This window comes from Juglans microcarpa x Juglans regia, chromosome 8S (genome assembly GCF_004785595.1).
Source record: "Juglans microcarpa x Juglans regia isolate MS1-56 chromosome 8S, Jm3101_v1.0, whole genome shotgun sequence".
Lineage (NCBI taxonomy): Eukaryota > Viridiplantae > Streptophyta > Magnoliopsida > Fagales > Juglandaceae > Juglans > Juglans microcarpa x Juglans regia.
This window is the reverse complement of record NC_054609.1, coordinates 14,422,757-14,544,896: the sequence shown is the minus strand read 5'-3', so window position 1 is coordinate 14,544,896 and position 122,140 is coordinate 14,422,757. Positions and strand designations below refer to the sequence as shown.

The window sequence follows — 122,140 nt, the reverse complement described above, 5'->3', positions numbered from 1 at the left end:
CACACAATCTTTTTTATCATTATTTTTTAATTATCTTATATTATGATATTAAATGATTGAAAATTATTTGTTAAGATTCACTTACGGATCAGTCGGATGATGTACAAGCGCGAGGTACTAATCCGTCATGACACAGTTCCACATCACTTTATAAAAAAAAAAAAAAAAAAAAAAAAGAGAAAAGAAGCGAGAAAATACAAAGAGATGGAGATTTGAAAGAGGGAGATTTCTGTTCTTCTGTTTCATGTCTCAAGCCAGTTCCAGTTCCATTTTACAAGCTCGAGCGAGCAGAGAAAGAGCAAACTCTTGGCTTGACATATTTTCAATTCAAAATCTGGCTCCATAACCCAACAGAAAGGCCATTTGAGGAGCTAGAGAGGTTCTTCAAGTGGAGAAAGATATGAATACGAAAAAGAGACCCGATCCAAATGGGTACTGTATGGCATTCTTTCAAGAGTGTTGGGAGGTGATGATCAAAGACAATATAATGCGGGTGTTCCATGAATTTATTAAAAATGGTATATATGGAAAGAAGTCTTAATGCCAGCTTGTGAAACCTAGTGAATTGTAGAAAAATGAGTAGAACCAATGTACTAAATTTTTCATTAATCCTTAAAATAAATAGTTTCTAATATGTTTAAAAGTTCTATTATGCGTTAACGTAAATGTGTTTTTATAGTTGATTTTTCTTAAGTTATTATAACCTAAGGCCTAATGGCCAGAGGTTTAGGTTTGAAACCTTGTGATGTGTATCTAATGCCCATTGACGTAGGCATACAGAATAAAGGCTTGCAGCCTAATTGCGGTTTTTTCTTTTTTTTCACCTATAGTCGTTTGCTTTTATGTCTGTAACTTCTAAAACTCAAACCAAGTCTATTTCAATTTTTTATTTCTACCGACTCGACCTGCCACCCACTTGGATTGCACAGTTCAAGCTAGAAATAGATGGGTTTCCCAGGGCAGCTCGCTTTGGAACGGATGTGCCGGTTTTGGGGCATTAACACCCTCTAATAGATATAACCTGCCACCTCAGCACTGTATAAAATAATTATATGAGCCACATCACATGTGATAAAAATGAAAAAGACGTTAGCCACAAAAGGATCGCATGAAAACAAACTTACAAATTGACGTGATTTGATGTAGTATATTTGATTGTAAAATTACTTTTATTAATTATAAAGTAGATCTAACAGATCTCATGAAGCTATATTAGTTTGTAGATTTATTTTTATGTAATCTCTTTGTGTCTGTAACAGTTCTCGATAAATATAAGTAAAAATAGAAGCATTTGACTGGGTCGTATCTCTAAAAATATTAGGTATTGTTCAACCCAAAAAGGAGCTTCAGACAACCACACACCCTCCAAACCGCCGCATGGGGCTTGCCCTTAAGATATTCTTCACCCATTCTTTGGTTTCTTGCGGGCCCCCGCATTCTATTCTATTTTTCACAGTTTCCTTCTCCCTACTGGATTCTGTGTCATGGGGCGGGAAATATGAAGTTCTTAAATGATTCATTGAGTTTTTAGTGAAACGGTGTGTTCAAGAGAGGCTGTGTAGTTAAAAGGAACGTTGCATTTTGTGTAATAAGTGAAACGGTGAGTTTAGACGTAATTTGAACGTTAGTCTGATACGTGGCATTTTTATGTGTAATGCTTTGTAAACAAACTGAAGTATAAAAGGGAAGAAACTGAAGGAAGGAGGCTGGTGCAAAGAACCTCAAGGATCAACGTCACGTTGATAACCAAGAGGGAAAATACAAAATCTCTTTGTAAATTGGAGTCTACAAAATAAAAGTTCAAACTTGTAAAAAATGGCAACTGCCTTCTCCATTCCATTTCGACTTTGTTTAAAGGATTACATTGATTGCAACAAACTAGGAAATAAATTAGGAAAGAACTAATCAAAATAACAAGAATTCAAAACAAATTAGATAAACAAGAATTCAAAAATAAATCTATTAAATTCCTCGATGAAGTAATCTTCATTCCTGCATAATCTCCATTCAACTTGATTCACGGAACATCATTCATGGAACAATCTCCGTATTTGCATCAAAGGCATTGAAGTTGTTTAGTGTTGATTTATTTTGGAGGTGGGTTTTGCCTTGAATAAATCTAGTCATTCTCTCCAAGAGTTCAGTTCTTGGATTCTTCTCTTTCTTGTTCTTGTTTTTCAATAGCTATTTCTCTTAACTATTTTGGTTGCAAGTTCAATCCTAACATTGGTATCAGAGAGGATGATCCTCTAATGGCAAACAGGACACGATCAATAGCATCGAGGGCACGACAAGGATAGCAGGAAGCTTTACAAAAGCAATTGGATGGGCAACAACAAACCATTCAAGTAATTACGGAAAGGTTAGATCAAATGCATGATATAATGAGAACTTTAATTAAGCATCACCCTCATGGAGAAGTAGTGCAAAAATCTTGTGTAGTAATGCAAGATGGTAGAGGGTTTATGCCTAGGGGTCCAATTGGATTTTTCCTATTTTGATGGAAATAATCCTGCGAGTTGGATTTTCAAAGCAACCCAAACCAATACTTTGATTTCCATTAAGCATCTATAAATCAAAGGCACTTGATGGCTTCGTACCATATGGAGGGTGAAACCTTAGTCTGGTATCAAGATGCTATAAACAATGGCCAATTTAATGGGTGGGATTCATATGTTAAGGCCATGCAAATAAGGTTTGGTCCCATTGCATATGACGATCTCATGGAGTCTTTGGCTCGATTGAAGCAAACTACTACAGTTGCTGCTTATAAGGCCCAATATGAAGGTCTATAAATAGATTGAAAGGTCTCTCATAGAAGCATAAGTTGAGTTGCTTCTTGAGTGACCTTAAAAATGAGATTTGATTGCCCACTCGAATGCTCAACTCCGTCAATCTAAGTGTTGCATTTGGATTGGCCAAGAACCAACAAGAGTATGTTTGGAGCTCTTGAAGGCCTTGGGATCAATGGTGAATAATGGGGATGGATAGTTTTCTAGGGACAGTGAAGATATTTGCAAAAGATTTCAGAAGAATTTGGGGCCTCGTAGAAAGATATCTTCCTTATAAATGGATGAAAAGAAGTGGAAAGACTTGTGTTACCACTGTGATAAAAAGTGAAACCCAAGCCATGTTTGTAAGAATTTGAAGGTTTACCTTTTACAAGTAGAGGAAGGTAGAGATGGGGAGGAATTGAATTCAGATAATGTGAACAATGAGTCAGTGATGGAAGAAGAAGAAGTAGAGGCACCTGAAGAGAAATTTCATATTTCCATCCATGCAATTTTTGGCTCACGAAGTGCTAATAAAATGAGGCTAATGAGGGTACAGCCTGTGGTAATTCTTGTGGATTCGGGAAGTATACATAACTTCCTAGATCTAGGGGTGGCATAGTTGGCAAGATTAAAAATTGAAGAGACCAACAAGAGCAAGTTGCAAATGGTGAAAAGCTATTGAGTACAATCAATTGTGAGAATACTTTGGTTAAGATTCAGGGAAATAAATTTCCTGTGTCTTAACACGTGTTGACTTTGGGGGGTTGTGATGTGGTTCTTAGGGTTCAATAATTAAAGACTCTAGGTCCTATTGTTTGGGACTTCCTTAAGTTAGTTACAGAATTCCAAATAAAGGGCACGAAGATGTTGCTGCAAGGGCCGTCAACTAGGGAAATCTCTATAAAAGGAGGGCCATTGTTTCTTTAAACCCTCTTTAGTAGAGAAGAGAGGATGTTTGTTGCAATTGATATTGAATGAAGACAGTGAGAAGGCATAAATATGTTAGCAAGAAGTGAATGAATTGTTGTGGCAGTTTCAAAAGACTTTTTATGAGCCTACTAGACTTCCTCCTTCAAGAAAGTGTGGTCACAAAATCATACTCAAGGAGGGAACATAGTCCATCTCAGTCAACCTTATAAGTATCCTTTTTACTATCAGAAAAGTGAAATAGAAAAGATTTGTTACAAACTAGTGTAATCAGGCCAAGTTGGAGCCCTTTTTCATCACATGTCTTATAAGATGTGTAATAGGAAGGCTGATGGCAGCTATATGATGTGTGTGGATTTTAGGGCTCTAAATCATGAAACTATTAAAGATAAGTTTTCAATTCCAGTTATTGATGAACTCTTAGATGAATTGTGGGGGGCTGAGATTTTTTCTAAGTTTGCTCTTAGATTAGGCTATTATTAGATTCATGTAAGGGTAGAAGATGTTCATAAGACAACCTTCATGTAACACCCCGCTTAATTAACCCTTGATTAACCCTTAAGTACGCTATATTAGGCTTTTAATTATGGGTTAATCACTTTCATTGGGCCCAACATTTGTGTAGTTTGTCCTCAAGGTTATATGGTGCTTAAACACCTCATGAGACCCTCCCAAACTCAGTTTGAGCCTTAGACGAAATTGGTTGCATCAACCAACTCAAAGAACCCAACTGGGTGCACCTTGATCTAGTTTGTGTAGAAACTGTTTGGATTGAATTTGAACCAGCCTCTTGCCATGGTTTGCACCACTACCTCACGCCACCTCCTTCTCCACCTAATCACCAAGAAGTCCCATGACCATCATGAAGGATTTTAACTCATTTTTGCTGCCCAAAAAATCCAAAACCAAATTGATTTTCTGCCACCACAAAACCACCTCCATCCACCTATTTTCAAGGGAGGTTTGAGGGATCTTCTGCTACCGAAATGATGCCCTATGACTTGGAGTCATCTACAAGACCCTTGCAGGTACTATGGAGAGAAAATGATAGTAGTTTAGGGCACTATTTCATTCTGCACAAGTGACCTAAGCTCATGCAAGCAAATTTGAAAATTTTTCAGATTTGAGCACCTCCCACTTCAACCAATCACCAAGCACCTAAGTCAACGCCCCTCACACCTTAGCCACCTATAAATACATCCCTCCCCTTCTCATTTTACCCACACCATAGCTCCAAGCATCCTCTTAAGCCTTGAAATCATTTCCCCCTCTTAGAGATCAAAAGAGTGCAAACCGAGTGAGTTTTGGTAAGTTCTTGAGTGTTCTTGTATAAGGCAGTCTAGAGTGGTTGGAAGACCACATAATTTGTAAATTTTCTTCATTTTGATATTAGCTATATGTAAAGTTTTGTTTCTAAGTGTTGGTACGAAATTTGGTTGATTTTTTAGGAGGTTATAATGCTTACTACAAAACCGGGTCAATTAAAAGAAAGTTTGAATGACTGAATGTTTTCAATTAGAAATTTAGCTATGGTATGTCCTAAGCATGATTTGATATGATATATCATTATCTTAACATGATTATGGAAGGTTAAATTTGTGATTAGAAGCATGCCATGATAGGTTTTAATCTATCTTGTTTTGATTATCAAGCATGAATCGATTTTAAACATATTGGTGATTAAAGATTTCTTAGTTTTGATTAGGTGTTGGAATGAACTTGATTACTCAAGAATTAGACTTCATAATGTTTCTAAAGATGTTAGTGATCATTAGTGATTTAAGAAAATCTCATATGTATGCATTCATAGGGATCAATAGTTGAAAATACACATAGACATCAACTAGGATGCATGCCACTAGTTGGGACTAATTGGATAAGTTTCACTTTGAATTTTAAAAATCCAAGGGTATAGATGGTTTTAGAATGCCAAAAATATGAAGTCCATGAAATGTGGTTAAATTTAGAGTTTATTTACAATTAGTGAAAATTTAGGGCCTAAATGACAATTTTTGAAAATCTAGGGATATTTTTGTTAATACCCAATTTCTAAAACCTTTGATTTTGAAGCTATCCATAAGATTATTGACCCTAACTTAGTATACACATGATTTACGCAACTACGAAGCTAATTTCAAATTTCCCTAAAAGTTTGTAAGTTGGCCTTTAACTTACACCGTGATAATTTTCTTATGAATTATTGATAAATGCTTTATTTATTTTTCAATTATCATTTTGAGTATAAATTTTCATGTTATATGACACATTGGGTGCATACTTACATAACATATGACATTTTCACCATTTTTACATATTATATTTATAAATGTCATTTTTCATGAAAGTTGCTACACATGCACATGTCATGAAACATATTTTCCAAATCATTGCATGAAAATCATTTTATCACAACCCCAAAGGCTAAGATGGAAAATTATCCTGGTGGAACTACTCTGTCCACTCTAGAGTGTTTTATAATGGAGTGGTAACCTTCGGTTTGACGAAGAACAGTCAACAAGTTTCGAATGGGTCATTTTTAAAGAACACCAGAGCGAAGTCAACATGTTATGACACCTAATGCTGGTGGGTGTACACGTTATGATTTTTATGATGTTATGTTATTTACCAATGCATTGAGAACGAGTCTATAGACAACGTAGTTTCAACGTAAGTTATATTACGATCATCGGTAGACAGTGCATTTGGGGAATTGTGAGATTTCCAGATGTTATGTTATTAATTAAGATAATGATGTAAGTCTATGATGATGAAAGTTTATGATAAAATTTTTATGAAGAAGTTATGTCTTTTAAAAAATGATGGCGAAATTACTAAGTAAAAACTCGTGTCTCCATATTTTTAAAAGATGTTGAGAAATCTGGATGGGAGACATGCACATTGATTTTCTGCATCTCATGCATTGCATATTTATCATTTTTCATGATTGATTTATCTTTGTATCAGTTAGTTGTTTAACTTACTGAGATTTCAAGTAAATCTCACCCTTCTATGGAACCACTATCATTCTACTCGGAATGATAGAAGTTGTGTCAGGGATTGATCAGGACGAGATTGATGGAGTACTGGATTTGCATGATTGAGAAGGAGCTGGATCTGCAGAGGAAGTTGGACTTAATTTTGATATTCATAGTCTAAGTCCTTTATACCATAGATCGCATGAAGAGAATGATATGACTTTGTATATAAGTCTATTCTACTTTAATATTTTGAACATGATGATTTTCAAATGAAGTTGAGATGTTTTAGTTATTCTAGCGTATTTTTCACCTTAACCTTTTATTTCTGCTGCGATGATTTCATACTGCTAGTTGCATACTAGGATGCATTACATATTAGCTGTCATGAACAGGGATACGTAACCTTGTGTTACATGTCTCGACACTCTAAGTCTCTATTCCATCCCAAACAGGGATTGGGGGCGTCACACTTTAGGACACATGAAGATCACTATGAATTTCTAGTGATGCTTTTTGGGTTCACTAATGCATCAGAGACATTTCAAGGGCTAATGAATGAGGTGTTCAAGCCCTTCTTGAGAAGATTTGTGTTAGTATTTTTGATGACATATTGGTTTATAGTAGAAGCATTGGAGAACACTTGCAACATTTAAGAAAAGTTTTGATAGTTTTGAAAAGTATAGTTTGTTTGCTAAGAGATCGAATTGCAGATTTGGGGTCACTAAGATAGATTATCTTGGCCACATAATTTCTAAGGAGGGTGTGAAGGTTGATCAAGTAAAGATTTCTTCAATACTGGAGTGTCAGTTCCAACTTCTTTGACGGCTTTGAGGGGGGTTCCTTGGCCTTACTTGCTATTAATTTTGAAATAAAATGTAAACAGGTTATTGCATGTTGATTTTGGGTTAAGCGGGTCGATCTATTATTAATCGTGTCTTAACATGTCAACTCGTTTTGACTCAAACTCATTTATATCAAATCCAAACTTACTAATTACGTATTGTATTAGTGTTGGGATCACGAGTTGTGTCACATGATAGCACCCCTATACAACTTACTTTATGTGATTTCACATATCAACTTTATATATATATATAACGACCTCTTATATTGAGTGATATCATGTTGTCTTCCTGGTATCACTCCTTTTAGATTAAATCTCAGTCATTAGATTAAATCTCATTTATTACTTATTGAATGAGTTAGACTCTTTTTAGAATTTAAAGATTAGTCATTAGAAATTTATTTAAATGTAAAATCATCAATGATTGAAGTCTCCTACGCAATCTCAGTCACTGCCAATCCTACATTAAATGAACTAATATATCATGTTTTTAAATTCAAACTCTCTTCTTGAATGATCGTGACCAAGTTCGACTTGAACTCGTTGGAACCCTCGCCCAAGTATCTCTATAAGCACCTTCCCTTCTGTGTTATTTGAAAAAATCATAAACCTCCATAAGTGTAGCAGCCGAGCCCATGAAAGGAAATCAGTCACGCCCCAAAAATATCGAATTAACGCTACAAAATAATTAGCTTGATCATAAATTAGGATTAATATACATTAGCTTGTTATATATATAATTATTAAAGACAATTTTTTGGAAGCCAGTGTTTATATACCACGTAAGTCATAATATTTGCAAGCACTCATTCATCATGTTTCATTACGCATTTATAGCTATATATGCATTATACATATCATACATCTCACATTGCATACGACACATAATCTTTTGGAAGCCAGTGTTTATATACCATGTAAGTCATAATATTTGCAAGCACTCATTCATCATGTTTCATTACGCATTTATAGCTATATATGCATTATACGTATCATACATCTCACATTGCATAAGACACATAATCTTTTTTATAATCAATTGTAAGAAAAGATCAGACCATTTAATAAGATGAAAATTCAGATGAATGGTATCAATGTAGTTTTAGGATGGTATCAATTCAGATGAATGTGTAATGTTTTATAGCAGAAGCATTGAAGAACACTTGCAACATTTAAGAGCAGTTTTGATAGTTTTGAAGAAGCATATATGCAGACCTGATTTCTTGTAATGATAGTTTGTTTGCCAAGAGATCGAATTGCAGATTTTGGGTCACTAAAATAGATTATCTTGGCCACATAATTTTTAAGGAGGGTGTGAAGGCTGATCTAGTAAAGATTTCTTTAATACTGGAGTGCCAGTTCCAAGTTCTTTGAAGGCTTTGATGGGACTTCCTTTGCCTTACTGACTATTAATTTTGAAATAAAATGTAAATAGGTTATTGCATATTGATTTTGGGTTAAGCGGGTCGATCCATTATTAATCTATGTATTAATCATGTTTTAATAGATCAATTCTTTTTGACTCGAATCCATTTATATCATACCCAAATTTACTAATTACGTATCGTATTCGTGTTGGATCACGGGTCGTGTCATATAATAGCACCCATTTACAACTTACTTTAAGTGATATCACATATCAGCTTTATATATATATATATATATATATATATATATATTTATATATATATATAATATATAACAACCTCTTATATTGAGTGATGTCATGTTGTCGTTTGTGGTATCACTCCTTTTAGATTAAATCTCAGTCATTAAATTAAATCTCATTTATTATTTATTGAAAGAGTTAGACTCCTTTTAAAATTTAAAGATCGGTCATTAGAAATTTATTTCAATGAAAAATCAATGATTGAAGTCTCATACGCAATGTCAGTCACTGTCAATCCTACATTGAATGAACTAATATATCATGTTTTTAAATTCAAACTCACTTCTTGAATGATCGTGACCAAGTCCGACTGGAACTCGTTGGAACCCTCTCCCAAATATCTCTATAAGCATCTTCCCTTCCGTGTGTTATTTGTAAAAATCATAAACCTCCGTAAGTGTAGCAGCCGAGCCTATGAAAGGAAATCAGTCACGTCCCAAAAATATCAGATTAGCACTACAAGGTAAGTAACTTGATCATAAATCTGGATTAACATACGTTAGGTAGCTATATATATAATTATTAAAGACAATTTTTTGGAAGCCAGTGTTTATATACCACGTAAGTCATAATATTTGCAAGCACTCATTCATCATATTTCATTACGCATTTATAGCTATATATGCATTATACATATCATACATCTCACAATGCATAAGACACATAATCCTTTTTATAATCAATTGTAAGAAAAGATCAGACCATTTAATAAGATGAAAATTTAGGAATGGTATCAATGCAGTTTTAGGGTGGATATGCAAGCCACAGACTCAAACGGGTCCACCATAGTATGCTAGAATACTATTAGCGACTCCCCTTGTGGCCGCAAGACGTGTGGCTGGTGCATAATCTCGCACACAGGGTTAGGTATATTGGTCAGTCAGATTAGTTAGTTAATAAGAGAATTCAATACAATGATCACGACTTTAAGTTCTCAGTATGAAAACTTTTATGAAATCCTTATGTTAAATATATTTACATTATGATGGGTTTCTTCCTAAGTCATCGGTTCATTTTAATTTGTTTTATATTTGTAAACTACCCCAAGTTAGAATATTATGAAGGTAGAGCTGCAGGACGAGACTTAGTCCAGGGAGGCATGATAGTGGCTTAGATCATGTACATAGATTTTAAAGTTATGACTTTTTATAGCACATACTTTGAAAAATTTTAATAAATGATTATGTACACTCTCTCATTTATGATTTTAGTATTTTATTACAAAACGATTTTATTTATTATAAAAAAAGATTTGTACCAGGTGCTTCCTTTAGAACAAAACCAAACCAATTTGCCTAGACCTGCTCCTGCCAAACCAAACACTACTGAAACCAGCTCCTCGACCACACCTTACTCAAATTTAGCAGGTAATCATCATTACCTCTCCACTCTTTCCATACCGGGTGATCACTCTCATCTCAGTACTGTGAATCAATGTAAACACAGTTTATCTTCCCAGCATAAGCACTCTGATATCTGTAACACACCATGGGTCATGGATCATGGACACAAGAGCCACTAATCACATGGTGTGCTCCACCTCCTTCTTTGAAAATCCCTCTTCATACATACAAGCCTTCGTGCAACTCCCAAATGGTACAAATGCTCAAGTCACACAGATAGGCACTGTTAAGCTGTCAGATTCACTATCACTAATTGATGTCTTATGTGTACCCTCATTCACTTTCAACCTTATCTCATTTAGCAAGCTCACTCAAAAACCAAATACATGTTTGTTTTTCTTAAAAGATCTTTGCTTCATTCAGGTCCTCTCTTTATGGATGAAGATTAGACTTGCTAAAGTTCATACTGGCTTCTTTTATCTGTTGCCTCCTTCTCATGACAGTAACGTCAACCCTTCTTTAACTTTTCCCAATCAAGCTCGAGTCAATCAAGCGGCTATACAACAAGATTTTGATCTATGGCACTTTAGATTAGGACATTTATCTTCATAAAGAATGAATATTTTTCATTCTCTTGTTCCTAATATAAAGTCCAATGACCTATCTCATTGTAAAATCTGTCATTCGGCCAAGTAGAAGCATCTTCCCTTTCTTCCAAGTGTATCCACTAGTTCATTTCCTTTTGACTTAATTCATTTGTGATATATGGGACCCATATTCTCAAGCATCAATTTAAGGCTTTCATTACTTCTTAACCATTGTGGATGATTATTCATGAATCACTTGGATTTTTTTAATAAAGCTAAAATTAGACACAAGACATATCCTACAGTCTTTCTTTCAGCTCATACACACTCAATTTAATAGGAAAGTTAAGAAAATTAGAACTGGTAATGGCCTGGAATTCGAGACGACTAATTTTTATAAAGACCATGGCATCATTCACCAAAAACATGTGTGTATACCCCTCAACAGAATGGTGTTGTTGAGAGGAAACACCAACACCTCTTGAATGTTGCCAGGGCACTCATTTTTCAAGCTGGTTTACCTATTCCTTTTTGGGGAGATGCCATCTTAACTGCAACATACATCATCAATAGGATCCCTATTCCCCTCCTTTCTAACTAGTCTCCCTATGAAAGGTTCTTTTCATCACCACCCTCCTATGCTCATCTTCGAGTCTTTGGCTACCTAAGTTATGCTAGCACTCCTAAGCAACACAAAACCAAGTTTGAACCTCGAGCCAGACCTTGCATTTTTCTAGGAACTCTGCAAATATCAAAGGTTACAAGCTCTATGACATAGGGACTCATTCCACCTTTATTTCTAGGAATGTAATATTCCATGAATCTATTTTTCCATTCCACTCGTCCACCTCCACACCCTCCTCTCATTCCTCTTTAGACATTCATTCATCCTTCCCTCATAATCTGGTTTTGTCTCCTCCACCACCAAATAACTACTTTCCACCTCCTCTTAATGAGCTACAATCTAACACATCCAATTCTACTCTCCAATCTCAACCACCTCCTCTTGAAACACCTCTACCTACTACCTCTTTTGATCCACCTCTTCCTTCACCTCATCTTGATGAGCTCCATGATATCTCATCTCTTGATCCACCTCCTTAAAGGTCCACCAGAGATAGGCATCAACCTGCCTATCTACAAAAATACCATTGTCAAATAGCAGAATCCTCACCTCTCAATGCATCCTCTCCATCATCCACATTTCATCCACTCAATCATCACCTCACCTACAAACACCTATCCCCATCTCACCAATCCTTTTGTGTTTCCCTCTCTCTATTTTCTAAACCTAACTCCTATAGTGAAGTTGTGAAATTTAAACATTGGCAAGATGCAATGCAAGCTGATTTCAGTGCCTCAAAAGAAAATAATACTTGGATTGTTACCTCTCTCACCCCCAACAAAACTGTCATTGGTTATAAATATGTCTACAAATTCAAGCTTAAATCTGATGTTCTTTTGAAAGACACAAAGCTAAACTTATAGCCAAGGGGTATACTTAAAGAGAAGGTTTTGATTTCCAAGAAACATTCAGTCCAGTGGCTAAACTCACCATAGTTCGTGTCTTCCTTGCCTTAGCATCTATTCAAAACTAGTTCTTATCTCAAATGGATGTTCATAATACATTTTTACATGGGGATCTCAATGAGGAAATTTATATGGAAATCCCACCAGGTTATTATATTCACAGAGAGCAATTTGAGGGGTGGAGAAATTAGTATGCAAACTGAATAAGTCCCTCTATAGACTTAAACAAGCATCAAGGTAATGTCTCTCAAAATGTCTCTCAAAATTTTCCAACTCACTCACTTGTATTGGATTTCAGCAATCTAAATCTGACTATTCTTTATTCACTAAAGTTAGTCAAAAAGGGTTCACAACACTCCTAGCGTATGTGGATGATATCATAGTGGGACAAAATTCTCAAGATGATATTGATTCACTAAAAGCTTACCTTCACAGCAAGTTCAAACTCAAAGACCTTGGACCCCTCAAATATTTCCTAGGCCTAGAGGTTGCAAAGTCATCTTCTGGAATCAATATTTGTCAAAGGAAATATACCCTCGAAATATTGGAAGATGCAAGTTTACTTGGCACCAAAACAGCCTCTATACCTATTGAGTTGAACCACAAGTTGAGCCACACCACAAATGAGATTCTGCAAGATCCCACAGCCTACAGAAGGCTCATTGGAAGACTCATTTATCTAAGAATTACTAGGCTAGACATCACTTATGCTGTGAATGTTCTAAGCCATCACAAACTCATATGCACTCAGCCTATAGAGTTCTTAGGTATCTCAAAGGGTCCATAGGTCAGGGCATCTTCTTGTCATCAAAATCATCTTTACACTTAAAGGCATATAGTGATTCTAATTGGGCTGCTTGTCTCGAGACTAGAAGATCTATCACAGACTTTTGTGTGTTCATTGTAGATTCATTGATAAGTTCGAAATCAAAGAAACAAGTAACTGTCTCTAGGTCTTTAGTAGAGGCAGAATATAGGGCATTAGCTACCACAAGTTGTAAGATTGTATGGCTTCTTGGTCTGTTAAGAGAATTCAACATCAATCATGAATAATCTGCTCTCTTGTTTTGTGATTACCAAGCAATCATCCACATCACAAGGAGTCATATCTTCTATGAAAGAACTAAACACATAGAGTTGAATTGCTATTTTGTTTGAGAAAAGGTCCTAGTCGGAGTCATCACTCCTGTCTACATTGCCTCAAAGTTCCAATGGGCAGACATTTTCACTAAGGCTTTATCATCTTCTGTTTTTCATTTTTTATTGTCCAAGGTGGGAATCCTAAACATCTATGTCCATCTTGAGGGGGAGTCTCACGAAATAAAACATAAAGAGAAGGATTGATTACAAGCAAGAAGGACATGAGGACACTGAGCAACAATGCTGCAACACAAAGAAATGTATGCAGCAGCAAAAGCGGATATAAAGTACCCTGCAATGACCAAGAAATGCATGCAACAAAAAAGGTTGAAATAAAGCACGTTGAAGCAAAGGAGAAGTGAAAAGCAACAACAAAAGGAAGGAGTATTATTGGATGTATCGTGATCATTGAAGGGATAACTCAGGGGCTTCTGTATCTCTAAGAGCATTCTCATTGGATTAGCTAAATGTATCTTCAAATTTTAGCTAATATTACATGAATTTATATTTACTTATTCCATTTAAATTCAATCCCCACATTGGATTATCCATTTACTCTTTATATAATAATAAAATATTATTATTTTAATAATTAATTAATTAAATTTATTTTTATCACATTTTGTAGTTCTACAAATTAAATGTTAATAATAATTATATTCAAATTAAATTAATATTAAAAAAAGTATTGTTAAATGTTAATAATAATTATATTCTAATTAATTAATATTAAAAAGTATTATTAAATGTCAATAATAATTATATTTTAAATGTTAATTATATTCTAATTAATTTAATTTGTTTGCTTGGAGTGAGAAACTAATATTTTAATGTTTGATGAAGCAATTGTAGTTAGATATATTTGGTGAAGCACTGTAGCTGAAATCTAAATTATTTTAGAGATGGCCAATCCAATATGGGATTTTTTTGACAAATTATCTAAATTTTGGTCATCCTTTAACTTTGGCCAAGCCAATGAGGTTGCTTTAAGAATACTCAAGAATGAAGATTATTCGCCGAGACATATAAGCTAGCAACATTTTACTGGATGAAGAGATGAAGCCTAAGATATCAGATTTTGGCATGGTTAGAACTTTCATGAAACACGGACATTAAAGTTTAATTTCTCTAAAGTAAAGCCTTTTCATTAAGGATTTTTGGTTAACTTATGTGGAAATCTCCATTGCAGTGGTTATGTTCCTCCAGAATATGTTAAAATGGGTGTCTACTCCACTAAATCTGATATTTATAGCTTTGGAGTCCTGCTTCTACAAATCATTAGTGGAAAGAGAAATGCCTATTATTATGGTTTAGATGAAAGTCTAAACCTCCTAGAATATGTAAGTAACATCCCAAAACATTTTAGTTTTAGTTTTTCTAGTGCTTGTCTCCTTGCTAGAAGTTGCTGACTAGATCTACTGCATGTACTCTTGTGGCATGTGTCGGGATTTATTAAATAAAAGATAATTTGTAAGGAACCCTAACATGATAAGTATAATATTCTATTTGACACAAATTGAAACATCAAGGAGTGATCTTGTGAAACTAAAACCTCGGATAGTGACTTATCAAAAAGTGATACATAGGCAATTCTGTAGCAAATTTTCCTTTCCACTCCATGAATGATGGGTAATAATGTTCTATAATTTCAGGCATATGAGCTGTGGAAAGAAGACAAAGGCATGGAGTTTATGGATCCAAGTCTGGATGATACACTTTTGTCTTGGAAATTAATTAGATGCATGCAAATTGCTCTTTTATGCGTCCAGGAAACTGCAGAAGATAGGCCATCCATGTTGGAAGTTTCCTCAATGCTAAAAAATGAATCTACTGCTCTAACAATTCCCAAAAAGCCAGCTTTTTCAAGAAAAACAGATGAAGATCAGGAGGAAGATAAGCCCATATTGAAGCAAGAAATTTGTTCTGATAATATTGCTACAATCTCAGAACTGGTAGCCAGATGAGCACAGAGGTCTTGCTACAATCGTTGCCAAAATTCATACTGTTTTTATATTATAGTTTATAGTAAAAACTATTTTTTTTAATTATATGTTATTTTAAATTAAAAATCTTAATCTATTTCTAACCATGGCTAGTTTTTTTTAACAGTAGTGCTAGATGTACTTTAACAGTATGCAAGTTTTGTGCACTCTATTTGAAAAATGTGATGAAGTCCATGCCCTGAGCAGTCATTGTTGACTGCTCAGCACTCATCTCCCAACGCTCAGCGCTCAACGCTCAGCTACCAAATGAATGCAAAATTAAATGCATTCATACACGATCCTCGCCTATAAATTGAGGCTCCCAGCGAGAGCCTCAAACACACCCAAGGAAGAAAAAGAGAAAAGAGAGAGAGCCCGGAGAGCTCTAAAAAAAAAGAAGAGAGTTGAGTTGAGTGGAGTGTGATCCTCCTCCTCTGTAATATTTTCTTGTGTACTACTATTTATCAGTGAATCTCTTTTCTGTGGATGTAGGCAGTTGTCGAACCACGTTAAATTCTTGGCATCACTGAGTGCATAAAGTGTGCTCTTTTATTACCGCTTTTATCCCTTCCGCTGTGTTGATTTCCCCAACAAGTGGTATCAGAGCTATTGTTGGGAGGAGTTTTTTTACAGAAAACTCGTTTTTGGTGCGTTGCTCAGTTTAAAAATTTGAGCATACCACTATGTTCGTCTCATCGATACAAGAAAAGCGGTGAAAATCAGAGGCTGGACAAACGCCACACGCTCCCCCCATGCGCCGTCTGAAGATCAAAGAGTGAGCCCACTCTCGGCCCGCTCCACACGCCACACGCTCCCCCCAGGAGAGGTCTAAGCGTGTGATACCCACTCTCGACACACGCCACACATGCCCAGGAAAGGCTCTAGTGAGTGACTGCCACTCTCACCACGCGCTGCACGCGCTCCAAAGAGGTCCTTGCGCGTGAATTCCACGCGCCTCACGCGCCCTTGACTCTAGAAGGCGCGTGAGTTACATGTGCCCTAAGCATTCCACGCGCACCACTGAGGTTTCGGCTCGTGAAGAACACGCGCCTACGCACTGTTTGTCGCACCACGCGCTGCATCCACGACAGTGTTCCTGTTTTGATTCTTTTGCTCATTACTTGTGCTATTCGAGTCCGATTTTGACGAAACAAGACTCGTTTCCAACAAAATCAGGCGTTCCAGACGCAACGGTGCTGTCCGTTTTATGATATTCCATCTCAAAGATCCTGTACTTGCATTTTGTATTTAGAATCAGTCTAAATCCTTGGAGGATTCAGCATCAGGCACCATGATAAAGCTGACTTCCTCAAACTACAGTCTTTGGAAACCTCGGATGGAGGATCTCTTGAACTATAAAGATCTGTCTAACCCTTTGAAAGATGGAGTGAAGAAGCCAGATGAAGTTTCGGATCAAGTATGGAAAAAGATGCACAAGAAGACTATTGGTCAGATCAGACAATGGATTGACCATAGTGTTTTTTCACCATGTGGCTTAGGAGACAAATGCATATAACCTCTGGAAAAAGTTAGAGGATATGTATCAAGCTAAGACTGCACGAAACAATGCCCTCTTGATGAGACGGCTTGTTAACTTGAAGTTGAAGAGCGACACCTCTGTTGTCGAGCACACTAGCGAGTTTCAAAACCTAGTTAACCAGCTCGGATCCGTCAACCTGAATCTTGGCGATGAAGAACAAGCCCTGCTACTTCTCAGTTCATTACCAAACAGTTGGGAGACGCTGGTGGTCTCCCTAAGTAACTCTACTCCAGATGGCAAACTTACCATGACAATGGTTAAGGATGCCCTGTTTAATGAGAAGGCCAGACGAAAAGAGACAAGCATGAATCAAACTCATGTCCTTGTCACCGAGAGTAGAGAAAGGCCTCGAGGTAATGATAGAGGGAGAAGAGGAGGCAGAAACAGAGGGAAGTCTCAACCACGTGGAAGGTCCAGCAGTAGCAGGAACCAACAAACGGGTAACATGAAGTGTTACCATTGTGGCAAAGAAAGTCACATAAGGAAAAACTGCCGCAAGTTTTTAAAGGAGCAAGGTCAAAGCAGTAAGCTGAAGAAAGAAGATGGTGAAACCCTTGTCACTCTTTCGGGAGATGTGACAATACTCTCCATCAGTGACGAGACGTGTCTGCACGTTGCAAGCCATGATGTTGAGTGGGTGGTAGACACAACAGCATCATACCATGCCACTTCCCATAGTAAATTTTTCACTACGTACAAAGTAGGAGACTTTGGTACGGTAAGGATGGGGAACGCCAGTTCCTCGAAGATCGTGGGAGTTGGCGAATTGCAGATAAAAACCAACGTTGGTTGCACCATGGTGTTGAAAGATGTTCAACACATTTCTGACCTTCAGCTCAACCTAATTTCGGGAGCAGCCCTTGATCGACAGGGCTATGACAGCTACTTCAGCAATGGCACTTGGAAGCTGTCACAAAGTGCCATGGTTGTCGCCCGAGAACATATTTGCGGTACGATGTACAAAACCCATGTGAAAATTAGTTTTGATAGCCTCAATGTAGCGGAAGATGAGGCTTCACCGAATCTGTAGCACAAGAGACTCGGACACATGGGTGAGAAAGGGTTGGATGCGCTTGTGAAGAAGGCACTCATCAAAGTTGCCAAAGGAATAGCGTTAAACCCTTGTGAGTACAGTTTATTTGGCAAACAACGTAGAGTCTCGTTCAATTCCTTTACGAAGAGAAGATCAGAGTTGTTGAGTCTGGTACACTCTGATGTGTGTGGTCCCATGGAAGAAGAGTCATTAGGTGGTAACAGATATTTCGTGACATTCATTGATGATGCTTCACAAAAGGTCTGGATATATTTTTTGAAATCAAAGGATCAGGTCTTCGAGCACTTCAAGAATTTCCACACCCTAGTGGAAAGAGAGACGGGAAAGAAGTTGAAGTGCCTGCGAACGGATAATGGAGGAGAATATGTTTCCAAAAGGTTCGCTGCATACTGCGCTGATCTCGGTATTCGACATGAGAAGACGGTCCCATATACCCTTCAGCACAATGGTGTAGCCGAAAGAATGAATCGGACCATCATTGAAAGAACAAGATGCATGCTCAGTATGGCCAAGTTACCAAAGCCATTCTGGGGTGAAGCTATTCATGCTGCCTGTTACCTGATCAACAGATCACCTCTGCACCACTAGAATTTGAAGTTCCTGAGAAGGTTTGGTTTAGAAAAGATGTCTCTTACTCTTACCTGAGAATGTTTGGGTGCAAAGCCTTTGCACACGTATCCAAGGAGCTGAGACAGAAGTTCGGTGTCAAGTCAACTCCATGTATCTTTGTTGGATATGGAGATGAAGAATTCGGATACAAGTTATGGGATCCAATGACAAAAAGAATTTTCAGAAATAGGGACGTTGTGTTCCATGAAAACCAGAACATAGGAACCGAAGCTTCCTCAAGAGAGCTTAGTTCCTATACTCCAAATCCTGCACCATTACAGTTTGCCACATATAATGAGAATATGCAGGATCGAGATCCAGAAGCAGAAGAAGAAGCTCAGGGTGTCGAGCAGGAGGAGCAAGAACCCTCTCCACCAGCAGCTGGTGTATCACCACAAGGGTTAGATGGTGATGAATCAAGAAGATCGGCAAGAGGCCGCTTATTGATTCCGTCGAGGAGATATCCAAAATCAAACTATATTCTGCTTACTGATGAAGGGGAGCCGGAGAGCTTCCAGGAAGTTCAAACTCATGCTGATAGAAGCCTATGGGTGCAGGCAATGCAAAAAGAGATGAGTTTTTTGCAGAAAAATCAGACCTATGAGTTGGTGAAACTTCCTGAAGGAAAGAAAACTCTAAAGAACAAATGGGTGTTCAAGCTGAAGAAAGATGGCCAAGGAAAGCTGATAAAGCATAAGGCCAGATTAGTTGTCAAAGGATTCCAGCAGAAGGAGGGAATCAACTTTAATGAGATATTTTTCCCGGTGGTGAAAATGATGTCAATCCAAGTCATACTCGGATTGGTAGCTAGCTTGAATTTGGAACTTGAACAGATGGATGTGAAGACAACATTTCTCCATGGAGATTTGGAGGAGGAAATCTATATAGAGCAACCAGAAGGGTTTGAAGCTCCAGGGAAAGATCACTTCGTCTGCAAGCTAAAGAAGAGTCTCTATGGCCTCAAGCAAGCGCCGAGGCAATGGTACAAGAAGTTCGACTCATTCATGATGAGTCATGGTTACAAGAGACTTGTTGCAGATCAGTGTGTCTATGTTCGAAAGTTCCAGGATGTCAAGTTTGTCATACTCCTTCTTTACGTTGATGATATGTTAATCATTGGTGAGGATAGGTCCAAGATTAACAAACTAAAAAAGGAACTATCCAAGTCCTTTGACATTAAGGACTTAGGCCCAGCACAACAAATTTTGGGTATGAAGATTGTTCGTGATAGGAAAGCCAAAAGGGTGTGGCTATCACAACAAAAATATGTTGAACGGGTCATCAGACGTTTCAACATGGGAGGTGCTAAGCCAATTAGTACTCCACTTGCTAACTACTTCAAGTTGAGCAAGAGCTCGTGTCCTTCTTTAAAGAAAGAGATTGAAGAAATGGAAGCAGTCCCCTACTCTTCAGCAGAAGGAAGCCTGATGTGTGCAATGGTTTGTACCAAACCAGATATTGCTCATGTTGTAGGCATGGTGAGCAGATTCATTTCAAATCCAGGAAATGATCATTGGGAAGCAGTCAAGTGGATTCTCAGGTACCTAAAAGGTACATCGAAGATGTGCTTGTGTTTTGGGGGAGCTAAACCAGTTTGGAAGGCTATACAAATTCAGATATGGCAAGAGATCTAGATAGCAGGAAATCTACTTCAAGATTTCTCTTCACTTTTGTAGGAGGAGCTGTCTCTTGGCAGTCCAAATTGCAGAAGTGTATTGCTTTATCTACAACTGAGGCATAGTACATTGTCGCAGCGGAAGCTGGGAAAAAGATGTTGTGGATGAAGCGTTTTCTCCAAGAACTAGAGGTTAGTCAAGAAGACTACAAGGTACATTGTGATAGTCAAAGTGCTCTAGATTTGAGCAAGAATTCAATGTACCATTCCCGCACCAAGCATATTGATATCCGCTATCATTGGATACGCGAAGCTATGGAACAACAGCTGTTGAAGCTTGTGAAGATCCATGCAAAAAAGAATCCAGCAGACATGCTGACGAAGGTGGTTACAAGTGAGAAACTTGAGCTATGCAGAGACATAGCTGGGATGGATAGCATCTAGGTAAATGGGCATGGAAGAGGAGAATTATTGAAGTCCATGGCCTGAGCAGTCATTTTTGACTGCTCAGCACTCATCTCCCAACGCTCAGCGCTCAGCTACCAAATGAATACAAAATTAAATGCATTCATACACGATCCTCGCTTATAAATTGAGGGTCCCAGTGAGAGCCTCAAACACACCCAAGGAGAAGAGAAAAGAGAGAGAACCCGGAGAGCTCTGAAAGAAAAGAAGAGAGTTGAGTTGAGTGGAGTGGAGTGGAGTGTGATCCTCCTCCTCTGTAATATTTTCTTGTGTACTACTATTTATTAGTGAAGCTCTTTTCTGTGCATGTAGACAGTTGCTGAACCACGTTAAATTCTTGGTGTCACTGAGTGCATAAAGTGTGCTCTATTATTACCGCTTTTATCAATTCCGCTGTGTTGATTTCCCCAACAAAATGGTGGGGATAAAATAAATTTTTTTTCATATAAATTTCATCTTTGACCACAATTTTTAAAGAAAGTGCGTGAGACTTATATACATACCTAAGAGTGGACAAATTATTTCTTTCTTTTTTTATTTATAACAAAACAAATTTTATTAGAAGCATCAGCCTTACAAACGTTTATCAGTCCAGAGGACTTGAGTTATTACAACAGGGAAAGATCCCCCACCATAAGCTAATGTCCTGGACATTCCAAGCAAATCTAGCAAGTCTGTGCTGCTTCGTTCCGCATTCTCTAGACATGTCAAACTTCACAGCTATGGAACAGTTCCATCAAATCCTTAGCATCCTTTATTTCATTGCCAATCATGGACATTGAAGGTTCATCCTGCTGTAGCTCTTAATCACTCTCAATGATTATATCATTAATCCCCAAGTGCGCACTCTGCTGTAATCCCTCAAGGATAGCTAGCATTTCAATTCCTTTAGGATCACTGACTTTATGCTCCTTGTTTGCTTACATAAGCACCTCACCATGACAGTCCCTAAGAATAACTCCCAACTCCTACACTGTGTTGATTGGAAAACATAACTACATCCACATTTAGTTTAAACACTCCTGGAGGGGATGCTCCTATCGATAGTGGTGCTTATCCAATCTCTTATTTAATGTTCTTTTAATTTGGGTCTATAAGAATCGAGATTAGGGAGTTGAATACACTCTTTTTAGACGGTTGCCTCTAAAATAAATTATTTAATATTTTATTTTAAACATAATCTCCTCTACAATTAATAGGAACATGCATGATGGATATGGACTTGAACATACTATATAGAGTCGTGAAGTGCGCAAGCACCGCACAATTCTTTTGAAAATGAGTAGGGACTACTATTAAAAATTAGTTTTTTATCATGTGGGTCTCGTATTTATTCACTTTTTTCAAAAGGATTACGTTGTGCTTACGCATTTCACGACTGTAAATATCATTTCTCAAGTTGTAATGATTAATTTGAAAAAATAAGTATGTTTGCAAATTTCACATCTATAATTTATGCTTCAATCCTTACTAGTTTCCTTTATTTATCATCATCATTATCGTATGTTAACCTTGGTAGTAATAAAAGGCCCTAGCAGCTTAGAATCACACTACACTAATATTTGACAGTAACCTTAGAAACCAGAAAAATTCAGCTGCAAAATGCTATCTACATGCCTTCTATTTCAGTTTGATTTTAGTGGACCTTTGCCAATACCCTGTTTATTTGTTGTACCACTCGCAATACCTTGTTTTAGGCCACCATGAGGGGTGGAGTCGGCCACTATGTTAATCCTTAGCTGCTTAAGACAGCAAGGGAAGGAATTAGAAACCATTGCAGCAGAATTTTACCCCAACCCGATAGCCTTAGATATGCACCTTTTATTTTGGTTCATGTCCTCTTCACCATTTCAGCCATGCTAGCCAAACCAAGAATCTCTACCAATGGAATTTGAATTTCATGTTTTGGCACTTAGAGCATTTTAATATATGATATAAGTGTCACTTTCTTTTCTTCATATCTTTCCTTATTGGTGTTTGACAAATAGTGATTATTTGAGGATTTGGATGCCATGAGGACACCTCAAACCTGTTGCCTTTTTATGAAGTCTGGTCCAAGTCTTAGTGCAGCAATTCTTAAAACAGTTTTTCTTTTCCTTCAAGTTTCTATCATTTCGATTTAGTGTGGGGTTCCTTTTGACTATCTTCAACACTAATGTCATATGGTGACATAGTAGAGTGTGTAGTGAATAAAATGAAGAGGTGAAACAAGGAGAATCACCTAAGCTTGTGGCTGTTCAAATGAGGATATGATTCCTGTTTGTTAATTCTGTTTTTGCGGATTTTGTTTAGTAAGTCAGCTCTCAAGTCTTTCCTTTTCTTCAATCCTATAATCAAGTTAGGTAGCTCCCAACTTGTACTTAGTAAGCCACTAAGAAGAATCCTAGTGTATAGTGGAGCGCAAGCCTCCATGAATCACCATTCTTAAGCGTAAACCACTGTGTTATGAAATATACAAACAGCGATAGAACAACGTGCACACTCCCAAACCAATGCAGATAAGCTTGTTGCAGAAGCAAGGAAAATATTCAACCTTCTATCCTTTCAACTCCCACTACCTTAGTCACTGATTTACCTCGTTTTAGACAACCTCAAAAGAGTATCTCAACCACTAAAACAGTTTTAGTTGAAGCACACACCGCAAAACAGAAAAATCAAGAACAGAATCTGCATCAGTGCAGAAATCAGCGTAGTTCAAGCTCTTGGGTCTGCTCTTTCCAGCTCTGATCCTTTGGTTTTCTTCTTCAGTTCTCTTCCTCTCCACCACTCCCTTGTCACATGTGAGTTATAGAAGTGTATTGAAGTAGCAAAAGAGGCATTAGCAGCTGAGATTTGAAACAAATTGAAGCATAAAAACAAAAGTAGCAGCAGGTACTGCAATTTCTCGGTTAGCCATACTCTTTTATTCTTTTGGTTCTCTCATGTATAGCCCTTAAATTCCCTATTTACATCTCTTCCCTTCATTTTCTTTAGCCTTTATACGACAATAAACCAAATTGCAGTAGCCAAGACAGCAACTGGCACCAATTGCAATAGCACAAAAAGCTGAAGCAAAACTTATTCCTCTTGATTTCTCTTAGCTCAAGCCTACTCAACCAACATCAACAACCTTCTTAAGCCCTAGTTCAGCAATAGTCATAGCAACTCTTCTCCAGAAAACCAATAGCAAAGGCAACTCCAACAACAAGGAATATGTTATGACAGTTGCAGCTTCTCTTCACATTGCTTATACTTTAGCCACCACCTGAAAGTTCTTACACCACTTTCTCCAGCTCCATACGCCTTAATTTTTGTATGCCCTTTGTTAAAGTCGTGTTTTGTACACTTTTAGGCCATGTTCCAGCAACTCAGGCCTTCAGAAATATGCCTGCGAAAATAAAGAAGAAGACAACTGAGAGAGGGTGATCTTGGGGCCAGGGAATCTCCTTTACACCTCATTTATGTTTCGGGGCGGAGCCATTTTGAGGATTACCTCCACCTTTTTGGGGTTGGCTTCGATCTCACATTCTGACACCATGAACCCTAGGAACTTCCCTGATCCAACGCCAAAGGCGCACTTCGTCGGATTCAACTTCATCTAGCATTGCCTCAGAATGGCGATAGCCTCCTTCAGATTGTTCAAGTGTTGCTTCAAAGTCCCACTTTTAACCAACAGGTTATCCACGTAAACCTTCATGTTTCTTCCTACTTGATTTTTGAACATACGGTTGACCAGGCATTGGTAGGTGGCTCCCACGTTCTTTAGCCCAAAAGGCATTGATGTGTAACAATACAAGCATCGGTCGGTGATGAAGGAGATCTTCTCCTCGTTCTCCAGATTCATGCAAATCTGGTTATACCCAGAGTAAGCGTCCATGAAGCTGAGCATATGATGGTCAGTCGTGGAGTCAACGATGAGATCGATGCAGGAAAGAGGGAAGCTATCCTTCGGGCAGGTTTTGTTGAGGTCGGTGAAGTTGACACACATTCTCCATTTGTCGCTCGGATTTTTTACGAGCACCACATTGGACAGTCATTTGGGAGAGTGGGTTTCTCAGATGAATCTAGAGGCTAACAGGCGGTCCACTTCCTCAGTTATGGCCACGTTCTTCTCTACACTAACACTTCGACATTTCTGCCTCACTCCTTTGGCTTTTGGGTCGATGCTAAGGCTGTGTTGTATGACTTCAGGAGCTATGCCAGGCACGTCCTCGTGGCTCCAAGCGAACATGTCTTGGTGCTTAGCAAGGAGTTGTTGCATGGCGCTCTGAGCCTCAGGCGTCATTGCGCTGCCGATTCTTGCCATGGCGTCTATTCGATCCTAGTTTAGAGGAACCAAGTCCAACGGCTCATTCATTTCCACCTTTCTAAGTCTCTACTCATCTCAAATTTTGCCCTCCAATAAGGGCACATGCAGGCAGCGGCGACAAGGTGCAGTCAGCTATTGTAGTGCATATCACGTTCACCCCGCCACTTGGAGGCATCTCTTCCTGGGTATGTTCCCACATCTCTTTCACGATGTCTCCTCCAATCCTGGGAGCTTGGCTTTCCTTTTAGTCAGCTTCCATGCTCGTCAACACCATCAATGAGCTTTTGAATTGTCTGGAACGAGTTATGCTGGAATGGATGAAGACTCATATCCTCCAGAAGTCCCAATGCGATATGAGGGCCCTGGGTGTGCATGAGCTTTTTCTGGATGAAGTGTCTGTGGAGCGGGCTGCTCTCCTAGGGAGGGATTTAATCCCAAGCACCTTTAGCGGTAGCTCCGCCAGGAACAATCCAGCCCGCTGATGTTGATTCTTTTTTACAGCATTCCATGTGGCTCCTCCTCTTCTCTATTGTTTGAGATTTTAGCTTCAGACCTCTTCTTCCAAAGCTCAACCTTGACTTGCTCGTATTGAAATGCATTCTCTTCTTCATATCCTGCATGTAAGCTCGTTTTCGAGTTGGTTCCTGACTGCTTCCCAACATATCTTTACCTCCTCCGACAGTTCCTCGAGCCTCTCCTCGGCAGGCGGGTAGTTCCTGATGGCGCCTTGGCGATTGTTGTCACTGTACAGCTCAATTAATTGCCTCATTACATCCCTGTTGATTTTCTTCTAGGTAACTTCGAGTGTTATCGGCACGTCGTAACGATGGAGATCTCTGTCGGCCTCTTTTACTGGGATATGATCTGATCAGGCTTCGGTTTGCCTGCGCCCTCACAATTTTCTATTGCATCTAGTTGACTTATATTGTATGCCATTGTAATTTTCTGCTTTACTAACTTGTTCTTTGTAACTCTACGGCTTCACTTTGTAACTTGTTCTTTGTAACTCTGCGGCTTCACGTTGTAACTTGTTCTTTATGATGTTTTCTTTTTGTCATTTTGCCCTTCTCCGATTTTTCCTTCTATGCTTTCCCTCCTTCTTCTTCTTCTTTTTTAATGGTCAGCCCAGGGCGTTTTGTCGCAAGAAATCATGGGCTTATTGTTAGGTGGGGGGATGGCCGTCATACTCACAGTCCACTACGCAGGTTCCTAGCCTATTCCTGACGACCCCGCCGACCGAACATCCTTTTGCTTATACTGTCTTCATTCGCCTTTGCTAGGTAGTCATCCTCTTGGGATCTTTAGCGACTTTATTTGACGAGGTCGATGTTTCTCCGCTTTCTTCTTCTTTTTTTTGTCGTCCGTCTTTTGGATGCACTCTACCCCGCCTAGTCCTTCAGTTCTCCCATTTTGCGCTGCTGTGTTTTGTAACTAAGAAAAAAAAGGGAAATGTATTAGTGCCCATCATCCTTCACCTACTGCCATCGACTTGAGGGGGGGGGGGATGAAGGTCCACCTTAAGGGTTAAGCCGTGTTAGGAAGTCTTCGACTGCTTCCTTGGAGATTGGTTGGGAAACGTTGTGATAACCCGTCTCTATGCCCTTCTGAGTAGCACCAAGGCTGTGAAGTTGAATATAAATAGACCAGGCTGCTTTTTGCGTGAAATCATGGCTGAGATAAGTTCTTCAGGCAGCTGTGGGGCTGATCCCACTCTTCACCACGGGGAAACAAGGCGGCCTCAGGCTCGACCCGTCTTCTTAGTCCGCGGGGAGGTAAGTTGTTCAGGCAGTTTAGAACTAGTCTCACTCCCGCCCATTGATGTTGTGTATTTAGTTCCTGATTTGAAGATAAGAATGCCATCATCACTTTTCCTTAGCTTTGTAGGCGTTAGATCTCGTAAACTTGGACCTTCTGGCCTATGCCGTAATGTGCTTGTTGCTTTTTACCACGTTGCTGACATCTGCGTTCTTTGGTGCAGTATTCGAGCGGTTGATGACTCGACCCGCGCTGTTGGGGAGAGGTCGGAATGCCTTGTGCCAAACCACCTTTTTGGTTGGTCAGCTCCTTTGCCGCGATAGGGGTCGGGGTACATATTCGGGCAGCCTTAGGGCTCGACCCACTTTCCATTACGGGAGCTATAAGGCAGCCTTTGGCTTAACCTATCCCTTTGTTCCCCACAAGAGGTAGGTTGTTCGGGCAGTCTACTATTGGACCTGCTCCCGCCTGTTGACGTTTACGAGGAAGGTAAGTCTTTTTGGGTAGTTGAGGAGTGACCCACACTCTGTCGCAGGAGGGATAAGGCAACATTTTGACCTATCTTTCCCTCTGGTATCCCGTGGGGGTGGTAATTTAAATAGCGATATGGTTGATCTACTCCTTTACTACGATGGGGATCAGGGTAAGTTATTCAGGCCACCAGGGGGCTAGTCCTGCTCTCCTGGACGAGGAGGTTGAGTCTCATGCTCACCTATCATCCTTCGTGGGGAGGTAGGTTGTTCGCACAATTTGAGACTAGACTTGCTCCCACCCGTTGACATCGCAATAAATGTAAGTTTGGATCAAGCTAATGCTGATCCCAAAGGAAGGTAAGTTTTTAGGCAACCTTGGGCCTAGACTCGCTCTCCGTCACGGAACGGACAAAGTGGAATTTGGCTCACCCCCACCCTTTTAGCCCTAAGGAAAGTACGTTGTTCGGGCAGTCTGTAACTGGACCCATTCCCATATGTTGATGCTCACAAGGAGGGAAAATTTTTGCCTTCGGGTGGCTAAGGGCTGACCCACACTCTTCCACGACAGGGATAAAGCAGCCTTAGGAATTACACTCGTCCCTTTCGCCTTGCGAGGAGGTAAGTTGCTAATGGAGATTTCGTTGATTTTCCTGAAATTCAACATTCAAATACAATACTTCTTTTATTAGGACTTGTAGCGTATGCACGAAAACATGAATTTACAATAATTAAGCTAGCTTAGCAATAAAAGTTCCGTAGATGTTCGGCATTCCAGGGAGGCAGCTCTTTTCCTTGGGAGACTCAGAGCCAGTAGAAGCCCTGGCAATTGGTGGAGGTGACCATGTAGGGCTTCCCCATCAAGGGCCCAGCTTTCCCTCGTCCCGCGTTGTTGTTCCCATCTCTTTAAGTACGAGATCTCCGACCTTAAATGCTCTTGAGCACACTCGCTTGTTGAAGTATTGCTCGGCCCTCCTTTTGTTGGCAATGGTTCTTTTATCTTCCTCTTGTCTAACTTCTTCCAATAAATCCAGTTGTTCTTCTAGTCGCCTATCAATAGTCTTGTTCGAAGTGCTGAACTCTGTAGGTGGGGATCTCAATCTTTACCGATGGCATCGCCTCATGGCCGTAAGCGAGGGTGAATAGAGTTTCCCCTATCAGTGTCTTCACTATGACAGTAGGACCACAAGACAGCAGGAAGTTCTTTCACTTATGTGCCCTTCTTGTCATCGAGCCGTTTTTTGAGCATTCGCATTAATGTCTTGGTAGTCGCCTCCACCTTCTCGTTGGATTGAGGGTGGCCTGGGGACGATACCGAAACTCAATCCCCAACTCTCGGCACCAGTTATGATGTGGTGATCGGAATCAAACTGTCTCACATTGTCCAATATGATGGTGCAAGGGATGTCAAACCTGTAAATCACTGTCTTCCATAGGAACCGTGTGATGTTGTTCGTCATGATGGTTGTTAGGGTCTCGGCCTCAACCCACTTGATGAACTAGTCCACAACTACTACCACAAGCTTTACTCCTCCCTTGCCAGGAAGGAGTGGACTGATAAGGTCAATCCCCCCACTAGGCAAAGGGTCAAGATGAGGTGATTAACGTCAATTCTTTCGGCAGGTAGTGGAGCACTTAAGCATACTCCTGGCACTTCCGGCATTTCTGTGCATACTCCTCGGCATCTCGCAGGGCACGGGGCCAATAATACTCCACCCTCAATACCTTTCTGGCTAATGCCTTTCCTCTTGAGTGACTATCGTAGATCCCTTCATGTATTTCTGCCAACATGTACTGTGCTTCTTCAAGAAAGATACACCTCAAAAGAGGCATCGAGAGGCCCTTTCGGTACAAAATTCCCTCAATCAGAGTGTAGCGTGCCACTCGGTTCATAATCTTTCTAGCCGTTTACTTGTCTTCAGGCACCTTATTCGTATCCAAGTACTTGAGTATGTCTCTCTCCCAATCCAGGGCCCCGACTTGTATCTCCATTACCTCGATCCCTAAAGGAGGGCATTTCAACTGTTCGGATCACCTTCTATTCTGGCAGGTGGGAGTCTTCTTGCCCAGATGCCGCACGTGCCAGTTTGTTTGCTTTTTGGTTTTCAGCCCTCGGTACCAGCTGAATCTAGAAGTACCTGAAGTGGGGGTGCTCGACTTCTACTAATGCCAAGTATTTTTTTCAAGTTTTCGCTCTTCATGGCAAACTCCCCTTGTATTTGGTTGACCACCACCTGCGAGTCAGCCTGTACTTCAACTTCGACAATGCCCAAAGACCTAGCTACTGCCAATCCTGAAAGCAGGGCCTCATACTCCACTTCGTTGTTCGTATGTTTGAATGCCAATTTAATGGCATAATTGTGCTCCTCTCCCTCAAGCGTAATGATATGCACCCTTACTCCCCCTCTAACTCGGCAATATGAGCCATCCACGAAAACTTGCTAGTGCTTCATGGGAGATGCATGATCGCTCTTCGCAGGGAAACTAATAAATCCAACAACAAAGTCTGTCAGCACTTGCCCCTTGATGGTGTTCTATGGCGCATAGTCGATGTCAAATTCGATCAGCTTTATTGCACAATTCATGAGCCGGCCCGAAGCTTCAGGTCTTTGGAGAACCATTTTCAAGGAGTCTCTGTGAGGACCCTTATTGGGTGAGCTTGGAAGTATGGGTGCAGCTTGGGGTGGTTACCACCAGCTCGAAGGCAAGTTGCTCAATGCGGGGGTATCTGGCTTCAGCTCCATGGTATGCTCGGCTGGTGTAGTAGATTGGCTGCTAGACTTTATCCTCCTCACACACAAATGCCAATGAGACTACCTGGGGGAGACTGCCAGGTACAAGGTCAGAGTTTCCCCACACCTGGGTTGACTGAGAAGCGGTGGGCTCGTGAGGTATTCTTTAAGAGCCTCGAATGCCAGGCACTCATTGTCCCATGTCTGTGCCTTTCATAAAACCTTGAAGAAACACAGGCACTTGTCGATCGATCTTGACACAATCCTATTGAGGGCTGCCACTCGCTTGGCAAATCGTTGCAACTCGTTTATGTTTCAGGGCGGAGCCATGTTGAGGATGGCCTCCACCTTTACGAGGTTAGCTTCAATCCCACGTTCTGACTCCATGAACTCCAGGAACTTCTCTGATCCGACGCCAAAGGCGCACTTCGTCGAGTTCAATTTCATATGGCATTCCCTCAGCTATGTCAACATTCTTCTCTACACTAACACTTCGGTATTTCTACCGCACTCCTTTAGCTTTTAGGTGTATGTTATGGCTGTGTTGTATGACTTTAAAGACTATGCCAGGCATGTCCTCGTGGCTCCAAGTGAACACGTCTTGGTGCTCGGCGAGGAGTTGCTGCATGGCGCTCCTCACCTCAAGCGTCATTTCGCTACCGATTCTTGCCATGGCGTCTGGTCGATCTGAGTTTAGACGAATGAACTCCAATGGCTCGTTCTTTTTCACCTTTCTGAGCCTCTGCTCATCTCGGGTTTCTCCCTCTGCTGGGGCCTAGGCGGGCAATGGCAAGGTGTAGTCAGCCATTGTAGCGCATACCACATTCACCCCGCCACTCGGAGGCATCTCTTCCTGGGTATGTTCCTGCATCTCTTCCACGATGTCTCCTCCAATCTTGGGAGCTTGACTTTCCCGTTGGTCAGCTTCCATGCTCGTCAACACCATCGATGAGCTTTCAAGTTGTCTAGATCTGGTTGTCGCAAGCATACGAAGTACACACAAGATTTACAAGGATCCCACAAACGGTGCCACTATTAACGTCGTGTTTTATATGCTTTTGGGCCAAGTTTCAGCAACTTAGGTCTTCAGAAATGAGCCTAAGAAAATAGAGAAGAAGTTTGTAAATAAGTAAAAGAGTCTAGACATCAGAGAGAGTTTCTCATACCTGAGAGGTTGAGACTTGCTATTTATACTAGGAGTCTAGGGAGGGGACAGATCATGTTTCTCCTGGTGGGTCCATGTCATATGTACTGTTCCCTTTGTCAGAAACACATAACGTAGTATGCCTCTGCGATTGTGTCACTAATGTAACGTGTAGCTCGGGTAGTGATGCCATTAATGTGGTGTAGCTCTCTTATTTGCTTTACTTTCAGTGGTCTGTCGATGTCCTCATGTCAGAGGATCAAGGGTTCTCTTCCTTTGCCGTTCTACCCTGTACAAGTCCCCATGATCGGAGTATGGATGAGCAGCATCAAGTCTGTCCGTCTAATCAACCATCATTGTTCCTTTTCCCTTGTAGGTGCCTTGCTTCATAGGTAAGCTTGGACCTTGAGGCTAGGTATCAGGTTGAGGCTAGTGGGCTTGTGAAGTGGGGAAAATCTCCTTACACCCTTGCTCAACCAATCTTCTATCATTGATGCAGTTGCAACAGTGGACAAAAATAGGAGCAACAACAATAGCTAAAAATCAGTCCAAGCCCATGTTTCACCAGTTTATCTTCCAACTAGCAACCTTGTAGCCCTTATTCTCTTCGTTACACCATGAGGTTTCATCATAAAAAAAAAAAAAAAACCAATTTTCCTCCTCAATGAACCTCAACAATAGTTGCTAAATACGTTGGACCATCTACATAATCACTTCTAAACCCTTGGATTCAATTCTCTCTCTTGGTATTACTTTTGTTAATTCTTTTCATTTTACACATTAAAATGATGGTTAGATGACTATGAATTGAGCTTGATTATGTACAATGTTGAAGCGTTGGGATCAATGTATATATGTTGGAGGGTCTTGGGTTACACTAGGTAGATTGAATGATACATGTATGGAGGAAGGATTTGGATTATAGAGTATGTGTAAGTGAATGAAGTTTAAGTCAAGGGTAGTTTATGCAAATTGTAGGTTTAAGTTGCATATGTACTTGAAAAGGGAATACGTAAAGCTATGTATAAACGTAGGTTGTCATCTGACAAGTACATGAATAGACTGCATGAAATGAAAATGGCATAGAGTCCAAGTAAATATTATGTTCATACTCTTCTAGAGTTTTCAAAATGATATGAAAATTGAATATTTCTTAGAAATGAAATGATGGTTTATGAAAGTATGCTAAAGTTTTAATGTTTAAGGTATATGTATGAAATGACCTTTCTTGGCAACCCCTTTTTATGCACCTCAAGAATAATTGTATGCATGTGAAATGGATGTTATATGTAGTACAATTGTCATTATGTTCTATGAAATGAAATGATGATGTTTATGATTGATGTTATGAAATGATGTTAAAATGATGCTATGAAATAATGTTTAAATGATGATGTTTATGCTTATGCTATGGATCGAAATGATGTTTTATGAAATGAAATTGACTAATGAATGAAATGAATAAGGAAATGACTGAAAAGAATGAATGATGAAATGAAAGAAAATGAATAAATGATTTAATGTATGAAGTTACATAACGGTCATGACTGAATAAATGATAGTACCAATGGACTGAGCAAATTGCAATGCCAGGTAAGTAGTACTGAGAGCACACCTAGTGTTATCCCCTTACTGAAATGGATTCCTTAACGGGGAGCCCATGGGAGGAGTGGAGCCCAAAATACTACTATCCCAATACACCGAGCATAACAATGTGTATTGGCCAATGAAAAGTGATAATAGTTAATTGGATGTACGAAATGATTTAGTTTATTTATAAATGAATGTACAAGGTATGAAAAATGTTTATATGAGGAAGGAAAAACCTTTTTAAAGAAAAACTCCACCAGCTTGTAATGTTTTCAAAAGAAATAAATGTTTTATATAATGTAAGTAGAAGAATGATAAATGCATGAATAAAAACTTATGTTATTATATTTTTACAATATGAAGTAATGTTTATTGAGTATTTGACTCATTTTATTTTTATGTATGTCTCTCCCTCTCCCAGGCAGAAAATAAAGATGAAGCGTCAAGACAAACATGGCTCAAGGGATAGGTGACAGAAGCCAAGGCACATTTGATGTAATATATAAAAGCATATTCTATGAAAGGACTTTGCAGTTTTAATCTAATGAGAACCATTGTAAACTCTCTTTTGATTTACAAAGCAGATTTTATTTTAAATATAAAATCTTTTATATCGTGGAGAGGAAATGAAAATATTTTAAAAAGTTAAGTAATTTCCATCTCTTTTCTAAAACTATTTCCTAAAGTCCCACCGCAAGAACAGGCGTTACAACACCGATTTGAAACATCATACTGCTATTCACCATTCATTTTACCATCATATTCATACTATCTAATGTCGTGAAATTAAATGATGAAAAATGTTTTGGCCACAAAGTAATTTCATAAAATTAAACTCACAAATTGATGTGTTTGTCTTGATGTGATATGTCGGATAGTAAAGCTAATTTTATTGTAAAATAAATCTAACATTTTACATGAAGTCACATTAGTTTATGAGTTTACTTTTGTGAGATTTCTTTATAGCTGTGATACTACTCTTAAATAATTGAAAATTATTTATTATATTCTACTTATAAACTAATTATTTGATATCAAGTCAATAAATATTGAGAGGAAGATAATAAAATAAACTATAAACAAATTTTCATAATTGAAATAATTAAAACAGAGCAAAAAGAATGGAAATAAAAATAAAAATTATTTTAATATTTCAACTAATGTGGCAATGCAAACATGCAATACAAAAAAAAAAGCAAAATGATAGCAACTACGTCTGAAATTAACTTTTAAATATGTTTGGCGGTCAAATTCATCTCAATTTATTTTAAATTAATAATTGATCTATTATTTTTTTAATTTTTTATAAAATATTAAATATATCTTAATTTATTCTATACATTCTAACATATATTTTAACTTATTTCATATATTTAAAGACGTGTCAATGAAATTTATATACATTATTATTTATAGATAAATTTAAATTATTTGAGATTAACTGAGTGTAAAAACAAAAATAAAAACAAAAAATATATTATTTTTCTCCCTACGATCAGAACTGCAAAGCAGCTTTATTTGCAAATGTTGAATTCAGTCGTCAAAAACTTTCGGGTCAAGTCCACGGCTGTCAATCTTTGTACCTTCCCCAGAAACAGACTAAGAAAAAAAGCACAGACAATGAGCAAGCAATGGTTAAAGTACTTTTACCAAATTAGGGTTATAATAATAATGAAAGGAACTGAAAGAACACACGCCTCCTTTGTATTTTATTGTCATTTTATTGAGATCTTAGTATTTTAAATTTAATATTCCTCAGCATGAAATTTCTGGCCATCTTCTTGCCGAAGACTTTATGCATTTTTCTTTGGATCAACCAAACAAATTTTGAGACGTTTTTGAATTCTTCTTTCTTGATTAATGCTGACCCATGACCAACCTTGCACCAATAGCATAACTTTTACAGTAATATTATTGTCACAAAAAAATTTTAAAAAAATAAATTTATAAATTAAAATAATTTCATATAATACGTTAAATTTATTATTTTAATAAAATAATATTTTATATTAAATCATATCAATTTATATCGTTTGGATTTAAAGATAAATTGAGATGAGTTGAGATAGATTGTAAATAGTAATAAGATAAGTTGTGAATAATAATGAGATTTATAAATTAAAATTAATAAATAATAATAAAATAAATTAAAATAAATTGAAATCGCTTACTAATACAAATTAAACCTTAAACTGCTATGAGATTAGAAGAGGACAATACTAGCACACGACAATATCTGAAACCACGTACGTACGTACATGCATGATGGGGTTTAATTTTGACTAAACTGCCATGTGTTGGAAAATGAGTTTAATTTTGACCGCCGCGTGGAAATCACAAACTTTGTCTGACGTTAACACGGAATGGTGCCTTTATCCAGGAGGAAAAATCTCGTGCTTATCACTCTTTTCGGATTCGAAGAGATAGATATATCAAAAGAGTTTTATAATATTTATTATTTATTTAATGATATGTGTAAATAAATATTGTCGAATTCACTTCATACATTTATTTCACTCTTATTTGGGATCCTCAAGTTCCATCAACAACTTGATAAAATTTTGATCAATCAAGAACGCCTCATTGTTTAACCATGATGCTTGGCATTCAAATTGTAAGAGAAGTATTACAATCGTAAAGAAATTCTGTAAAAATAAACTCATAAATAAATATGGCTATACGTGATACTTATATCTATTTTATAATAAAAATAATTTTATAATTTAATATATTATATCAAACTATATTAATTTGTAAATATATAAATACTTATTTCTCTCTATAAAATACTTAATAGGAAGAGTGTGGTAATTCCTTATAAAGCTCAAAATGAGTTTGTTTTTAAGTCATGTGAAACTTTTTAATACGTCCCTTTACGTGTGAGTTGGTATTTCTGGTACTATCATCATGGGCAAGTCGCAGAAACTCATCATCAGTCATAGATTAATCTACTTTGATACTATATAAAAATATCAATTTCTCTCCATAAAAAGCGTAATAGGAGAAGTGTAGTAACTCCTTATAAAGTCCAAGATGAGTTTGTTCCTAAGTCATGTGAGACTTCTCCATAGTGGTTTATTTTTAGAAAAATTTTATTTGCAATCTCCATTTTAGAAATTGTATGTACAGATCTTTTATTAAATGAGAAAAAATATCATTTTAAGAGGGATATTTTTGTAATTTTAAAAAATTTTAAAAATAAAATTGTCCAGACTTATATTATATTCTTCAAAATGAAGACTGTACATAGCATTGCTCTTATTTTTATAAGATCTTTATATGGCTAAAACATTTCTCAAATTGTAATATGCATAATTTTGTAAGTATTTAGAAAATGGTCAACAGAGACCATGTAATTATAATCCCAAACTTCTCTTGAATGTGGTGGATGGAATTTGTAAACTTTTGCAAGTGGAGTAATCAACCAAATTAGAGATAAACAAAATGATCACATAATGATTGAGGATGGATTTGAATAATAAGATGAGATGAGATGGTTTTAAATGAGTTGAATAAAATATTATTAGAATATTATTTTTTAATATTATTATTATTTTGAGATTTAAAAAAATTAAATTACTTATTATATTTTGTGTATAAATTTAAAAAAATTATAACGATGAGATGAGATCGTTTCTCTATCCAAACAAATCTTCAATGTTCAAAAACCATGGGAGGAAGGGATATTTTAAAACGATCAATGCTAGCTACCCTCTGTTTTGCTAAAAAATGTTAGGCCTACATAAAAAGTAGATTATATGCAGTTACGACTTAATATAATATGTTAGATCTATTTTATAGTAAGAGCTTTTCAATCTAATGGATGACATTAAATTGCATGTATAAACTTTCTTCCATAAAATTTTTGCATGGACCAATCATTTCTCTTTTCTAGTCCAATAATATCACATCGAACCTATTATTTATTACGTAACTAAAGCGAAATATTATAACTATAAGAAAATTTTATAAAAATAAACTTATAAATTAAAGTAATTTTATATGATAGCTTATATTTAAACGTAATTTTACAATATGATGTATTAAATTAAATCACCTTAATTATAAATTTAATTTTATAAAATAACTTCATCACTAATATATAAGCATTTCAATACTAATATATAAGCATTGCCCAGTTCTGAAAAACGGCCAAACTTTTCCTGTTTGACATCGTTTCGAACGTTTCTTTCACCATGTCAAAACCTCTGACCATTTTCCTCGTCTTTCTCTCCCTATTCTTCACCAACTCCTCAGCCACCGATCCTAGTTCTTCTCCGACAACATGCCGGCCTTCGCAAAGTACTTGCGGTAACGTTACGATCAGCTACCCTTTTTGGCTGCAAGGAAACAACAGTAACACCACGGCGAATAACTCATATTGTGGCTACCGGGGTTTCGGCTTAACGTGCTCGGATGCCGGCGACGAGCCCGCAGTACTTTCTTTGCCCAGCGACACGTACTACGTGAAAGACATAAACTACACCACACATACCATAACCCTTGCGGACATCGACGCCACAAACCAGTTGTGTCCGAGGGCGCGTCACAACGTTACTCTGCAGACGCTACCATTGAACTTCTCTGCAGAATATGATCTGAACCTCAGTTTCTACTTCAACTGCAGCAAATACCCTCCATTTTTGCCGGCCATTGGGTGCTTGGAACATCAGTTGATGCGATCTTTTGTGTTTGTGGAGGGAACTGAGACAATGGCAGGCTTCGAGCTGTGGTCGGAGACCACCTGCGAGGAGAAAGTTGTGGCGGCTGTGATGAGGTCTGGGATCGAGATTTGGAATTTGACTCGAGGTTTTGGTGGAGCCATGAACAATGGGTTCGTGCTCGATTGGGGAATTCTTGGGAATTGCAGTACATGCGAGAGGTCCGGTGGGTATTGTGGGTATAACGAAACAGCAGGGGAGTTGCTGTGTTTCTGCAACAATGGCAGCATACGTAAGGGCCGTTGCAAAGGTATGCGTTCTAGTGCATTTCTCCAAGCTTAAAGTCTTGATCAGCCTCTTTCATAGAAAATAAAATAAAAAGAAAAGTCTTGAGTCTGATTGTTTTGGGCTATAGAACTTCGTTTTTAACTGTGCCTAGCTAGCTATATAACTATATGTGTATATATGTTCTTAATATTTTTGAACTGAAGAAATATATAAAGAACTCAGGGCAGAAGACAAAAGGAAAACAATCTAAAACCGTAGTTAAACGGGATTCGAATTTATCAAAATTTCTATTTATAGTCATAAAATGTACAAATATAGTATTTTTTTTTAGAAAAAAGTAAGATCTATTTTAAAAAATAATTTTTTATGTGAATTACAGATTTATTCACTTCTTTTAAAGAGGATGTACGAAATTTGCATATCCTAAAACTGTAACTATCATTTTTAGTAAATAATCATCACTTATCCCTACAACTTGAGCTGACAAGAAGAACTAAATATAAATGTTTAAACTTATTTTACATTAGACAATAATATTAGAATTAGACAGAATCTCTACCCTTTGTTTTAGACTTATTTTCTATCCTATTATTTAAGTTGATTACTTACCATGTGGTTAACGCCTTGGTTTCTCTAGCTAGGCTAGCTGATAGTTTTCCTCACGCTCCCATGTTTGACTTCTGCATATATTTCAATCTTTGTTTACAATACTATATAGATAGGGAAGGCTATAGCTTTTGATTTTTTTTTTTTTTTAATCTCTTGGATGTGATGCCTTTCATGCCTATGTTTGTTTACACATTTATTTGATCCTTGAATAATCATGCCTTCCATGCCCTATTTTGTGGAACAAGTCAAGCTAGTGGATGTTTCTCAAGTGTTTGACATATAACACTACTAAAAATGTCACATACATTAATGCAATTAAGAAAATTAATAAAATTTATGTTAAATAGTTACATTGTTGACTAGAATAATTTAGGATGTATAGGATCCCAAAAGAAAAAAATCAAAAGAAAGTGGGCTTGAAACATGGTCCAGACCAATTGCCTTTAAGCCTAAGGACCAAGAGGGAGTGGGCCCAAAATAAGTTGGTTTTGGAACAGCCCTACGGGCGACATAGCTGCCTAGAGACAATTGTCAGCAGTAGCAATGGTGAGAATTCATGCCTCGTTTGCTGTTGCAAGGAGGATGTAGATATAGCCCGATGTCGGAGATCATTTAGATTGCGTTTAGACGTTGAATTGAATTCAATTAAATTAAATATTTTATAAATAGTAATAAATTGAATAATAGAAAGTATTATATAGAATCTATTTAAATTGAATTTAAAATATGTTTAGATGTTAAAATGAGTTTAATATTTTTTATAAAAAATTAAAAAAAGTTATGGATCCCACGTATAAAGATGTTTAAAATTAAAAAGAATTATAGACTCCACGTATAAAGATGTTTAAAATTGAAAAAAATTTTGAATTCTACGTATACGATAGTTTTGAGTTGAAATAAGTTTAGTAACTTGAGAATTTAGTACTTGGATGTTAGACTCAGTTTAAAATTAGACTGAACTCAGTTGAGCTCAGCTGGATTTTAAAACCAAACACAGCCTTAAGCTCATGATAACTGATACAGTTATAAAAAAATTTTACAAAAATAAATTTATAAATTGATATAATTTTATATGTTACGTTAGATCTATTTTATAATAAAAATAATTTTACAAATTAACTCACTGTATCATACTACTGCGTCAGTTTGTCAATGTCTAAGTTCAACATACGATGTTTGTTTGAGAAGGCCGCAGTACTTGCCAGCCGGCAGGTGGCTGAGGTCATCGGGATCTGAGTCTGACATTCTCTTCCTAGTAAAAACAGAGTTCCTCTTATAATGTAGAAGCATATGAGAAAGACGAGGGACCCAAGAAAAAAAGAAAGAAGGCGTTAAGACAAAAATTATGGCATTGTGCATGCATGTCAGCTAGTTAGCGCGTATATATAGTCATAAACCATACAATATATAAGACAATGGAGGCCGTGAGCCAGCTATAGGGGCGCCGGATTGGAGGACTGGGAGTTGAATGAACTTAGTAAAATACATTATTTATCATGTCTTCTTAGGAGATCATGCATCACTTCTAGCGTTTTAATAAGAAAAAAAAATGTATGGTTAGAAAATTCTTAGGTAGTTTTGGAAGGATTCAAATCTATTTTAGTTTTTATTTGAATTGGCGTAGAATGTTAAAAGAGATAGACGTATAAAATAGATCTCACTGTATTTATAGCTGTCAAAATAAATTTCTTGAGCAATATTAAATACTCAATAAATGTTGCGAGATTCATTTTATATGTCTATCTCTCACTTTAGATATTAGTATTCATGCAAAGATCCAAATTAGTTTTGGGAAATATCTAATAAAATATTCTCCACCCATTACATAATATCATTAAGAGAGATTTTGTCATTTTCATTACATATAGAGCACTTTTTAACTGGATCTTAATTTTTAAAATCACTTAAAATGTACCACATCAACGCATGCTATAGGAGATACTGAAATCTAAGACTCTAAGATAAAAATTAATATTATTCAAAAGGTAGATTTTCATAAAAACTCGAAGATATGGAGTCTATCATGCAACATTCATGTTTACTTGGATTATTAAGCATCATTATTCATCATGAAAAATCAAATTTAAGACTAACAGAAACCGATGGGTGAAAAAACTAGAAAAAAAAAAAAAACGTGATTTTGAAGAATTTTGTGCTTTTATTTCCTTCTAAGATTTGCATACTCATGTCTTTTTGTGATCCTGCTGTCATTTTTGAAGAAGGTTGAAATTGAAATAAATTATTTATATTTCTCTAATTGAGGTCTTCAAAATAGACTATACTTAGAAAAGTATCTCAATTTTATTTTTATACTAATATATTAAGTAATATTATTAATTCTAAGCTTACCATTACTTCAAAAAAAAAATCTAGGCCACCATTCTCCCTTAGCAGGCGGTCAGCCGGCCACCTCGCTTCTCAGACTACTGGATGGACGGATAACCTTGAAACCCGTCTGGAATCCGCCAAACAATACAAATCCACAAATATGTTCACCAAATATATATATATCCATCTAACAAATCCACAAATCAAATCTCAAATATACAAATAAAAAAATATATTTTAAACAAAAATAAAACATCGCAGACCACGGCGTGGCTATGAGTCTGCATAAAGACGAACGGTCCACCATAGTCGTGGTTCTCCGAGCAAACCCATGACTACGTTGTGCCTGTGTGGCTCAAAGTAGAGACTCACCACGGGTCGTGAACTCCATGCTAGGCCTTGCATTACTAACTTTGATTATGTTTTGCCAATTCTTCATAAAATTCATGTTTCTAAAAATTCATTTGTAGTACTGAACGTATGAAATTAGAATAAATTATTTTCAATTATATCTTCTTCAGAGTTTTCTTTTGCTTCGATTAGTGTCTAATGAGAATAAATTCTTTTATTAATTCACTCCTAATATTCAATCAAACGTGGCTTGCACTCAACAACCTCAAATCAATTTATAAAAGATTGTAATTAAAGTAAACTATTAGGATATTATTGCATTGCAGAATTGTCGTTCGAGCTTCAACGCCAATAAATTAAAACAAAATACATAAGTCATATGATATTTATTACATCTATTTAAGCTTTTTAAATTTTCGATAATTATTAGAGTAATGTTAGATATAGTTATAAAGTGTACAATCGTTTTGAAAAAAAATAAAGTCTACTATTAAAAAATTAAATTTTTTTTTTTTATATAAGTCTCATATTTATTTATTTTTTTTCAAATAAATTGTGTATCATTTGTGCATTCCACGATTTTAAATATCATTTCTCTAATTTATTATTAGTGGGGTGTGATGTCGTTAGATTAATTAACTTTTATACTGTCCTAATATTAACATGTAGAATGTAGATGTTTTGAAATAAAATTATTATTTTTAAATCATAATATTAATTATTTTTTAGAAGTGTTATATTTATAAAAAGATATCATAAAAATAAATCTTAAAACCGACATAATTTATATTATACGTTATATTTATTTTATAATAAAATAATTTTAAATGTAACCCACAGGATTAAACTACTTCGGATATGTGAATTTAGGTTTTGAGATTTCTTTTGAGTTTCACGATCGCCTAACACGATTCCATACGCCTAATTTCGCAATATTATTGCGTCTGTCGCCCGCCTTCATATTCAACCCCAACCCTTCTCATGGCCAACTTGATATCAGAAGTCAAGTCAGCACCCTCTCTCTGTCTCTCTGTCTCTCTCTGATATCAGAAGTCAGAGGCTGGAACCAATCTCCGTACAAAACATGGCCAACTTGATAATTCTTTAATGTGAAGACAGAGCCTACTTCTATCGCTTTCCAGTCTTCATTCAATAAAAGTATATCCACCTGCGTCATCAGCAATTCACCTCTAAAACTCTTCATCAATCTCTCTCCTAAAGACTATTTCTTTTCTCTCCATGAATAATATCCTTTAAACATGGATACCCATCTCTCTCTATCTTCCCTTCTCATCACCCTCTCCTTCTTCTCAACTGTAACACCTCCATCTCACGGCATCGAGGATGATCCCTTCCTTGCTTGCAGTCGTCCCTACCAGTGTGGAAACCTCACAAACATCTATTTCCCTTTCTGGGGAGGTGCTCGGCCTCAGTATTGCGGCTACAGAGGGTACGAGCTCGAGTGCCGGAACGATTCGTACGCGGTTATGAAATTTGAAGAGCTTGAATTCCGGGTTCTGAACATCAACCAATCTGCTCTTAGCATGTCCATTGTAAGAATGGATCTCTGGGACATCCAATATTCTTGTCCCCGAAAGTTCGTTAACACCGCTCTGAACTACACTTTGTTTTATTACGATCCTCAAACGGTTCAGAACCTAACTTTAGTCTACAACTGCTCTTCTCAAGTGAATACATCGGAAGAGAAAAGGTTTATGTGCGGTTCAGAAGGTGGCGATAGATATAATTATACTTACTATTTAGGCGAAAGCAACCATACAGAAGTTGCGAAATGCCGTTCTAATATCAAAGTTCCCATTCTCGGGAGGGGAAGTGCTGCTCTTTCTGGTCAGGACCCTCAAGAAAGAGGAAACCAGACACTTCAGAGGGTATTGAATGAAGGGTTTGAGGTGAGATACCGTTTTCCGATGTCTTTTGTATGTGGGGAGTGTGGGAAATCCGGTGGGATTTGCGGCTCTAACAGTACTGCGCCGTTTGTCTGCTTTTGCCGTGGCGAATTGAACTCTGTTATCATGTGTCCAAGAGCCGGTAAGTACGCACGCTCGGTTAATTTCTTGTGTTCTTCCTTGGATTAGGTTAACAATGAAGCGTTGCAGCTTCTTTGTTGTTTGCTTGGTTTGCTTGGTTTGGCTGGTATTGCTCCTTTTTTCATTAATTAGGCTAAAGTCTGCATAATGGCATAACATAACAGTTCTTTTCCTGGGGCCATCCATGGTGCCCCAAAAAAGGGTGAAGAGGAGAAGGAAATACAGTTCTTTTCAGGTAGCTGTCGGCATGGTTCACAATTTTGCATTTCATAGTTATGTTTTTCTCCTTTGGGTATCCTTGTTTCTCTAATACACATAGCAATAGAACATTGAAGTAAATAAACAGCAAAAAGATTGAATCTTTAGGCCATTGGAGATCATAGAAGTTTCAATCAGAGAACTGCAAAATCTGATTGATTAGCCCCCTATAGTAGTTCTCTTTTCTGTTTAATTAATGTTATTGATTAGCCCTCGATTACGAGATGATGGAAAAAGATGATGAATATCATTTTCCTTGAGTCTTATCAACTAATTCCGGGTAGATAATGAAGTAACAGCTAGCTACCTCTGCAGAAAGGATAACAACTAATGATTTGCTACCAAATTAATTAATACTGAGAAATATGAATGAAATTCCTGGTATTCTATCTAAATAAGACAAGACAATAGACAAAAACTTTATATAATGCTTGTACTATATAGCATGCAGGTGGAACATATGGTCAGATCGATTGATGTTGAAACAATGAAAAAAAAAAAAAATACCATCCTCTTCAAGTTCATGCAGGGATGAGTGCAGTTAAATATCTAGTCTTTTTTTTCTCTGTTTATTAGTGGGAATGATACTTTAAAAATTAAAAAATGAAATGAGAGAAACAGCTGTCATCTGATGAAGAGAAAAATCTTAAGAAATCTTAATTAACACCATAAAATATTTCGTCCTTGACTTGGTCGCATTTGTTGACTGGTCAAGATCGCCCAATCTTTTTTAATTTTGGAGCTCTAGTGGGCAGTGACTCCCTCCGATATAGATGCTTTAACGCATTACAGCCTAACCCTGTCAACATTTCAAACGGAGGAAGTGGTGAGTATTCAACATGTTTGTTGTTTGAGATTGATTAGTTTGAGCTGATAATTCATAGACAATAAATAGTGTAAAGTCCTCTTCATGCTTCTCTCTACCACTTGAAATCCTTAAGTTCCAAGATATCATTTTCCCTGTCACCTGATTAAGAAAACAACAATTGACAACATTTTTAGGTTGCTTCAACCAGAAGTAAACCGACCAATCCAGTGCACATTTCCATCATCTAGATAAGTCTAGAGACTCTAGACCATAATTTTCTCTGCTCATTTACTTTTGGGGCCTGTGAAAGGAGACAAATGAGTTCTGTTTTTCCTCAACTTTCTGCTCAACCCATCACAGCTTTGCCAAAAGTCATCTACTCCTATAATTTAAGCATCACCCCAACTTGCCCGGTCCGGCACTCCACACAAAGTTGGAGGGGTCATGGCCTCCTCAGACTCAGACTTTCTGAGATTTATTCACCATATTCATTATTGGCCTCTTCTTATTTTTTAGGAGATTCCCAATCCGTTTTATTCAACTTTTGCCCATTCTCAAGGCAATTATGACATTTTGATGTTATATGATTGTTTTATGTTTATGTATGTATGTATGTATACTGAAACTATATCATATCATCATGATGTCACCATTGAGAAGATGGTTTCTTTTGCCCAAATTTATTTCTTAGCATAGAGTACAAAATTGTCCATATCAATGGAAAGTTACAACCTATAAAAAGAAAACAGATTTAGATTTCTTTTGGTAAGAATGATGTGAAATTGACTGAGACATTTAAAAAAAAAGACAAATTATATAGTAAAATAGCAATAGTTCTTTTAGTCTTTAAATGTAACATTGGGTGAGGATCTTTTAGGGAGTTGTTGAAGGTGCATATCTTTTTTGCTGATGCTTGAAGCTTTGTTTTGTCTTTTCCATCCGTTTCAAATTCAATCATAAACCAAAAACGAAAACAAAAGGGAAAACATTGAATTTTCATCCAAATGCTTCCTTCCTTTTCTCTATTCTCATTTGCTTCTTCCTTCCTTCCACCACAAATGGACCTCCAAAACTTTCTTTATGTCCTAAAATCCTTCTCATAGATGCATTTTTTCATCTTCTTCACCACTGTTAGTCTATCAATCACATCCCTCGACATAAAATTTCAAGCCTGCCTACCTCTTACTTGAGTCAATGACCCAAATAAAATGTTAACTTCACAGGCTTGTTGGAAATGAATCATACTGAAATTCTAAAGATGGGTTTCTTGCTGTTTGTGACTAGAAAATGACATAATTACCTTGATGTTGGAATGTCTGATTGGTTTAGCATTACATTGATTCTGCAGAGTCTTCTTCATCTTCCAGAAAAATCGTTCAGTGTTCTGTCTAATCTACATTCAGTCAAGTCAAAAGAGTGGAAATCAAATCACTTCTGAGAAAATTAAACATTTTAGCTTTGGGAGACTAAATGCACCATTAAGTCGACGACTAAGAACAAAAGCATTTATTTTTCTTTGTGGGCAACTATTTCTACTGACTACTAGATGTCTAGTCCTACCTGTCTCCAGTTTCAAAGTCAATGTTTGAAATAAGAATTAGTATGACTTAGAGGGGTGAGAAATCATAATGATGCAAGGCAGATATTAAGCTATAATGGAAAAAAACAGAGACCTCTTGAGGAAGTTTAAGTAGAGTCTGAGTCTTCCTGTTTCTCGAGCGTTCAATAAATTGAATAGTCAGTAAATGAGCTGATATTCTGCATTCATACTCTTTATACCCGTATCTTTGGTAACCGAACAAAGTTTCTTTGGAAAACATAATTTTTAGCACAGAAAATGGTGAGTTTTGGGTTTGACTGGTTTCTCCTTTTCCTATTTTCGTCAGCCTTTCTTCCAACCCATCCCATCCCATCTTTTTCCTCTTTCACATTTAGTAGAAAATATATTCTACCTGTCTTATTGTTGATGCCTCTGCTACTTTTGACCTTACAACTCATCTTCCTTCTTTGCTTTGTGCTTCTTTCCTTTCAAGTATTCGGGTGCTATACTGATTTCATCGTTTACTGTTGCAGATCAGAAAAAGGATTGGGGGCTGAAGGCTGGTATAGGTAATGCATGCATCCATTTTCATCCTTTACTTGTTCTCCCGTATGTAGTGTATCACAGCATTTCTGCATTTTGGTCATCAACCTGAGCTTGCTGGCACTCCCCCTTTTTATCCAGGTGCTGGCACAGCTGCTGTAACCGTGGTTATAATGTGTATAATCTTCTGTATCTATCAACAACACAAAAAGAAGAAATATGTGTCCTCATCCTTGAGATCTCCAAACACCTCTTCTTATCCATCTTCAACAGTAGATTCTGAGATGGTAAGTACCTACTTTGGAGTTCATCTCTTTAGCTACACCGAGCTCGAGGAAGCCACCAACAATTTTGATTCAGACAAAGAACTCGGAGATGGTGGATTTGGTACCGTATACTATGGTAAGACACCCTCCCTCCCTCGCTAAACAATCTATTTGCAAGCATCGTTCTTTAACACACTAAACACTTACTGACCTGCAAGTAAGTCACATCAATTAACATAAAACATTACGTTTTAATTTTTATTATGAAGTTCCGCAATAAATTATGTGTTTATGCACTGATTTGGTGTTGTTTTGAGTAGGCAAGCTTCGAGATGGGCGTGCTGTTGCAGTCAAGCGTTTGTATGAAAACAACTGGAAGAGAGCCGAGCAATTCATGAACGAAGTTGTCATCCTTACTCGCCTACATCACCAAAATCTCGTCTCCCTTTACGGCTGCACCTCTCACCGCAGCCGTGAACTCATGCTTGTCTATGAATACATTCCCAATGGCACCGTCGCCGATCATCTTCATGGCGAATGCGCAAAACCCGGTGCACTGCCCTGGTCTACACGAATGAACATCGCCATAGAGACTGCAAGCGCTTTGGTATATCTACATGCATCTGACATCATCCACCGCGACGTGAAAACAAACAATATTCTCCTCGACAACAATTTTTGTGTCAAAGTTGCAGATTTTGGGCTGTCTCGTCTCTTTCCAACGCATGCCACCCATGTTTCTACTGCTCCACAAGGGACTCCTGGATATGTTGACCCAGAGTACAACGAATGCTACCGGCTTACCGACAAGAGTGATGTATTTAGCTTCGGGGTGGTCTTGATCGAGCTTATTTCATCCATGCCTGCAGTTGACATCACACGACATCGAGAGGAAATCAATCTGTCAAACATGGCTATCAACAAGATCCAAAACCACACGTTACACGAGATTGTCGATCCATCTCTTGGGTTTGAATCCGATTACAGTGTAAGGAGAATGATATTAGCTGTGGCGGAGTTGGCATTTCAGTGTCTGCAACATGCCAAGGAAATGAGACCATCCATGGCAAAGTTGCTGGAAACACTAAAAGAGATACAAAATAAGGATTGCAGTAAACATGACAAGGTGGAAAATCAGTTAGATATATCTGCAGATGATGAAATTGTGTTGTTGAAGAGGCAACACTCACTGCCAGTTTCTCCTGATTCTGCTCTGAATTGGATTAGCACCTCTTCAGGATCAACTCGCAGTACTTAAATTACACTCCATTTTTCAGGGAAAAAAAATGGTTCTGCACAAGTAAATCTGCTAAAAAATGACATCTTGATTGAGAGTAAGAGATGTGTGTGTATATATATTATGTAAGAGCTGTCATGGGTTTATTTGGGTCCATGTTTTCGCAAGTAGATTGATTTATTCTTTTCTGCTAACTAAGAGAAGCGTGCCAATAGAAAATAGAGTTTTGTTATGTACAAGCAAGTTTGTATACCAATCTACATATTCATGTTATTGTCTTCATATTCTAAATTTAAATTAGCACTGTTTTCAATAAAATCTACTTTCTGATTAATCATATTGAATAGGTGTGCGTATTAACGCACAGAATTATTTGTAATTAGATTTTTCCTAAAAGGTATCCTATTTTGTTTTATTATTTCAATTGTACACTGTAATTAATAAATTATGAGCCATTTTTCTTGAATTTGTAGCATTCTAGTCCACAAGAACCTGGATCACCTCTTTTACTATGTATCAAACAATTGAGATTCAGCCCAAGACATGGGACAATGAAGTATGTGTAGAATAATAAGGGACAACGAAGTTTATACCCTCTCGTTTATATTTTTTTTTAAAAAAATGTACTTAAAAAATCTCGTTTTCAGTGGGCTTTTGCCATTCAAGAAAGATTATCACGTCGGATTATCTATCTATTAGTTAAAATAATAATAATATATTTTTTTTTAATAATAATAACTTTTTTCTATTTTTTTTATATTTTACAATTATACTGATCATATATTAATTAATAATTTAATTTTTAAGTGAGAGAAAGAAAGAGAAAGTGAGAAAAAGGGACTAGAAATGAATTACGCGTAACAAAACATAGAAGCAATTAATGATTTTAATTAATAAAATATACTTTTGGCTCCCAAACAGTAGATGCCAAATATGACTTTTGCCTTCCATTCACTGTAGCTCAAAATCTCACATTTTACCTTTTAGCTAGCTCAATGTAGGGGTGTTAATATAAAACTAGTCATAATTTGCAATTCACTGGCATTTGATTAGACCGATGCCAATGCTCTTAATCCTCAAACCAGAAATCGGGATTCTCTACAAATTTTTTAACTCAAATTTTTATGAGTGGAAAAGATATCAATATATAGACCCCTACTCTATTTAGTTATGAAATCACATTATTTATAGACAATGTTTTATAGTATGTGGGATCTACAAATTATGTCTATGCCTCTTCAAAACACTTCCTTCATTTTTATGTGAATAATAATGATTCTCTGCATGTGCTTTAAAGATAAAGGAAGTGCTTGATCCACAAAGTTATCTCGTAAAGTAAATTTATAAACTGATTTAATTTGATATAGTATATTAAATTATAAATTTTTTTTTATTATAACGTAAATTTATATTTGATATAGCATATTAAAATTTGTTTTTATAAAATCTGCCATTTTCCAAACTCCAAACTAGCAAATTAAATAGTTGTATAGTGTACCGCCACAACTAGACTAACAAGGAAACAAGGAAAGCCCAAATTAGACTGACCTTTAAACTTGGGATGGGCTTGCCTTATGACCCAAGAAAGCAGCAAGCCATGGCCCATGGCGACTATTGTATTGTATTCTTTTCTTTTTCCTGTTTTTTCTCCATTTAAGTGAGTCATGCCTCTCTCTCTCTCTCTCTCTCTATATATATATATATAATATTAAGATTAACGGCTAAACACTAAATAAATAAAAATATCTGAAAAAGAATGGACAAATTTTGGTTACATTGCTTAATTCCTTTCCAAATTGATTTGACAAATCACTAATATATATAGATATTAATAAATTTACAGAACCTGCACTTCATTAAGTACTAAACTATAACAATGCATTAGGCATGGATTGCATGCACTTTGGGGGTTTCCTTTGCACCTACACTAATTAATTAACAACATGATCACACCTCATTATTGGGTGCTATATATATATATATATATTGCCTATTGCCTATATATGTATATATTTTACACACACATACATGCACCTGAGATCTATGCATAAAATCTATCTATCTATCTATCTATATATATATATATATATATATATATATCTTCAACAGTCACTGAGGAAAGACTTTGGGTGCATTACTTCTCCATCTGATGAAGATTCTGAGTTGCCATAGTTGATAATCATGCCATTTTCAATTGGCGTGTTATAGTTTATTATCCAGTCATGACTATACCCACTCTCATGTACTGATGATCCACTGCCTAACCCATACGCCACTTGAGGATCAACAGGTCTTTCGGCAAGGAAGTTATACCCCGCGTCTTGGTGAAATATTGATTTCATTAGGCCTTGATGGTTGGGATATTGCTCGATCGTTTCACCTGTATATAATTTTTCATTTGTTTGTTACTAGAGAGATGCTACGCATTCTTCATCTTATATTTTGTCATCTCGAATCACACATTTTAAGTGATTTACACGTGAAATCACTCAAATTGTGTCATATCAATAAGTGTGATTAAGGATAACAAAATTTAGGATAAAGAACAGTATTGCTCAATTAAAGAGAAAAAATGCATATACTTGTAAAGACAATTGAATATATACCTTGCGTTAGTACTAAGTCAGTAGTAGTCTCTTCCACCTCTTGCAAGGAACTCCAATTTTCATATGCTATCCTTGTCGAGTTCTCAATATAGGTCTGCAAATACCAACAACAACAACAAGAACACACATTGATTTTAGACCATTAATAAGTAAGCTAGCCACTATTTGAGATTTGCATGCATGCATGAACATGATCATGATGATGATAGCTTGCTAAACAAACGACTTGGAAAACGCATCAGCCTGGCTTGGTATAGATGAAATAGATCATAATTAAATCGATCATGCATACCTTGTTCAAATCCCTAGCGTGGTATAGTTGCCCATCAATTTCAGCCTTAACAAGTTGGCATACAGGATTCAAGAAGATGGCAAGGTTATTTCCCTTTAGAAGGTACAATTTGTTGCCCAAAACGCATGTCCTAGCATGCTTTATTGTTGCGTCCCACATCTTATCAGACATTCCAGTACCTAAAATCTGTTGGCAAAACAATATTTTTCCATTATAATTTGGAAGAGCACGAAGGTTTTAAATATATATACACTTCTAATTTCGATTTAATTTAGGATAAATATGAAACATACGTTTCTAAGTTTTGGGGCGTCGACAACAGACAATTTCAGGAAGTCTTGTACACTGTTAATGCCCTGAGATTGCAGCTTCTTATGGAAAGCTCCCTCTTTCCCAATCTTCTGTAGGCGCCAAACTTCATCGTTCAACATTGGTGGATGATGCTTCTTGTACACTTCAAAACAGATTAAAATTTCATGATGATGATCAGTTCATGCCTTTATATTATTTTATGTCTATTCATTCTAAATTATCTTATTATATCTTTATTCACTCATACTGATGTGACACATATTTTAAATGGTTTTATATGATAATCACTTAAAAAATATATATACAATGTCGTTATAAATAAGACAAAAAAAAGGGATCTTATAAGTTAATTAGCTAATGTTACCAAACATCACGTACAGACTGCCGGCTAAACGTGTAAAGAAATGAAATTAATGACAATAATAAAATAAATGACAAGGCAAGGTTTCTTTGCATCGGATGGATGTGATTGATCAACAACATATGGTGTTTTATATATCTTATGGTTTGCCAAAGTTATATGGTCTGATTCGCATAACCCCAACCTCTAAAATAGAGGTTTGGAGTTCGAAACGACCTCCCCTAAATGTATTAATGGTTTGAAACATTGCAACTTGGGCAATTAATGGAACTTGGAAACATATGTCGAGCATCGATCTTTCCCGACAAATATATAATTTGGAAGTAATAGAGACAAAACTATTGGCGTTATATTGACTAAAAGTCCTTGTTAATTTGGTTTGGAGGAGTGAAAGGGAAATGTTCCAATGTCCATTTTGATTATATATACAGCTAATTGGTGACTTTTAAATGAATGGAAACCCAATGGAAGTCATGTCTTTTCTATTTTATTATATGTGGGACCGGACCTTCTTAACGACAGTACTCTAATCATGAAGTTGTAATCATATATATGAACAAATTAAAGGAAATCATATACAAAAACTAGTTGATACAATAATGGTCATGATCATTCAAGTTCCCAAATCTGCCATGAGACTTCAAGATGATTAACAGGGAATAACTAAGGTCACTATATATATATATATATATATATATATAATTAACTATAAGAAAAATAAGTATTTGTAACAGGTTTTTTGCAACGATAACGACTATTTATGATAAAAACAAACTCATTTTTTCAATAAATAATCATTTTCGTTGGAAATAATTAGTCACAAATTATAAGCAGTTTTCTGCTAGTACTAGATAAACATATTATGTTACTATCCAATCTTTTGAAACAAAATTATATTGATTTTAGCTTTTAATGTCAAAAAGTTTTATATAGACAACAATAATTGTTGTAGAACTCAGTATAATTTCATGTGTCTATCTGTCTCTCACTTGATACCCTCAATTTTAGATAAAAACTTGAAGAGATATTTTCATGTCCTGAACTAAAAGTATTGTAAGAAATAAACGATAATTAAGAAAAATAAACGATAATTAAGAAACTTACCTTCTCCACGATGATCTTTGACGACAAAAGCTTCAGTCATGGCTTCATAAATTCTAGCACCTTGATGGTTGCTTCCTGGAGAAACTTTTGCACCGATCCTGAATTTCCGGCTCCGGATCCAGCTTGAGTTGTCTGTGAACTCTATATCTCCAGCAATAGTAGCGATCCCTTCCCTCATGGTGATAGATACCTCTCCGGCAAGCAATGGCCTCTTGCCAGTTCTCTCCTTTACGATTTTGCTATCGTATTCTTCAGCAGTCCAAGCATCACAATCACCAAGAGGAAAGTCACCGTCGAGAACAACAATTTCTATTTTGATTGGGTGAGCAAAATTCACAAGACCCATTCGATCAGTACCGGCAACACTTGTGTCTACGAGGAGGACTTGAAGTGGGTTGTTTTCAATGTCCACAATCTTGCTTCCAGTGAATATGGGGAGTGAAAGATTCTTGCTGAAAATCAGTCGGAGACTTGATGGCTCCGGTGCAGCTTGGATTCGCAATGAAGGTGATCTGGTTATAGATAATTGGGAACATCTTTTTAGACCATTCTCCACCTCTTCTTTCACCTGAAAATTAAGTCCATGCATTAATTGAGTAAAATTTCGCACGAATAACTTCACAAAAGGCTGCCAATTAATACTTAAAAAGTATGGTTTTTCTTAATCAATGCAATATATATCCACTTTGGTAGGGGGTTATGTTCACCCACAAAACTTATTGTCATCATGATCAGGGCTTAGAGTTGTCCACGATAACATTATCCAGAATATGGAAAAAAAATCAATATCTCATGTAGTTTTTACCCAAAATTTAGGGCCTCAAGTAAAAAGAGATGAACACATGAAGGAAGTAGGTCTCACAAAGTCATTCGTTTATATCGATTTTTTGAGCATCATCAAACGCTCAACAAATTAAGTACTACTTCACATGTTCATGCATCTCTCTCACTTGAAACTCCCATCACCTGAATTTGAGGGGATATATCATTCACAGTTTCATTAATTTTTATATCCAAAGGTTCCTATAATATCAACAATATTCTCACTGATACATTAGGGCTCGAGTAATCAGCATGACAACGCATAATTAGCTAAGATCATGATCGCATACCACTCTTCTAAGCAAAGGTTCCAAGCTGTTTGAGAAAAGGTTCTGCAAGGAATTCACCATTACCACCTCTCCAATAACACTGTCAAAGATCATAAACATTAGACGACGTTTCCTTTGCAGCTTTGTAACATAACTAAGAAACAACTTTCTCTGCAGCTAAACTACTACTAATCAGAACGGGAAAAATGCAAATTGTAGGTAAGAAAAGCCATATGAATATACATACGAAGCAAAAGAATATCTGGGTTTCTTCCTTTTCTCGGCAGCTGCAGCTTGCAGCTGGTCTTCATTGGACGATTCGGATTCATTAAAAAAGCGTTTGGCCGCCATTTTCTACAGAACTTAACTCCAAAAACAATCAGAGAGAGAGAGAGATGTTGAAGGGTTTGATGAGTTTGATCAGCTGGGGAGAAGGGCATAGCTCTATATATATATATGTATAAGATGGGTCGAGTACTCAGAAGGTGAGTACTTCAATAAATAAATATTGATATATTCGGAAAAAAAGTGAAAAAAGAAAGAAGCTTCATGGAATCATGGAGGAAGCAGCTGGGTAAGATGGCACGCAGTCATGACCTTGACGTCAACCTTCTCCAAAGTCAACTTCTCTCTCTCTCTCTCTCTCTCTCTCTCTCTCTCTCTCTCTCTCTCTCTCTCTCTCTCTCTCTCTCCTTTGGTTTCGTGGGGCCTACTGATCATCTCAGTCATCCAACGGCTTAGATTCATCCTCGACGTTGTACACTCGTCCTACCAGTATACATGTGTATCTATGATCAGTGTGGTGTGTGTATATATATATATATATATATATATATATATATATATATAATATTATCATTATTATGTACACACATGAGAAATAGTTTGGTCAATTATACAAAGATAAATTTATAAAGTGACGTGATTACTTAATGTTGTACGTTAGATTGTCAAGTTAACTAGATTGTAAAATTATTTTTATCGTAAAGTATTAGATCTAACTGATCGCATGAAGCCACGTAGTTTATTTCTATATAATTTTTTTTTTTGTATGCAGTACTTATTTATTCATATATATATATATATATATATATATATGTGTGTGTGTATTTAACATATGTTGATTTGTTTATGTGAATTAGGTCATGGGAAGAAGTAGAAGCGAGCGTACAATTGTCAAGGAGTACTTCAGGTTCTCGGAAGGATCTGATCTAATATTTGTGGAATTTCAAAACTCACCAACCCTTTGTTTTCAACTATTTATATTAATTAGGTTATAAACCTATTATTATATATATATATATATTAATTTATTTAAGTGGGGTCTCAAATTAGATATGTATATTTAATTAGCCTGATCATGATGTGATCTATGCATTACGTACTTATTAGAATTCAATTTTATTTATGAACTAAAATAATTCTTAACTTAGTTTTTTATGTTTAGAAAATACATTGATACTGTCTTTATAGATCTTAACGTTATTATGTCAACATTATATATTTAGGTAATCATTTAACAGAAATAATGCCAAAAGCTCCTTTGCTGTACTTATAATTTCTCTTAACTGCCATTACCGGCTGTCATCTTCTTTTCACATAATTCCAAATTTAATTCTCTCTCAATATTTTGATGTTGATCTCTAATTTGCTGCAGATGGGAGATTTCTGTCTTACATACGTTGAAAGTTCTCAACCAGCTCGACCACTTGATAATTCCAATAAATATTTCATATGCTGCGTGGTCGATCGATCGTAAATTCTTTTATCTTTCCGGCTAGGAATATTCTAAAATGCTTTAACCATAAAAAAATTCAATAAAAATAAATCTACAAACTGATGTAGCGCTAGCTTATTAATATTGTATAAAGTTAATTGTATTGTAAAGTAGATATAACGTCGACGTATCATATGAAGTCATCATATCAATTTATGGGTTTACTTTTGTAGAATCTCTCAATGTATAAACTTTTTTGTCCAAAGATTTCTGTGTAGACGAGGTATATATATTTCATAATTTAAAAGAAAATACTCTAGCCACAAAAGGATTATACAAATTAAAAACAATCTTACAAATTGATATGGCTTAATGTGGTTCGTCAAATTATAAAGTTACTTTTATTGTAAATTAAATCTAACTGATTAAATAAAACTACATCAATTTGTGAGAATTAATTTTGTGTAATTTTTTATGGATGTAGCAGTAATCAAGGTAGATCTTTTATGGATCATGGATGCTATAAGAACTCGTATTTCCAATTAAAGAAATCTCTCTTGATTGCCCATCTGTAGTAGTCTATATATAATTTCTAAAAAATTTGATTGTGTATACATGACACTTGTCTTTTTATAATGAGAATTGTGCTACAACCACAAATAAATTTTACTAAATAAGCCTACAAACTGACATTATTTCATATGATACATTAGATCTATTTTATAATAAAAATAACTTTACAATTTAATGCACCACATCAAATCATAGAAATTTATGAATTTATTTTTGTGAAATCTATTTATGCCTAAAGTATTTATCTTTTATAACTGACTATGATATATGTGGCGAATTTATACCAGATATATATAATTTTTTGCTACCATAGTTTGGGCAAAGGGATCTTTGAGAAACTTTTTCAACCTCAGGGATTAGTTTGAAAAAAAGATAAAAATCCCAACAACAGTTACAACAGAAACAAGATCCTACAAATATCTATATATTAATAAAGTAACCAGAATTAATATAAAACAAAGTGTGAATAGATCAGTTCGATGATCTGCAGCTAGCTCGCGCTGCCCCCAGACTGCAAACGAAAGAACATTTCGAAGCAGTTGCAACGCACATGACATGCATATTCATATTGCGCCGCGCGCGTTCTCGATCTCATGGACCAAAAGCTAGCTAGCTGCATGCAGAACAAAGGTAACACGGTTTATCAAAACATCATCATGGCCGAGTGGAACCTACTCATATGGATCACAGTAACCCCACAAAAAATGTCGTTTTCTGTTGTATTTTCCATGAATCAGACTATCAGTAGTTGTCGGAATAGAGTTTATTAGGAAGAAAAAACGAGTGAAAGGACAAGCTAATAATTAATCTCATATGTGGAATTAATAAGTGCTTTTCCCGAGTTTAGAGTAATTGACACCAAATAACGTATCATATCAAATCACGTCAATTTATAATATCTTTTTAAAACTAAACATTTCTTATGATAATAATTTTGTCCGCAAGAACCTACTCATGAATTTCACAAATCATGAAATTTTGCCAAACTTTCAAACGAGAAGGAAAGGTACGTACGAGGCAGGCATGTTGGCAGAAAGGAGGTTGATATTGATAGAACTGATACTTTTCAACAAAGTGCTACATTTGCTTCCCTGAAAAAGACCCAACAGATCAAACAAAGATCTTATGTATATTTTAAAGGCTTAAAAAACAGGAGAAAATAAAGTGTGACTGCAAATAAACGAAAGAACAAACATTTCAAAGCATAGTTTCCATGCATATTCTCAACAAAACATGCATTAATATCTACGTATCAGTGTCTCTTGCCAATCATGTGGGATCAAATAAATCAGTGAAACGCGTGCAGATCCATATGCAGCGAAATTAATCAATGAGGTGCTTATAAGATCGATGTAACTGCGTACCGGTACCCCTACCCTGGTCCACTTCCTTTTCATTTGTCGGTGGCTTTGTCGCTTTTTGATAAATACACAACATTTTCCACAACACATTTCATTTTATTTCCAAGACTACTACTGCAATCAATTCTCCTTAGGCCATGACTCACGAGGCATTGTTAATGGTGGGTCTTGACTACAGAGTAAAATATATGTCCCACTAATTTGCACCAGCTAGCGGAGATACTGCAGACTACTGCACATTGTGCCGCGTTGTTCGATCGGAGATCATGAAGATCAGCCGGACCTATATATAAATTAATGCTTTGGATTCAAAACTCAAAAGGACAAAGGGGCCGGACCAAAAGGCCGGTGAGTTTTCCATTAATTAGTGCATAAACCCTAATACGGTTGCTTACGCGGTTAAGAAACATGGAGAGAAATTTCCAAATTATTATATGAATCAGATCGATGTCCCTACAAATTAATGTCGTTTTCTGTTGTATTTTCCATGAATCATTAGTTGTCGAAATGGACAACTTCTAGATCGTGGAAAGTGATGGACTTAATTTGAAGATCATGATTACTTGAAAAATCAGCCAACCAATTAAGTCCAAAAACGACATTGATGAGTCAATTGTTAGCTAATTAAGAGAACATTGAAAGGAGAGTAATTGTGTATATATACCTAAATTTATTTCATATTTCTGATCTTCATGTAGTTGAAAGGGAGAATATTAATAATATTTGCTAGCCTTGTTGCACATCATGTATTGATTGGGCTCGAAGACCCTTGATGGTGGTAACTCTGTTTTATCCTCTAATTAAATATAGTACTACAAGCAAAATGATTATTTGTAACGAGTTATTTATAATAAAAATAAATATTATTTTATTTGCATTGAAAAGGGCCGGATTTATTATGGTAGGAAATTGTCATTTTTGCAGCGAAAGACTGATTACAAATAAGCGTTTTTCTTATAATGTATATTACTTTTCATCAAATATAATCATTTTTTTACTCGGTGGCTTCTTGGGTGAGTGAGAAATTATCGTCTACATGATTTTCTTTGAAAATACATCCAATAGCTACCTAGGCTCTTAATTTTTTGTTACACCTTGTTGGTATTTTTAAATAAGTAAAAAATAAATATGTATGCGCGCAGTTAGTAGAAATAAATGGGTAATTGGTTAATTGGTTTTTTGAGATCGAACCACTGCAAGAAAAATAACTTTTGTGATGAATTATTTGAGACGAGAATAACTATTTGTAATAAAAACAGACTCATTTTAAAAGAAATAATTATTTTTTATAGAAAATAACTAATTACAAATAAACAATTTTTTTTTATAATGAACTAAAGCATGCACGTACGCACGCTTTTGCATGCAGTCTCATGTTGCATGGTGATGATAATCTTGGCAGTACCCTAACTAGCTCGAACCTGCTCATGAATTTCACATTAATCGTGAAATTCTACCGGACTTTCAAACGAAAAGGAAAAGTACATACGAGGCATGAAGCTGGCTACATATACGTCCTTGCTAGGAAGCAGAAAATGAGAGTACATGATATTGATGTTTTCGACAAAGTGCATATATGTTTCGCTGAAAATGATCAAAACAAACAAGAATATCATATGTATATATATTTAAGCAAGCAAACGAATGAACATTTGGAAGTAGTTTCCAGTCATATTCTCAGCAAAATTGGATCGAGATTTCTTATAATTATTTCTACATCTAAATAACTAGTACTACAACTCAAAGAGAGAGAGACAGAGCATGTAGAAGGTGCTGTTTCGGATAAAAAAAAATGTAGGAAATCTCAATCTAAGGGCATCCAGCTCATTGGTTTGGCAAAACGAGGAGGTTGGTTAAAATTTGTATAATTGATATAAAAAACATCTCATATTAAATTGGACAAATCTAAAATAATTTAAAATTTTGCTACAGTGGTTGGTCAAATATGGAGATCAACTACAATTGATTCACCAAACATTAAAATACTAATTTCTCACTCCAAACAAAAATTAAAATATTAGTTTCTCACTCGAGCAAAAATACTATTTGGTTTGTAATTAAGAAATTTAAATAGGATTTTAAATGAGTTTAATCAAATATTTTTTATTATTAGCATTAATTGACTTTTGAAAATATAATTTTTTAATATTAATTTAATTAGAATATAATTATTATTAACATTTAATTGGTAAAGATACAAAATGTGATAAAAATAAATTAAATAAAAAAATTATTAAATTAATAATATTTTATTATTATATAGAGAATTAATGAATAATCCAATGTGAAGGTTGAATTTAAATAAAATAGATAAATGTAAAAAAGTGTGATATTGGCTAAATTTTGAAGATTAATTTAGCCAAGCCAATGAGGATGCTAATAGATACAATTGATATGTAGATCTCATTATATTTAAGAGAAATACTTAAGTCACAAAAAAATTACACAAAAAAATTACATAAAAGTAATCTCACAAACTAATATTACTTTATATGATTAATCAGATTATAAAGTTATTTTTATTGTAAATTAGTATATCTAACGAATTATATAAAATTACATCAATTTGTGAGATTCTTTTGTATATATAATCTCTTTGTGACTATATCACTCATGTTTGGTATCGGCCACATGTATTATTCACAGAGAATTTATAATATGGTGGGAATATTGGCATACTCATGATTATCATTATAAGATTGGAGACTAGACATCGCATGCGTCGCGTTCTCGAGGACCAAGAGCTCGACCTACGGTTTGGCCGGACTCAAACGGGGACCAAAAGGCTGTGTTTCAATGTGCATATAATATTAAACCCTATTCACCATTGTTTAATATTCATATATATATGTATATATATATATATATACGCGCGCGCGCGCACGCACACAAAGCATTCTAACACGCGGTTAAGCTCAGAAAACAGACCCACCCACGTTCAAGAAGTAATAATAAAATATAGATTGGAGAAGTATGGAGAGAAACTTCCAAAGATGGAGACCACAAAATGTCTGTCTTTTGTATTTTCCAAGAATCATTAGTTGTCGGAATGGATTTACTAGGAAGAAGATGATGAATTTAGTGTGAAGATTATTAATTACTTGAAAAATCAGTTCATGATCTTTTATCCAACCAAATCCACAAACACCAAAGAGTTCTGTCCTCCATGTACTTTTTTTTTTTTTTTTTTTTTAAGAAATTCTATTCTCAAGCATGTATAATGTAGAGCACGTCTATACTAAATATGACATTATTTGCTTTAAAAGATAAATTTTAAAATTAAATCTTATAAATTAAATCTTATAATTTAAATAATATGGATATACTCTTTACAAGTAAGAGTTCTTTATTCGAAGGCCCATAATAATAGTAACCATATGCTTTGCCCTTTAATTAATGGACATTAATGCTAGGGTGCACTTCCAAATATGCACACGAGTGCAAATAGTCTTTTTCTTTTTTCTATTAAATATTTATTAAACATCTTTAATCATTAAAAAAAATATAAAATACAAATTTATTAATAGTCATTTTTTAAACCAGTAAGAAAAAATTAAAAAAAAATGAAAATTTGTCTAATAGGCTCTCTTGGCCTTGCCTTATCTATATTGGACTTACACCATAATCTCTTTTATTTTATTATTATTATTTTTTTAATGGAATAATCTCTTTTATTTGGTTTGACTCTTCGGGCTTATTTAATTTGGGCTAAATCATCCATATTTAATACCATCATCTTTTAATATGGTTTTCGCTTCCCAAATATGTTTTCATGCACCCTGTTTATTATTGCGTCAACAAATTTGAGAAATGAGACTTCTTCTCTTGTAATATGGACAATCTTATAATTAAACACCTTAAAATACTAAAAAGAGAATCGTGACATGCAAGAGAAGTGCTACAGTTACAAAGAGATCATCTCATAAAAATAAACTTACAAACTAACATAGTTTTATTTGATATATTAGATTTACTTTATAATAAAAGTAACTTTACAATTTAACGTACTACATCAAATTACGTCAGTCTGAAAATTTATTTTTATAAGATCTTTTTATGACTAAAACATTTCTCTTTTTATATTGATACAAACTTAAGTAGTCCATCTAAACTTTTAAAAGGGATAAAATTAGTAAATCTAAATTAAAAAGCCCTTACTAAAACAAGGCAGGCAGCAACCCTTTGTTTGATGATGACTGCACTCAATGGGCCAAAATAAAAAAAATAATCATGACAAAGTGTATGGTACATAAAGTATTGTCATTAAGTGGGCACTAATGTAGCCTTGGCCCCAATTCATGTAGCAGAAAAGGGCCGGAGGAAGTAATAAATATTTGGACAGAAGTTGACCCTTGGATCACTGATTAATTAAGATGAGATCTATCTTCACTATTATCTTAAGGAAAATGTTAGCTAGGGTTCACATTAAATATACATCCCAAATGTGTATATCAGTGCAAATAGTTTTTTTCTTTTTTCTTTTAATTATTTTTCAAACATCCTTAAAAAAATATAAATTTACTAATAGTCACTTCTTAAAAATATATAAAAAAATTTGAAATATATATATATATATATAAGCAGACACATTTTAAAGTCATACTATTACCAATTATGGAAATTTTTTAAGTTAATTTCAAGTTGGAGATATCATTAATTGATTTTCCAAGGCAAGTCTCTGTATATTTGATAACTCTAGCTCGCATCAGTCTATTGATCATATATTATAGACTCTGTCTTATTCTACCATGCATAGACAAGTTCATGTACAGCATGACTTCTTTTTTTATTAACTCTAGCTTGTAAACATATATATAGCTATTAAAGACAGACTCTTGAATAATGCTCATAAAAAACTCGTTATATAAGATTTTACAGCCGTGTGGACCCTTCATAAACATTTAGGTCTCGGTTTGTTTTCGTAAATGAGATGAGATGAGTTGAGATTAAAGTTAAAAGTTGAATAAAATCTTGTTTCTATCCAATTCCGTTAGATATCTAGAGAAATCTTACTTATGCTAATTCCTTTCATTGTTTGTATGCACAATTATTAACCAAGTTAAATCATGATCTAAACAAGTAAAGTTGTGTAAAAGATTACAAACATTAAAGCCACTTCTTTTTGTGCCCTAAAAATAAAGAGCGGTGCTACTTTGTTGCTCAAAGTAGCTCGCTCCAAGTGACCGCTAGGCCAAATTGGCCCTTTCATTTTTTTTTTTTTTTCAATTTTTTTATTCATATTTTTTTATCATTTTAAAACATTTTAAAAAAATATATAAAAAAATATCAATCCACTAATAGTCACTTCCTTAACTATTAAGTAAAAAAAATTAAAATACTTAAGGTGTCAAAATGAGGAGACAAGTTAAGTGGATAAAGTAGCATTTTTCAAAATTAAACTAATTATATATGTTTGTGTGTATTGGATGATGAATGTTCAAAGACCATCCTATCTATCTATGCAAATCATCAATTGAATTGAATTGCATAAGCTTTGGAGCAAATCTCAACAGCCTATCCAAAGCATGGAGAGTGAACTTCCTTGCAAACAAATGGCAGATATTGGTTCTCTTCCGCCCATTGTACTCACATTGGCTACCATTCCTTAACCTCTCCAAAAAATCAATGGTCACATCTGTTCTTAGAAACCTTGTTGGGTGGGGTCCACCCTTTGACCAGTCAACCCAAGTCAAAGTCCTATTTGAGTTCCTCTTCCAAAAATGGATGCTAACAAATGTGGGCAAGTAATGCTCATCCGAATAACAAGCGTTCTTGCAATGTCTTCCAAATATTGGGAAATACCTTTTATCCGAAATTACTTCAATGGCAAGCTCACGGTCCATCTCAAACCATTGGGCGCCTTTCCGCCATTGCTTGAGCATAATCATGGGACTCATTTTAGGGCTATATCGGCCTTGCCCCACCGGGCCCGGTAAATCATAGGCCTCCACGAAGGTTGTTTTCGAGCCTATAAGATAGTTGTATATCGTCGAGAAATTGAATAGAGGAATACACGACTCCGAGAGAAGCACAAAGCGTTGGTTCGACACGTCGAGAAGCGCATTGGCTAGCAGGCGGCGCTCCGCCTCCAACATGTTAAACTCTCCCCATCTCACAGCCTGAATAATTGAAATTAGACACTAATAGTAAGAAAATTGTTATAGACACAAAGTAAATCTGCAAATTGAGGTGACTTCATAGAATCCGTTAAATCTAATTTATAATAAAAATAATTTTACAATTTAACGTATCATATCAAGTCACATCATTTTTTAAGTTGACATTTGTGTAATCTCTTTATAATTAAAAAATATTTTTCCTAATGGTAATACTTGTGGTGCAAACTTAAAAGGATACAATAAGCCTAAAGTACCAAAACCATATGAAAAATAAACTAACAATCAAGCCCAAGTTTAAATTCCAGAAAAAAGCCCAATTAAAGATCCCATGTTTGGAACTTGAAAGGCTTTTACAAGGAATTTTCCCTTCTTTTTTTTTCAATTTTTTTGGTAAGAAACTTGCTATATATACCTTACAAAGTCTCACTGCTCAACAGAACTTTAATTTGTGGCACATGATCAGGGACAGAAGGAAGAAAAGAATCTAGAAAAGTTGGTTAATTTTGAAAGCAGAAAGACAAGGAATATTAAGAATTTTCAGGACGAATGAAATTTTCCTTTCCAGTTGCAAAAAGAGTAGAATCCAAGTAATGAATTAAACATATAGCTATCACAAAATAATCATAAAGGCAAAATGACCAACTCATGAGCAACTTAAGCGGATTCGGATAATCGATAATAATCTATCGATTATCGATCAGAATAAACTCGATCAATCCTCTCAATTTCACTTGAAATGTAGATCGGGGTCCATGTATATATAGGTTCCAAACAAAACTTGAATAATAAATGCAGAGAATTAAGGAATATCAATATTAAACTTCATGGAAGGATATGTTACTTTCTCACATCTCATACATAGAAAAATATAATATATGGTTAAGTATGTCAACTACATAAAAAATATACATGACATGATCTGCAGTGTCACATATGCTGTATATATAAGATTAAGCCTATGAATTTTCAAATTCATGTAATGGCCAAGCACAAGTTCACCTTTTACTTGATGTCAACATCCAAAGAATAAAAAATAAAAAACCTGCTTTTTCTCTTTAATGAAAAGCTTTGCACTCTCATGGCAAAAGAAATGACAAAAATAACGACTGCTAACATCGTTTGTAACTAAGAATTGCCCCTTAATTACACCAATACATGAACCTAAAAATGTCTGGCCTTGTTGCTCCATATATATTATATGCTAGCTGTTCAGTACTAACATGTATGCACCCATATTTTTGTAAGATTCTTGTTACTGATCATATATCAAGCACGTGTTCATCCGTCACTACAAGAAAATTATTTATTTGTAATCAATTATTTCCTGTCAAAATGAGTCTGTTTTTATTGCAAATAGTCATTTTCATTGTAAATAATACATCACAAATATTCATTTTTCTTGCCGTGAGTAATATTGATTAATGCTACCTTTAGGGTACTAAATTCAAGAGCTTTTATTATTATAAAGGAAATCGAAAGGTGAAAATGTGAGGTTATTTGTGTACATGTTTCTATTTTGGTTAAGTCATGCAACTAAAATGAATTGCCAGATTGTTTTCCTCACCTCGTGCTATATTCGTAATTATACGTTATTTGGTATGAACTATTTTCTGCCAAAATAAATATATTCTCGCCACAAATAACTCTTCATTAATACTCAGTTTTCTTGTAGTCGATCGATCGATGGAAACTAATTATTCTTCTTCTTTATTATTTTTTTTTTTTTTTAACATTATTCTTTAATGATTAGAATACAATATGCAGGTTTCACATAAAATACTAGAAAAAGGAAGAAGAAGAAGGAGATCAGGCAGAAAAAGAATATAATATATATACATACATACATATATATATATATACATACTGACCTTGCTCGGGATCCTCCGGCCATGAAATACAGAACCTTGGGGCTCTGTTCCATTGAAAGAAGGATTTGGGTGCACATATATAGAATACAGACCTTCATGTACTCCTTTAAAGAACAGCTCCCAGAGTGGAGCCAACAGCACAGGCCCTTTTGTCAAAAACATGAATGCAACTTTTGGGGTGCGATTAAATGGAAACTCAAGGATCCTAGGAACCATCGAAGCCCTCCAAAGCAACTCTTCGTCATCCATGTCGTGCATAATAACATGGGGTGGTTTCAAAAACTCTGTCAGCCCAACTCGGCTGCTAAGATTCATGTTGGCAGTTTTCAATGAGAGGCCGAAAGGAGCAGATGATGACATTTTAGGAGATATTGGAAGGAGGAGTTGATTGAGTTTCAGGGTGAAGGAGAAATCTCTGAGGTAGAAACTCATGAGAGTAAGTCCGAGGGCTAAACCGGAGCAAAAGATAAGAAAACAGGTGACAAGGTTTTGCAGATGCGCCATTTGAGTATTGAAGAGTAGTTTTGGGTGTGAAATTGCTGATGAACTTTGTACAAGTTTGTTCTTCATCGTGAGAGAGAGAGAGAGAGAGAGAGAGAGAGAGAGAGAGAGAGCTTCACGAAGCTTTAGGGCCTTAGGCTGCTTCTCTGTTCACAAAGATATATATTAATTGGCGCATCTGTTTAAAAAAATGTTAATTTTAAATTCTGTTTTTTTATTCTGTTAGTAATTTGATTCTAAATTCTAATTATCTGGATGTGGCCTTTTAATTAATGTGTATATATATATATAGGAATTCTATAAATAAATCATTATTTACTATCTCACATCTCCACATCGTATGAAACATACGCTCATATTCTATAAAAAAAAAAAAAAAAATTAAGTGTGAGGTATAGAAGTAATGAATAGTAACTGATACATAAAATTTATATATATAATAAATTATATATATGGGAAAAAATAAATTTTCTCGAACTTTTAAATTTTCAACTTGCTTGATGATCAAGTGATCTTTAAGATTAAATATATATTTTTTATTTTATTAATTTAAAATATTTTTTGAAACGAAAATGTAATTGAGAGTCAACCAAAAAATGAGAAGAGTTGGGCAGTTATAACTTATTAATTGAGTAGTGGCTATAAAGATTCATGCTTTAAACAAGATGTTCCCTCTGGGGTGGGTTTAATTCCATTAAATATTTGCCTTCTAATTATATCATCTGTTCTTTTGTCACACAAAATCAAATCCACCCCATTTTTTTTTTTTTCCTTTTTACATCCATTAAATCTTATTTTTGGGTGATATATATATATATATATATGAAAAATGGATAAAATATTTAAGAGTAATGATATGACTTTTTTTACAACTATTTATATAATCATGTTTTAAAATACGGATATTTATATTAAGGAATGCTGCGTTTATAAGTTATTTTATAAAAATATCCATCATTTAAAATATAATTATAAAAAATAATTGTATTTATCATTTTTTAAATGAGAAATATTTTAACTATAAAATGATTAGACAAAAGTAAACTTATAGAATGACATGATTTGACCTGATACATTGATTGTAAAATTATTTTTATTATAAAATAGATATAAAGTCATCCCAGCTTGTAAATTTATTTGTATATAATTTTAAAGCGGTGCTGCTCTGCCGCCTGAGTAACACTACTCATTATTATCGATAGTGGGTTTTGCAATTTTTTTTTTATTTTTCTATTCACATTTTTTTAATATATTTAAATATTTTTAAAAAATAAAAAAATATACTAATATATTTAAAATCATTTTCTTAATTACAAAGTAAAAATAAAAAATAAAAAAAATTTTCTAAACAATCACCTAGAGCGGTAACCTTGAGGCGGCAAAATAATTTTTTCCATAATTTTATGTGTATAATACTTCTATATCTATCTGTCACGTATCCTATATATATATATATATATATAATTTTCTTGTCAGTTTGCGTAGCAAAGTATTAAGCCTTGTACCTACTACATGCTGGCTGCTGCATTGTGTAAAAACGAAGTATTAAACGCACCCAGCCACCCTTTTTTTCAAGTACTACAGCTGTCTTTCTTCTCTGCATTAGTTCCGGCAGCTTGAGATCAACGGAAAGTTAAAAACAAAAAATTAAATAAAATATTAATTTTCTGCCGTCCTAATGATTTTTTTTTATGTTAATTGTTTTCATCACAAGATAACAATTATATTAAAATAAAAGAAAATACATACAAATCAGGAGAGAAGAGAGAGATCCGAACAAATATTTTAAAAAAAATAATACAAAGTAAGAAGTAACAAGCAATAATTGGGAAATGGCTTAAAATAGATTGGGTTGATCTCATTGGCTAGAAATTAAAAAAAAAAAAAAAAAAAGTATCACCCTTACTAGATTACTATAAAATGTGTTTTTTTTTAAAAGAGAATAATGTTATATATAGTCTTAGAGTGTGCAAATCACGCACATTTTGTTTAAAAAAAAAAAGTGAGATCCATCGTTAAAAAAAATAATTTTCTCACATGAGTTCTAGATTTACTCATTTTTTTCAAAGGGAGTGCGGGACTTGCATACTCTAAAACTGTAAATATCATTTCTCTTTTTAACATTCTAGTTAAAGGTAGTTGTAGTCTTGTAGAATATCAATCTCACGGTGTTGAAGAGAGGAGCATGCTAGAAAAGCTGGACATAAAATGGGACATCCGCCGATCAAAAGGAGAATATGGGCGAAGTGGGGGTGGGTGGACTGCAGAGATGTTAGTTGTCTTCCAGAGTGGTGTATAAGCGATAGGGTAGCACAAATCCAGACTACAAAATCTTTGAAAAAACCAGAAAGATAAGAGTGAAGAGAAATGATAGTGGTGCAAAAATAGTTTAGATTACGCCAAAGACAGCAACATTTTGGGTTCACATGCACCCATGCAGAGGCGTGCGTGCTGCACATGAGGCAAAAGGGGCTATGTGTGAGAGTTTTAGGTAGATTGGCAGAAATGATTCCAATGGTGATGACCCTGTGGGTTGATGAGAAATGGAAGCTGGTAGCTCTAATGAATCTCGATTAGCATGGAGGATGAGTAGAGAGAAAAAACACTATATGTTGCCCTACTCCCACCATCAACTTTCGTGCAAAGTTATAATGGTATGACCACCCTTTGATCTACCATAACACGTGAAGTACTGGAGCTACAAAGATATTCTATAAAAGTAAACTCACAAATTCATATGATTTCATACGATACGTTATATCTACTTTAAATTAGAAATAACTTTACAATTTAACGTACCACATCAAATCACGTCAATTTGTAAATTTACTTTTATGAAATCTCTTTATAGCTAAAATAGTTCCTCTTTCAAAATAGCACATGCGCCGTATTCGACACACATGGTACCCAAGCGCCACCTAACTTGGTTGCATCTCTTTAGGAATTTCCTCTCTCCAAATGACAGTTACCTATCCGAGTAGTGCTACATGTATTTACAATTTTACTTATACTTTTACTTACTAGACTCATTTTGTTAGCTTTCTTTTCAATTTCAAATTTTATGATTTTCAACATATTAATAACACACGTGGAGAAGTAAATTTGTTGTAAGTTTTTCTTTAAGTATATTTAGCATTTTCCCACCTATCCTCTGTTTTGCTATGAAACAAAATTTTCTTTAGCTTCCTTTCTCGAGAATACAGAGGATGAATAGCATGGAAAGATCTTCCAAACGCTTGGAAACATTCAGGTCCACTACTGCTAAATCACTTGTTGCGCCTTTTAGACGCAATATCGCAATCCATACTGGTCAAAAACAAACCCCTGTGGTAGTTCCTTCCTCCACTCTACCGTGAGACATGGGTCCGGATTAAACTCTCACTCCAGTTTTCGTTTGTTATTTTCAATTCTATGCATTGTATCTGCTGTAAGAGGACATTTGCCGTCTCCATTCTGCTGGTGTGTATTTGAAGTGATTTATGTTCAGCATTTCTAACAAAGTCGGAAGAGTATGGACAAGTTTAGTTTGAAAGTTATGCCGTAACAAAACTCAGCAAGCTATAATTCCAGATCCGCCATGCATCCATCTGAAGGCAGGAATATCCCTGTTAGTTATGCCCTGTTAAAACATACTGTGATTTCAAACCCAGACTTGGGTGGATGTGATGCACTCTATGCGGTAAACAACCCCACTGAAAAAAACAAAAGACAAAAGAAGCAAGCAGCAAACTGGGTCCAAGTCAACTTTATCCAACCATGCCTTAACCCAAAGAGATTGGGTTTAACTATTTGAAACCATTTTCCAAACTAATTGATCAAAATAAAAGGGAGAGAAACGAAGATTAGAGTTCAATACAGGCAAGAAAAAGTATGGGGTTAGGCCTCATCAGGAAGGCAAAGCAAGAATTTATTGTCTTATCGATATCTCTCTCTCTCCCTCCTCTTTCTCTGAATTAAGCAATCATAAAAATAAATAATAATAAGTACCTCATCAGCAAAACAAACAAGGATTGCAAGAGCACCTCAAACTATAAGCATAACGACAAAGAAACTCAAGAAGTTAAAAGCTCATAAAGAATGCTTCCACACTACTGCCATACAGGAGCGAAGCAACCTTACATTTGAAATTTTAATTTGATGAGATTCATTTTGTGTAAGATGGGAAAACCAATTCCACATATTTAAGACAATTGCGAGCCCTCACCGGACAACAAAGTGTGTAAAATCTTTAGGGAGCTCACCTTATCATTCAAAGCGATCGAATACAGGGGACAATGAAGTTCTCCGTGGTATCTGATAGCAAATAATGAGTCGTGATCTTTGATGCTACAAAAGAAAATCTGGGATTACGGGTGTTTGTGAAACCACATTCAAGGGTGCATCAGCTCTATGCCGAGCTTTGTGCCTAGCATGCCGATGACTACTCTTTTGCTTCCCTTTCTGACCATTTTCTTCTCTTTCCTCACCAATCTTTCCTGGACTCTTATGCCCTCTCTCTTTACCATTAGTACGGTGTTTGTTTTTTCTTGAACTTGGATTTTCCTGTTTAGGCGTTTCTGAAACACCCAGATTTTCTTTCAATTCAGAATGATCAACATTTAACTTTTCCTTCCCTTTTCTCTTACTGGATGACTTATCAGATGGGTTACTTTGTGATGTAGCGGTTCGGGTGTCACTTCCTAAAAGCACTTCCCGCACAGCACCAGAGACCAAATCATCCTTTGTCTCTGGTCTTTTGGCTGTAATAGTTACTAAATCTCCTTCATCCAATTTCACCACTACAGGCCTAGTCTTTGCATGGTTTGGCTTTTTGTTGGTAGCAAGTGATTGCACTGTAAGCTTAACCAGATCCTCCGTATCATTCTTAGGACTATCCTGTAGCTTGGGCTCATTAGCAGGTGGATAATCATTTCCTACAATTTCATTTTTCTCTAAAGCTAGATAGTATAATCCGTGTAGCTTACGGTGTTCTGTGAGCAGAGATGTGGCCTCATTAGATGGTTCTGACTCTTCTTTGTTCTGTAGGCCAAAGGAGGAAACACCAACCTCCTCCCCATAATAAGGACTTCCAAGAGAGAATAAATTTGATGGAGGAACTTGAATATCAGCACAGATTGTCTCCAAATCATCAAGATTCTCCTTAAGCACTAACCCTTCTGGTATAGGAACCCTTTGCTGAGCACTAACTGAGACTGGACCAAGCTCCTCGGAGAAGGCATCAGACATCAGTTTGATGATTTTGGAAGCTTTCATTTCTTCACTTTCCAAAGTTTTCCCCTTCTGTACTAAGCATTCAGTTATTTCTCCTTTAATCAACCCAATGAAACATAATATATGCCGTGTTCTCTCAAGTACTTCTGCATCATGGCTTCCTGTAAGCGGGCCCAGAGCTAATTCAACTTGATTTATCAGGTTAATAATAGATTCATATGTGAAAATGTTCTTCTCTGAAAAAGCACGTGTGGATGTTTGGCCGTGATTAATAGTTCTATCCCCACCATTTTCTATTGAAAGATCTTCATATGACTGGTTCCTTGGGTTGAAGCCTTCACTAAGATGAGCAGAAGGAGCTTCACATGTTGTCAAATCAGAACCCTCTAGCATGTTCCTTTTCAATACTAATTCTGAAACCCCCAACACCAAATTATCAGGAAATGAAGATGTAATACTCTCACTTTGCAAGATGTAAGAGTGCAGACAAAAGATTAAGACTTTAAAAGCAGAATGGATATAAACTGCTCTTACTGATAGTGGCAAGAGACTCGTACGAGGTTGCAACAGAGCCTCCATAAGTTCAAATGGATTCCTCGAGAACTCAACATACTCCCCTGACACCCAAGCAGCCGCAGCTAATATCCTATGCAAGAAAGGGTTACCCAGTAATGCAGGGTCAATCAGCAGATCACGAGCAACCCGAAGAAGTTCAGGTCTAACATCCTTGACCCTCAAACCTATATCAATTAGCTGATTCTCAATTTCATCCCCCTTTTGACAATGTGGAATCCTCGACATTTCTCCAAGAAGTGAAACATACCAATCAAAGTCAATAATCATCTCATACACATTTCTAGAACACGTGAATAAAATGGATCCAAGAATCTCATTGCAAAATCCTGGGTCAGACTTAAGAGAAAAATTCACCAAAACCCTGGAAATTTCCACAACATTACTCTCAGAAACCATTGCCATCACAAGACGCAAGGACTCAAGCTTGATATTAGGATCCTCATCACTCAGCCACTTAATCACAACCTCCTTGTTCTCCAACACTGCCCACAAATGCTTTGGGGCAATAACGGAAAGTGCCTGCAGTCCAAGATATTTAAGATTCGGGTCATCATCAACCAGCAATTCCCGAATTTTCACAACGGCAAGCTTCACTGCGGATTCATATTCGCTGAAACTACTCACTACAGTCCTAATGCACTCAAACATCAATGACTTTGCCCCAGTCCTCCTCAAATGGTCGCATATGGGCTCAACAACCCTCTTCGCCAATCTTGGCTCTAATGGAGCCAACTTGGCGAAAATCTTCAACACCTTAATCAAGACCCAATTATTCTTGGAATCGATTAATATCCTATAAAACTCGGGTGCCAACGGAAGATACGATCCGGGGTCTTGGGAAGCTAGCTCGCAAAAGACCCCCACAACCGCAGCCAAAATCTGGGGGTCCGAACTATCTAAATTCTCAACCAAACGCTTAAAACAAACTCTCACGGCATCTGGGTATTTGGCGAACACCCTCAAAACGACGCTAATGGCTTTCTTCCTAACGAGAATTTTAGTAGTCGACAAAAGAGTGAATATTTCGGGGGTTAAATCTCTAGCAAGATCAGGAGTGGAAATTCTCGAGAGACATTCGAGGGCGAGGCTTACCTCGAACTCGTTGGTGCTGGCGAGATCCTTGCGGAGCTGGTTGGTGATGAGGAGGAGGACGGGGGTGTCATCGTGGAAGGATAGAGAGGCGGCGTGGTAGCCGATCCTCTTGTGGGAGAAGCGGGAGGAAGACATGACCTCGACGACATGGAAGGCGGCCCAGGACATGTCGTGGAAGTGAAGGGAGGCGAGGTAGGAGAGCTTTTGGAGGGCGGTGGACTTGGTGTGGGGATCGGTGGACTTGACCTCGCGGCGGATCTCGTCGATGGCCTTGGAGACGAAGGCCGACTCGCCGATGAGTTGGAGGCGGAGGCCTTTGATCAGGTCCTCCAGAGTGCGTTGGAAGAGAGTCTCCATGATGGAAGAAGAAGAATAATAAGAAGAAAAAACTCCCCCCGCCATTTTCTTCGGACAAACCCTCTTGCTCTCTTTGTGCACTGAATCGATTTTGATCTGCAAATTCACCCTTTATTCCTTACTTTCTGGGTTTGTCCCAGTACGAAGAGGAAGAAGAACAAAGGTTGGGTTATTAGAAATTCATGATTGAAGAGAGGTTTTAGCATTGAGTAATGAGAGAAGCCACTTTGCACTTTTAGTTTTCTATTTTTATATTTTAGATTTAGAAAATATATGGCCTAAAAGATGTTATATCATTGTGTAAAATAATTATTTTTAACAGTGACTTCTATCTATATTTATTCTTTAATAATAAGGATTTCATCCATCACTATTTACTCTCATTCCTCACATTTATATCACCTTATATTTATAATTTTTTTTATAGTGTCATGGTATTTTTTATAAAATATAAAAATATTTTTTACAGAATGTGAGATGTGTGATAGTGAATATTAATTAATGAAAATAATTTTTGTATCTGAAATTTTGGATTTAGATGTACTTAGGTAATTTAATTTAAAATATAAATATTATGAACCAAATTTTAAGATAATTTAAATTATATAAAGAATATGCTTAATTTAATTTAAAATATAAATATTATGAATCAAATTTTAGGATAATTTAAATTATATAAATAATATGCTTTCCACATCAATTTAAAAATAAATTAATTCAATATTAAATGGAAGTGAATTTTTGTTTGTAAAATATATTTTCTTGTATAGAATTAAAAATTTATAAGTATTATATATGCAAATATCAAAAGTAATTATAAGTTTCAACTATCAAAGATGATAGAGCATTACAAAGCTTTTACTCCAAAAGCAAGTAATGATGCATCCCTCAGTAAGAGATTGACACAATTATTTTTTATTAAATATATGCGAATGACAGTTCATCAGAGCTCGATTTTAATATTTTTCAAGTTGTTTCAAATTTCAATCCAATTATTCTGTCTACTTTCTCTTTGTCTTTTGTCCAATAAGATTTTTTTTTTAATTATATCTTTGTTACTATTTATCCGTCATGTTGGCACTAAAAATATTATTTATAAATTTTTAATAACAAAGAGATTCCAATTTCAATGCCTTAATTTGAGAGTTATAATGCAATGACATGAAAAATAGGAGTTTTTTTAAAATAATTTTCATTTCATAACGTCTCGTCTTGTCTCATTTCCTTCTCAAATATGATTCAAATACAAATACTTTCAAACTAATCATTATAATTTTTTCAAATTAATTATTACAACTTTTCTAACCTTCTAAACAAAACATTAAAAATAACTTAATTTTTTCAAATTCTAAAATAAAAATTATATTCTAACAATATTTTAACTTTATAATATTTTTTTTATTCAATTATCTCTCTCCTTTCTTAAAATTTAATAAATACTTAACTCAAATTATCTCACTACTATTCATAAACTATCTTATTATTACTCACAAAATTTTATATCATCTCATTCTCCAAGCATCCCTTAATCGTTTTGTAATTATTTGACACGAAAACTAGCTTAGCAGGGGTGTTTTTTAAAATTACAGGCTGAAGGATTAGAAGTTTAGAACAGTTGTAAACAAATTCAAAATATTATCTTTTTAAGATAGTTGATGTAATAAGTTTTCATATCAATATTGGATTTATTATGTCAATTAACATATTTGCAAATAAATTGTCTGATATATTATATTTTAAGTTTTTTTTTATATTTATGTAGTTAGTTTATGAAGTCAGAGAAAATATGACACTGATATAACTAAAGAGGATAGAATATAAGATAGATTAAAATTGCTAAAAATAAAATAATTCCTAAATCACAAATGGGTATTTAGGAGAAAGATATAGAAAAACTTAATTTGCTTGCAGCCATGAAATATAAATCATCCTCTCTGAGTCATTGTTCCATCCCTTCAATGGGTAGGGCTACCCTCACACCACACATTCAACATTTGGGCTCTAAACTTTTAAATAGAAATGAAAAAAAAAAAAAAAAGTTATTCTATTATCGAGTTAGTGTGTAGAAAACATCATTCACATAATTTAAATGGTAATATTTAATTTTTAAAATTTAAATTTTAAAATTTATTTTTTAAATCAAATGATGTTATGTAAGTACTTTGTTAGATGTTCTGTACACCAGCTTGAGAATATAATTTTAAAAAAAGGAAAAAAATTAATTTTTTGAATATGTCTTGTTAAAAGATGAACCAATAAAATTTATATATATATATATATATATATATATATATATTCATTTTAATAGACTTCAATCTCATAGCAAGACTCATTCACAGATACCCAACAATATGGCTCTTTTTTTTTAACTTTTTTTTAAAAAAAAAAAAAAAAAAAAAACAGTATGGCTCATTTTTATGAGCTGCTTGGGAAAGTCCAAGATCTTAGCTACCCAAGCACAGTGTCACAGTAGAATGGTGGAAAGGTAGTAGTACCAACCGGCCTAGATGTTATAGGATTACAAATTCATCCTACTTTTGCCTTCTTGTTGGCCAAAATGAATTAAGACATGGTCCAGTATTTCCTTCCAGAAATTTTGGGTTAAAGCAAAGACTTTTGAAATAAACAAGTTGAAGTAGACATCAGAGGTAAGAGTCAAGTAATCCAATCCAAGCCTGACCCCATTTTGAAAATTTCAGACCAAACCCAGGAAATGCTCCTCCTCATCAGGTTAGTTAAGTAGCTCAAGTAAATGCAGACAAAATTTCTGGAAAGTGATGGCATTTCATCATGGATTTGTTTTATTCAATTCTATTATGAGTAGTGTCTTATTAGAATAATACGATGAAAATATATAATAAGAGTGTAGTATATAGCATAACACGAACCCATAATAAGATGTTGCCTTTGTATGGATAATCAGAACGGCCAATTCAAAATTTTTATGCACATAAATAAGCACAGCACATACACCACACCAGAGTAGGGGCCTAGTAATTAGGCTGGGCTCCGACTCCGACGGAGTCGGAGTGCTCATTTCCGACCTCCGACTCCGACAAGAGTCGGAGCCAAATTGGAGCTCCGACTCTAACTCTGAATTCCGCTCGACATGTCGCTCGAGCAAACCTTTCTGGAAGAGGTTCGCTCGACTTCCGCTCGACATGTCGCTCGAGCTAATGTTCAATACAACGTGTGCTCGACTTGCGCTCGACACCTCGCTCGAGCGCAAGTGTACAGTAAAAAAAATTTCAGAGTCGGAATCGGAGCTTCTTGGAGCTCCGACTCCGACTCCGAATAGATATTCGGAGCTACTCCGAATTCCGACTCCGAATTCCGACTCCGAATTCCGATGACTCCGACAAAGTCGGAGTCGGAGTCAGAGCGGAAGTCGGACGGAGTCGGAATTTTTGAAATTTTGCACACCCCTACTAGTAATAAGTAATCTACCTAATGAGAAAAGAAAAAGAAAGAGAACAACAATAAGACAGCCCTAAAAGAAAGGTACTGGCTGCTGTGTCCCCTGAGCTTGACACATTTTGATATGCAAGAAATTCCAAGAAGAACCATTTATCTATCTCTTCTTTATTTTTTTTTTCAAAAGAATTGCTATACACACAAAAAGATTATATAAAGGAAATTTATAAACTGATGTGACTTTATGGAATCCGTTAGATCTACTTTATAATAAAAGTAACTTTACAATCTGACGTACCACATCTAGCTACATCAGTTTGTAGATTTACTTTTATGTAATCTCTTTGTAACTAAAGTATTTTTGTTTCCGAAAATGCTACTCTTTCTGCTGGGGCTCTTGCTGAGATTTTTTATTTTATTTTTTAATTTTTTTACTTAATAATTAAAAAAGTATTTTTTAATAATATTGTGAATTTTTTTTAAAAAAAATATATTTAAAAATGTTAAAAAAATACACGTTAAAAAAAAAAAAAGCAAAAAACAAATATGCAAAATATACCGGCGGGAGCCCCAGCGGTAGCTGTAGAGCCACCCATCTTTTTCTCATCATATTCGAAAAAAAGAAAGTATCTTATCTTGATATATCCTGAAGCTCAATAATACTTTGTTTCCATCAAAAAATAATAATACTTTGTCCTTTACAAGTTTCCATGTTCTTGGGCATGACAGAGATAAGCAAAGAGCACAAATCCATAATATCTTCTACAAAAATGGAGATGTAATAATTTGGTCGATGAAAATCACTTCTTGCTCCTTTTATCTTTCCTGTCACGTAAAAAAGAACCCAAACCAAAGAGATTTTCAGTTCTTTTAGAGATGTAAGAAGGTGGTACAATATTCAATACAGGACTGATCCGAGCAGTACCATTAAAAGATCCACCATAATTCTTCTTCAGTGGAGGCTTCTGCTGCAATATTGCAGAAGCAGGTGAAGAAGATGAAAACCTTGGCATGGAAATAGACCCTTGTTTCTGTGAGTTGTGCTTGTGAACATCCTTTGATGTTGTTCTCTTTGGATTTGAGACTGAACCTATTGAATTGCTTCTTGACAAAAGTGGTAAAGAGAATAACATGCTTCTCTTGCAGTCAGAGTTGAGACTAGTGCTTCTCCTGAAGCCCCAGAAAGACTTGAGTGCTTGCTTTTTCTCTAAATTATCTGAGTTTCCAAGCAACAATTCTTTCACACTTTGTTTCTTTGATGAGTTCTCACAAGGAAGAGGAGGAAGTCGAGCACTAGGCCGAGGTTCACATGAACTAGTACGGATTTCTTTTGGGGAAACAAGAACCTTGTCTTTAACTTGGAATGGAAGAAGAACCCCATTGGAGAAAATCTCGTCTGCTGAACAAGATTCATGCTCAAAGCTGCAGCTAATGCTGAACTCAAATTCAGAATCTGGGTCCAAAAGGGACGAGTCTCTTCGATTCACGGTGTGTTCTATTGGCACAACTTCTGCTTGGTCAAGATCATGGGAGAAAGATAGTCTAGGAGGACTTGTTTCTGAGCACATATCAATACCAATCTCCGATCCCCACTGAGGAAAGACGATGAAAAAGGGTAGAAACTAGAGGGAGATGGGGATTATTAGTAAGAATACTTACAAAAGTTCGAATAGTTCAACAGCATGATGGCATGTCGCTTGAAGAAATTAAGTATCAGCAGGTGTAAAAGACTCAAACATCAGGACCTGGAACTGGAAGCCGAAAAGGGGGTGGATAGAAATTAAGGGGGTGGATAGAAATTTGTGAACTTTGAGGACAGACTGGACAAAGAAGCAGCAGCTTTTTCCAAGTTCCAAGGATGATTGATGGGATTCTACGAAAATTATAAGATCAGAGGTGGAATGTTCTTCTTCTCTGGAAATTTGGCAGAAGTGAGTTGTCTGTCAATGTGAGAGGAAAGAACAAAATAAGGAGAGGAAACAGTACAGATATGAATCAGAAGATCTAACAAGTCTTGGGCACAAATCTATGGCAGAGGTAGTTATGGGAGAAACAAAGGTGGTCAGAGATCTGTGGTAAACTTGATTTAGGATCAGAGACAGCAAGAAATATGGGATATGAGGCCAGAGAATCAATAATATGGAGAGAGAGAGAAAGAGAGAGAGAGGCTAATGTGAAAAATCTTCAGAGTCACTTTCTTTCAAAAGGGAAGGAAAAAATTGCCCAGAGGGAAGAAGTAGAAGTTGCAATAAAAAATGAAAAAAAAGAGATGAGAATGGCAATATATATAGTGAAGGAATGTGACTGGAAGAGAGAGAAAAGAAAGATGTTGTAAAGAGGGTCTTCTGTCTGTTGTTAACATAGGGGTTAGAGGTTAATCCAAACAAAAGATTTGACAATATTTGGTAGGATCTAAACCACCTGTTTGGGACATTGTTCTTTTGCAAATTTCTCCGAGATTTCTTCCTTGGTATGGTAGAACAGCAAGTCTTCCAAGTCCTATGTTTCTTTTCTTCTTTTGGTTGGAAAAGGGTTTGAATTCACAGAAACTAACAATTAGGAACAGTAGCCAAAAAGTGCATCCATTACAATAATTTTGTTTTTTTAAGGTTTCATTTGTTTTTACAGATGAGATGAGTTGAGATTTGAAAATATTGAATTATTTATTTTATTTTTAGAATAAAATATTGTTATAATATATTTTTTTAATATTATTTTTATTTTGAGATTTGAAAATATTGAATTATTTATTTTATTTTGTATGAGAAGTTAGAAAGTTATAATCATTAGATGAAATGAGTTAAAAATAATTATAAAAACAAACAAAGCTTTAGTAAAAAGCATTTTAGCAACAACTCACTAAAAGTCACATTTTGCAACAAACAAACAAAGTTTTTCACTAAATACAAGAGAACCCTAATTTTAATGATGAAAAATAATAAACTTGTAACTATTTTACATCTCTATTTTAAATAGAGGATAGTTATGTAAAATCAAAAATTACCTTTTTTTGAAGTGGCACAATTTCGTTAGTTACATCCAAAATAGTGATGTAAAACAGTCGTACATATATTATTACTCTTTTAATACAATAGCGTGGTCTAAGTAGTACTTTTAACAATTAATCCCTGTTGGAATGGTTGGCATTGTGAATAATAACAATTAGCAACAACTTAACTTTGTAACAACAATTTCAACTTCATTTTGTTATGTCACCGATAATTGAGAAAAAAAAAAAAAAAGTTATTTTTATAAGCGGATACACTATCCCTGTTTGATAAATAGTGAGAAACTTTGAAGAATATACTCATTCTATTTATAAGTGGGTATAAAGGACACACCATCCATTCTAGAGTAATGGTATTGATCAACTCCTGTTCACGGCTGATCCGTAGCACACCTTACGTATGCAATTTATTTTTATTTTTTTTAATGCAAAACGCGTCACTCAATTCATCTACCTCTCTCTCTCTCATCAGCTTTCTCAGCCCGACGGAAGCCTCACCCAATTCTCTTCAGCTCAGCCTGGCGTCGCTGTGCGCCGCTCAGCCTCACTGCCACGACCGGCAACTTCCCCTCACGCCAATGACCAAGCCAGCCTCCATCGACCTCCCCCACGCGCAGCCCTCTCTCTCCCCTGCGGTAACCCAACCATTTCTCTCCCCTTGCGCCGCCGTACGCTACCACCCAGACCACCGCACCTCCACCACCTCACACTGGCGACCACCTCTCGTAGACCCAGCCACCACGAACCTACATCTCCCTCTCCATCGCATACACGCAAGCTACCCATAAATGGTGGGTTTCGCACAAGCTCAAGGTCACCGACGGCCCTATCGCGGCCGTGTGTCGGTTCTAGCCCCACCGAGCATCTCCCCTGACCACCGTGACTCCTCCCCAAGCTCCTTCGAGCCAGCCAAACCCTCCACCTCTCTCTCGCTCTCTCTGTCTTAAATTCGGACAGTGGGGGTGTGGGGAGGACGGGCTATAGGGGAGGAGAGAGAGGAATTTCAAAAATGAAATGAGAGAGAAGTGGGTTTTGTTGTGAGGATATTTTTGTCATTTTACTATAGTGTGTTTTGGATGATTGCAAACAGGAGCTGATGCCAATATTATTTCATCCATTCTATTCGGGCAGTACTATTTGATTTAAAAAATTAAAATTAATAAGATTTTCTTACAAATCAATTCATGTCATTTAAAAGTATGGAAAGTATCATTCGCACCGCTATTCTAATGGGATAGCGTGATTTGATTTATAAAATTAAAATTAATAAGATTTTTTTACAAATCAATTTGTATCATTTAAAAGTATAAAAAGTGTGTCATCTGCACTGGCTTGCAATTAAGATAATTTGGCGGTGACTAACAAGAATTATAGCAAAACAAAAAAAATTGCAAGGTTTTTATTGCGAAGACCTTGGCGTTGGAAAGAGTTAAATGACTTAAATCTGTTGGTATGTTGAATCACGTACATATTTCATTGAAAATCCTTTTCAATTAGGTTAAAGCTCAATTTCAACAGTGATTAGTGATGAAGACCTTTGAAGTACTTTCTTCCCTTGACATCTTCTCTAATGCTAAATCAAGCTCCAAGATATAGATGCTCTTCTTATCAACATTGATTAGCATGTGTGATATTGTATATATACTTGGATTAATACTATTTTCCATCCCATAAACAACTTTAGGCCAATTACCAAAAAACAACAAAAAAACAAAAAACTTTAGGCCAAGGTAATTAAACTACTAAAATTATTGGGTTGCAGCTGCTAGCTAGCTCTATGATCTCTTAGCCATCCTACTAGTCTGACTAGCTGCCTCTCTCTCTCTCTCTCTCTCTCTCTCTGTGCCCCCCAGTATGCCTCAATTATGCAGTAAAATCAATGCAAAAGAATTTGGGACCGCGTAACCTAGTGTACATGCATCTTTTTAATGCTTTTTAACAGTAAAATGCAATTCAATTTTGAATTTAACTTTCAATTGAATTGGATGATTCAATGCTATATATGTATATTTATATATATATACATAGACAATATCAAAAGCTCATCTGGAGTTCATACTACTCAAAAATTATAAAAAACTAGCATTAGATGTTATTGGACTCGCATGTTGTGTTTATCTCTTTCTAGAATTGAATCATCTAATTCAGTCCGACAGTTGAAGAGGATCTCTACTTTAAAATGTAAGGATCATGTAAAGATCAACAACACTGCGAATTACCCTACAACTAGTGAAAAGTTGAGCTTATTCTGAAGTTTAATGAGTCTTTTTTTTTTTTTCCCTTTCCTTTGATTGAATGTTTTAGGCTACGTTTGAATGTTGAGCTGAGCTGAAATGAGTTGAATTCTTTATAAATAATAGTGAGTTGAGATGATAGAGTAAGTTTGTGGGACCCACCTAAGATGAGTTTAGATGTGTTTGAATGTTAAAATGAGTTTAGATGTGTTTATAAGAAGTTGAAAAAGATTGTGAGTCTCACGTGTAAAGAAGTGTTAAGTTAAAAAAGATTGTAAGTCTAATGTGTAAATAGGTCTTGAGTTGAGTGATATTTAGTTATTTAAAAATTGCGTGTTTGGATATTAGGCTAAACTTAAATTTGAACTCAACTTAGATGAATTCAGTTGTTTCGATTTTCCAAACATAACTTAATGGCAAACCTAATGAGCTTCTCCTGGTTTGACCCAAATTAAGAAAAAAATTAAGTGCATGTACCTTTGATACAAGTGAGGGCTCGTTAATAAAATTACAGAATATTATTTTTTTCTTAAAAAAAAAAAAACCCTAATTAAGGGTACCTATGGATACATACGGCATATATGTGGCACAATGACACCTTATTCAATGTATAGTGTCCCACCCCAAATGAGTTGTCATCCTATATAGTATGTATATAGCTCAAATTATTATTATTACTGTTACTATTACTATTACTATTATTCTTGTTATTATTTTGTAATGTATCTCAAATTATTTATGCAATAGAGTTTGAGATTGGGATTCCAGCTTTGTGCAATTTAAAAGTAATTAATGAGCAGCTGTCTAAGTAATTTATTAATTATTATAGATTGGTACAAGTCGTGGCATCACGAAATGCTTGTGGAAAAATATATGAAAACTCATTGTATTACTAATGATTGTAGGGGATTTTCCCCACTAAGTTCAAGAAGCCCATAAATGAAAGGAAGTAAGATCAAAAGTCCGGCCGAAGTAACGAGGCCCTAATCCAGCTCATGGAAAAGCTCTTTTGTACATAACCTACAGGAGAGATAGTGCTACAAAAGATGAGACTCGTCGATCTGATGCCCCTTCGAGTAGTATTCAATCCTCGGGTGTCCGCCTACACAACATGAGTGAAATATGGAGGAGCCCCTGATCTACTAACAGAAAGGGGATGAACGGACCAGAAGAGAGACATATTGAGAGAATGAGGTTAGATAACCGCGCCACATTAATAGCTCCATCACCCGGACAACACGCCACATAAATGACGTTGTCACAAAGTCACGCCGTATTTAAAAACTCTGACATAAGGAACAGTACGAGAACACAGACGTTATGGTAGTAGGCACTATCTGCTCCTCGAGCCTGTAGTATAAATAGTAGATCCTAGGTACAAGAATATCTCTCTGATTCCTAAACTCTCTTACTTATTTACTACCCTCCAATAATATTTATTAACTTTGGCATCAAAGGTTACTTGGCCCCTAAGCTGCTCTTTCAAAACAACGGTCTTTTCTACCTTATTTAAGGTCCATTTTCAAAAACCTGAGTTGCCAGAGTTTGATCCAAAAGTGTGAGAAACACAACATTAATAGATAATAATAAAAATAAATAGAAAATAAATAAGAGAGATGTATAAGAAATACAAAAGGTTATTTCGATAATTAAATGGTAATAATTTAAATCTAAGTTATTTAATTTGAAAAGAATCACGATTAAGATTTAAGAATTCATTAATGTAATAGAATAACCTAAAAATTATAATATTTTTAGGATGCAGCAGATAAATAAAAAAAATCTAGTACTTAATTGAGCACTCCTTTTGTTTATATTTTGTTTATATGCAGGATCGTATTTATTTTGAAAGCAGTGCTTCTTATAATTTGATTAGTCAGATGAATTTAAAATTATATATTTTTATCAATCAAATCATGTATATTAGAATAAAATATTTTTTAAATTGATATTTAAATAATTTTTCTTATTTTGAAGTCCAATGTCATTTATAATAAGAAAATGATATTTATAATTTTATAATGTCTAAGTTTTTTATATGAAAAATTTATTTTTTTAATAATGAATCTTATTTTTTTAAAATATATGAGATTTATACACTTTAAAATTATATTAAAAAAATACTTTAATCGCAAAGAAATTAAATAAAAACAAACTAACATAGTTTAATTTAATACGTTAGATTGTAAAATTATTTTTATTATTAATTAAATATAATAAATTTCATAACATCACATCATTTTATAATTTTATTTTTATATAATTTCTTTCCTTACAAGCCTAACGTTACTCTTTGTGACAATCGACTTGCAAGTCGTTGTGCGTACAGACGAAAGTCATGGAAAACGAGCAAAAGATTCCCTTAATTTATCTCAAGAATAAATACTAGATCTCCAAAATTTAAGCTAATTATTGCAGAAATGGTGATGTTGCAGCCGATGAAAGGACACTCCAACCATAATTTATGATATTGTAATAATCTAAAGTTTAGAATTACTCTACAGTCTGGAAGTCTAAGCTCAAGTACCCTCCAATAATGGCTACTTGTCAGCAATATTAATGGTGGATTCATGAAATATTAATCAAGTAATTAATCCTATTACTACGTGGTAGTGGCTCATCACATTTTACCCTAAAATCATATTTTATTTTTCGTCTTAAATTTTAAAATTAAATACTAGATCAATTCATAAATTTTTATATTTTTAAAAATCGAGATCACAATTTTCAATTTTTACAACGTTAATACTTTAAAAAATCGAGACCCAAATGGAAATTACTCATACAAGTCTATACAGTTATATTTAAAAAAAATTATAATTACAATAATATTTTTTTTAAAATGATATTTTTTTTTCATTTTATCTCTATTTATCAATGAGACTGCATACACAGTCTTCCACTTAGGATTGTAAATAAAATTTCTTTATTACGAAAGCTTGTAAATGTAACATTGATTTATAAAAATATGAAAAATCTAGATATTAATTTAATAATTAACCCTAAATTTAATTATATTAACTGGGAAGTGAGTTAGAGAGTCCAATCAAGCCTAACGACCCTCCTCTAAAAAGAGTCAGTAGGCCTTTACAGAGTACTCGGTCCATGAGCAAAACTTACACATGAAGCAATTCACGCGTGGAAAAAGCGGACGGTAGGGACAGATGAGACTCGCCGCCCTGACACCCCCTGATGACACCCAACCCTCGAGAATCTGCGCAGGCAAGTGGGTGAGAGATACAAGAAACCCTCGATCTTCTGACAATAGGCATGGAGAGGCTTGACAATGAACGTTTGTAGGGTAAAGTGAGTTAGGGAGTCACGCCACATTAATGATGCCACTCCCTAGACTCTACGCCACATTAGTGTCACCATCCCAAGAGCCATGCCACATTAAATGATTCTGATTAAGTGAACAATTGAAATGACATGAACTCTCCGAGGCCAAGTATGAGTTGTCCCCACCCAGAAACCCAGTATAAAAGCCGACCTCCGATTTTGAAAAACTCTTTTTGATTCCTCTAAGTTCATGCACAAACTATTAAGGAGATGTACTAACTTAAGCATCGAAGACTTCTCGGCCTCCACCAAGCCCTCCCCCCCCCTCGAGGACTCTTTGTGTTTTCTTAAGTGTGCAGGTGAAAGGCTCAAGAGTCGAGTTACTAGAATCTGATCCAAAAGTGTACGAAACACGACAATAACAATATTTTATATTAGTATTTAAAAAAATTATAATAATAAATTGAAATGGATTTAGAAACCAAGCGAAGCCTTAGGCTCACGCCCTCGAATACATTATTTGGTTTGACTCTTTGAACTTATTTCATTGGACCGGGTCCGATTTGAGTTAGGTGACTAGTACAAGGAAACACCACTAAATAGACGTTTAAATTTAAAAATTCGTTAGCGTGAATTGTATTTAACTTATAACTCTTTTACAATTTATTTCACAACCAATCAATATAATTGTGCCATTTTATTAAAATAAAAAATTATATTCTCAATTCGATTTGTAGTGTACACTGCTTACATGTTATAATTTGACCTAAAAGATAAATTTTAAAATTTAAATATTACAAATCAATTCTCTATTACAATATTTTTGGAGAGTAGAGAGAAGAAGATGAACAAGTTGGTACCTTGCTGCTCAGGTTACCCAAAAGTCCTCTTACCCTTTGGTCTGCAAGAGAAAAGCTGGGGAACGGTCCGGCGGTTAAGTAAAGAATAGCAGCCTTTCATTCACAGCACGACACGTAGAGATTTATTGTGTTTATTTTACATCTGCATGGAACTGATAATTGAATCCATTACACCTTCTTCCTCACTCGTATTTCGTATGCTACCCCTTCTACTTCTTCCTAAGGAACCTTGACGGGCTCAAGATCTCAACATTGCCATCCCACACGATGCTCAATCCAAATGGTGGCGGTGACCCAAACGATCTAGAGGATGGGCTGAGGTCGAAAGGAACAAAAAGGGAATGCGAGAGAGAGAAAGAGAGGAACCCGCTTACTTGACTCACCTTGCTCGTGGCACATTCTCTGGAACGAAGGAACTGGTTCCATCTTCTACAACTTTTGGACAGAAACCAAGCAAAAATTCTCAAGAACACAAAAGCCTTCAAGAGAAAACAAAAAATAATTTGAATCACAATTTATCTGCCTCTTCCCCTTCGCGAGAGACATAGCCCCACCCCTTTGTAGCCCCTTCGAATCACGATGGAACCCCTTCAAAAATCTATCCCTTCGCAGCTCGCAGCTCCTTCCCCGTCTCCTTCGAAAACCCTTTCGCAGTTGAAAGCCCCTTCCAACTCACAGTTCGCAGGCCCTTCCCCTTTGCACCCTCGCTCCTTGAAAACATGACATTCCTCATATTTCTATTTGTCATTTTCTCATTATTTCTTCCCATGAAAACATGATGCAGCGTCTAGAACAAGAAAAAGGAAAGAAAAATTTTCCCTAAAAAATCCAAAAATAATTCAAAATGAAGCACCTAACTTGATTGGTTTGTATTGTTGTTGATAAAAGTTGTTTGATTGTATCCCTCCTTTTCTCCGCTCGTTTTCTTGCTCTCGTAAGGTTTTATTATTTTTCTCGATCTTTCACTACATCCTAATTGCATTATCCTAGTTACTTGCATTCCCATTTTCTTTTCCTTCCTGGATTCGGGAATAAATCTAGCTTGAGTTTTACAGTGTGGATGCCTATTTGTTTTTGAAATTCATGTCGGCTTTGTGGTGTTACAATTGAGTAGTGAAATCGGGGTTAAAAATTGGTCTGGAGGTAGAGCGGTTCGATGAAGCGGCAATGAGGAGTTTGGCAGAGAAATCGGGCTAAGCTCAGTGTGAGCAGCTCCTCTCAGCTAAATTCTTTTGTGATTCTGTATGGTGAGGTCTAAAAGATTTATTGTGTTTTTGTCTACATGTCACCGTGTAAATGAAAGACTAATTTTCTCATCTTAACGGCCAATCCGCTCTGCAACGGAACTCTTGGTGCAAACCTCTTACCTTTTTTGTATTATTGTTATTTGTTAGTTCCATGTCCATAGTTTTGCCACCTCATCGCTTAGTCTTGTCCCATCATCACTTTATGCTTATCTCTCTACTATCACAATAGGTTCCAATTAACTTATTTTATTGGTGTAATGTTTACTATAAATGATTTGTACAAATAAGTAATTTTAAGCAAATTTTTATAAAAAAAAAAAGAAGATCACTTTTATAAATAAAATCATTCTTTTTTAGTATGACTATTTTTTTATAAATGACCTACCCAAAATTTGTCTATTTAAAACTTATATTTAGTATTATTCAATATTTATTGAGTTTTAAAAGATAGATAGAAATTTATGAATATTTTTTTCAAATATATGTTGTATTGAAATTTGTAAAAATTGATAGATAGATTTGAAAACTCGCAGAAAATTTTTAATAGGAGTTTTCTTTTTATACTTACCAAAGTCATTTTGATTTTATGTCTTTGTAGTTTGTACCATTATTTTAATAAAAAGTAGATTGTAAAATCTTTTAAAACAATATTAACCAAACGTGGCCTTTCTTTAGCTAGAAAGGAGGCGAAACACCATACAAAGGAGATATGGTAAGTCATCATTATAATTTTTTTAAATTTTTACATAAAATATAATAAATAATTCAATTTTTTTAAGTTTAAATTCAACTTTAAACAATAATAATAATAAATAATATTTTAACAATATTTTTTTTACTTTTAACTTTTATCTAAAATCATCTCATCTCATTTCTAAATCCAAACCAGCCAAAATAACAATGACATCATCTTGGACACTGCTTCCCTTATACTTTTGGGTACACCTCTCTCTCTCCTTCTCATTCTTTCCTAACTCAAACCAATAATCATTTTTGCTGTGCCGCCAATAATATCTTAAATCTCAAAATCCTACACGTTTCTTTTTTGTTACAATCAATTATTTCAGTTTATGAATTTATTTTTACATAATTTTTTTATTTCTTAAGTATTTCTTTCTTGTGACATTATCCTTCTCTTCAATTTTTTTTCCCTTTCTATTCTCCCTTAAAAAACAGAGATAATGACTTTGACTTGAAAGGCAGTGAAGAATGATGAGAAAAAACTGTAGAGTATGTGGGGATAGAGTTCAAATGCTTGTAACTTCTAACCTGGACAGGAATCTGTCCATGTGAATGAGCAAGGAAAGATAAAACCCTGATGCAAGAAAGAAGAAGACCCTGCTGGCAATGCTATATCCTTCCCCACTTTCTGTCCCTCCCACCACTCCCTACTATTAGGACCCATAAAGATACAATAAAAATTTTTAAGGGAAAATGATAAAGATACAATAAATTTTTTATAAATATTTTACAATTCTAATTTTAAATTGAATACGGTTTTGTAAAAGAGAAATGATACTTGCAGTCGTGAGTGTGCAAGCGCCGTGCAATCGCTTTGAAAAAAGTGAATAAATATAGGACCCACATAAAAATAAATTAATTTTTTAATAGTGGACCTCACTCTTTTTCAAAGTAACTGCATGACGTTTGCACATTCCACGACTGTATGTAACATTTCTGTTTGTAAAATCACGATACCTTTAAACCTATTTCACAACTTATTTCAAAAAAATACCAAATCCGTTCATAAAAACATTCATACATTTGTGTTCTCACCATCACAGCTCTATCTGAGTGATCCTTCTCTCACCAAGTGGTGGTTATTGCACTGAAGCTTTGCTTATGAAAGATAGATGCATGCACAAGAAAAGAGACCCATGTCAAGTGGAATGATTCCCTCGTATGAGTGGTGGTTGGTGCCCATTTTGAGATGCTTTTCTTGCACTGTTGAAAAAGTGAGCTGCACTACAATTGGCAAAAGAATGAGACGAGACTGGTTCTTTCCTTAACTTATCCCATGTTATTATGTTCAGAGTATCTCATTTGGTCATTTATTTATGAGTAACGGGTAATGCTAGATAGAGTGTGTAAGTATCGCACACCTATTTTATTTCGAAAAAAATAGATAAATTTAAGATCGAAATGAATTAGCTCTTGAGAAGGAAAAGTGAAGTGTTTATGTATGTCACTCCTGCAAAATAGGGATCCAAAAACCTATTTTTGAAGAATATTGTAAATTATGATATCAGAGACAGGGCACATGAGAAAGTAAGATAAACTCAATGTCCAAAGCATCCACTATTGAAATGTCAATGGAGATATTGTTTTGATTTTTGTTTTTTCACCTTTTTTATCTTTGCTTTTTGGAATGTGGGAGATGGCTTTAATCTCACACCAATCCCAATCCCAATCCTCTCCCTGTCTTCTTTTTTCTCTTCAAGATGCTTTGTTGCACACACCTTCCTCAATTCTCTCCTTTATCATTCCAACTTTTTTTTCTCTTTCTCCCCATTGACATGCATCTACACATTACTTTGAGAGTAAGTTCAAGTCCATTGACCCTACAATTGAAATGCCATCTTCTGGACAGAAAAAGGACTCCAACTAAATCCTAAGTAACTGATACTATAATGGAAAAATTGCAAGTAGTTTTTCAATACTTCAAACTCTTCTATGCTTAACAATAAAGTTATCATGAAATAAAATTTATTAGTGTTTATGATGCACTCATGGCCAATGATGTTTCTTCTGTTTAAACCACCTCACTGAAAATCTTATGATGAAGTATAATATATGGTTAAATGTAATCAAAAGATCATATAGAGAAGCACACAGCTTTTACAGCTCTTTCAAAACTCTGTATTCAAAGGGTGAGGCCATTACAGGGGGAGAGGAAGGGAAGTGGATTTCAAATATATCCTCCCCTTTCTTTGTTACAGGTTCAAATATTAGATTTAGGACAATTTCTCAACACCTTTGTGAAAACATCAACATTTTGTTGTGTTTTCTTCCATTTCTATTATGAAATTACCATTTGTCCTAAAAGCTTAAGCTGATAGAAAGAGATAGATTTTTATTATTTATTTTATATCTTAACACTTTTCCTCACGTGTGGGCCAGACTCTCTCTCAATGGGTGACCCAACACGTGCAATATTTAATTAAATAGGATAGAGAGTAGAGTCAGAATTCGAACTCAGGACCTCTGCTCTGATACCATATGAAATTACTATTTGTCTCAAAAGTTTAAGTTGGTAGGAAGATGTAAATTTTTATTATTTATTTTATATCTTAACATCTATCAACTCTCATGTTTACTCTAATTTCTTCTTCTTTTTTAACAAAGGAAAACAGAGAGAAAATGAAGAAAAGTGTTTCACAAAAGTCTGCCTCTTGAAACAGGTTCCCAGCTTTTATAAAAGGGACCCTAGGGCATAAAAGTCAAATTATCAAAAAAAGAAAGAAAAAGGAAACCTTATAGAGAAGAACAATGGCCAGAACCTCAAGATTTACTAAGAAATCCACATATGCTAAAAGTCAAAATACATAGATTTCCCTTTATGCCCAATTAGTGCTCTTTGATTAAGGTTTTTAAGTCATGGAATGTTTTCTAGAGCAAATAAAACCCCATAGACTTGAGTAAACACACTTCTATCATGAAAGAGTTGTCTTCACCTCTTGGCAAATAAAAACTGCAAGGACCAAAATGCCCATGTTGAACAGTTGGTTCATGTTCTTGATTGATATTGGGCTTCTTCAACAACAATATGGATGTCAGGTATGCCAAGATGCATGGAGCTTTTTCCCATGACCTACTGACATGCATATCCAATACTTCTAGTCAGTACTGGGCCTCATCTCAAAGCAGGAGATCTTCATTTCCATGCCAAAAATGGAAGGTCTCATGTCAATCTGAGTTGGGTTTTCAATGCTCCCAAATACCTAATGCCTATGTCCTTGCCTTAGAGAGAAGAGAAAAGACACAAGTCAAAGTTGGCTTTGCTCTTGAAAGTAAGGATGGACTGGCATTCATAAGCTTCAGCCAAGGTATATTACAAGGGAAATGAATTCGGTACGGACAGGATTTCATGGATTGTGCATATTAACAGTAAGAAATTGGCTTTTTCTGTGCATAATCTTTGTAATTCTGCCTATGAATGTATCAGGACTTGTACAAAAATTGCACACTGATCATTTTATAGGCTTTATCAGGGGAAGGTTCATAGAAGCTGACCATCTTCAGTCTGCCTAATCTAAATTGAACTACTACCTTTCTTTTTTATATATATATATATATAAGTGTGCAGTCTTATTTTGAAAAAAAGTTAATAAGTTATCTAAAATCTACATAAAAAAATTATTTTTTTAATAAAGATCTCATTTAAAAAAAAAAAAAATACGACGAAAATTCTGCACATTCCATGACTATCGATATGTGTATATATATATATATATATATAAAATTAACATTTCTTATCAGTTGGTCTGCTGCAGACAGCGGTAGATTTAAATCCAGTTGACCTGATTCAACCCGCCTATAAGCAATGAATAAAGAATCTCTTAAATAACAATAGGATAAAAACAAAGAGAAACGCTTCGAAGAAGTTTCCACAGTTGTTAATGGTAAAATCGGAATATTTAAGTTTATGTACCAATTTTTTTTAATATCCAACCATTTTAGAAAATTATTAAGATAAAGAGATTTTATAAAAATAAATTTATAAATTAACATAATTTTATCTAATATATTAAATTTATTTTATAATAAAAATAATTTTATTATCTAATAGTTAGATTTATTTAAAATACATAACAAGCTTGTCATTATTTATTTAACAGAATATGAATTTAGTTGTACTTTTTTGTTTTTATGAAAAAAATATAAGGTTATTGTACAGAGAGGATTCAATTCAAATTAGCAAATCTAGAGATTTTCAAAAGCATGGCTGGAAACAATACTGCACCCCTACTTCAAGACAAAAGTCAAATCATAACTACTGGGGTCGTGATTGGTCTACCTGTTCCTGCAATTAACCGAAGAAGACAACACAAACTAAAAACAAATCTGCTACAGAGACTGGTTTTAACTAAGAACTAATGGTCAATTAGCATCCAATATTAAATTGGGTATTAAAATCTCCACTTTAAGAAGAAAGAGAAGACCGAACCACTGGACTTGGACTTTTGAAACTTTGAAGTAAACTTCTTCCTCTACCACGGGTGCTTTCAAATCTCCATTGAAGTTCTAAAATTTCCTTCAAAATGTGCTAAATTGACTCCCAAACTCCTGAATTCTGAGTCCTCAACTGTCAAGAGGCAAGGATTGTGAAGAAACTCTCTCTCTCTCTCTCAAACACAAATATATATATATATATTTATATATATTATATGGTATAATAACATTAGTAAAGATCCCAAGCTGCAAACCAAGATCAGGCAAACTTGTTGTGTATCTGGGGACATATAAGCGGACAAACAGATGAGGCCCAATTGGGAGCTCAAGAACTGCTGCAACCATGAACAAGTGCTGTTTCTTATTACAGTCTCTGTCTGCACTGTTGTTATTCTCGCGGTATGTCTTTCTTCTACCACTGCGTATTTCATTTTTCCTTCTTATACTTGACCAAAATCTCGTACTACACTAGATCAGGGAAGCGCCCACATTTGGTTTAAGAGCATTGGTAATGCTACGAAAGTTTTATCCTTTGTTTCATTATAGCAGAGGAAGATGGAACCCGTTGATCAAAATCCTCCTTTATTTTCAATTTGAGTGACTGAGTTTAGCCCCGAGGAAGGAAATCGTGAGGTCAACTAATTGTGCTGCCCTTGGGGCTCCATGGATCAAAATCTTGGGGTGCCCATGTGACTGTCAATTTGTGAACGTGCTTGGCTCACGCATGTAATGGTAGTGCTTTAGGTGAAACTGGGTAATTATCATCCCAATAAATTCCAGAGGCTCATTTTACTTCTTGTTTTTATATTTTACTCTCTATCCCATCTTCTTTATCGATTATTACTGTTTGAGAAGTCAATGAACTCAATTTCAGTAGCTTTCAAACCCATCTTTTACTTTATTTGAAAAGCAAATCCTTTTATTTTATTTAATTCTAAATGATGTGTACAATTTTATTCAAAGGCAATGCATGTGTTATGAACCCACTAGATAAAAGTCACCCTTGAAAACCGACTTACAAGGGAAGGTTGCCTAAGGGCTTATAAACCACCAACCAATCCCATACTTAGTCGATGAGAAATTGTAACAGCATCAAATGATTTTCCCATGAGAGAGAGAGAGAGAGAGAGAGGAATGATATTCCCATGAGTTGGATTTCTAAGATGGACAAACAATTGGAGAGGGATGGAGTACTTTCTAGTTCTTTTTGTTTTACTCCATGTACCTAATCTATATTGAAGTTTCAATGTCCAGAAACAAGTTAGACCAAATTCATATAACGAATCATCAACGACCCTACATACACATTGAGTTACAATTTGCAATGCAGTATAAAGTTTAGAGAAAAGCTAAGCTTATGAAGAGAATTACAAAATGGAACCTCACAAACTGAATACGTCAGGTTTATTTACAATGAAAGGAAGTTACATACTGACTTTCAATCAGACTTGCCACATGCCACATCTGTTTGTAATTTCTCGTAATTCTCTTTATAGGCTGCCATTTATCTAAAGTCTAATCAATAAATGAAAAGCAATCCACCCGGGTAATGGACCTATCAGTGTGAATTACGTTGGAACCATAACAGTGAATCCATGCGTGCTTTTCAGGAAGTTGGAAAAGTCCAGTCAGTTTGAAGGCAGAACCAATTTTATTTTATCTGCGGCTAATTCTTCATACTGTCATGTCATTCTTTTAGAGCTTACTTTCTGCAAACTTTGCCTAATATGCGAATCCTTCTTGTCCATGCAGTTGTGGAGAACAATATTGCTGAAACCATTCAAGCTTGTCACTGTATTTATTCACGAGGCGAGTCATGCTATTGCTTGTAAACTCACATGCGGACATGTAAGAAGCTCTTTTGTTTCCACCTTTTCCCCTTTTCAATTATGTATTAGTAGCATGATGGTAATATCAAGAAGACATTGTGTTTCTGGTTAATGTGTAAAGTCAGAGAGATGTCTCTCCTTTGATACTAGAGGAAATTAAAGTGAGAAAAGAAGTATTCTTGCACAACGTTTTTTCAATATTTCAAAAAGAAAAGGAAGAATCATTATTTGCAGATTGCGTATCTATCTGAATTTAAGGATGCTTTGTCTTAATGTGAGTTTAAACTCCTGCTTTGATTGGTAGCTTTTCTTAACTCTTATGTAATAACAAATTTATAAGCATATATTTTAATGAGTCTCTAAATGATGAAGTGAGAGCTGGTTAAGTATAGGTAAGACGACTGTGGGATCTCTTTGGTTAAGTATAGGCAAAACATAGGTTAAGTATGCGTGTCTTTGGACTAGTATATGCATCTAATTTCATATCTAGCTCTTCATTTGACACAAGAAACTGTGTATTCATCACTTATATATGTTGGATACAGACCCCCTAGCGCATAATCACTGCATTTTCACATTATCCATGCGAATAAGTACTAGTGTTTATCTATGCCATTTATCTTATTGTAGAAAAAGCAATACATGGCATTTTTCTAACCCTGGATGTTTCATGGCTTAGTTAAAAATTGTGGATTGAACATTTCTCATGTCTTTTGGGTGCAAGATTTTTCCCTTTCAAGCAGATATAACATTGGTAAAACTTATCATGAAAAGACTGAGCAATGAGACTCATCATATTTAATATTAGCATGCCGAAAGTGGATTTATTCATAAGCAAGTACATTTGGTTCAATGTCTTCTCATTGCCTTGCTTTCTATGATGGTATTGTATAGCTTGCAGAAAATTTATGAGCTTTTCCAATTATATACTAGGGACGAAATTCAAAATTGATTTGCATTGTGATTAAAGATCCAATAGTGTTTATCTAAAAAGTGCCATAATAATCTCTCTTCATTTGATTCTCATCCTCCTGCACAAAGGCTAAGCCCATTGGTGCAGTTTGATTAAGCGAGTTCAAATGGTTGAGCCACTGCGAAATTTCATGATATCCTAAGTTTAGAATGTATCATATTTTACATGTGATGGGTTCTCATATATTTCAGTTTGTAGGTGGAGGGGATCAAGGTTAACGTAGATGAAGGTGGAACCACACAGACCCGTGGTGGAATTTACTGGTTGATCTTGCCGGCTGGATGTAATGTCTTTTATCCTTGATAAAGCTTTACTCTTTTTTAATACCATCCATAGTTCTTATGCTACAACAGATAAATGGAAGGTCCAAATGCATACTTATCAGTGCGGTTTCCAATATATAACTTGCACCTATGCAAATTTCTCTTCTATTTTTTCCTTTGTGACATTCCAGATCTTGGTTCTTCTTTCTGGGGTATGGTCTTAATTCTTGCATCCACAAATCTTCTTACTGCAAGAATAGCTGCAGGATGTTTTCTTGCAGCACTACTTGTTGTACTCTTTGTAGCTAAAAATGTAAGTACTCATGAAACTAAGAACATTTTTTCCCTTCAGTTAAAATGGAATTTCAGTGTAAACATGGGACTTCTGTTCCACCATTACATTTCAATGCTAAATTTTATCGCTAAAAATTTCCAGTAAAGAAAAATTGATATATGCTATGCTCTCATTCCACTCCTATCCTTGTAGGATGATGTGGCGTTAACCATTAACCATTGAATTTATTATTTTGAAAAACAAGAGTTGATCAAATGGTTGATAAGTAATGCCAAATCAACTCAGAGTGATAAAAAAGTAGGATGAGAATATAGCATATAGCATGATTCTCCAGTAAAACACGGAACATCATTCAATCTTTATATGCTAATACCTGTGATTTATTCGCTATTGAGAAGAACAAAATATGGAAAAAAAAAATACTGAATTTTTTCAGTGACATTAAATTATTATTGTTGCTTTTTATTTCTTTAAGATATTGTTTGGCACATCATAGATATCCTTTTTTAGATGATATTTTAAATATCTGTTCTTTCCTCTTTCTATCTGTCATGCAGTGGACACTTCGAGGACTATGTATTGGTACATATTTTCATAATTTGAAATCTGGCTTTCTATGGTTAACTCATTCCACAATATATCATATTGGTTTTGATATTTATGTACTTCACCCCCAGGTTTTATTCTTTTCCTTGGTGTAATTTGGGTTCTGCAAGAAACAACAACAGTTCATATACTTCGGTACATAATTCTGTTCATTGGTAAATGCAATTCTGCTATTTTTATCTCCATATTCTTTAGTGAAAAGGATGATTTTTCCTTCAATCACAGTTATAGTATGAAAGAATCAGCTCACCAGTTAGCTATGTTTTCTCAATATGTAGGTGTAATGAACAGCTTGTTTTCAGTTTATGGTATGACTCTAGAATGAAGCAATCGATTTAATTTCCTGTTGATGGATCCCTTTAAGCTGTGTGTAATTATGCAGATATTTATGATGATCTAATATCCCGTAGAGTGCACTGTAGTGATGCCGAAAAATTTGCTGAAGTGTGTCCTTGCCCTTGTAATGGTGTCGGATGGGGCGTTATTTGGTGAGCAATTGAGGATCTTATCACTCAAAGAGCAGAAGTAGTCAAATTCTGCCTGATGATTATTTATTCTATGAGTTGAACTGGCGATGCTAGGTGTGCTTATGACTTAGTATTTGTTGCTTCACTAACTTTGGAGAACTGTACTTGCAGGGGATTAATATCGTTTGTGTTCCTTTGTGGAGCCATGTACCTTGGTCTTGTGATTTTGTCTTGAGGTACATTTTGCTCCCCTTATTCTGTGATTTCTAGTTTCTATTGGCATGTCATCTAGAAAAATAGGTGTGATTTTAGAACATTGTTCGTGATCTACATGGGGCAACATTCAAAGTCACCATGAGAAGTATCATTGGGGACCTTACAGCATAAAATAGTTTAAATTTTTCTTTTTGTATTGGATTTAAATGCCACAAGCTGGTCTGTATGATGTTCACAAAATTTTATTAGTAGAAGGAAAAGAGTAATGCTACCATACAGTCGTAGAGTGCGCAAGCGCCATGCAATCGCTTTGAAAATGAGTGGAGTCCACTATTAAAAAATTATTATTTTTTCATGTGGGTCTTGTATTTACTCACTTTTTTTAAAGAGATTGCGCGACGCTTACGTACTTCATGATTGCAAATATCATATCTCCACATTTAAATGCTACCAAAAACAAACTTAATACATTTTAGTTGCTGTGTGAAGTGTAGTAACTGTAGTTGATTCACCATCCCTGCAATATCATGGTCATGTTAACTGCAATGATTTGTTTGATTTTTATTTTCTTCTTATATAGATTGCATGTATGCTTTTTACCAGCTATGGGTGAGGACATCTTTTGGCTTTTGAAAATCACAAACTTCACATTTACTTCTGATTGCGATTTTTGATGATGACTCATCTACTACAATAGATAGTACAAACGGAAATGGTGTGGATGGGGTTAAGGCATGAGTGAGGCACAGAGGGGAGGGACAAGGCTTATTATCGATATGTTTTATGTTCATTTCTGGCAAATGTCTCTACTTCATTGATCACTATTTAGCACCGATATACTATCAAATGTTATGGAAAACCATATGGGGAATTATTTAAATTGATAATGCTATTTGTCATCCCCTTCAATCATCATCCCTTTGGTTGGTATCAAGTGATTGGAAGATAAGTAAAGAACGATAAATAGTTTTCCAATCATTCAATATCATATTAGAGGATGGCAGTTAAAAGAATGATGAATAGCACTTCGAGTTTAAATTTATGTTGGGTCTGATTTAATTTCTTTATTACCTTGCACTGCACAACAAGATTAACAAATCTTGGTATGTTTTCACTGCTGTTGTTTATATTGTAGCATTCTACTTTATATATACTTCATATATCACTATCACTTACACTACAATTGTGCAGGATGAAAGGTTCTGGTTTCATAAGGGTGAGAAGAATGAAGTCAGCTTGATCAGAACATCTTCCCAATAAAAAATATATATATATATATGATTTCTGTTAACCAATGGAAATGTTCATCTTAGCGATTCACAGCTTATACCTTAGATTTGAGCTTCAAACTTGTAATTTGATGCGGACTTTTGCTATTTAAAATCTTACCTATAGCAGTGGTTCACATAAGTTATTGCAAGACTCCTGAGAGCTGCAATTGTCTGTTGTCTATTTGTACTGATTCAGTGGTTACTTGATAAGTTTGTTCTTTTCCTGAACTCAAATGGTTGGTTGATGAAAACTATGTTAATGGGATAAACCCAATAAAAATAAAAATACTAAAGCTAGGGTCCCATCTTAATTACAAAGAAAAGTATAAAAGAAGGGGGTGGGGGAACCAATATTCACCCAGAAAATGGATTGGAATGATCTGATCCCACGAGTTACTAAGAAAAAAAGTCACCTTGAGATTGGTTTGTAGAGCAATCTAATGAATGGGCTGGCTGGGCTCTGCGCCTTACTTTAAAAAACCTTCCTTCCTCCTAAGCCTTCTATCCACCCCACCCCATTGCACCCTTCAGAAAAAAGCTCCCACCGAAAACAGTATTTTCCAACCATCTTTCCTATTTCCTTTGCTCCTCTTATGCATCTTTAAGTTAGTTTTTGGTTTTTGTAGAATGATATTTGTAATCTCGGTCTGCTGCCCTAATATCCACTTCGGCACCCACCCGTTGACCCTTCACCTTCCCATCCCAGTCCTTGTCTTGACTCCACCAATCATGTCTCAATGCAATGTGAGCATGACCCATACATGCCGCACATGGATCTCACACACCATCACCTCCTCTCGCTAAAACCGCCTCCCATCTGCCCCTAAACACCTACCACCACATGCCGGCCCAATCTCTACCCTTTCCGTCGCCTCTCCAACCAACCATTGACGACTACGACTGCCTACCCATTAGTGTGTCACATACACCAGTGACAACCGACTACCAACATGCACCACCACCTATATTCATCCATTTCAATTACTTGGAACCATCTACTTCTCCAAACAAATTCAATCACACTGGACACCATACTTGGATTTTTTTTTTTAGGTACCTGAGGCTTGATCTATTAAGATCTTGGGGGTATCCAACTTGCTCTCCGATTTCAAAAGAGCCTATATGTGGCTTTTTTTTGTTAGACAGTGGCTTTTGTCCACCTACCATATCCAAGAAAGCATAGAATGTAGGATTCAAATGGCACGACACAGTCAAACTCAGTGCTCAACCTCTGTTGCAGGAACCTCTCACAATGGATTACTCAAAGCAACCTGATGATTAGATTGCTTTAACAATTGTCACTACAATTTACAAAGGCCAGTTATGAAACCGGACCATCTATTGGTGCCATTTCTCGATTTGTTTTTATTTCTTGGAATTGTATCTGCTGTTTTGGAATGATGGCCGGGGAACCTCATCCCCTTCTAATGTGCCTCTCTTTAATTTAGTATTTGCCCATTCAAATAAAATTAAAAAACAAACAATGAATAGGCTGCTGCTGGAAGCTGTCTATTGTAGTAGAATTTCACTGATTTGTAGATCTCATTTCCCACATCCTTGGATAGAAAGGGCATAAACCATTGAAAGCTTCTAAAAAAGGAGAAACTGTTCAAAAGCAGAATGACTCCCAAAACAGATTGAAAGAGACAAATGTCACAGCGTGGGAATAGCTTTCGACGGTATGCACCATCCCCCACGCCATGGGAATAGCATAGGTGAGGTGTGGAGTATTGATGAACAGTACTAAATTTTGAGCCCAAAATCAAGAATAAAAAAATAATGATATATAAAATCATAGAATACGCAAGTATATTATAATCACTTTGAAAAGGAGTTAAGTCTACTATTAAAAAAATAAATTTTTTATATAAATCTCGTATTTATTTATTTTTTTAAAGTGATTGCTCAACCCTTTTATATACTTACAACTATATATATATTATTGCTCTAGATAAAAAGAGCAAAGGAAAGCAAAAGCAAAAGAAAGAGAGAGGAATGAGAGGCCCTACCAGCGGTTACTTTGGGTTGGAGGCTTTGGAAATTTGAAAGTTTCGATTGAAAAATAAATACATAAAATAGCTCTATAATATTTAATATTTATTATTTATTAATATTTTAATTCTGACCGGAAAATCCCATGTTGCTCACTTTGTGAATCTCATTAAGTTCAGGCAAGAATTCTTGGACGCCTTGTTGCAAGCCTGGCAAGTTTAATGGAAACAGCAAAGTCCAAACCCCGGCACTCTCACCACAAACAGACGGAGGTATATGCTATATAGACATCTAAGGCAAGCATTGTTACTACTACAATTTAAGTGTGATTAAAAGCCTTGCCTTTTTGGGGAACAATACAAGATTATCCTCATGGGGCTGCAAGCATGGCAGGAGTGGGCCTAGTTAACAAAGCATAGCATCACAGGCAGGTGTAATCATGCAGATGAGCTTCATCATGAACAAATATGTATAAAGTAAATAGGCAAACTACACTCAGCTAATTCAAGATTAAATGAACCAAATCCTACATTTGCCAAAACCATACGACAACATAATGCCAAAAACAAGATCCATCATAAATATTTCCTGCTTCTAAACCAACTCATCAACAACAAATATTTTGAAAGTTCGCAGTGTTCTTTGACAATGATTAAAAAGTTCATACGGGTAGGTCTTTCTAGCTCTCTGTTACTGGATACTCGAAGGCAACATCTTTGCCAGAAAGCTTCCGGTAGACTGCAGAAAATGTATCAAGCTTGTATTCAGTGTTGTTTCGCTCCTTGGGGTCTAAGAAAACCTGTCCATACATAGCACAAATGTGGGATAAATACTTGGAAGTAAATTTCACCAGTACATTAACCAAGCTGATTGTAAGCTTTCAATTAAAATTTGACTCGTAATTACTAATCCAAATTCTTAACCCTTGTGTCTTTTTTAATAAGGTAATCCTTCCCTAACGTTCATATTATCACTTGTTGGAAATCTGTTCAAACAACTCACAACAAGAAACTCATCATGCAAGAAGTAATTTACCATTAGACAACTTATCAAAAAAAAATTTACCATTACACAGCTGTAATGGGTTACCTTCATTATCTTGGATCCATCAATTCTATATCGGACACGCTTCCCAACAATCTCAGCTGGCAAGACAATATCCTCTAGCATTGCCTCATGAACAGAAGTGAGTGTGCGGCTGCGTGGACGTTGAGCAGCAGAACCTTTCTTTGGTGGCCTCACTATCCTCCGGGTGGCAATCAGCACAACATCCTAAAAGGTTTGAACGGGAGTAAATTATGGGATATCAGCACCATGACCATTGATATATGTCAAAAGGGTAAACATGCAGACATTTTAGGAAAGGAGGAATTGAAAAACTCAATCACTTCAAACAAAAATGTTATCTCTGGGTAGCTCATACTTATTCTACATGAAATATTTATACATAATTGGAATAAAGCTCAACAGAAAGTTAAAATAATGAACACAGGAGAAATTTTAATTTGCTAGCAGCCAATCATCTGAAGAAAACCAAAGAGAAAGCACAGAAGAGACCATAAATTAAAAGGGGGTATAGGAAAATAAACAAAAAATATATATATTAAACAACACTACGAGACACAACATTATAGTTTGAAAGTTTCTACCACAATGCCATTTGCTCTGGACCAAAAAGCCAGCATGAAATTGTTTTTTTTTTTGGATAGGTAATCAGAATGAAATTGTAGGACAACCAAAACATTTAAGTCTTTTATTACCTTGCCACTAAACTTCTTCTCAAGCTCTCTCACAAGCTTAGTATGTATCTTGCGGAAGGCTTTCCTTAATCTGTAGGGAACATGAATGATGACAGCCTTTCGATTCCCAAGAACATCGACTTGACTGTTATAGAAATGTAAGAATACTGGTCATCTGAAGGGCAGAAAGTCAATAAACCAAATGGTTGCAACCATATACAATCCCATATGAAATTCTTACACTGCAGAATTTATGTAAAGATCCTTCAGGTCACTTTTCAGCTCCTGGTTGGTATTTTCCAAATCAAAAAATGCCTGTGGGATATAAATGAAGTTCATAACCACAAGTCAACACGATGTGAAGAGATCATCAAGTGCAATGGCTTCAGGATTCAGGAATATCATAAACAGTCACAAAAATTACCTGCGCAACTGTTTCTTCAAACTCGGTGGGCTCAGCATCTTTATCTTTGTGGATCTTCTTCCTTGAAGTAAACATGTTGATAGACTAGCTCAAAAATGGGCCCAAATGAGAGGGACATACACAGGAATTTAATAAGTACAAATATCAAAATATATCAAAATATAATAAGAATTTGAAAAAAGGGACCTCTAAAATGAATTTATTTTGGGATGTATCTACGATAAACATACTGATTATATCATATGTTTTGGGTTAAAAAATAAAATGAAACAGTTGCACAATCCTCCATCAGAAATAAAGGCCCCATTTTCCAACAACCACAAAGGGGATTAAAAAAACTAGGGACCTATAAAACCATCCCTAACACCAAGCACTGGCTTTTTTTTTTTTTTTAATGGCACCGGGTGTCTGAGAACAGCGTCCTGACTAATCCCGGTGGTGCACAGGCCCTCGCAAGGAGTTTCCCCCAAGTGCACCACAGATAATTCAAAGGAAAAATCCTAGATCCGATGGACTCTAGAGATTGTTTGCACCCAGTGGGATCTGAACCTCCAAGCACTGGGTTGAAAGAATAATATAGTCTTACTACAGAGATTGATAGCCAGGATATGGATAATCTATAACAGCATATAATATGGTCTTTATACAACCCAACACAGTCATAAGATTTCAAGTGTCACGAACGCATTGCTAGAATCCTCATGCTTTATATAATTGAAATACTTGTATTGTATGGCCAATGCTAATTTCCATCATAATTTACTATCGCCTTATGTTATATCCAAAAAAAAAAAAAAGGGTCCGTTTCTTACAAATGTCATTTACAGTAATAAAAATAGAATATTCATATTTCACTTATATTTCCCTCTTACAGCTTCTCAAAAAGCAAACAAAGCGATATATAGCGAAAGCAATTATACGCAAGAAGCCTTTTTCGAACTCAAACACAAAATCAGAGACCAAATTGCAAAATAATGATAATGAACAAAAATTATGCACGAGTAAACTGAGAAAAAGAACACAGAAATTTTCTAGGAATTTCCCTGTAAACAAAGAGAAAATAACTGACTCCTAACATAGAGAATGCTTTACAGATATATGGGTTCGAGATTCACCAGGAAAGGAAGCGATGATCCAAGAGATCTGCAGCTGAGAGTGAGAGTGCCAAGATAAAGCTCTGGTTTTTGCCTTTCTGCCGGATCAGAGAAACCCTACACTAGTAGATATAACTTATTATAAAGGGTCTAATGAAGGGCTACGATGTTTCCGTGGTAATCTTTAAACGGTTCAGATTACGCGACGGGATAACAGGGGCAGTGGAATCTGAGCCGTCCGGGTTTATCAACAAGGCAGTGGTTATTGAGACAAAGGCAACTCATTGGCAATATATGAAAGGGAAAATGATGGTATGCTATAGGATTTTATCTTCTCATTTTCATCTTGTGTATTTTATTTTATTTTTATTTTTTTAATAGTTAAGAAAATGGTTATTAGTGATTTGGTGTATTTTTATAAATACTTAAAGATATTTAAAAAATATTTAAAAGAAAAAAAATATAATTTGCACTAAGAGTATGCCCAATAATACATGTTGGACGGCACAATGACAAGATCCTATGACTAGAGTTATGAATTTGACACAAATATGATACGAAATAAATCCATTTAAGTTCAATATAAATGGGTTTAGGTAAAATATGATTGACCAGATAAGACACAATTAATAAACGGTTCAATTGCGAGTCAACCTATAAAACTCGCAATCAACTCATATTACATGTGTAGAATCTATTTTTGAATTTTATAAATATTTAGTTTTGTATGTCTTTTTTGTTGTTGGAAATAGGTAATATTAACATTAGTATTTGATTACGTTATATCTCAAACCATTAAACTTTTTTTGTTAACATATAATTTTATTTTATGAAAATATTAGTTTTTCTTATATATTATTGGTTTGGATATTGACAATAAATTGTTTATCATAAATCTAGTACTAATTGTATAATTATTTATATAATTATCCTTGCCTTAGATCTGAAATTATAGTGATTGGGTTAAGGAAAAAATATATGAGTGAGCTCAATCTATTTATATAAAATAACTTAAACATATTAAAGTGAGTTAAATGAATTGTATTTTGATTAATTCAATAAAAGTTAATTACTATACGAGTGAAGAAGGTCGTGTCGAGCCATTCCTTAATTAAATGGTTCGGATTCAAATTTTAGAGAATCCATTTAATTAAATAGGTCGGGTTCATATTGATTTATATAATTTAATACTAATGACTTAACATGTCAGCAAACACAAATTACCACTCGATTCTAAATGGAAAATTGCGAAGCCCAGCCCATTTCAGCCCAAAGATCCATAGGATAGGCAAAACCCCACCCCCACAAAAACGACGTCGTTTTGGAACCCCCCCCCTTCTTCCTTCTCTTCTCTCCCTCCCCTACGCCGAACACCCTTGCCCATCTCTCTCTCCCAACCGTCTCTCTGTTTCTCTTCGATGCTGCCGGTCACCCTTTCCTGCACCATCCGACCAGCCCCCAACATCTTTGCGTAAAGCACCTCCTCTCCGATTTCTCTACCTCTCTCGCACTTTCCTTCTCTCCTCTCCATGTTTGTCGTCGTTCTAGCAATCACCGTCGCTGTCCACGTCTTGCCACCTCAAGTCGCATGTAGCCCTCTCTCTGCACTTGCAAGTAAGCCCTTCAGATCGCAGAAGACTTCCCCCAGTTCCACACTTCAACTCGAGTTCGTGTCTACTCCAACCTAGGTTTCTAACACAAACAGTCACAAAGGCCTGCACATGAGTCTTCGCGTTAACAGCAACAACGTTGTTCGGCAAAGTTCAAAGTTCCATGAACAAATATTTTCCACTCGCACCAAATTCTTTCGTTCTTCTTCTTCCTCTCCTTATGATAATCATAGTAATAATTTCCCTAAACTCCCGCCTCTTCAAACCTTACTCAAAAGAGGCTTCTCCCCCACTCTCAAGTCCATCAACCAATTCCTTCTCTTTCTCTCACAAACTCACAGATTCAACTCAATCATCCACTTCTTCTCTCAAATGAGTTCGAACCAAATCAAAGGCAACTCTCGCACCCACTCAATCTTCGCATGGGCCCTCCTCAAATCTCACAAATTCGAAGAAGTTGAGCATTTCATGGAGACCCAGGAGACCACAGCTTCTAATTTCCCCACAAATCGCATGTGGGATTCCATGATTCAAGACCTTTGCGATAAAGAAAACGACCCAGAGAAAGCTCTGTTCGTCTTACGTTTTTGCTTGAGATATTGTGGTATTCTGCCTTCTTCTTTCACTTTTTGTTCATTGATTCATATGTTTAGCTCTCAGGGAAACATGGGTAAGGCAATTGAGGTGCTGGAGTTGATGACAGATGAGATAGTTTGTTACCCTTTCGGTAATTTTGTTTGCAGTTCCGTTATTTCTGGGTTTTGTAAGATCGGAAAGCCGGAACTTGCGGTGGGGTTTTTTGAAAACTCCGTGAGTTCGGGAGCTTTACGGCCTAATGTGGTGACTTACACGGCGATTGCGGGTGCTCTTTGTAAGTTGGGTAGAGTGAATGAAATTCGTGATTTGGTTTGCAGGATGGAGATGGAAGGATTGGCATTTGATGCTGTTTTTTATAGCAGTTGGGCTTGTGGGTATATAGCGGAAGGGGATTTAAAGGAGGCGTTTAGAAAGAATAAACAAATGGTGGAAAGAGGAATCGAGCCAGATGTTATGAGCTATACTATACTAATAGATGGCTTGTCCAAGCTTGGGGATGTGGAAAAGGTAGTCGGTCTTTTGAATAAGATGAGTAAAGATGGAATAGAGCCCAATTTGGTTACGTACACTTGCATCATTTTGGGATTTTGCAAGAAAGGGAAAATGAAGGAAGCGTTTGCTATTTTCAAGTTGGTTGAAGTTTCGGGAATTGAAGTTGATGAATTTATGTTTGCAACTTTAATTGATGGCTTTTGCAGGAGTGGGGATTTTGATAATGTCTTTCATTTGCTCGATGAAATGGAGAAGAGGGGGATTAATCCAAGTATCGTGACCTATAATACTGTGATTAATGGATTGTGCAAGTTTGGGAGGACATCTGAGGCTGATGAGCTCTCAAAGGGCATAGATGGAGATATTATTACTTACAGTACACTGTTACATGGGTATATTGAGGAAGAGAATACAGTGGGGACTCTGGAAACAAAGAGGAGATTGGAAAAGGCTGGAGTCTGCATGGATGTTGTCATGTGTAATATACTCATCAAAGCACTATTTATGGTTGGGGCTTTTGAAGATATGTATGTGATCTACAAGGGAATGCCAGAAATGGGTTTGGCTGCAGATTTTGTTACTTATTGTACAATGATTGATGGGTATTGTAAAGTAGGAAGAATCGATGAGGCACTTGAGATATTTGATGATTTTCGGAGGACGTCTATTTCTTCAGTTGCATGCTACAATTGTATTATTAATGGGCTCTGCAAGAAGGGTATGGTGGATATGGCCACTGAAGTGTTTATTGAACTCAATGAGAAAGATTTAGCTTTGGATGTGAATACCTATATGATGCTGATCAAAGCAATTTTTGAAGCAAAAAGTGCGGATGGGGTTTTAAAATTAGTTTGCAGGTTGGAGAATCTGAGGCCAGAAATATATTGTATAATGTGTAATGATGCTATCTTGTACTTGTGCAAGAGAGGTTTTCATGAGACTGCAAGTCAAGTGTACATAGCAATGAGAAACAAAGAATCAACTGTGACAAGCAAGTCTTTCTATTCAATCTTAAAAGGGCTTTTTAGTGTTGGAAAAGTGTCATTGAGTCAGCCTATTTTGACTGCATTTCTCAAAGAATATGGCTTAGCTGAGCATAGGGTAAGCAGGATACTAGCACACTACCTGTGTCTGATGGATGCCGACAGAGCGATTCGGGTTCTTGACAGAATCAAGGATAATAATTCAGCTGTCACTTTCCCTGTTTCACTTTTTAAGGAACTTGTAAGGAGTGGTAGAGTTTTAGATGCATATAAGCTTCTTGTGGAGGCTGAAGAGTATCTACCCCTTATGGATGTGGTTGATTATTCAATCATAGTTGATGGACTATGCAAGGGAGGGCATGTCAATAAGGCCTTAGATGTTTGTGCTTTTGTTAAAAAGAAAGGGATTACCCTAAACATCATCTCTTATAATACAGTTATAAATGGGCTGTGCTGCCAGGGTCACCTTGTCGAAGCATTTAGGTTATTTGATTCATTGGAGAAAAATGGTTTAGTTCCCTCTGAAATAACATATGCTACATTGATTGATGCATTATGCCGGGAGGGGTTTCTGCTAGATGGCAAGCTGTTGTTTGAGAGAATGGTTCTCAAGGATTTTAATCCAAATACACGTGTTTACAACTCATTGATCAATGGTTATTGCAAGTTTGGTAGAATGGAGGAAGCCTTTAGGCTTCTGTCTGATATGGAGATTAAATGCCTAAAGCCTGATGAATACACTGTTAGTGCTGTTATCAGTGGCTATAACCAAAAGGGTGACATGGAAGGGGCCCTTGTGTTTTTCATGGAGTTCAAGAAGAAAGGCATATCTCCTGATTTCTTGGGTTTCTTGTATTTGATCCGAGGTCTATGTGCCAAAGGAAGGATGGAAGAGGCCAGGACGATCTTGAGAGAAATGCTTCAGTCCCAGTCTGCCGTGGATCTTATAAACAAAGTTGACACTGAGGTTGAAACAGAGTCGATAGGAAGTTTTCTTCTTGTTTTATGTGAGCAAGGAAGTATCCAAGAAGCTGTTGCAGTTCTTGACCAAGTTGCTTCTGTGTTTTTCCCAGTCCGAAGATGGTACAAGGCTTATGGTAAAAAATTAGATGCACCAAGCAATCTTTATGAACAGGAAAGAGTTGATACGGTTGCATCAACTTCTGTAAGCTACCCTTCCAAAACTGATTTGGGATATGGTCGTTCTAACGTAGAAGAAGTAAAGAAAGCGGTGGAAAGTTGTGATAGGTTAGGGAAAAAATCTCAATTTCGTAACTTCGACTGTTACTATTCGATCTTAGCTTCACTCTGTTCAAGAGGGGAGCTGCAGAAGGCTGGTCAATTAGCAAAAGAAATGCTTTCTAATTTGGATACATCCCTATTAATAAAACTGGAAAAGTAGTGTTTGTTTAAACGAACTCGGAGCTTCCTCTACCTTCTATGCAAGACAGGAACAATGTGTTACTGCCTGCAGCTGCAGGTATATAGATTCTATTTCCCTATGTTTTCCTTCCTCTTTCTTAAAAAAAAAAATCCCAATGTTTTTAAGTTTTTATATAAGCAGTTCCTTTTCCCCCCACTAAGAAAAATCAAAACTTTATTCACATTTGCAGAAGGAAAGGGTTTACAGAGGATTGGGGAAAAGCTCGGAATAAAGCATACAACAATCGGACAAAGTGCCAAAGAGTAGAGCATAAAGCTCAGTACAGAAATTGTAAATCTTGAATAGAGGCCCAAAAGCAAAGTTGGCCCAAGGACTACTAGTAAATTAAGAGCATTCTATTTCTTGCATATTGCCAAGAAGGCAGCGATCGTGTGTAACGGTAGCAATCCATGCATGCAGTAGACGCGGGGGCGAATGCAGGGTAGGGTGTTGGGTAAGCTTGAATGACGTCCAGTTCTCTACAAGGCTCTTGATTGTTGCATTTCAAGTATCAATCTCTATGAGGTACTGTTCGAGTACGCTTTGCATCGTTTAGATTTCTCCTTTCTTTTTATCCCCGTGCTATTATCAAAGATGGTAGAAAGCCAAGAGTAGTGGAATGTTGGATTCATTCCGCCAATTACAATTATATAAGATGGCTATGGTGACTAATTATTACCTGTTCATAGTCGATTTGCTTGATAAAGGGCAATTTTGAAGTAACTCTTATGTTGTCGATTATTAAATGCTTTAGAACATAGTACAGGGGCATTTTCTGAGGGTTGTTTTAAGAGTCCATGTCCTGTTGATAAAAAAAATCTTTCTTTGTACATGAGTATAGTCAGTTTCATACTACATATAAAGCACAAATGGCTATGTTGGTAGGAATCCAGTTTTGGACAGGTGGTAATAATGCTGCATTTCCTATTTCCTCAGTGACGATGCCTCAAGTGGCAATATGATATCACATTTCATATTTGAACCTTTGTGTAGTAGAGAGTTTGTGATTTCCAACAGCACAAGTGGTGTAATGGTAACATGGCGTTACCGCCGTGTTACCAATTTTACCTATTGTTTATTTTGCAAGTTTAGGTGCCCCCTCTCTTCAACCTTCCAAAGTCACAACTTCAGAGCTATGGAGAAACAGTGTATTGCACTGCTACCGATATGTTAAGCAGGTGCAACCGTGGAGAGGGCCCACATGAAAGATTCATAGCTGTTGTAGCATGGAGCATTTCCACTCTTCGTTCTGTGAAATTTGGTGTTGCTCATTACAATCCTGTTCTGGGAGAGACGCACCATGTTTCAAGGGGAAATTTGAATTTTATACTTGAACAGGTATTTGTTTTACTTTATTAGCAAGCAGAAATATCGACGTTCTACTTGAGTTTCTTATTAGCTTTCTACAACTCTCTAGAGCAAACAGTGGAAGGGTAACATTTATAACACACTTGGCTGTCTCAAGATTGCCACATTTCGTACCAAGCACTTATAAAGGCCTGGCTCATCACATGGAGAAAATCCAACGTGATTTCCTTTGGGGAGGGTTCAAGGAAGAGTTTAAATTTCACTTGGTGAAATGGGCCACAATTTGCTCCCCTATCAAAGAAGGAGGATTGGGAATAAGGAACTTGAAATCTTTCAACCAAGCCTTGCTTGGCAAATGGTTATGGAGATATCATCATGAACGGGAGGCCTTGTGGAGAACCGTCATTGCTTTGAAGCACGGGAAACTATGAGGAGGGAGGGTGGTGTTCTAATGAGGTAAGAGGACGTCATGGAGTAGGGCTTTGGAAATATATTAGAAGAGGGTGGGACATTTATGCAGCACATACTTGCTTCAAAGTCGGCAACGGTGTTAAGGTAAAATTTTGGCATGATGTATGGTGTGGTGATCGGGCACTCAAGGATGGTTTTCCACAAGTTTATAGCTTAGCAAGAAGGAAAGAAGCAGCTATTGCAGATCTAGTTTCCTTTTCCAACGGCTCCTCCCAATGGAACCTCACTTTTCATAGAGAAGCACAAGATTGGGAGATGGATGACATTTCGGCCTTTTTCGACCTTGTGTACTCCACTCGTGTGTTGGGGGAAGGTGAAGACAAGATATATTGGCGTCCCTCAAAGAAGGGAGTTTTTACGGTCCGCTCTTTCAATCATTCCTTAAACGAGCACACCTCAGTCTCGTTCCCATGGAAGAGCATTTGGAAGACAAAGACACCTCTAAAGGTAGCTTTTTTTGTATGGACAGCCTCTTGGGAAAAGATTCTTACTATAGATAACCTGAGGAAACGTGGCATTATAGCTATGAGTTGGTGCTACATGTGTAAGAAGAGCGGTGAATCAGTTGACCATCTACTACTACATTGTGAGATTGCCGCGTCCTTATGGACTGAAGTCTTAGAACGGGTGGTATTAGCGTGGGTGATGCCGGAAAGGGTACGAGATTTCTTAGCCTCTTGGAAAGGCATTAGGGGCAATTCTCAAATTGCATCCATATGGAAGATGTTACCTATTTGTCTATGGTGGTGCATTTGGAGGGAGTGGAATGCAAGATGCTTTGAAGATCAAGAGAGATCAATGGAAGAGCTTAGAACTTTGTTTTTCAATACTTTACTACATTGGTCTATTGTAATTGATTTTCAGGGCAGGTCTTTTCATGATTTTCTTGTTTCCCTAAGATAGAATTAAACTTACTCTTGTATATGTCCCGTATACTTGAGCATTCTCAGTTCCTCTTTTGATCAATAATAATTTGTTTACCAATCAAAAAAAAAAAAAAGGCCTGGCCATACTCGATCTTGATGCAAGAACAGCTTGTCCTGGTTTGAACAGCAGATTTATTTTGTGTTTTCCCCTTACTTTGGCTGCACTTCTTGTCCTGTCTTCAGGTTTCACATCACCCACCAGTATCTGCACTCCATGCAACCAATATGGAAGAAAATATCGAATTGACTTGGTGTCAGTGTATTGCACCCAAATTCCATGGTACATGAATTTTAGTAGAGTAATTATTATGATTTTACTTTTTGCTGAGCAAGTACATCTTTTTAATGTGATGTAAGTTGAACCATGGCCATTCATTTGTATCTGGAAAAAAAGGCTTTGAAATTGTGAACTAATTATTTACCGTATCAAATTGGGAAATTACGGTCCATGTGTGGAACTTACCTGTTATCTTTCCCTTGTATTGTCTGTAGATGCAAGCAGAAGGCAGTATATGAACCTTGAATTTACAGCTGTAGTTTTTCCAGGAGTTTTGTACACCTTTCTTTTGTAGTCCCTTCCCACCCCTACTTCCACACGAAGATCAAGATTTCTTTAAGCGATGCATCTATCTACCTGATATGTTTATGGACAGTTCGATACAGAAGGTTTTTAGAAGGGACAGATTCTGGTTTTCTACTATATGTTTTTTGGGTGTAGATGGGATCAGATTCTGGTAGTATTGATCGTTGGAATATTAGATACAATTGTATACTCTTATTGCTATTTTTACCTTAGTGTTGATCCAGAGTCTCTCTAGTATATTATCCAACAAGAACTGCCCAAGTAAGGATATATTTCTCTGCTTTTTCTTGTTTTGAAGTTCACTTACGAAATTTTCGAATTCTTGTAAATGATTCAACTTATGCTATTTTAGTTCGAAAAATTTAGGATTCTTGTGCACAGCGCAGGTCTGTGACATTGACTAGTGGAGATAACATTGTGCTTTGGCTACAACATATATTATATTTCTCTTCCTTCAAGCAGTAGGTACTTACACGTTTTGAAAAACCAATATAGGTACTTCAGTGGAAGCTATGTTGCAGGGAAAAAGGCAGCTGAAGCTACTAAATCATGGAGAAACTTATGTCATGAATGCGCCAAATATATCAATCAGATTTCTTCCAGGTCCTGGGACAGATTGGGTTGGGGTTGGCAATGTCAGGATCCAGTGCCAAGAATCTGGTCTGGAGTATTGCTGCAAGAGCAGTTCTTTAATGTGGTGCAGAGGAAATCATCGATCTATTAAAGGGAAGATATTCGAGTCATCATCGTTGAAGACTCTTTATCAGATTGATGGTCACTGGGATAGGTACAAGTGTCTTTATTCTCCTTTCTTGCTATAAAGAGTACTCAATTCTCTAGTAAAATGCTACCTTTTCATCTCCTATTGCAGAATTGTCAGAGTGAAGGACATCAATAGTGGGGAATTTACAGATATATAAAATGCAAAAGAAGTCATTTCAAGGCTGAATGCTACTATTGTCAAGGATCCTAGGGTAATTCACTTGTGAAACCCTCATTTATCTCTCTTTTCCCGTTTTTTTCTTTTTGTCTTGAGTATGCCTTTCATAAAACATAATAATAGGAAATAATGGCCTTACCATTTAGTTTCAAGCACATTACGACTGCAACTTGTATTCAAACACTTGTATCAGAGAAGAAAAGATGACCTTCTTTACAAAAAAAAAAAAAAAAAAAAACAGAAGTATGCATTACTTCAGTTATTGATAATCCAAAATTTCTATGTAGAATCCCACTCCTTACCACAGTCTAAGCTGGGCCATTTTTTGAGGTACTGAGCTACTAAAAGAACTGCATGCACGAATCATGTCTGTTGATGATGTTGTTAATCAATAGTTAGGCACGTAGTTGTTTTGTCTTCTAGTAAAATATACATGTCAGGGATGTGTACGCAAAGATGGATGCTAAATTTCATGTACATTTTCAAGTGAGTCTTTGTGTGTATCTGAGCATGATTTGAGATTGTCTTTCTGCCAATAGGAATTGTGGCCAAGTGAATCAGCTGTGGTGTGGAGTGAGGTGAGCCAGTGCATCCTGAGCAAAAGACAGGGAGAAAGCAAGAGAAGCAAAGACAACTGTCGAGGAAAAACAGAGGGAGCAAGGAAAGTTGGGTTCCTAAGCATTTTACTGTGTCTCATAGCAAGGAAAATGGGTGGGATTGCTCACCTATTGAGAAGCGGGTCCCACCAGGGCCCATAGTCGTGCCCCTTTGACTGACTGTTCAGATCACATCAAATTAGTTACTTGCAAGCTACTGTTAGTATTATGAATTTCTGAGAATTCTAATATCAAGATATCTGCCTCACTTGTACTTGAGTATAATGAGTCCTCTTCTTTGGTGGCCGAATTAAAAGAATTTGGTCCCATCTCCAAGCATTTCTATACAGATCTTCTTCTTTTTTTTCAACAATTAGTTGAAGTTGGGCTAATGAATGCATCATTGATTTGGTCCTTACCAAGTTTATTTAGACCCTTTGAAAAACCAAAAAACTGTAACCCACCATGAAAATCTAACTAAAGGATTAGTTCAGAGAAATTATATAGCTGCTTTTGAAATACCACAAGACTTTGCTAAATATTATAAAGGATTACACGACAAGTCAGATAAGATCCTTTACAAGAATGATCTGTCTGTCCTTCGATTGATGTTATTCTCGTATGAATGAATTAAAATCTCTTTGAGAATTGTATTGCTTTCAAGTTTAAATGGTGATATGCGATTTTTAAGATCTGTTTAAAATATTATTTTTTAATATTATTATTGTTATGAGATTTGAAAAAATTAAATTGTTTATTATATTTTGTGTGAGAGTTTGAAAAGTTGTAATGATGATATGAGATGAAATGAGAATTTTGTGATTTCGTCCCACTTGTCAAACCTAACCAATGGGCTGGTTTGGCGAGAGAGATGAAATAATAATTTTGTGAATAGCAGTAAAATAATTTATGAATAGTAATGAGATAGTTTGAGTTGAGTATATTTTGAATTTAAAAAAAGATGAGAAGAAAAATTAAATAAAAAATATTATAAAATTTTAATATTATAATTATATAGGCGGTTTGGAGCATGGAAGGTGGCATGCAGTGTGGGTGGTGTGTGCAGGTTGGCGTGTGGCTTTTCTGACATGTTTTTACATCATAATTGTCCTTTGCGAATCCGTTTCGTCCAATGATTTGCCCTGGCAAAAATCCACTCAAAATGAATGCTGGAATTCTATTGGCTTAGATCCTAGGATCTAGAGAAGGCTACTTGTTGTTAAAGGAAAAGTTAGAAATAAGCGCAACGCTACTATCCCGCCCACCGTTTACCGCTGGCGTACCGCTCAGGCTTTTTTATTTATTTTTTCACATTTTTTTAATATTTTTAAAAAATAAAAAAATATATCAATATACTTGAAATTATTTTCTTAATTATTAAGTAAAAAAAAATAATAATAAACAACGGTACAATTGTGAGGACATAGTAGTGTTTTCGTAGAAGTAATTAGCATGATGGTCCAGTCCTAATTGGGACACACAGTAGGTTGCTCTAAGGCCTAGTTTGTTTTCTTCAAATTTTTCAATTTATTTTATCTAATTATTATAATTTTTTAAATTTTCACATAAAATAAAATAAAATAATTTAATTTAATTTCTTTTAATTTTAAAATAAAAATAATATTAAAAAAAATATATTCTAATAATATTTTATTTAATTTTTAAATTTCTCTTCTTTCTAGCTCCAATCCTCAGGATTTAAATGAACGCAAAAAATTAGGAGCACGGCTATACATCAGTCGCACTCTCCGCATATCATATATGGTGTTTTTCTTTTTCTCTCTTCAGCACGGTGTGCTGCGGCTACAGCAGCTGATGTAAGTAATTTTTCAAAAATTAGGGCCCCAATTGGCTCAGACTTGATTGACTGCTTTTTTCGGCTCTTTAATAGTCTGTTTGAGGTTTGACCATTTGTTAAAGAACTTTGATATTCATCATTCTTATATACATCATATTTATTTTTATATATTTTTTAATTTTTTTTAATTTTATTCTTCTTAATCTAGTTGTGTTCTTCTACTAATCATCACACACTATATATTAATAAGATAAAATATATATATATATATATATAAATTAGTTATGGTGTTTGTTGTGAGGATGATAAATAAAATTTTTCTTTATTAAAATACTCTGAATTTTCAAAAATTACTATCAGATTTAAGATGATATCAGAATAAAAAACTTAAATAGTCGTTGAATTATCTCATGCATGTATAATGAAACGAAAACAAGCTTCAATTCTCAAGTTGGTTATGTATCATGCATGCATTTTCAAAGTTTGCTGCAATAAAAAAATCGACAGCAAGTAGTACTACTCAAAGATCATGAATTAAAGAAATATTGTTCTTCATCATGAATTTTAATTTTATCATCTCCTCAATGACATTAATTACTTGGTGTCATGTCACATTTTAACTAATGTTTTATTTATGTGCATGATTCATTCACGAGTTATATTTATTGGGTCTCTCTTAATTTCAAAAGTTAGCTCAGCAAGTAGTACTACTCAAAGATCATGAATTAAAGAAATATTGTTCTTCATCATGAATTTTAATTTTATCATCTCCTCAATGACATTAATTACTTGGTGTCATGTCACATTTTAACTAATGTTTTATTTATGTGCATGATTCATTCACGAGTTATATTTATTGGGTCTCTCTTAATTTCAAAAGTTAGCTCAAGAGATAAAGTTTTTCCTCGTACTTATAAACTGACCACTAACTCTTTCCATAACCGATGCATGTCGCATTTCAACTAATTAATGTTTTATTTATTTCCCTTACACTTATAAACTAATTACGAGCTCCTATAATCAATGTGAGACAATTTCAATAATCTCTACTTCACACATTGGGCTTTGGGTATAAGGAGCATCTTAATTGTTGGGTTTGAAATTGTTTGTAAACTTAAATTCTGATATCAATGTTTGGTAGTCTTGGACCTCTCTCAACCTTAAAAACTAGCTCAAGAGTCAAGAAGTGAGACTTTTATTCACATTTATAAATTGACCACCAATTCCTTTTATAATCGATGTGGGAAAACTCGAACAACATGATCAACTGGCGTGATTGAGTTTGGTAAAATTCATAACCAAGGGTAGTAGCATTAATTACTTCAACAATAAAAACTTTTTTTTTTTTAATAGTAATTAACGATATCTCGACATGCGCACATGATGTGCTGAAAATGATTGACACGGCTCATGACTTTGTGGCCACCAATATCGTATCAATGAGAGTTAACGCACGCGCAACATCTCACAAAAATCAACATCAATTCACAGCACACGATCGAATGCCATGCAAAAAATAGGTTGAAACAGGCTTTTCTCGTTTTCATTCTGTAGAGAATTTAAAAAACGACTCTCTTAAGAACTTGGTGAGGTAATTATCACGAACTTCGGCAGCCCGCAGCAATGAAAATGGCGTCTCAGGCTATACGCGTACGTACGTAAGAAAGTTGTGTGTTGGGCTATCAATTATCATATGAGAGAGAGAGAGAGTCCAGCCTCTTCACGCCTCCATGTGAGAGTGACAGATGAGAGCTGGTTTGATTGAAGATGAAAAACCCAATTTAAAGTCGGCCAAAGTAGGGAGGCATAATCAAAGGGGCCGGTACTTTTTTTGGGACCAGCCGGATAGATAAATATATAGATCATACATGCATGCATGATGATAAGGATGATCATGATCTTTTGTTTGAATCATTAACTTAATCTGATCATCATGCAAATGATCTAAATTTAAACTGATCATAATAAAATTAATTTGGAGATATACGATCATGTAATGAGTATTGTAGCCTTTCTTATCTAAATAGTACGTACTAGCAACATTATGAAAGAGGGGCCCCGACATTATGGTTGAGTAACTTGCATGTGCTGCATGCATGCGTGGTGACTTTTTTTTTCCTCCTCTCATTTTTGTTCATCCATCTTTGGGTCAATAATTTGCACATCTTAAGGGCTTGTTTGGATAGAGAAATTATATCTCATCTCATTATTATAATTTTTTTACATTCTTACATAAAATATAATAAACAATTCATGTATTTTTTTAAATTTTAAAACAATAATAATAATAGTAAGTAATATTCTAGCAATATTTTATTCAACTCATTTAAAACTATATCATCTCATCTCACTATCCAAACGAGCTCATATTTCTCCAAGCAAAAAGCAGTGATCCAGACCAAGCATTTAATAAAGGATGGTGCTATGTCCACCGCTCCCAACTCTCACTGGAAGCTACCGTTACTTACAATTATTATTTTTTTTTTTGTCTTTTTTTACATGTATTTTTCTATACTTCTAAATATTTTTTAAAAAAAATACAAAAGTCACAATATTATAGAGTATTATTTTCTTGATTCTGCTAGTTATTTTGATGTGTTTTTTTTTTTTACTTTTTTTACATATAATTTTTTAACACTTTTAAATATATTTTTTAAAAAATAAAATTTATATTATCATTAAAATATATTTCTTTAATCACGAAGTAATAAAATAAATAAAAAGACGCTTAGCATTCTCCTTTAACAAATGCCATCTGGAACAGCCTAATTGACATTATTGATGTGCAATACGTACAGATAAGCCTGTCATTTCTTACTCAGATTTATTTGACTTTCACATGAAGAGTGGCTTAATTTGGAAGGATAATGTATGTATCCATCTCATTGGGATTAGCATAATTCACTCATTTTCTTTCTTTTCTAGGCAATATTTTACAGTAAAATCCATGGACCCAGATAGCTTTTCACAATACAGTAAAAGCTTAAAGATTGATTCTACAGCTAAGTATCTTTGAATTACTATATTAAGTTATCTTTGACTAAAGTTTGGAAAATTTTGGACTAAAACAATTTCCAAGTCCATATCATGCATTTTTTCATTATTTTTGTAAGGCTTGAAAATAAAAAAAAAATCCCATGTGCGAATTCTAAAATCGACATGACTCTCTCTCTCTCTCCCCCCCCCCAAAAAAAAAAAAGATTGCAGACTAAAAATAGTGAAATTCTGTCCATATATGAGTTTTTCCTAACAAAATTGGTGTGCTGTTTCTGTGATAATAGTCAAATTGTAATTAAATTCAAACCCACTGATTTATATATAATTGTTTCTTCATGATCATTTGTCAAGCGTCTCTGTATTCCAGTCCCTGAAAATTCTCTGGGTTAGAAAAAAACACTCTTCCAAACATTCATTTATGAAAATAATTAAGAACTTGTCAATTCCATCATTTGGTGTCCCAAGCAATACTCCAAGACCCCATTCTGTCAATGTTAGTTAACCTACTAAATTCTACATTTATTGAGCATGTCATGAAGATAAGCTAGAAAACAGTAACAATTGCCTGACTCCCTCCTAAATGAATTTTGTCTGTGCAGTAGGGCTGAAAAACCGACCGGTCGGTTCGGTTTTGAGCCCAAACCGAGACCGACCGGTCGGTTTTGTTAGAGCCTCAAAACCGGCCGAAACCGACCGAATCAAGGTATGAAAACCGACCGGTTCGGTTACCGGCCGGTTCACGGTCGGTTTGTCGGGTTTGGGCCGGTTTGGGCCACTGTGTTTGGGCTGTTTGGGCCATTTTAAGACCCAATTCAACCTCTTTTTCAGCTCATTTTGTTATTCAAAATCATCTACTACAAAGACTTTTTTTTCCCAGAATTTTTAAAATTAATTAATTAAATCAATTTCTTTTTAATTTTAATCATGCCATGCATATATTATTAGTAACTAATAACTATTAACTAGTAACTACTACATATATACTACTTATATTTTATAGTCTTATTATCTTATATACTAAATTATTAATTACTAGATAAATAAAAAAAACTCCACTAGATGTTTAATACACATTACAAACAAAATTAAATTGTCTTAAGCAACAAATAACAATTTTTTTTGAATAAAACTCAAAAAATCTTCATTCTTCAATCTGCAGTCTTCGACTCTTCAATCATCAATAGTTGTGATGTATGATGCTCCTAACTCTATAAGAAAATACCAAATAATCAAATAATCAATATTAATAAATTAGGATAATGAAAACAAATTAAATTAAATAATAAAAATAAATGAATATGGAATTGAATGAGAAAAAGTTAAAAACACATTACCAGATTCTACTACAAAGCTCTCAACATTATCCATGGAGTCTCGAATATCAATTGGCGTTGACGGATGTCGCAACCAATTCTGAGTACAAATAAGTGCCTCAACAGTTCTTGGAGCCAAGGAACTCCGAAAAGGATCAAGTACCCGACCTCCCGTACTAAATGCGGACTCTGATGCAACCGTGGAAACAGGCATGGCTAACACGTCTCGTGCAATTCTCGCAAGTATAGGATAGTTAGGCTCATTCACTTTCCACCAATTCAACAAATCAAAAGATTGACTGAATGCCTCACAACCATTTGATAAATACCGATCAATCTCTGTTTTGGTAGATGTAGATCCAGAGGCAGTCGATGCTTGCAACCACTCATAAAAAAGTTGTGACTCAAGATTGTCTTCAACATCATCTGGAGGTGCAGATGACGGAGGGGAAACATGTTCTCTGCTACTCGAGGAAGAACCGAACGTAGCATTATACTCCTCATACATGTCTGATAATAATTGTCTCACCCTCGACAATAAATCTTCAGCCCAATTATGATCATAAATTTTTTTCAAGTGAAAAGTAAGAAGCCCCAACTTACTACGTGGATCAAGGAGAACTGCAATCAACAACAACAGATTCAGTCTATCCAATGAACCCCAATACTTATCAAATTTCATTCTCATGCTTATGGCCATGCTCATCAAACAAGTATTCTGACTCTCACACAGTCTAACCAACTCTTTTTGGAGCCTACAAATCTCCAAAAAACTTGTGTTTGCCGTGACATGTAAAGAACCTGAAAATCGACAAGTGGCATCATAAAACATTTTCAAAAATTTTACAAAAACCCGCACTGTCTTCCACTCGTCAACTCTAGGAGGCCCAATGTTTCCATCCTTAAAGTAAGAAAGAAAATTGTAGTCCTCACTCTCCATTCGCCTAAAAGCCTTTTCAAATTTCTCAGCAGCCTCCAACATCATGTAAGTTGAATTCCATCGGGTTTGTACATCAAGGCACAACATTTTTTTACAATCAATTTTTTCCTTTTCTGCACATCTCTTAAACTTGTCTAATCTTGCAGGGGAGGAGCGCACATATCTAACAGCATTTCTAACCATTGTAATGGCATCATCACACTCCTTAAGACCCTCATTCACGACAAGATTTAGAATATGAGCACAACATCTCATGTGCATATACTTCCCTTCCAACATATTCTCCGTCAAAAAATGTCTCAAATATGCAATTGCAGTATCATTTGAGCTAGCATTATCAACAGTAACAGTAAATATCTTATCAATGCCCCAATGAAGGAGGCACGATTCAACATATTTTCCAATGGTATCCCCTCGATGATTAGGGATTAAACAAAAATTTATAATTTTATTCTGTAATTTCCAATCACTATCAATGAAATGGGCAGTTAAACACATATAATTAAGATTTTGTACCGATGTCCACGTATCGGTAGTTAATGAAATCCTCATTCCCCCATCTTTGAATAACTTTTTAAGTTTGGCTTTTTCAGATGCAAATAGTTTCATACAATCTCTTGCAACCGTCACTCGACATGGCACTTTAAATCTAGGTTCAAGCAACCAAACCATCTTCTTAAATCTTTGCCCTTCAACAATTCTAAATGGTAATTCATCGAGAATTACCATCTCCGCAAGCGCCATCCTCACAGCCTCCTCACTATATTTATGAGTTACAAGATTTCTTAAAGAATTATCACTCTCTCCAAACCCCTCCGAGGATACCTCACCTGCCAATGTTATTTGGTATTTATCTAAAGGCCCACGCTTATGAGGATTTTTGAGACATGAAGGTAGATGGTTTTGCATAGTTGAAGTTCCGTTCCTTTTCGAGTGGCAAGTGTATATCTTGCCACAATAATTGCACTTGGCCTTAGGATCATTTACGGAACAACCCTCAAGTAAAATGATCCCAAACAATTGACGGATCATTCCCCTTCCGTTTCTTAGGAAGTGGACAATTACTACTATTAGGGGCACTTGAAGTTGAGGGTTTTGGTATTTGGGAGTTCGAATCAAGATCAATTGGACTTGACAAAAAATCCATCTAACATGTAAAAACAAGAAAGAACAAAAAATCACCACAATTGTTAATTACACAGCAGCTAGTTTGCAACGTGGCAAACATCACAAATCTAAGATTCTAATCTACATTTTAGATCGCTCATAAATCTCACAAATTATTTTACTTTCAATAAACATCACAAATTATTTATAACATAAACATTCATAAATTTTACTTTCAATAAACATCACAAATTATTTTTTTTTCAACAAAATTACATCCAAATTCCAATCCGTGAATGGCAATGCACACTGCGAAAATCAATCAAAATTCTTCATCAAAATGATATTCACTATTTCAATCATCTCAAACAAAGCAAACACAATCCCTAACCCTAGATTGAAATACCAAATCAGAAAACAAAAACCCTAATCCAAAAATTGATCCTCGGGTTCTAAATAAAAAAATACAAAATACTTATAAATAAATAAATCTCAAAATCATACCTAAAAACAACAATGGAGAGTCGGTCTCGGGTTCCCTATGGTTTGCCGGAGGAAGT

The 122,140-nt window shown here is 35.6% G+C and overlaps 8 protein-coding genes and 1 pseudogene across 12 annotated transcripts; 4 read left to right on the top strand and 5 right to left on the bottom strand.

Moving 5' to 3' along the window:
- Positions 1 to 37,189: 37,189 nt before the first annotated feature.
- Positions 37,190 to 48,140, top strand: LOC121245120 (LEAF RUST 10 DISEASE-RESISTANCE LOCUS RECEPTOR-LIKE PROTEIN KINASE-like 1.2). 2 transcript variants are annotated; one of them, XM_041143436.1, is made up of 4 exons: positions 37,190 to 38,007; positions 46,461 to 46,496; positions 46,612 to 46,872; positions 47,057 to 48,140. In XM_041143436.1, the coding sequence occupies exons 1-4, from the start codon at positions 37,233 to 37,235 to the stop codon at positions 47,992 to 47,994; spliced, it is 2,010 nt and encodes a 669-aa protein (XP_040999370.1). In that variant the 5' UTR covers positions 37,190 to 37,232; the 3' UTR covers positions 47,995 to 48,140. The 2 variants fall into 2 exon arrangements, with proteins under 2 accessions (XP_040999370.1, XP_040999369.1); XM_041143435.1 differs by lacking the exon at positions 37,190 to 38,007 and adding an exon at positions 42,164 to 43,322.
- A 1,598-nt stretch (positions 48,141 to 49,738) lies between these two features.
- Positions 49,739 to 54,229, bottom strand: LOC121245119 (protein SAR DEFICIENT 1-like). Its single transcript, XM_041143434.1, has 8 exons — positions 53,987 to 54,229; positions 53,761 to 53,839; positions 52,649 to 53,216; positions 51,165 to 51,325; positions 50,872 to 51,057; positions 50,580 to 50,673; positions 50,068 to 50,353; positions 49,739 to 50,035 (listed from the first exon to the last, which is right to left on the bottom strand). The coding sequence occupies exons 1-7, from the start codon at positions 54,088 to 54,090 to the stop codon at positions 50,076 to 50,078; spliced, it is 1,470 nt and encodes a 489-aa protein (XP_040999368.1). The 5' UTR covers positions 54,091 to 54,229; the 3' UTR covers positions 49,739 to 50,035; positions 50,068 to 50,075.
- Positions 54,230 to 62,571: 8,342 nt separating this feature from the next.
- On the bottom strand, positions 62,572 to 65,967 carry LOC121245118 (glycosyltransferase BC10-like). The gene is made up of 2 exons (XM_041143433.1): positions 65,378 to 65,967; positions 62,572 to 63,509 (listed from the first exon to the last, which is right to left on the bottom strand). The coding sequence occupies exons 1-2, from the start codon at positions 65,945 to 65,947 to the stop codon at positions 62,844 to 62,846; spliced, it is 1,236 nt and encodes a 411-aa protein (XP_040999367.1). The 5' UTR covers positions 65,948 to 65,967; the 3' UTR covers positions 62,572 to 62,843.
- A 3,375-nt stretch (positions 65,968 to 69,342) lies between these two features.
- Positions 69,343 to 97,005, bottom strand: LOC121245115 (AP-3 complex subunit delta-like). Its single transcript, XM_041143429.1, has 3 exons — positions 97,001 to 97,005; positions 85,011 to 85,018; positions 69,343 to 73,175 (listed from the first exon to the last, which is right to left on the bottom strand). Exon 3 carries the CDS (start codon positions 73,157 to 73,159, stop codon positions 70,205 to 70,207), a length of 2,955 nt encoding a protein of 984 aa, XP_040999363.1. The 5' UTR covers positions 73,160 to 73,175; positions 85,011 to 85,018; positions 97,001 to 97,005; the 3' UTR covers positions 69,343 to 70,204.
- On the bottom strand, positions 77,217 to 78,872 carry LOC121245116. Its single transcript, XM_041143431.1, has 2 exons — positions 78,551 to 78,872; positions 77,217 to 78,468 (listed from the first exon to the last, which is right to left on the bottom strand). Exon 2 carries the CDS (start codon positions 78,094 to 78,096, stop codon positions 77,329 to 77,331), a length of 768 nt encoding a protein of 255 aa, XP_040999365.1. The 5' UTR covers positions 78,097 to 78,468; positions 78,551 to 78,872; the 3' UTR covers positions 77,217 to 77,328.
- LOC121245117 lies at positions 92,293 to 98,370 on the top strand. Its single transcript, XM_041143432.1, has 10 exons — positions 92,293 to 92,726; positions 94,080 to 94,175; positions 95,328 to 95,412; positions 95,584 to 95,705; positions 96,245 to 96,269; positions 96,365 to 96,448; positions 96,572 to 96,601; positions 96,676 to 96,781; positions 96,932 to 96,996; positions 98,168 to 98,370. The coding sequence occupies exons 1-9, from the start codon at positions 92,634 to 92,636 to the stop codon at positions 96,993 to 96,995; spliced, it is 705 nt and encodes a 234-aa protein (XP_040999366.1). The 5' UTR covers positions 92,293 to 92,633; the 3' UTR covers position 96,996; positions 98,168 to 98,370.
- Positions 98,371 to 100,716: 2,346 nt separating this feature from the next.
- Positions 100,717 to 103,674, bottom strand: LOC121245114 (40S ribosomal protein S7-like). The gene is made up of 6 exons (XM_041143428.1): positions 103,518 to 103,674; positions 102,403 to 102,486; positions 102,220 to 102,293; positions 102,000 to 102,123; positions 101,329 to 101,511; positions 100,717 to 101,038 (listed from the first exon to the last, which is right to left on the bottom strand). Exons 2-6 carry the CDS (start codon positions 102,475 to 102,477, stop codon positions 100,919 to 100,921), a joined length of 576 nt encoding a protein of 191 aa, XP_040999362.1. The 5' UTR covers positions 102,478 to 102,486; positions 103,518 to 103,674; the 3' UTR covers positions 100,717 to 100,918.
- A 1,237-nt stretch (positions 103,675 to 104,911) lies between these two features.
- Positions 104,912 to 112,450, top strand: LOC121245111 (pentatricopeptide repeat-containing protein At5g57250, mitochondrial). 4 transcript variants are annotated; one of them, XM_041143426.1, is made up of 4 exons: positions 104,912 to 108,658; positions 108,792 to 109,126; positions 111,490 to 111,586; positions 112,411 to 112,450. In XM_041143426.1, exon 1 carries the CDS (start codon positions 105,218 to 105,220, stop codon positions 108,578 to 108,580), a length of 3,363 nt encoding a protein of 1,120 aa, XP_040999360.1. In that variant the 5' UTR covers positions 104,912 to 105,217; the 3' UTR covers positions 108,581 to 108,658; positions 108,792 to 109,126; positions 111,490 to 111,586; positions 112,411 to 112,450. The 4 variants fall into 4 exon arrangements, with proteins under 4 accessions (XP_040999360.1, XP_040999358.1, XP_040999361.1 ...); XM_041143424.1 differs by lacking the exon at positions 112,411 to 112,450 and having other exon boundaries at positions 111,490 to 111,587; XM_041143427.1 differs by lacking the exons at positions 111,490 to 111,586; positions 112,411 to 112,450 and adding an exon at positions 109,689 to 109,713.
- LOC121245113 lies at positions 109,757 to 113,772 on the top strand (annotated as a pseudogene).
- The last annotated feature ends 8,368 nt before the right edge of the window (positions 113,773 to 122,140 follow it).

Excerpts from the sequence above, each read along its gene's own strand:
- LOC121245120 (XM_041143435.1), top strand. The coding sequence starts at position 42,533 with ATGGATACCCATCTCTCTCTATCTTCCCTTCTCATCACCCTCTCCTTC. Across the intron at positions 46,497-46,611 it reads GGGGCTGAAGGCTGGTATAG|GTGCTGGCACAGCTGCTGTA; the intron begins GTAATGCATGCA and ends CTTTTTATCCAG. Across the intron at positions 46,873-47,056 it reads ATTTGGTACCGTATACTATG|GCAAGCTTCGAGATGGGCGT; the intron begins GTAAGACACCCT and ends TGTTTTGAGTAG.
- LOC121245119 (XM_041143434.1), bottom strand. The coding sequence starts at position 54,090 with ATGGCGGCCAAACGCTTTTTTAATGAATCCGAATCGTCCAATGAAGAC. Across the intron at positions 53,217-53,760 it reads AACCTTTGCTTAGAAGAGTG|GTGAAAGAAGAGGTGGAGAA; the intron begins GTATGCGATCAT and ends CTTAATTTTCAG. Across the intron at positions 50,674-50,871 it reads ACGCTAGGGATTTGAACAAG|ACCTATATTGAGAACTCGAC; the intron begins GTATGCATGATC and ends TGGTATTTGCAG.
- LOC121245118 (XM_041143433.1), bottom strand. The coding sequence starts at position 65,947 with ATGAAGAACAAACTTGTACAAAGTTCATCAGCAATTTCACACCCAAAA. Across the intron at positions 63,510-65,377 it reads GCCGGAGGATCCCGAGCAAG|GCTGTGAGATGGGGAGAGTT; the intron begins GTCAGTATGTAT and ends TCAATTATTCAG.
- LOC121245115 (XM_041143429.1), bottom strand. The coding sequence starts at position 73,159 with ATGGCGGGGGGAGTTTTTTCTTCTTATTATTCTTCTTCTTCCATCATG.
- LOC121245116 (XM_041143431.1), bottom strand. The coding sequence starts at position 78,096 with ATGTGCTCAGAAACAAGTCCTCCTAGACTATCTTTCTCCCATGATCTT.
- LOC121245117 (XM_041143432.1), top strand. The coding sequence starts at position 92,634 with ATGAGGCCCAATTGGGAGCTCAAGAACTGCTGCAACCATGAACAAGTG. Across the intron at positions 95,413-95,583 it reads GTTGATCTTGCCGGCTGGAT|ATCTTGGTTCTTCTTTCTGG; the intron begins GTAATGTCTTTT and ends GTGACATTCCAG. Across the intron at positions 96,602-96,675 it reads CAGCTTGTTTTCAGTTTATG|ATATTTATGATGATCTAATA; the intron begins GTATGACTCTAG and ends GTAATTATGCAG.
- LOC121245114 (XM_041143428.1), bottom strand. The coding sequence starts at position 102,477 with ATGTTTACTTCAAGGAAGAAGATCCACAAAGATAAAGATGCTGAGCCC. Across the intron at positions 102,124-102,219 it reads CTTTACATAAATTCTGCAGT|TCAAGTCGATGTTCTTGGGA; the intron begins GTAAGAATTTCA and ends TTTCTATAACAG. Across the intron at positions 101,512-101,999 it reads AGAAGAAGTTTAGTGGCAAG|GATGTTGTGCTGATTGCCAC; the intron begins GTAATAAAAGAC and ends CAAACCTTTTAG.
- LOC121245111 (XM_041143426.1), top strand. The coding sequence starts at position 105,218 with ATGAGTCTTCGCGTTAACAGCAACAACGTTGTTCGGCAAAGTTCAAAG.